Raw genomic sequence first — 144,179 nt, forward strand, 5'->3', positions numbered from 1 at the left:
GAGGTGGGGGAGGGAGCGCAGCGCAGATCACGGAGGAGACAGGTGAGCAGAGCACAGATCACGGAGGAGACAGGTGAGCAGAGCACAGATCACGGGGGTGAGAGGTGAGGGAGAGCGGACAGCAGATCACGGGGGTGACAGGGGAGGGAGCACAGATCACGGGGTGACAGGTGAGGGAGCACAGATCACGGGGTGACAGGTGAGGGAGCACAGATCACGGGGGTGAGAGGTGAGGGAGCGCAGATCACGGGGGAGACAGGTGAGCAGAGCGCAGATCACGGGGGTGAGAGGTGGAGGGAGAGTGGACAGCAGATCACGGGGGTGACAGGGGAGGGAGCACAGATCACGGGGGTGACAGGGGAGGGAGCACAGATCACGGCGGTGACAGGGGAGGGAGCGCACATCACGGCGGTGACAGGGGAGGGAGCGCACATCACGGCGGTGACAGGGGAGGGAGCGCACATCACGGCGGTGACAGGGGAGGGTGCGCACATCACGGCGGTGACAGGGGAGGGAGCGCACATCACGGCGGTGACGGGAGGGAGCGCACATCACGGCGGTGACAGGGGAGGGAGCGCACATCACGGCGGTGACAGGGGAGGGAGCGCACATCACGGCGGTGACAGGGGAGGGAGCGCACATCACGGCGGTGACAGGGGAGGGAGCGCACATCACGGCGGTGACAGGGGAGGGAGCGCACATCACGGCGGTGACAGGGGAGGGAGCGCACATCACGGCGGTGACAGGGGAGGGGGCGGGTAGCTGACCACGGGGGTGAGAGGTGGGGGGAGCGTGCAGCACATCACGTAGGGGAGGGGGCGAGCAGTACATCACGGAGGGGAGGGGGCGAGCAGCACATCACGGAGGGGAGGGGGCGAGCAGCACATCACGGAGGGGAGGGGGCGAGCAGCACATCACGGAGGGGAGGGGGCGAGCAGCACATCACGGAGGGGAGGGGGCGACCAGCACATCACGGAGGGGAGGGGGCGGGCACCGATCACGAGGGGGAGGGGCCGGGCAGCAGATCGGAGGGAGCGGTGGCACTATGACAGATGGAGGAGGACAGGGTGCACGATCCCTGTCCTCCTCCATCTGTCATAGTGCCACCGCTCCCTCCGATCTGCTGCACGGAGGTGAGGAGCCGGGCAGCAGATTGGGGGGAGCGGTGGCACTGTGGCAGATGGAGGGCGGCGGCGGCAGCGGATCGGGAGGTGTGGGGGTGAGGGTGCGGGCAGGAGATCGGGGAGACAGGTGGCAGATCGCGGAGGGCAGCGGCGGCGGATCGGGACGCTTTTCGTACAGTGCAATGGCAGCGCGGCAACTTCCGGGTCCCATGCTCCGGTCTCATAACAGCATGGGACCGGAGCTTGTCGCCCTGCCATTGCACTGTGTACACTCACTGTTCTCAGTGTGCTGGCGTGCTGCAGGGACAAGTGAAGCTGATTGGGGCGGTCACCGGCAACAGGTCCGCTGTGATTGGAGAAATCGGTCACAAGGCCGATCTCTCCAATCAGAGCATTGGAGCTGGGGGAGGGTGATCCAGTGAGGTCACCCAGCTCCAGCCAATGGCCAGTGCTACAGCTGCACTGGCCAGGGCTGGATTTCAATGTTTCAGTCATTTTAAATGGCTGGAACATTACAGTGGCTGTGATTGGTTGAGCGGCGTTCGTCAGCCAATCACAGCCTCCGTAGGTCCGGGGAGGAGGCACCACCCCTCCTAAGGTCAGGTACAGGTCCCCTCCTCCCCGAATCTGCGGTTTTTGTTAACATATTGCAGTCACCGGAGGCTCCGGTGCCGCGATTCCGCCATGACGGAAAGATCCGTCCTTGGTCGTTAAGGCCCAGGGCACAAGGACGGATCTTTCCGTCCATGGTCGTGAAGGGGTTAAAGAAACATTTTTTTTGTTAAAATACATTTTAATTTTTACGGCTCAACGTTGTATAAAATTCTCTGAAGCATCTGGGGGTTCAAGGTGCTCACCACACATCTAGATAAATTACTTTAGGGGTCTGGTTTCCAAAATGGGGTCACTTGTGGGGGAGCTCCACTGTTTAGGGACACCAGATGCTCTCCAAACACAACATGGCGTCCGCTAATGATTCCAGACACTTTTGTGTTCAGAAAGTCAAATGGCGCTCCTTCCCTTTTGGGCCCTGCTGTGCACCCGAACAGTTAATTTCCACCACATATGGGGTATCCGCGTACTCAGGAGAAATTGCACAACAAATTGTATTGTGTAGTTTCTCCTGTTATCCTTGTGAATATGAAAAATTTGGGGATAAAGTAACATTTTCATTTTTTCCTTCCACATTGCTTTAGTTCCTGTGAAGCATTATATATATATACATATATAATATATATATACAATATATATATATAATATAATATATATACCTATACGGTCCACCTACACATATATATACATATATGCATACGCGTATATATATATATATATATATATATATATATATATATACACACACACACACACACTTCACAGGAAGCATATGTGTAGCTATATATACACCTATACAGTCCACCTACACAGTCCCTATGGATGGATTATGACCCACAATGTCAGCCAGGCGGGCAACCCAGCCAGTCCCCCAGGAGGAAGCTGCTTCATGAGACCCCAGCATGTCTATCCTCCACTGTTGTGTTTTTTTTTAATAATATATGGGTTTTTTTTTATTATATATATATATATATATATATATATATATATATATATATATATATATATATATATATATATATATATAACAGTGGAGGATAGACATGCTGGGGTCTCATGAAGCAGCTTCCTCCTGGGGGACTGGCTGGGTTGCCCGCCTGGCTGACATTGTGGGTGATAATCCATCCATAGGGACTGTGTTAATCCATCCATAGGGACTGTGTAGGTGGGGAATGCCTGAAGTGAAGGACCTGTGCTATCTCCGGGTAACCCCGGGTGGGTGTAGCCACTGTGTGAGGTGAATCAGCCGCAGCCATATGGCAGCACTGACACTCTGTAGTACTTCCTGCCTGGAGTGACACATTGCACAGCCCACACCGACCAGCTCCCCGGGAACACTGCCGGTAAGCGTCCCCTCATAACAGTGTCCTCTGCAGTACACCGTGTACACACACGGTCCTGCCGGTATCCAGCGTCTGACATTGCCGTAAAGCGCAGTTTACGTCTAGCCGCAATCTCCACACATCCCATCCCCCTCCGTGCCCCCCTTCCTGGGCACAGTCACGTGTCAGCCAGGACCCTGTCGGTTGGTTAGCCCCGGCGGTGACGTGTGCCCAGCTAGTTAGTGAGGAGAGCTCGGTGGTCCCGGAGCAGCTGTGTGCAGAATTGCCGGTTTGTGAGCACGGAGGCTTTAGATAACGATCAGCACAGAGCTCAGTCATGGAGGCGCAGGACCCCGGCAGGTGAGCGCTGGCTGCTTGTGTTTAGGGCAAAAGGGTCTCCGCAGCGGCCTACTAGTTCCCCAGCGCGCATGCGCCTGTCTGTCTGCCATTGTGTAGAATGGAGGGAAGAAGCATCAGTGTCCTCCGCCTGTGGATAGGGACCGTGCATACAGCTGTTACATCATGTGTAGCTATACACTGTGTAATTATTACACCGATACTATGGGGTCAGGTGGTAAGGATGGCAGTCACCCCAGAGGAGTAGCTAGCCTTTCCCCCGCCAAACCCCATCTTTTGTCAGGAAATAACCTGCAATTTTTGCTGCTTTTTGTGAATGAAACTAACTTTATTTGAACATGTGCAGTAGACAAATGACACACCAAAGACACAGCTTTTTTACTGCAGAAAAAAATGCAGTGTGTGAACATAGCCTAAAGGCTACGCTTTCCAGAAGGAGGTATGAAGCTGTGTATTCTTTGAAAACTCAGTGTCTTACATTTCCAGCAAAGTGGATGGGATGTATAGATATCTGGCCACTGGGCTTCTATTTTACACTGCATAAACTGACCTGCATTGTGAAATCGACAACCTATTAAAGGGAACCTGTCACTAGTTTTTTGCTTTATAACCTGCGGCCACCACCACCAGTGGGCTCTTATATACAGCATTCTAACATGCTGTATATAAGAGCCCAGGCTGCTGTGTAGAATGTAAAAACACTTTATAATACTTACCGAACAGTCGCGCTGTGGAGTTGGGCCATATGGGCATCTCCTCTTTCGGCCATCTTTGTCCTCCTTCTTCTGTAGCCGCAATGCATGACGCGTCCTACGTCATACACACTCGCCGCCATTGAGGTCCTGAGCAGGGCAGATCAAAGTATTGTAGTGTGCGTGTGCAGGATTGGCGAGTGTATATGACGTAGGACGCGTCATGCACACAGACATCAGAAGGAGGATGAAGATGCCCGAAAGAGGGGGCGCCGGACAACGGAGACGCCCATATGGCCCAACTCCACCGCAGTGACCATTTAGGTGAGTATTATAAAGTGATATTTATGTTCTACACAGCGGCCTGAGCTCTTATATACAGCATGTTAGAATCCTGTATATAAGAGCCCACTGGTGGTTGCTGCAGCTTATAGGCCCCAAATCTGGTGACAGGTTCCCTTTAATTTCTCTGGCGGGTACTCTGGGATTTATGTGCAAATTTTTTTCCGATAGACTTGTGTTTATGAGAAAAATCTACAGGTAAAAAATGTCCATGTTGTTTTAGTGCATTTCTGCAGTGGAAACGTAACAAAAACACACGTAATAGTCACATGACTGACAAAACTGCATGTAAGAAAATGAAGAGGTCATCGTGGGAATGTAGTCAAAGGCTGTGTGCCCACGTTGCTTTTGCGTGCTTCCTTTCTGCATGCAAAAGACATGTTTTGGCAGGAAAAATGCAGCAGAAAAAAATGCACTTTTTTTTTATTGTGTTTGCATGTTTGTTTGTTTTTTCTTCAGCGCTCTATTGGGAGACCCAGACGATTGGGGTATAGCTACTGCCCTCTGGAGGCCACACAAAGCACTACATTAAAAGTGCAAGGCCCCTCCCCCTCTGGCTATACCCCCCCCGTGGTATCACGGGTTCTCCAGTTTTAGCTTTGTGTGCGAAGGAGGTCAGACATTCCATGCATAGCTCCACAGATTTTAGTCAGCAGTAGCTGCTGACTGTTTCGGATGGAAGAAAAGAGGACACATATAGTGTCCCCAGCATGCTCCCTTCTCACCCCTGGATGGTGTTGTAAGGTTGAGGTACCTATTGCTGGTACAGGGCTGGAGCCTGACATGCTGTTTTCCTTCCACATCCCCTTGTAGGGCTCTGTGGAAGTGGGATCCTGCCGGCCTCTCAGCTCTGATGCCGGGCTCCATCCACAGACCCATTAGAACCTGATGGAGACGGAGCAGGAGTACGATCAGGGACAGGCCCTGCATCATACAGGTACTCTGTGTCCCCGGCAGGCACAGACACACTCCGGGCTGGCTGGGTGTTGTAGTGCGCCGGGGACCGCAACGTGGAGTTGGTGTCCCTACAGATTACTGGGGGATTGTTTGTGTTTGGGAACGCAGCGCCGACCCCCTCTGGACCGGGCGGCGCTGCTGTGACTTGTGGTGCGCCGGGGATCCGCCGTCCGCGCTTTTACGGCGGCGGCGGTTATAAATTTAGTCCCCGGCTTTTTGGGCCTAGGACGCCGGCAGCTCCGTTTCGTTCCCGCCCCCACCCTGTCATTCAGGGTAGGGGAGAGACGCTGTTCGCTAGCAGCGACGAGGGCTGGAGCCTGATTTACATGCTCCAGCCCTCTCACTTGGCACAGAGGGAAGCAGGCTTCCCGCTCTTGGCCAGGAACGCCCAGGGCCCGCCCCCCTTCCTCTCTCGAGACGCCGGCAGCCATTACATGCATGCCTGGCTGGAGGAAGGACGCAAGGCTCTGGGAGACCTGGACTAGGGGCTATCTGGCGACCACACACCCGCTTTTTAAGCGGGCGGTAAGCGATTTTTCTGTGCTGGTCCCTCTAGTGCCTCACTGTGTATCAGTGTACTGGGTACAGATATATAGATATTGTATTTCTTGCACTGTGAGGTGCGCTTCTGGCTGCATATCCCAGATCGCTCTGTGGAAGCAGCAACATGTCATCCTCAAAACGCAAGGCGGCCAAGGCAAAAAGGGCTGTGTATACTGCGTGTGCTGCATGTGGGGCTAATCTACCAGCAGGCTCCGATGACCCCCATTGTGTGCAATGCTCCGACCCGGTGCTGCTTCGCCAGCCGGAGTCAGGAGAGGTAGTGACCCAGGCTGAGACGCTTGTAAGTTCTGCCCCGGTGACAGGGACGGACTTTGCAGTTTTTGCAGATAATATGTCTGTATCTATGGCAAAAATCCTTGAAACCTTGCAATCTATGCATGGGGCTCAGTCTCTGGGCACGGCGAGGCCTCTGTCCTCAGGTCCCCCTTACTTGGAATGTATCCAGCCCACAGGGGGGTCCCCGGCTTCACAGGCCGAGGATTATGACTCAGATGATGGCCCCAGCCACCCTAAGCGAGCTCGCTGGGAAAGACCCTCGACGTCTTCACACTGCTCAGGGTCTCAGCGCAATCAGTCTCCCTGTGATGTGTCTGATGAGAGTGATCAGGAATCCACTCCTGGAACCCCTCTCAACCTGGATACCCCGGATGGGGATGCCATGGTAAACGACCTTATCTCAGCCATCAATAGGCTGTTGGATATTTCTCCCCCAGCCCCTTCAGCAGAAGAGGCGGCTGCGGAGCAGGAAAAGTTTCGTTTCCTTTATCCCAAGCGTAAATTGAGTGCTTTGTTAGATCACTCTGACTTCAGAGAATCAATCCAGAAGCACGACGCTCACCCAGAAAGGCGTTTCTCTAAACGATCTAAAGATACGCGTTTCCCTTTCCCCCCTGAGGTGGTCAAGCGCTGGACACAGTGTCCAAAGGTAGACCCCCCGATTTCCAAACTTGCAGCTAGATCCATAGTTGCAGTGGAGGATGGCGCTTCACTTAAAGATGCCAATGACAGACAGATGGACCTTTGGCTAAAATCTGTCTATGAAGCTATCGGCGCGTCGTTTGCTCCGGCATTCGCAGCCGTATGGGCACTCCAGGCTATTTCAGCTGGCTTAGCAAAAGTGGATGCTATCATGCATCCAGCAGTGCCGCAAGTGGCGCACCTTACCACGCAGATGTCGGCGTTTGCGTCTTACGCTATCAATGCGGTCCTAGAATCTACCAGTCGCACCTCAATGGCGTCCGCCAATTCGGTAGTTTTGCGCAGAGCCTTGTGGTTAAAGGACTGGAAAGCAGATGCTGGTTCCAAAAAATGTTTAACCAGTTTGCCTTTGTCTAGAGATAGACTGTTTGGCGAGCCATTGGCTGACATCATTAAGCAGTCCAAGGGTAAAGACTCCTCTTTACCACAACCCAGAACATCCAAACCTCAGCAGAAAAAGTGGCAGCAGAGGTTTCAGTCCTTTCGAGGTTCGGGCAAGACACCATTTACCTCGTCCAAAGGGACTCAGAGGACGCAAAGAAACTCAGATTCGTGGCGGACTCACACACGCCCCAAGAAAGCAAATGGAGGTACCGCTTCCAAAGCGGCTACCTCATGACTTCCAGCCCCCCCCCTCCGCATCGCCGGTCGGGGGCAGGCTCTCCCGCTTTTCCGGCATTTGGATGTCACAGGTCAAAGACCGGTGGGTGACGGACATTTTGTCTCGCGGGTACAGAATCGAGTTCAATTCTCGTCCTCCAGCTCGGTTCTTCAGAACCTCCCCACGTCCAGACCGAGCAGATGCTCTGCTGCAGGCGGTGGATTCCCTAAAAGCGGAAGGAGTGGTTATCCCAGTCCCTCCTCAGGAACAAGGGCAAGGGTTTTACTCCAATCTATTTGTGGTTCCAAAAAAGGACGGCTCGTTCCGTCCTGTTCTGGACCTAAAACGGCTCAACAAACATGTGCACGCCAGGAGGTTCCGGATGGAAACCCTCCGCTCTGTCATTGCCTCAATGTCCAGAGGAGACTTCCTTGCCTCAATAGACATCAAAGATGCTTATCTCCACGTGCCAATTGCTACAGAACATCAACGTTTTCTACGTTTTGTGATAGGAGACGACCATTTTCAGTTCGTAGCTCTTCCATTTGGTCTGGCGACAGCCCCACGGGTCTTCACCAAGGTCATGGCGGCGGTGGTAGCAGTCTTGCACTCTCAGGGACACTCGGTGATCCCTTACCTAGACGACTTATTGGTCAAAGCTCCCTCTCAGGAGGCATGTCAGCACAGCCTGAATGCTACGCTGGAGACTCTACAGTCTTTCGGATGGATCATCAACTTTCCAAAGTCGATCCTATCACCGACTCAGTCACTAACGTATCTTGGCATGGAGTTTCATACTCTAGCAGCGATAGTGAAGCTTCCGCTGGACAAGCAGCGGTCACTACAGACAGGGGTGCAATCTCTTCTGCAGGGCCAGTTGCATCCCTTGCGGCGCCTCATGCATTTCCTAGGGAAGATGGTGGCAGCCATGGAAGCAGTTCCCTTTGCGCAGTTTCATCTGCGCCCACTTCAATGGGACATTCTCCGCCAATGGGACGGGAAGTCAACGTCCCTGGACAGGAAAGTCTCGCTTTCCCAGACGGCCAAAGACTCTCTACAATGGTGGCTCCTTCCCACCTCATTGTCTCAGGGAAGATCCTTCCTGCCCCCATCCTGGGCAGTAGTCACGACAGATGCGAGTCTGTCAGGGTGGGGAGCAGTATTTCTCCACCACAGGGCTCAGGGGACGTGGACTCCGCAGGAGTCCACCCTTCAGATCAATGTTCTGGAGATCAGAGCAGTGTATCTTGCTCTACTGGCCTTCCAACAGTGGCTGGAAGGAAAGCAGATCCGAATCCAATCGGACAACTCCACAGCGGTGGCATACATCAACCACCAAGGAGGGACGCGCAGTCGGCAAGCCTTCCAAGAAGTCCGGCGCATTCTAATGTGGGTGGAGGACAGAGCATCCACCATATCCGCGGTGCACATCCCAGGCGTAGAAAACTGGGAAGCAGACTTCCTCAGTCGCCAGGGCATGGACGCAGGGGAATGGTCCCTTCACCCGGACGTGTTTCAGGAGATCTGTCGCCGCTGGGGAGTGCCGGACGTCGACCTAATGGCATCCCGGCACAACAACAAGGTCCCGGCATTCAGGGCGAGGTCGCGCGATCAAAGAGCTCTGGCGGCAGACGCCTTGGTTCAAGATTGGTCGCAGTTTCAGCTCCCATACGTGTTTCCGCCTCTGGCGCTCTTGCCCAGAGTGCTACGCAAGATCAGATCCGAGTGCAGCCGCGTCATACTCGTCGCTCCAGACTGGCCGAGGAGGTCGTGGTATCCGGATCTGTGGCATCTCACGATCGGTCGACCGTGGTCACTGCCAGACCGACCAGACTTACTGTCCCAAGGGCCGTTTTTCCATCAGAATTCTGCGGCCCTGAACCTGACTGTGTGGCCATTGAGTCCTGGATCCTAGCATCTGCTGGATTATCTCAGGGAGTCGTTGCCACAATGAGACAAGCTAGAAAGTCGAATTCGGCTAAGATCTACCACAGAACGTGGAAGATTTTCTTGTCCTGGTGTTCTGCTCAGGGAGTGTCTCCCTGGCCATTTGCATTGCCCAAGTTTCTTTCCTTCCTGCAATCGGGGTTAGAAAAGGGCTTGTCGCTCAGCTCCCTTAAAGGGCAAGTTTCGGCACTATCCGTGTTTTTTCAGAAGCGTCTAGCACGTCTTCCTAAGGTGCGCACGTTCCTGCAGGGGGTCTGTCATATTGTGCCCCCGTACAAGCGACCGTTAGATCCATGGGATCTGAACAGGGTACTAGTTGCTCTCCAGAAGCCGCCCTTCGAGCCTCTGAAGGAAGTTCCCTTTTCTCGGCTGTCGCAGAAAGTGGCGTTTCTTGTTGCGATCACATCGCTTCGGCGAGTGTCTGAGCTGGCAGCTCTGTCATCTAAGGCTCCCTTCCTGGTGTTCCACCAGGACAAGGTTGTGCTGCGCCCCATTCCGGAGTTTCTTCCTAAGGTCGTATCCTCTTTTCATCTTAATCAGGATATTTCCTTGCCTTCTTTTTGCCCTCATCCGGTTCACCGGTATGAAAAGGCCTTACGTTTGCTAGATCTGGTGAGAGCACTCAGAATCTACATTTCCCGCACGGCGCCCATACGCCGTGCCGATGCACTTTTCGTCCTTGTCGCTGGTCCGCGCAAGGGGTTGCAGGCTTCTAAAGCCACCCTGGCTCGATGGATCAAAGAACCAATTCTAGAGGCCTACCGTTCTGCGGGGCTTCCGGTTCCTTCAGGGCTAAAAGCCCACTCCACCAGAGCCGTGGGTGCGTCCTGGGCATTACGTCACCAGGCTTCGGCTCAACAGGTGTGCCAGGCAGCTACCTGGTCCAGTCTGCACACTTTCACCAAGCATTATCAGGTGCATACCTATGCTTCGGCGGATGCCAGCTTAGGTAGAAGAGTCCTGCAGGCGGCAGTGACACCCCCGTAGGGGAGGGCTGTTTTGCAGCTCTAACATGAGGTATTTATTTACCCACCCAGGGACAGCTTTTGGACGTCCCAATCGTCTGGGTCTCCCAATAGAGCGCTGAAGAAGAAGGGAATTTTGTTACTTACCGTAAATTCCTTTTCTTCTAGCTCTTATTGGGAGACCCAGCACCCGCCCTGTTGTCCTTCGGGATGTTTTTTTGTTGTTTGCGGGTACACATGTTGTTCATGTTGAACGGTTTTTCAGTTCTCCGATGTTATTCGGAGTTAATTTGTTTAAACCAGTTATTGGCTTCCTCCTTCTTGCTTTGGCACTAAAACTGGAGAACCCGTGATACCACGGGGGGGGTATAGCCAGAGGGGGAGGGGCCTTGCACTTTTAATGTAGTGCTTTGTGTGGCCTCCAGAGGGCAGTAGCTATACCCCAATCGTCTGGGTCTCCCAATAAGAGCTAGAAGAAAAGGAATTTACGGTAAGTAACAAAATTCCCTTCTTTTTTAAGTTATGTTGATCGTGGAGGTTCAGGCGCTGTACCCCCGCAATCGCCTCTGGGTCTCCGGCTGATGTTACAGCTGAGACCTGGTTGTCACTGTCCGGAGCGGTGCCCGTGCCGCTCCCAGCAGTTTAAACCCCTAAATACTGCGATCAGAGCATTCAGAAGGTAGGGAGTGTAATCATCTCTCCCTGGTGATCGTGTCCCTGTAATGCGATCACAGGGACCCAATCACTGCCATGGTAACCCTGGGTCGTCACCATGGCTGTATGCGCGGCGTGGGAGGCATAGTGCTGCAATATAGTCCACTGCTGTAATAAAGTTCTACAGTGGATTATATAAACGCAGAAACAATTGACATTGCTTTTTCAGCAACAAAATGTGCAAGGAAAAAAGCAGCATGTGCACAGCAAGTCAAGATTCTCATAGACTTTGCCGGGATGCATTTTTCTTGCTTTTATTGATTTAAAGAAGCAAGGAAAAATGAATAAAAAAAAACCAAGTGGGCACATAGCCTTAACCCCTTAACGAACGCGGGCAGTAAAGTTAAGTCCTAGTGGTGATAGTGTTAATCTCCCACAGCTGCAGCCGGGGGAGATCAGCGCACATCTCAGCTGATTTGTACAGCTGACGTGTGCTTACCAGGCACAAGCGGAATCGCGTTCCGCCCGTGCCTTTTAACCCCTTAAATGGTGCTGTCAGTATGTAACAGCGCCATTATTATAGCGATCGCGCTATAACTTTACTCACAGGCCGGTTGTCATGGTAGCACACAGTAGATCATAGGTTCAGGTCTCCTATGGTGAGCAAAAGAAGATTTTAATGATCATGAAAAAGTAAAATTTGAATTACTCTTTAAAAAACAAAAGGCCAACGTTCTGTATCACCACATCCGTAAAGGTCTAATGTAAAAAGGTAAATGCCATAAATCAGAAGAAAATCAAAACGCCAACACTGCCATTTTTCAGTCACCATACATTCTACAACGTCCATCTGCGCCACCAATACAGATCTACTTAAGGTTTCCCCCAAGGCTTCTAGCCAGTACTCCTGACCACCAATTAACTATTTCTTGATCTGTATGGATTCACTTTAGTCCCCCCTCCTTTTTTTTCTTAAGTCTATAGCCGATCACCAGCAAGGGAATAACAAAGATCTTTGGAGCATGAAGTTACAACCTCTGTTTAGGAGCGATACAAATTCCTGGTATCACCCATACTTACAAGATATTGATGCCTCTGTTGGTGACAGAGCAACAACCCCTTTGGGAACTGTGACACTGGCATCCTTTGTGTGATACACCACATAGGACCAACAACACTAAAGCCTTCATAAGAATTTAGAATATTCCATTTACATTAGAGGCGATTGCAGAAATTTATGTCCCTCATGGTAATACTGTACTCTCTTTAATTTTTGATAAAGTTTATATTCAGGCCGAAACGTTGGATGGACTATGTCATGAACAGCCGGGGGAGTCACTCAGAAATCCCACCGCTGCCACCAATATGTCATGAACAGCCGGGGGGTAACAAGCGGGCGTCACACCCCTCCTTTTATACCTCCCGACCGACAGACAGAGCACGTGTCGCGCTCTCTAGCGCCCCTCTTATAGTCCGGCCAATTATGGAATTGCCCGACAATAAGCAAGGAGGCCACTATTCTACTGTCCCGATACTTGAAGGGCTCCCGGTGAGAGTAGGGTATATATTCCCCCGACCTCCGCGGACGGAATATATATAATCCTTCCCAAATCTCACCGGCTGCCCCACAATGATCCTTGGCACAAACTCGCTGCCACCAACCGATTTACGGTAACTATTAGCCGAACACACGGACGTGGGATTCAAGATCGAGATAACAGAACAGCCCAAGATTAATTATATAATTTAATCGGCCTAAGCCACACTAGAAACTACAATATATACAATAGGGGATCTACAGAATATACAGTTATGTCAGAGTACAGTTACAAGCAAGATATGGGTTACAAGCAGGCATACAATTCAAGCAGTTATCTTGTGCGTCTGGCCACAGGGGGGTGCTGTTAGCCCAGGTTTCCGGAACTCCCTCACAGGTCTTTCCCGACCAGGCCCCCGAGCAAAGAACAAGCTAAAATGTCCGAACTATGGTTATCAATCCTGGCTTAATTCCTGTCCCCTTCTACCTTAGTGACCTCAGAGGGAGCACTGGTCCACCCCTGGCTAGAATCAGGAAAATATCCAAAAAGGGGATATTGGCCATAACTTTGCCTGGGAACGTCGTAAGCGGACGCCAATGCTCTCATTGTGACAGTTATGAATTTAGCTGCAGAACGAGAGGACTCATGGCTTGTCTGCTAGTTCCCCACTGGCCAATATCACGCCTGGGGTACTTCCCAAGGTCCCCCTCCCATAAAAAAGGTGTGCCAGCATCGTCCGCATGCAGAGACACCATCTTTATGGTTGCCATATTTATCAGACGTACGGCTTGCGAGATATTAACCATATTTTACCGGAGTCTTTCTGTCTGGTGGCTTCCAAAGCCTGGTAATGAGATACAAACCCCTGTTACAGGGTGACCGCAGGGGGTCATCCTATGTCCATTGTTCACAGCTCATCTAATCTCTATATCACAGGAGATTGCCTTTGCTGTGTGACTGAGATGTGACACTTTTCTCTTGACTCTAGTCATCAAAGGATTCCGGTGATGTGTCAAAAGAAGGGAGGGGGGATGTCCTGTCAGGAGTGACTGGATCATAATTCGTCATCTCTGGATTTACCTCACAGACTATATCTATTTTTGTTGTCTTTTGAACACATTAAAGGGAACCTGTCAGGTCCAATATGCACCCAGAGCAGTAATGGGTGCAAATTGCTAATCCCTGCCTAACGTCCCTGTAGACACCTAGCTTAGATAAACGGATCTTTACAAAAAGTATTTCTAAAGATCTTTTATTGTATGCTAATGAGCAAGGGACTAGTCTGCTGGGTATTAGTTCCCCTTGCTAGTAGGCTCCATTAGCATGCTGGTACACCCCTGTGGACGTGCTAACATACTAATGAATGCGCAGCGTCGTAGGATGATCTCACTCACCTCTCTGCTGCCATTGGCGCCCGACACTGGATTTCTGCTCATTGCGCATGATCTCGCAGTTTCGGTCATGCACACTACTTCAGTTTGAAGCCAGTGTGCATACACCCGGCTTCATAGTGCGCATGACCGAACTTCCGGGGTCATGCGCACTGAGCCGAAATCCATGGTCGGGCGGCAATGGCAGCGGAGAGGTGAGTGAGATCATCGTGTGACGCTGCATATTCATTAGCATGATGGCACACCCACAGGGATGTACTAACATGCTAATGGGGCCGACTAGCCAGGGGACCTAACGCCCAGGGGACTAGTCGCTGGCCTCATTAGCATAAGATATAAGATCTTTACAAATATTTTTTGTAAAGATCTCTTTATCTATGCTAGTGTACACAGAGACAGTTAGGCAGGGATTAGCAATATGTACTGCTTGTGGTTCTGGCTGCATATTGGACCTGACAGGTTCCCTTTTAAAGCATTATAAAAGAAGCAATTTTCAAATTTTCTATTAAAAATAGCGTTTTTTTCTTCCATATCCTGAGTACCAGAGTCTCATGTTATTGCTGGACTTAGTTATTGACTTTTGAGCACCTCCTGATTGGTGGTTGAGCCAGACTTTTTTCTCTTTTTCTTAGGCTGGAATCACACTTGTGCGTGTAAAATCGGTCCGAGTCTCATGGTAGAAAGTCGGACGATTAGTTCACTTTTCATCAGTGTGCTGTCAGTGTGCAATCAGTTTTTACCCTCAGCAGCTGCTATTCATGTACTCTTATGTACAGGAGCATTTACATTGTTCTCTGCTACATGCATGAAATGTATTGAGAAAAACGCATGTTACTAGGATGGTGTATGTGCCGTCCATGTGACATCCTTTTTTTTTCACGCACCCATAGACTTGCAATGAAGAGACTCGTGCGAGAAACTCACCAAAACGCAGCATGCTGCAATTTTTTTTCTCAGTCTGATTTGGACTGAGAAAAAAAAATAGCAGATTGGAGCTGCCTCATTGATTAACATGGGTCCGAATGCAATGCAAGATTTTCTCGCATTGCACTCATGCGAGTTAATCGCAAGTGTGAATACCTTATTGGTATTTTAGGAGCACGTGCCTGCCCAGACATCCTTTCAGGCACCCATCACCCCAAATCTATTGCAATGTGATCGCTGCTTGCCAGTGGGATGTCTTGGTGGCCCGGCGCTGGGTTTCATTGGAGACTGTAATTTTCTCAATATACTGAATTACTGTAGTATCGTGGTATATTGCACAAACGATCACAGGTTCAGGTCTCCTATGGTGAGCAAAAAATTATTTTAACAATCATGAAAAATGTATATTTGAATCACTGCCCTTTAAAAAAACAAAACGCCAATGTTCTGTATCACCACATCCGTAAAAGTCTAATCTAAAAAGGTAAATGCCAAAAATCAGAAGAAAATCAAAACTCCAACACTGCCATTTTTCAGTGTTTATACTTTACTCCAAAAATGGAATAAAGAGCAATTAAACATCCCATGTTTCCCAAATGTATAGCGATGTCTACATCAGCTCAACAAACAAGCCGTCATATTCCATCTTTCCTACAAAAAAAGGTACCGTATTTTTCAGACTATAAGACGCACTTTTTTCCCCCCAAATGTTGGGGGAAAGTGGGGGGGTGCGTCTTATGGTCTCAATGTAGGGCTGCGGGTAATGAGGGTGCTGCGGTGGAGCGGGTCATCGGGGACATGAGCAGGCTGCAGCAGCGCCTGTCATGACCACGTGGGCCCTCTCATTATATATGCACGCCCATCATGACGTCATCGCCGTGCGCACGTGTCCACACAGCCGTGCCGGCACAGACAGGAGGATATCACGATGCTGCAGGGATCGTGGCCGGCTCCACACAGCACTGCCGGCACAGACGGGAGGAGGAGCGATGCTGCGTGGAGGAAGGAAAGGTGAGTATAAACGTTTATTATTTTTGTGTGCCACAGGATGCAGGACATATAGCAGGATGGGGGGCATATGAGCAGGATGATGGCATATGAGCAGGATGGGGTATGTAGCAGGATGGGAGCACATACCAGGATGGGGGTATATAGCAGGATGCGGCCATATGCCAGGATGGGGTATATAGCATGATGCGGCCATCTACCAGGATGAGGTATATAGCAGGATGGGAGCACATACCAGGATGGCAGTATATAGCAAGATGGGGCTATACCAGGATGAGGGACATAAATATATACACAAGGCAGGAGGATCATTACCAGGATGGGGTACCTTAGCAGAGAATTTGGGGACATTACCCCCATAATTGTCAGCAGGAGATCCTCGCCCCAGAACAGTGTGTCATGGACATATTTTTTGCTAAAAATTTTATTTCTTTGTCGCTCCATTGGGAGACCCAGACAATTGGGTGTATAGCTTCTGCCTCCGGAGGCCACACAAAGTATTACACTTTAAAAGTGTAACCCCTCCCCTCTGCCTATACACCCTCCCGTGCATCACGGGCTCCTCAGTTTTATGCTTTGTGTGGAAGGAGGCACACATCCACTCATGCATTCTCATATTAGTTATATCGGTTGGAAGAAAAGTGGGCCCCCACGGGGCCCCCGGCATGTTCCCTTCTCACCCCACTACGTCGGCGGTGATGTTAAGGTTGTGGTACCCATTGCGGGTACAAAGGCCGGAGCCTCATGCCGTTTTTCCTTCACCATCCCTTAGCGGCTCTGGGAGAAGTGGGATCCTGACCGGTCATCCAGTTACTTGGGACCGTGCTCCCTCCGCAGCCCCTGTGGGAATCTGCCGGACAGGAGTCTATTCATCCTCAGGGACCAGGCCCTGCATCTCTAAGGTACTCTGTGTCCCCATGGGGGCTGTGCATGGAGCGCCTTCTTCCCGGACGCTGCAGCAGCTGCTGATTTGTGAAGACCGGCGGACTTCCGCGCCGACCGCGCCTGCTTGTCGGCCGCGGTCTTAAATTTAGTCCCCGGCTTCATTGCGGCCTAGTAGCAAAACTAAAATAAAATAAAACATTTTATTTTCCTTCTCTAAAACCAGGGTCCGTGTTATGGTCCGGTGCGTCTTATTGTCCGAAAAATACGGTACATGTTTTGGAAAATAGGGACACAAACAAATTTTTTTTTTCCCCCCACTTAGAATAAAAGAAAAAAACGCTGTTGACCAGGAAAACCATGTTGGCAGGTTATTTCTACTATAAAAATGTTGTTCTCCCATTTTTCCACTACATTGCATAGTACAATGAATGTTGTCGTTCCAAGATACAACTTGTCCCACAATAAAAAAAAACACAAAAAAAACCCCTGACATGACTATGACAATGGGAAAGTAACAAAGCTATGGCTCTGAAGGTGAAGAGAGGAAAAAAATGAAATTGTAAAAAGAGTGGCTGTGGTGAGAAGGGGTTGTAATATGCATTTTAATGATTACAGAGGACAGTATATTGGCCTTTTTACTTTTTCTTTAATTGTGGTTGTATGACAATGTCAAACATAGACAGACGGATGGCACAAGACAAGTACAGAACACATATGGATGAAAATTTGGCACACTTTCATATGATTGCATGAAGTGTGCACATTTATGTTGGGGGCTTCAGGAGTATCTATCTGGCATTGCTCACTTCTGCAATAGCAGTGCCTCTGATATTGCATGCCCACACACCTGCAGGTATGACCAACACTATATTTCTTTGTCGCTCCATTGGGAGACCCAGACAATTGGGTGTATAGCTATTGCCTCTGGAGGCCACACAAAGTATTACACTTAAAAGTGTAAGGCCCCTCCCCTTCTGGCTATACACCCCCAGTGGGATCACTGGCTCACCAGTTTTGTGCTTTGTGCGAAGGAGGCAACACATCCACGCATAGCTCCACTTTTTAGTCAGCAGCAGCTGCTGACTATGTCGGATGGAAGAAAAGAGGACACATATAGTGTCCCCAGCATGCTCCCTTCTCACCCCACTGTATGTCGGAGGTGTTTGTAAGGTTGAGGTACCCATTGCGGGTACGGCGGCAGGAGCCCACATGCTGATTCCTTCCCCATCCCTTTTTACAGGGCTCTGGGTGAAGTGGGATTTACCGGTCTCCAGGCACTGAGACCGTGCTCCATCTACAGCCCCTGGAGAAGATGCTGGATGGAGCGGAGTACATCAGGGACATGGCCCTGCTTCCTCAAGGTACTCTGTGTCCCCGTGCATTTGGCGCTCACACCGCAGCATGCTGGGTGTTGTAGTGCGCCGGGGGACATCAGCGCTGCGGCGCCTGTGCCATGGCCTCATTCAGCTTCGCTGAAGCAGGCTCACTTATGGGAATTGGTCGCGCCGGCCGCTGGGACTGCGGCGCGGCTGGCACTTGTAGTGCGCCGGGGACTTCAGCGCGGCCTGCGCTTTTACGGCGGCCGCGCTGATAACTAGAGTCCCCGGCTTTTGCGGCCTGCTTCCGTTCGTTCCCGCCCCCAGACCTGCCAGTCAGGAGAGGGGCGGGACGCTGGCCACTTCCAGGAATCGGTCGCGCCGGCCGCTGGCAGCGGCGCGGCTGGCACTTGTGGTGCGCCGGGGACTTCAGCGCGGCCCGCGCTTTTACGGCGGCCGCGCTGATAACTAGAGTCCCCGGCTTTTGCGGCCTGCTTCCGTTCGTTCCCGCCCCCAGACCTGCCAGTCAGGAGAGGGGCGGGACGCTGGCCACTTCTATGAATCGGTCGCGCCGGCCGCTGGAACTGCGGCGCGGCTGGCACTTGTGGTGCGCCGGGGACTTCAGCGCGGCCCGCGCTTTTACGGCGGCCGCGCTGTTAACTCGAGTCCCCGGCTTCTGGGCCTAGTCTCCCTTCGTTACCGCCCACAGCCCTGACAGTCAGGGTAGGGGCGTGACGCTGCATAGAGCAGAGCTGAGAGCTGGAGTATGTTTTGCATACTCCACCCCTCTCACTGTGTGCACTGTGAATCCGGATTCCCGCACTTTCTCAGGCACGCCCACGGCTTCCTTCTCTACAAGGACACCGGCAGCCATTAGTGTCAGTTTCTGTACGATACAGAGACAAGTGTGGAAGACCCTGGCATTCTGATAGTCACACAATCGCTGTAACAGGCGTTAAGCAGCACCTGTGGTGCTAACCCCACTAGTGCAGAAGTGCACTTATAGATATGCTTGTACTATATACATTGCACTGTTTGGTCGCACGTTGTATATACCCTCCTGGATTATGCGGAGGAGTTATCAGCATATTCTCTGTGTAAAACAAAGGTGCAGAACCACATGTTTTTCTATACAGCTGGTACAGCATGTACGGCTATACGGCCGGCAGGTACATAGACTCCCATTGTATGCACTAATGGCCAGGGGATGAGGACGGTGTCTGCAGTATTTACTGACAGTTTTTCTGAGACTATGGCTATGATACTAGAAGCCTAGCAGTCCGGACATGTCTCTCACAATATGGGCACTGTTGAATCATTGATCCATGGCCCCCCTCAGTGTGAATAACTAACAGCTCCGGGAATGTCACACGCATCCCAGAGTCACGGCTCTGCACGGACGTCAGTCCCAGACAGCCTAAGTGGGCTCGCTATGAGCGGCCTCGGTTTCATCAGGGTCCTAACAGAAGGACTCGCTGTGTAATGAGGCGGAAGTAGCGGCTCAGGATTCTGATCCTGAGACCGCTCTCAATCTGGATACACCTGATTGTGACGCCATAGTAAATAATCTTATAGCGTCCATCTATAGAATGTGGGTTATTTCTCACAGCTCCTCCAGTGGAGGAGTCAGCTTCACGTATTTTTCTGGACCACTCTGCCTTCAGAGAGGCAGTCCAGGAACACCACGCTTATCCAGATATGCGCTTCTCCAAACGGCTTAGGATACACGTTATCCCTGTCCCCTGACTTGGTCAAGGACTGGACCCAATGTCCCGAGCGGCATCCTCCAATCTCCAGGCTTGTAGCTAGATCCATAGTTGCAGTGGGAGATGGAACTGCAAACTCAAAGATGCCACTGACAGACAGATGGATCTCTGGTCGAAAGCCATCTATGAGGCTGTCGGCGCACCGTTGGCTCCGGCATTCTCTCCCTTGGGGCACTCCAAGCTATTTCAGCTTGTCTTACACAGATTGACACGGTTACACGTACATCTGTGCCGCAGGTGGCATCCTTAACCTCTCAAATGTCTGCATTTGTTTCTTACGCGATTCAGGTTGTCCTGGACTCTGCGAACCGTGCGGCGGTAGCCTCCGCTACTCCGTGTTTTTAAGCAGAGCCTGGTCTGCTCGTTAAGTGAATGGAAGGCAGATTCTGCTTCCAAAAAAGGTTGCCTAACCAGTTGCCTTTTTCTGCTGACCGACTGTTTGGTGAGCGTTGGATGTAACCATCAAACAGTCCAGGGGTAAGGATTCATCCTTTCCTCAGCCCGGACACAACAAACCCCAACAGAGCAAGAGGCAGTCAGGGTTTTCGGCCTTTTCGAGGCTCGGGCAGGTCCCATTTTTCCTCGTCCAATGTGGACTCAAAAGGATCAGAGGAGCTAAGATTCTTAGCGGGCTCAGTCTCGCCCAAAAAAACGACAGTCTGAAAACCCGCTTCCAAGGCGGCTTCCTCATGACTTGCGGCCTCGGTCGGTAGCAGGCTCTCCCGCCTTGGCGATATTTAGCTGCCATAGGTCAATGACCATTGAGTGTGAGACATTCTGTCTCACGGGTACAGGATAGAGCTCACTTCTCGTCCTCCAACTCGATTCTTCAGAATTTCTCCACCTCCCGGCCGGGCCGCTGCTCTTCTGCAAACAGGGTGCACTCTATAGGCAGAAAGAGTGATGACCCCCGTTCCTCTTCAGGAACAAGGTCACGGTTTTTACCCCAAATTCTTTGCGGTACCTATAACAACGGGCCGTTCCGTCCCGTTCTGGATCTAAAAATGCTCAGCAAGCTCGTGGACACCAGGCGGTTCCGGATGGAATCCCTCCGCCATGTCATCGCCTCAAGGTCCCAAGGATATTTCCTAGCATCATTAGGCATCAAGGATGCTTATCCACACGTGCCGATTGATCCAGAGCACTAGCGTTTCTACGCTTCGTTATAGGAGACGAACACCCTCTGTTCGTAGCTCTACCTTCCGGCTAGCGACAGTCCAACTGGTCTTCGCCAAGGTCAGGGCAGCAGTAGTCACAGTCCTGCACTCTCAGGGTCACTCTGTGGTCCCGTATTTAGACGATCTACTTGTCAAGGCACTCTCTTAGGAAACATGCCAACTCTGCCCGAACGTTGCGCTGGAGACTCTCTAGAGTTTTGGGTGGATCATCAACTTTTTAAAGTCAGATCCGACCCCGACCCTATCGATAACATATCTAGGCATAGAGTTTCTTACTCTCTCAGCGATAGTGAAGCTGCCGCTAGACAAACAGCATTCACTACGGGCTGCAAGCTCTTCTTTAAGAACCAGTCGCACACATTGAGACGCCTCATGCACTTCCTACGTAAGATGGTAGCAATGGAGGCAGTTCCTTTCGCGCAGTTTTACTGCGTCCACTACAATGGGACATTCTCCGCCAATGGGACGAGGAGTCGACGTCCCTCAACAGAGTCGTCGTTCTTTCTCAGGCGGCCAAGGAATCTCTACGGTGGTGGCTTCTTCTCACCTCTTGGTCAAAAAGAAGGTCCTTCCTATCCCCGTCCTGGGCGATAGTTACGACAGACGCGAGTCTATCAGGGTGGGGAGCAGTTTTTCTCCACTACAGCGCTCAGGGTACGTGGACTCAGCAAGAGTCCACTCTTCAGATCAATGTTCTTGAACACAGAGCAGTGTATCTTGCCCTACAATCCTTCCAACAGCGGCTGGAAAGCAAGCATATCCGACTTCAGTCGGACAGCTCCACAGCGGTGGCATACATCAACCACCAAGGAAGAACGCGCAACCGGCAAGCCTTCCAGGAAGTCCGGCAGGTTCTGATGTGGGTGGAAGACACGGCATCCACCATATCCACAATTCACATCCCAAGTGTGGAAACTAGGAAGCTGACTTCCTAAGTCGCTGAGGTGTGGCCGAAAGAGTATGGTCTCCTCACCCGGACGGGTTTCAGGAGATCTGGCGCCGCTGACAGAGGCCGGACGTCGATCTAATGGCGTCACGGCACAACAACAATGTGCCAGCTTCATGGCACGGTTTCACAATCATCGAGCTCTGGCGGCAAACGCCTTAGTTCAGCATTGGTCGCAGTTCCAGCTACCTTAGGTTCCACCTCTGGCATTGTTGCCCAGAGTACTGCGCTAGATCAAGACCGACTGCGGCCGCGCCATCCTCGTCGCTACAAATTGGCCGAGGATGTTGTGGTACTCGGTTCTGTGGTGCCTCACGGTAGGCTAACCGGGGGCACTACCAGACCAATCAGACTGGCTGTCTCAAGGGCCATTCTTCCATTTGAATTCTACGGCCCTCAACCGGATGGTGTGGCATTGAGTCCTGGAACCTAGTGTCGTCAGGATTACCTCAGGACGTGGTTGCCACCATGAGACAGGCTAGCATACCAACGTCCGCCAAGATTGACCACAGGACGTGGAAGATGTTCTTATCTCGGTGCTCGGCGCAGGGTGTTTCTCCCTGGCCGGTTGCATCGTCTATGTTTCCTTCCTTCCTGCAATCTAGGTAGGAAAATGGGTTGTCGCTCAGTTCCCTTTAGGGACAAGTCTCAGCGCTATCTGTATTTTTTCAGAAACGACGACTTCCTCAGGTACGCACGTTCCTACGGGGAGTTTGTCTTCTCAGCACTCCGTACAAGCGGCCGTTAGAGCCCTGAGATCTGAACAAGGTTCTAATTGCTCTCCAGATGCCGCCTTTCGAGCCTTTGAAGGATGTCTCCCTTCCCGTTTTTCACGGGAAGTGGCCTTCTAGTAACGGTCTCGTCTCTTAGGAGAGTTTCCGAGCTAGCAACGCTCTCATACAAACTCCCTTCCTGGTCCTTCACCAGGACAGGGTAGTTCTGCGTCCGGTTCCGGAATTTCTCCCTAAGGTGGTATCCCATTTTCATATCAATCAGGATATCACCTCACCTTCTTTGTGTCCTCGTCCAGTCCATCAATTTCAGAAAGATTTGCATCTGTTGGTTCTGGTGAGAGCACTCAGGTTCTACTTCCCGCATGGCGCTCCTGCGCCACCCGGATGCACTCTTTGTCCTTGTCGCTGGTCGGCGTAAACAGTCGCAAGCTTCCAGATCCACCCTTGCTCGGGGGCTCGAGGAACCAATTCTTGAAACCTACAGTTCTACTGGGCTTCTGGTTCTCTCAAGGCCGAAGGCCCATTCTACCAGAGCCGTGGGTGCATCCTGGGCATTACGGCACCAGGCTACGGCTCAGCAGGTGTGTCAGGCACCCACCTGGTCGAGTCTACTTACTTTTACCAAGCATTATCAGATGCATACCTACGCTTCGGCAGACGCCAGCCTAGGTAGATAAGTCATTCAGGCGGCGGTTGGCCACCTGTAGGAGAGGGCCGTTTGACGGCCCTATCATGAGGTATTCTTTTACCCACCCAGGGATTGCTTTTGGACATCCCAATTGTCTGGGTCTCCCAATGGAGCGACAAAGAAGAAGGGAATTTTGTTTACTTACCGTAAATTCCTTTTCTTCTAGCTCCAATTGGGAGACCCAGCACCCGCCCTGTTTTCTCGGGGTTTTTCTGTTTTTTCGGGTACACATGTTGTTCATGTGGTATGGTTCAGTTCTCCGAGGTTTCCTCGGATTGAATTGGTCTTTAAACCAGTTATTGGCTTTCCTCCTTCTTGCTTTGGCACTAAAACTGGTGAGCCAGTGATCCCACTGGGGGTGTATAGCCAGAAGGGGAGGGGCCTTACACTTTTAAGTGTAATACTTTGTGTGGCCTCCAGAGGCAATAGCTATACACCCAATTGTCTGGGTCTCCCAATTGGAGCTAGAAGAAAAGGAATTTACGGTAAGTAAACAAAATTCCCTTCGTTACTCTGTCTCCTCAGTCATTCTAGACTGATGGTAGCGGATGTGAAGAGCCATTGCAATAGCATAGTATTAGTGCTGAGCGAGCACTACCATGTGTGGTACTCGTTAATAGCTGTTGATGCTCGGACAGGCTCAACTCGTGTACCGCGTATAATGGAAGTCGATGGGGACTTGAGCATTATTTCAGAAAATCTTCCAAATAAATGCTAGAGTTCTACGTTGACTTCTATTATACTCCGTACACGAGTGGCTCCCATCCGAGCATCCAAATGGTCTTAACGAGAACTGAGCACCCGTGCATGGTAGTGCTCACTAATGAATAAAGTAAAAAGTACAGCTCATCCCGGAGACCGCTCAAGTTGTCGGCGGTTGGAAGCAAGGGATCCCACTGCTGCTTCAGCGCCATGCACAGAGGAAGAAAGGAAATGATTCAGCTTCCAGGCTTTTATTTATAATAAAATCCAGCCTGTAATGGTAATGTTCATCAGTACATGAAGCATAATTCACACGTCATATAGCAGGCCCATAATGAATTGCAGGACTCACACCAGACGCGTTTCGAGCGTAACGCTCTTAGACTTGGTGAATAAGAGCATTACGCTCCAAACATGTCTGTGTGAGTCCTGCAATTCATTATGGGCCTGCTATATGACTTATGAATTATGCTTCCTATACTGATGATTTTAAAGACCATTACCATTAGGCCATGTGCCCACGGGAGATCGTACCTGCGGATTTTTCTGCAGGTATTTCCGCAGATTCACGCAGCAGCTCCCCGGAATCTGCAGCCATCCATTGCTGTGGTATTTCTGTGGAATTGTTGTGGTAAACCTGCGGAAACAGTGCGGATTTCCCACCCTCTATCTCCATAGTGGAAAGGCAGGAATTCCGCAGATCATTCCCCATGAATAATCGACATGAGGTTACGTGCGGCTGCGGGAAATCCGCAGCATATTCCACAGCCGCACATACCGCAGCATTGACACGGCACTCCCCAAATCCCATAGGATAACATGGGGAGTGTCTGTACTCTTGTAAACCCGTGGATTTATCTATAAAATCTAAAAAATCCACGGGTTTTCCACAGCAAGATTCACAGTTACTTTCTCCCGTGGACACATGGCCTAGAAGGCTGGATTTTATTATAAAGAAAAGCATGGAAGCTGGATCATTTCTTTTCTTCACCAGTGCTCACTCATCACAACATAGTATACTTTGGGAATAACCCTTTAACGTCTGACCTGACCTTGGTGTATCCACAGTACTAAGCATTTTTGTTTTTATGTTTTCCTTCTTTTTGACAATTGCTTATTTGATTTTATTCCAGTTACTACAACTTCCAGCAAGCCCAGGCTTTCTATGCCTATCCATTCCATCAAATGATGAACGGCCCATCTAGCATGGAATTAGGCAATGAACAGAGGACCCTGCACACTCTCACCGGAGTCCCCGCCCACGAGCTTCAGGCGTTTTCTGGTATGGCAGCCAACGAGCCACAAGTTCTGCACACCTTGACAGGCGTGCCAGCCAACGAGCCCATCAATATGCATGTATCAATGGGGGCTCCAGACATTGCTCAGGGAGATCTGCAAGGTGAGATACCAAAATCATCTTTTTCATGGCAATACAAATGTGAATGCTAGAAATGCGTCGTTAAAGGGACTTCACAGATTTTTGAGAAAGAAAGCTTAAGAATAGGCAGGAGTTGAAATATATAAATAAATTCCCACCATTCTGGTGGTCCCAATTCTTTGTTAGCCGACCTGCAGTGATGAGGGTCTGATCACCCTCTTGCTACAACCAATCACTGGCATTAGTGGTGAAGGTAGTATGGTGGGTATGTGCCTATTGCAGGCAGTGATTGGCTGCAGTATTCAGTAAATAATCACCAAAGTTCAGCTAATAAAGACTGGCAGTACCACTAGTAAAAGTGTGTTATTTTTATGTAATTCTAGACCATTCCTTTAAGTTTTATTGGATTTTGCTGAAAACGCCTCTAAGGGGCACTTTGCACACTACATTGCAGGTGCGATGTCGGTGGGGTCAAATCGAAAGTGATGCACATCCGGCGTCGCTGTCGATATCGTAGTGTGTAAATCCTTTTTGATACGATTAACGAGCGCAAAAGCGTCATTATCGTATCATCGGTGTAGTGTCTGACATTTTCATAATTTAGCTGCAGCGACGGTAGGATGTTGTTCCTCGTTCCCCTGCGGCAGCACACATCGCTGTGTGAGAAGCCGCAGGAGCGAGGAACATCAGCGTGCCTGCGGCTCACGCCGGCTATGCGGAAGAAAGGAGGTGGGTGGGATGTTTACGTCCCGCTCATTTTCGCCCCTCCGCTTCTATTGGCTGCCTGCCGTGTGACGCCGCACGACCCGCCCCCTTAGGAAGGAGGCGGGTCGCAGGGCAGGTAAGTCCATGTGAAGCTTCCGTAGCGAACATTAATCACAAGATATTGCTGCTGGGGCGGGGACTATCGCGCTCGACATCGCAGCTTCGGCTTACGATGTCGTAGTGTGCAAAGTGCCCCTAAAACTACAGCTAGGAAACATGGCACCTAGTCTGACAATACCACAAACAATTGGGGCAGTGTATTTGAAGAAAGCAGCCAAGTGTTTCACATGTTTTATATATTTTTTTTTTTTTTTTTTTTTTTTTTTTTTTTTTTTTAGAAGAGCCTACCAATGGAAAAAGAAAAAGAGGCAAATCTCAAGCTGAACCTAAACCAAAGAAGTCAGCTGCCCCTAAGGCTCCTAAAGCCCCTAAGCCTCCTAAAGCTCCCAAAGCCCCCAAATCAGGCAAACAAGAGAAGATCACAGACGCTTTCAAAGTGAAGAGGAAAGTGAACCGATTTAATGGAGTATCCGAAGCTGAGCTCTTAACTAAAACGTTACCAGATATCCTAACGTTTAATCTGGACATAGTAATTGTAAGTATATAGGAATAGTGTGTTTCTAATGCTTTGGTGATGATTTCGCATGGTGCCATCTAATTTTGATTTTTGTTTTCAAATTTTGCACAGATTGGAATCAACCCAGGTCTTATGGCCGCATACAAAGGCCATCACTACCCGGGCCCTGGAAACCACTTCTGTAAGTCTATAGCGATGTTATCATGGCTGGTGTGACCCATGTACCTGTTACTCCACATCCTGCTTTTACATTTAAAAAAAAAATGTAAAAACAATTTTATTTTTTTTTATTCTTTTAAATTGAAGCATATAGACCTGAACTTTTTTTCCGTTTCAGCAATAGATCACTTTAAAAAAGGATGAACAACTGAAGTACAAATTTATGACTCGTTTTTCATCCTTTAGTAACAGATCCCTTTGGACTTTAATGGTTGGGACTATTTTGCAAAATGGATAAGGATAGGAAAGGCTGCGAGTCTCATGGACTGGACACATGGATCCATTTATAGAACGGATATGTGTATATACCTTTGAATTTTAGGGATCTGGCTGCTTTATAAAAACAGCACACTGACATACAATGGATGTGTGAATGCTGCTTTAGGCTGTAATCTGTCTGCCATAGAGGGATTTCTACTGTACCTCTGTACCCCTCCAGTTATATTGGGAAACATAACATTGTTTCTATCAGATTCCATACAGATCTGAGAATGAAAATTGTGGCATGCTCCTTCTAATGCCCAGCTAGATGTACGCCTTGCGTTCATTAATACACAGAGGCAGTGCACTGATGAGCTACTGCTTCATACTTAGGCTGTGTGCCCACGGGAGCTCGCACCTGCGGATTTTGCCGCGGAAAACCTGCGGATTTATCTGGATTTTCTAGATAAATCCGCAGGTTTCAGCAAGTACAGACACTCTCCATGTTATCCTATGGGACATGGGGAGTATCTGTGTCCATGCCGCGGTATGTGCGGCTGCGGAATATGCTGTGGATGTCACGCAGCCGCACATAACTGCATGTTAATTATTCCTGCGGAAATCCCACCTCTCCACTATGGAGATAGAGGGCGGGACTTCCGCAGGTAAGCCACACGAATGTCCGCAGGTTTATTGCAGATATTTTGCTGGAAACCCGCAGCAATGGATAACTGCGGATTCCGGGGAGCTGCTGCGGAAAGCCTGCGGACGTACCTGCGGATGTACCCGCAGGGGCAATCTCCCGTGGGCACATAGCCTTAGGGCTTGTTCAGACAGCTGTGTTTGGTCCTTCTGCATGGCAGGTCACATGGACCAATTATTGTCACTGTCTTAGCACACACAGTCCATATAGAAAAACTCTCAGTATGCACAACTCTGGTCCGTTCATGGACCAAAATAGTGCATGCAGTAGAAGCGGCTCCTGCACTATTCACTGTGCAGACCAGCTGGACACGTAGGCACACACATCTGCAATTTCTGGATGTGTCTGGCCTCACGTGTCATACGGCTGCACCTCACAGCTTCCATACACTGCAACCGCAGCCTCCATGACAGCGTGCATAATTAATTACAGTGAGACTGGACCAATCCTCGGAGTTAGGGCACCTATGTGCTGCTGCCTTCTGTTTCCATTCTGTTTCATTAATGTTTATGGAAGTTTTTATTTCCTGGCTACTAAAAAATCAAACACTCCTGGAGTGGTGTAACTAGGTGCTATGGGTCTACATGAAGGATGAGAATGAAAAAAAAATATTTGAGAAAGGGAGAGCAATTTAAAAATGTCAGCGTAATATGCTTTACTGCACTTTAGACTGCTAGGATACAAATCTGTAGCTGGAATATGCTAGATTTACATAGGACACAATATTATAGTGACATCCGTTTTGATTAAAACTTTGAGAGAATAAATTTCAGATTTTGTTTGGGGTGCTTAAGGTTACTTAACCCCTTAACCCCCTAATATTACGTTCTAGCGGTCAGTGTTACTGCCCGCGTTCTGCTGCCGGCAGCTTGCCACGGTCGGCGCACATCTCAGCTGATTTTCACAGCTGAGATGTGTGCCTGCTAGGCACGAGCAGAATCATTATCTGCTCGTGCCATTTAACCCCTAAAATGGTGCTGTCAATATGTGACAGCGCCATTATAACGGCATCAGCGGTAATCATTTACTTAACGGCCGACACCAGAAGTCACGTGACGTGATCACATGGCTTCCGGTGGTTGTCATGGTAGCACAGGGTCATGTGATGACTCCTGTAGCTTACATGAATTATTTTCGGTTTCACTCGGCCCGGAGCTGAGTGAGGCAGAAAATTAGCATATCTGCCGTTTACAACTGTGCAGATATGGCAGAGTGATCGTATTGTTGATCCATATAGCCCCCTAGGGGGACTAGTAAAATAAAAAAAAAGTTTTTAAAAATTAAACAAAAAACCTAAGTTGAAATCAACCCCCTTTCACCCCATTGAAAATAAAAGGGTTAAAAAAATATACACACATTTGGTATCGCCGCGTTCAGAAACGCCCAAACTATCAAAATATAAAATTAATTATTCTGATCAGTAAACTGCGTAGCGGCAAAAAAAATTCCAAACGCCAAAATTACGTTTTTTGGTCGCCACAAATTTTGCGCACATTTCAATAACAGGCGATCAAAACGTAGCATCTGCACAAAAATGGTACCATTTAGAAACGTCAGCTCAAGACGCAAAAAATAAGCAGTCATTGAGCCATAGATCCCGAAAAATGAGAACGCTACGGGTCACGGAATATGGTGTAAAATGTGCGCCACTTTTTTTGGACAAACTTTTTGATTTCTTTTTAATCTTTTATATAAAAGTAAACCTATGCATGTTTGGTGTCTACGAACTCGCACTGACCTGAGGCATCACACCAACACATCAATTTTACCATATAGTGAACACAGTGAATAAAATAACTCAAAAACAATAGTGCTATCGCACTTTTTTTGCAATTTTTCCGCATTTGGATTTTTTTTTTACAGTTTTCCAGTACACTATATGGTAAAACTTATGGTTTCATTAAAAGTACAGCTCGTTTCGCAAAAAATGAGCCCTCACATGACCATATTGACTGACTGAAAAATAAAAAAGTTACGTCTCTCAGAAGAAGAATGGCGAAAAAAAACGGAAAGCGAAAAATCGGCCGGTCTTGAATGGGTTAAAGGGAACCTGTCAGAAGGTTTTTAGACCCCAAGTAGCACCATCACAGGAAAGACTTGTAATGATGATTACATTTATACTTTTATATTACAAATCCATGTCTCAGTGGTCTTGTAATCCATCAGGGAATTCTGCAAAAAGATTGAAAGTTTAGGGGCTTAGTCTGGACTCTTTAGATTCACCGGCCCCTTTCTTTTCCCAGAGCTGGCCTCCTGCCAGTGATTGATATGTCACTGTCCCCTGTGACCTGCTTCCCAGGCTGACATCTTGCACAGATGCCGTCATTCCCGGGAGCAGCGCATGCGCAGGAATGTCCTGATGATCTTGTGAGAGCCAGTTTATTTATATGGGAAAGGCAATACCTGTGCGAAATAAGTCTGTCTTGTTCCCCCGCCTGGGATCTCTTGCAGGTGTTGACTGTGTTTGAATGCATGTGACTACTACACTGTGTTCCAAATTATTATGCAAAAAGAGTTTAGGAGTGATAAGGTTAGAAATTTTTTGTTTGTCATTTAAACTCCTTGATGGTGATATGTGTCAGGGCTCTTTATATCTCTAAAAGCAATTGCAGATACCTGCGCAGATTAATTTGGAAGGTGTGTCCAAATAAAGGCAAGACTACTTAAGAAGGCTGTTGCACATTATTAAGCAGGCTACATTTTTTGCCAAAATGTGAAAGAAAAAGGCTGTGTCGGCTGCTGAGAAGCAACAAATTGTGGAGTATTTAGGTCAAGGCATGACTACAATCAACATTGCCAAGACACTTCATCGTGATCATCGCACAATCAAGAAGTATCTAGCTGATTCACAGCACACACGTGTGCGTGCTGATAAGGAAAAATTGAGGTCTCTTTCCAACAGGCAATTGCGTCAGGTTAAAAGAGCAACTGCTTAAATGCCTTGTCATAGCAGCAGACAAGTGTTTGAAGCTGCTGGTGCTTCCAACGTCCCCCGAACAACAAGATGCAGGGTCCTTCAGAGGTTTGCAGCTGTGCGTAAGCCATCCTGTCGACCACCTCTATCCACTGCACACAAGCAGAAACTGCTCCAGTGGGTCAAACGATACATGAAGACTGACTTCCAAACTGTTTTGTTCACCGATGAGTGCCATGCAACGCTCGATGGTCCAGATGGATGGAGTGGAGGATGGCTGGTTGATGGACACCCCGTGAAAACACGGCTAAGACACCAACAAGGAGGAGGTGGAGTAATGTTTTTGTCTGGAATCATGGGGAAAGAGATTGTTGGCCCCTTTAGGATCCCTTAAGGGGTAAAGATGAACTCCATAATCTATGTGGAGTTTCTAAAACAGCACTTCCTGCCATGGTTCAGGAGGAAGAACCGTGCATTCCGCAGCAAGATCATTTTCATGCATGATAATGCACCGTCTCATGCTGCAAATAACACATCTGCATCTCTGGCTGCTATGGGCATAAGAGGACAAACTTATGGTGTGGCCACCATCTTCCCCTGACCTCAACCCCATTGAGAACCTCTGGAGCATCATCAAAAGGAGTGTCTATGATAGCGGGAGGCAGTTCACATCTAAGCAACATCTCTGGGAGGGTATTCTGTCCACATGCAAAACAATTGAAGCACAAACCATGCAAAACTGACATTCAATGGACGAGAGAGTTCAAAAGTTTCTTTCAAACAAGGGGTCCTATGTGCAAATGTAACATCACCTAGAATTAAGTTTTGACTTGAAAAATGTTTGATTTAATTTTGTAATAAGCTGATAATGCTTATAATTTCACAATTGACCATTTTGTTTTTCAAAATAAGGTTGAAAACTCTGCTGTGCATAATAATTTGGAACATGCATTTTGAGTGTTTATTATTTTAAAAAATATACTGTTTTCATCGGCAGTTTGATCAAAAACATTTCAATTATACTCGAATAGTAGATGACTGGAAAATAACAATGACTTCAATTCATAAAGTTAATTTAGGAAAATATGAAAATATTTTTTGCATAATAATTTGGAACACAGTGTATGTCTATCCACTGGAGCAAGCTCTCATTCCTTTGTACCTTATATCTTTAACAATAGATATCTTGTAACTTTCAATCTTTTTAACCACTTAAGAATGCAGTCAATTTTCATTTTTGCATCTTCATTTATTTTCCCTCTCTTTTTCAAATAACCATAACTTTATCTTTTTTTTAATTTTTACAACAAAAGATATACAGTGGAACCTTGGTTAACGAGAACAATCCGTTCTGGGAGTGTGCTTGTTAACCAAGTTACTCGTACAGCAAAGCAAGATTTCCCATAGGAAATCATAGCAATGCAGACAATTCGTTCCACAACTTGTTAAATGTCCCATCCTGGTCCCCTATTGTGCCATTCCACACATACACAAACTCACACAAACTCACAAGCACTCACGCACATATTATGCTCACCTTACCTTCCGTTCCATCGCCGGTCTCCTGGGACTTGCTGTTCGCTAGTATGGGCTGTGTATCTGGTTACCATCACGACGAGGGAGGAGCTTCCGCTGCCAGAGTGCTGACGTCAAAGGCAGGAGCCGCTTGCCTCTGATTGGTCAGTGCGCTGCCTTTGAGTAGCGTTGACAGAGGAAGTTCCTGCTTCGTCGCTATGGTTGCCGATGCACAGCCTATACCGGCGAACTACAGGACTCAGGAGGCCGGCGATGGAACGGAAGGTACACACATTATGCTCACCTTACCTTCCGTTCCATCGCCGGCCTCCTGGATCTTGTAGTTCGCCTCGAGGATTCCTCCCTCGTCGCGATGTACCGGGGAACTACAAGAACCATGAGGCCGGCGATGGAACGGAAGGTAAGGTGAGCATAATACTGTGTGTGCGTCGTGCATGTGTGTGTGTGCGTGTTTGTGTGTTTTTGTGCGGACTGCAAGAGTGGGTTAGAGCGCGGTGGATGTACGGAACCGGAAGTGTGTGCGGTGAGGATTTTGCCCGTACAGCAAAGCTTTCTCGTAAACCGAGTTACAAATTTACAGAGAGTTTTGCTCGTTAAGCGAGGTTCCACTGTATAAGGGCTTTTTATCTGTAAGGACAAGTTGTACAGTAGGTATGGAAAATATTCAGACCCCTTTTAAATTTTTCACTCTGTTTCATTGCAGCCAGTTGGTGAATTCAAAAAAGTTCATTTTTTTTTCTCATTAATGTACACTCTGCACCCCATCTTGACTGAAAAAAACCAAAACAGAAATGTAGACATTTTTGCAAATTTATTAAACAAGAAACACTGAAATATCACATGCTCATAAGTATTCAGACCCTTTGCTCAGTATTGAGCAGAAGCACCCTTTTGAGCTAGTACAGGCATGAGTCTTCTTGGGAATGATGCAACAAGTTTTTCACACCAGGATTTGGGGATCCTCTGCCATTCTTCCTTGCAGATCTTCTCCAGTTCCGTCAGGTTGGATGGTGAACGTTGGTGGACAGCCATTTTTAGGTCTCTCCAGAGGTGCTCAATTGGGTTTAGGTTAGGGGTCTGGCTGAGCCAGTCAAGAATGGTCACAGAGTTGTCCTGAAGCCACTTCTTTGTTATTTTAGCTGTGTGCTTAAGGTCATTGTCTTGTTGAAAGGTGAACCTTCGGCCAAGTCTGAGGTCCAGAGCACTCTGGAAGATTTTTTTCTTCCAGGATATCTCTGAACTTGGCCGCATTCATCTTTCCTTCACTGGAAACCAGTCGTCCTGTCCCTGCAGCTGAAAAACACCCACATAGCATGATGCTGCCACCACCATGTTTCACTGTTGGGATTGTATTGGGCAGGTGATGAGCAGTGCCTGGTTTTCTCCACACATACCACTTAGAATTATCACCAAAAAGTTCTATCTTGATCTCAAAACTGAGGACTTCAGTTCTTTTAAACAATTTTTTTTTATCTCTACTGGCTAACACGGTACAAAGATATATTTTACTTGTATCTTGATCTCATCAGACCAGAGAATCTAATTTCTCATAGTCTGGGAGTTCTCCATGTGTTTTTTTTGCAAACTCTATGTGGGCTTTCATATGTCTTGCCCGGAGGAGAGGCTTCCGTCGAGCCACTCTGCCATAAAGGCGGAGGGCTGCAGTGATAGTTGACTTTGTGGAACTTTCTCCCATCTCCCTACTGCATCTTTGGAGCTCAGCCACAGTGATCTTGACGTTCTTCTTTCCTTCTCTCACCAAGGCTCTTCTCCCACGATTGCTCAGTTTGTCTAGACAGCAAATCTAGGAAGAGTTCTGGTGGTCCCAAACTTCTTCCTTTTAAGGATCATGGAGGCCACTGTGCTTTTAGGAACCTTGAGTACTGCAGAAATTCTTTTGGAACATTGGCCAGATCTGTGCCTTGCCACAATTCTGTCTCTGAGCTCCTTGGGCAGTTCCTTTTGACCTCATGCTTCTCATTTGGTCTGACATGCACTGTGAGGTCTTATATAGACAGGTCTGTGCCTTTCCAAATAAAGTCCTATCAGTTGAATTAAACACAGCTGGACTCCAATGAAGGAGTAGAACCATTTCAATTAGGATCACAAGGAAATGGACAGCATGGGACTTAAATATGAGTGTCTGAGCAAAGGGTCTGAATTCTTATGACCATATGATATTTCAGTTTTTTCCAGCACCCATGACAGCACCACGAGGGGAGGTCGCTGTTGCGTCACCGGTTTTGCAAAACCGGTGACGCAACAGCGACCTCCCCTCGTGGTGCTGTCATGGGTTCAGAAAAAACACATTACCGGTAAGTAATTACGTATTTCTTTGGCGCTCCATTGGGAGACCCAGACAATTGGGTGTATAGCTACTGCCTCCGGAGGCCACACAAAGCATTACACTTAAAAGTGTAAGGCCCCTCCCCTTCTGCCTATACACCCCCCGTGGGATCACGGGTTCCTCAGTTTTCAAGCTTTGTGCGAAGGAGGTCAGACATCCACGCATAGCTCCACTGTTTAGTCAGCAGCAGCTGCTGACTATGTCGGAGAAAAGAGGACCCATACTAGGGTCCCCAGCATGCTCCCTTCTCACCCCACTTTTGTCAGCGGTGTTTGTTAAGGTTGAGGTACCCATTGCGGGTACAGAGGCTGGAGCCCACATGCTGCATCCTTCCCCATCCCCCTTAGGGCTCTGGGTGAAGTGGGATTTACCGGTCTCCAGGCACAGAGACCGTGCTCCGTCCACAGCCCCTGGGGAATCTGCTGGATATGGAGCGGAGTATCGTCAGGGACAGGGCCCTGCTACGCCAAGGTACTCTGTGTCCCCGTACAGACCGCGCGCACACTGCAGCATTGCTGGGTGTGTTAGTGCGCCGGGGACAATAGCGCTGCGCGCTTGTGCCACACTTCCACAGCTTGCTGAGGGAGTTAGTGTGTTGGGAACTGCCGCGCCGGCCCCTGCTGGCAGTTTTTGCTGCGGCGCGGCTGGGACTTGTGGTGCGCCGGGGACTTCCGCGCTGGCCGTGCATATTTGTCGGCCGCGCTTATTACTAGAGTCCCCGGCTTTTGCGGCCTAGTTCCGTTTCGTTCCCGCCCCCAGGCCTGCCAGTCAGGGGAAGGGCGGGACGCTGTACAGAACGTCAGCGCCGAGGGCTGGAATCTGCTTTACATACTCCAGCCCTCACATTGAGCACAGTGGGAAGCCAGTTTCCCGCACTTTGTCTGAGGCACGCCCACGGTCCGCCCCTCTTCAAAGAACGCCGGCAGCCATTCCTGTGTGCAGGCTGAGCTGGAGAGGGGAGACAAGTTCTGGGAGACCCAGACACGGGATTCTGGCGACTACACACCCGCTTTTAGCGGGCGGTAAGCGGCACCTCTGGTGCTGACCCCACTAGTGACGAAGTGTTCAATTGTATTTTTATGCTTGCATGCTATACATTGCACTAAACGGTCGCTGGTGATTCTTGGCTATATACCCTCCTAGATTGCTCTGTGGAGAATACAGCATGTCGTCTGCAAAAAACAGGGGTGCCAAGGCACAGGCTTTCTATGCTGCTTGCACCGCTTGTGAGGCTGTTCTACCGGCAGGTTCCACTGACCCCCATTGTGTGCAGTGTTCGGCCCCTGTGCCCCCTGCTCGGCCGGGGCCTCTGCTGGAGGTGTCCCAGAGAGATCCACCTGTGAATACTGTCCAGGTGACGGGGACAGAGTTTGCAATTTTTGCGGATAGATTATCTGTGACTATGTCTCAGATTCTAGAAACTTTGCAGTCTAGACCAGTAACTCAGACCATGGGCACTGTTGATTCATTGCTCCCTGGTCCCCCTCAGTTGGAACAGCTCCGGGGGTGTCCCATGCATCCCAGGGTGATGGCTCTGACACGGACGACAGTCCCAGACAGCCTAAGCGAGCTCGCTATGAGCGGCCCTCTACATCATCTCACTGGTCAGGGTCTCAGCAGGAGGATTCTCTGTGTGATGAGCCTGAGGTAGCTGATCAGGATTCTGATCCTGAGACCGCTCTCAATCTGGATACTCCTGATGGTGACGCCATAGTGAACGATCTTATCGCGTCCATCAATAAAATGTTGGCTATTTCTCCCCCGGCTCCTCCAGTGGAGGAGTCAGCTTCACAGCAGGAGAAATTCCATTTCAGGTATCCCAAGCGTAATTCAGTACTTTTCTTTAAGTCCAGAAACGCCACGCTTATCCAGATAAGCGTTTCTCCAAACGGCTTAAGGATACACGTTATCCCTTTCCTCCTGACGTGGTCAAGAGCTGGACCCAGTGTCCCAAGAGGGGACAGTCGGGGTTTCGGTCCTTTCGAGGCTCGGGCAGGTCCCAATTCTCCTCGTCCAAAAGGACTCAAAAGGATCAGAGGAGTTCAGATTCTTGGCGGGCTCAGTCTCGCCCAAAAAAGACAGCCGGAAGACCCGCTACCAAGGCGGCTTCCTCATGACTTCCGGCCTCCTCCCTCCGCATCCTCGGTCGGTGGCAGGCTCTCCCGCTTTGGCGACATTTGGCTGCCACAGGTCCAAGACCGTTGGGTGCGAGACATTCTGTCTCACGGGTACAGGATAGAGTTCAGTTCTCGTCCTCCAACTCGATTCTTCAGAACGTCTCCGCCTCCCGACCGAGCCGATGCTCTTCTGCAGGCGGTGTACACTCTAAAGGCGGAAGGAGTGGTGATCCCTGTTCCTCTTCAAGAGCAAGGTCACGGTTTTTACTCCAATTTGTTTGTGGTACCAAAAAAGGACGGGTCTTTCCGTCCCGTTCTGGACCTAAAACTTCTCAACAACCACGTGAGAACCAGACGGTTCCGGCTGGAATCCCTCCGATCCGTCATCGCCGCAATGTCTCAAGGAGATTTCCTAGCATCAATAGACATCAAGGATGCTTATCTCCACGTACCGATTGCTCCAGAGCATCAGCGTTTTCTACGCTTCGTTATAGGAGACGAACACCTTCAGTTCGTAGCCCTGCCTTTTGGGCTGGCGACAGCCCCACGGGTCTTCACCAAAGTCATGGCAGCTGTAGTTGCAGTCCTGCACTCTCAGGGACACTCCGTGATCCCTTACTTAGACGATCTGCTGGTCAAGGCGCCTTCTCAAGAGGCATGCCAACACAGCCTGAACGTGGCGCTGGAGACCCTCCAGGGTTTCGGGTGGATCATCAACTTTTCCAAGTCAAATCTAACCCCGACCCAGTCGATAACATATCTTGGCATGGAGTTTCATACTCTCTCAGCGATAGTGAAGCTTCCGCTTGTCAAACAGCGTTCACTACAGACAGGGGTGCAATCTCTCCTTCAAGGCCAGTCACACCCCTTGAGACGCCTCATGCACTTCCTAGGGAAGATGGTGGCAGCAATAGAGGCAGTCCCTTTCGCGCAGTTTCATCTGCGTCCACTACAATGGGACATTCTCCGCCAATGGGACGGGAGGTCGAAGTCCCTCGACAGAAACGTCTCTCTCTCTCAGGCGGCCAAGGATTCTCTTCGATGGTGGCTGCTTCCCACCTCATTGTCGAAAGGGAAATCCTTCCTACCCCCATCCTGGGCGGTGGTGACGACAGATGCGAGTCTGTCAGGGTGGGGAGCAGTCTTTCTCCACCACAGGGCTCAAGGTACGTGGACTCAGCAAGAGTCCACCCTTCAGATCAACGTTCTGGAGATCAGAGCAGTGTATCTTGCCCTACAAGCCTTCCAGCAGTGGCTGGAAGGCAAGCAGATCCGTATTCAGTCGGACAACTCCACAGCGGTGGCATACATCAACCACCAAGGAGGAACTCGCAGTCGGCAAGCCTTCCAGGAAGTCCGGCGGATTCTGACGTGGGTGGAAGACACGGCTTCCACCATATCCGCAGTTCACATCCCAGGCGTGGACAACTGGGAAGCAGACTTCCTCAGTCGCCAGGGTATGGACGCAGGGGAATGGTCTCTTCACCCGGACGTGTTTCAGGAGATTTGTCGCCGCTGGGGGATGCCGGACGTCGACCTAATGGCGTCTCGGCACAACAACAAGGTCCCAGTTTTCATGGCACGGTCTCACGATCACCGAGCTCTGGCGGCAGACGCCTTAGTTCAAGATTGGTCGCAGTTCCGGCTTCCTTATGTGTTTCCACCTCTGGCTCTGTTGCCCAGAGTGCTGCGCAAGATCAGGTCCGACTGCCGCCGCGCCATCCTCGTCGCTCCAGACTGGCCAAGGAGGTCGTGGTACCCGGATCTGTGGCACCTCGCGGTAGGCCAACCGTGGGCACTACCAGACCGACCAGACTTGCTGTCTCAAGGGCCGTTTTTCCATCAGAATTCTGCGGCCCTGAGCCTGACTGTGTGGCCATTGAGTCCTGGATCCTAGCGGGTTCAGGATTGTCTCAAGAGGTCATTGCCACCATGAGACAGGCCAGAAAACCTACCTCCGCCAAGATATACCACAGGACGTGGAAAATATTCTTGTCTTGGTGCTCTGCTCAGGGAGTCTCTCCCTGGCCATTTGGATTGCCTACTTTTCTTTCCTTCCTGCAATCCGGGTTGGAAAAAGGTTTGTCGCTCAGCTCCCTCAAGGGGCAAGTCTCAGCGCTATCTGTATTTTTTCAGAAGCGCCTAGCACGACTTCCTCAGGTACGCACGTTCCTGCAAGGGGTCTGTCATATCGTCCCTCCTTACAAGCGGCCGTTAGGGCCCTGGGATCTGAACAGGGTTCTAATTGTTCTTCAGAAGCCGCCTTTCGAGCCTATGAGGGATGTTTCCCTTTCTCGCCTTTCACAGAAAGTGGCCTTTCTAGTAGCGGTCACGTCTCTCCGGAGAGTGTCCGAGCTAGCAGCGCTGTCATGCAAATCTCCCTTCCTGGTGATTCACCAGGACAAGGTGGTTCTGCGCCCGATTCCGGAGTTTCTCCCTAAGGTGGTATCCCTGTTTCATCTTAATCAGGATATCTCCTTGCCTTCCTTGTGCCCTCATCCAGTTCATCAATGTGAAAAGGATTTGCATTTGTTGGATCTCGTGAGAGCGCTCAGGATCTACATTTCCCGCACGGCGCCCCTGCGCCGCTCGGATGCACTCTTTGTCCTTGTCGCTGGTCAGCGCAAAGGGTCGCAAGCTTCCAAATCCACCCTGGCTCGGTGGATCAAGGAACCAATTCTTGAAGCCTACCGTTCTGCTGGGCTTCCGGTTCCCTCAGGGCTGAAGGCCCATTCTACCAGAGCCGTGGGTGCGTCCTGGGCATTACGGCACCAGGCTACGGCTCAGCAGGTGTGCCAGGCGGCTACCTGGTCGAGTCTGCACACTTTTACCAAACACTATCAAGTGCATACCTACGCTTCGGCAGACGCCAGCCTAGGTAGACAAGTCCTTCAGGCGGCGACTGCCCACCTGTAGGGTAGGGCTGTTTTTACGGTCCTATCACGAGGGGTTATTATACCCACCCAGGGACTGCTTTTGGACGTCCCAATTGTCTGGGTCTCCCAATGGAGCGCCAAAGAAGAAGGGAATTTTGTTTACTTACCGTAAATTCCTTTTCTTCTAGCTCCAATTGGGAGACCCAGCACCCGCCCTGTTTGCTTAGGGATTTTTGTTTTTTCGGGTACACATGTTGTTCATGTTCAATGGTTTCGGTTCTCCGATGTTCCTTCGGATTGAATTTGTTCTTAAACCAGTTATTGGCTTTCCTCCTTCTTGCTTTGGCACTAAAACTGAGGAACCCGTGATCCCACGGGGGGTGTATAGGCAGAAGGGGAGGGGCCTTACACTTTTAAGTGTAATGCTTTGTGTGGCCTCCGGAGGCAGTAGCTATACACCCAATTGTCTGGGTCTCCCAATTGGAGCTAGAAGAAAAGGAATTTACGGTAAGTAAACAAAATTCCCTTCTTTCTTGTTTTAATAAATTTGCAAACATTTCTGGGGGTTTTTTTCAGTCAAGATGGGGTGCAGAGTATACATTAATGAGAAAAAAAATGAACTTTTTTGAATTTACCCAATGGCCGCAATGAAACAATGAAAAATTTAAAGAGGTCTGAATACTTTGCGTACCCACTGTAGTATGAATGGCACCATTCATTTTACCATATAGTGTCACAAAATCCAATTGCGGTGAATTTGTGGGGGAAAATAGTAAAAAAAAACAAAAAAAAAAACAAACTGCAATTTTTCCTTTTTTTTTTTTTTTTTTTTTTTTTTTTAAATGTATTTATTTTTTTTTTTTTTTTTAGGTCTACTTTTCACCATTAAGCGTGCAGTAAAAAATATTTGGTTACATGATTCTCCAAGCTAGCACAATTACAGAGAGACCGTGTGTGTGTGTGTTTTGTGTGTGTTTGTGTGTGATAGAGAGAGATATAGATATTTTTATATATATATGTGTGTGTGTGTATGTATATACAGTCATATGAAAAAGTTTGGGCACCCCTATTAATGTTAACCTTTTTTCTTTATAACAATTTGGGTTTTTGCAACAGCTATTTCAGTTTCATATATCTAATAACTGATGGACTGAGTAATATTTCTGGATTGAAATGAGGTTTATTGTACTAGCAGAAAATATGCAATCCGCATTTAAACAAAATTTAACAGGTGCAAAAGTATGGGCACCTCAACATAAAAGTGACATTAATATTTTGTAAATCCTCCTTTTGCAAAAATCACAGCCTCTAGTCGCTTCCTGTAGCTTTTAATGAGTTCCTGGATCCTGGGTGAAGGTATATTTGACCATTCCTGTTTACTAAACAATTCCAGTTCAGTTAAGTTTGATGGTCGCCGAGCATGGACAGCACGCTTCAAATCATCCCACAGATTTTCAATGATATTCAGGTCTGGGGACTGGGATGGCCATTCCAGAACATTGTAATTGTTCCTCCGCATGAATGCCTGAGTAGATTTGGAGCGGTGTTTTGGATCATTGTCTTGCTGAAATATCCATCCCCTGCGTAACTTCAACTTCGTCACTGATTCTTGCACATTATTGTCAAGAATCTGCTGATACTGAGTTGAATCCATGCAACCCTCAACTTTAACAAGATTCCCGGTGCCGGCATTGGCCACGCGGCCCCAAAGCATGATGGAACCTCCACCAAATTTTACTGTGGGTAGCAAGTGCTTTTCTTGGAATGCCGTGTTTTTTTGCCTCCATGCATAATGCCTTTTTGTATGACCAAACAACTCAATCTTTGTTTCATCAGTCCACAGGACCTTCTTCCAAAATGTAACTGGCTTGTCTAAATGTGCTTTTGCATACCTCAGGCGACTCTGTTTGTGGCGTGCTTGCAGAAACAGCTTCTTTCGCATCACTCTCCCATACAGCTTCTCCTTGTGCAACGTGCGCTGTATTGTTGACCGATACAAATTGACACCATCTGCAGCAAGATGAAGCTGCAGGTCTTTGGAGGTGGTCTGTGGATTGTCCTTGACTGTTCTCACCATTCTTCTTCTCTGCCTTTCTGATATTTTTCTTGGCCTGCCACTTCTGGGCTTAACAAGAACTGTACCTGTGTTCTTCCATTTCCTTACTATGTTCCTCACATTGAAAACTGACAGTTTGAATCTCTGAGACAATTTTTTGTATCCTTCCCCTGAACAACTATGTTGAATAATCTTTGTTTCTTTGTCGCTCCATTGGGAGACCCAGACAATTGGGTGTATAGCTACTGCCTCCGGAGGCCACACAAAGTATTACACTCAAAAGTGTAAGGCCCCTCCCCTTCTGGCTATACACCCCCAGTGGGATCACTGGCTCACCAGTTTTGTGCTTTGTGCGAAGGAGGTCAGACATCCACGCATAGCTCCACTGTTTAGTCAGCAGTAGCTGCTGACTATATCGGATGGAAGAAAAGAGGGCCCATACTAAAGGGCCCCCAGCATGCTCCCTTCTCACCCCACTCTTGTCGGGTGTTTGTTAAGGTTGAGGTACCCATTGCGGGTACGGAGGCTGGAGCCCACATGCTGTTTTCCTTCCCCATCCCCCTGAGGGCTCTGGTGAAGTGGGATCCTATCGGTCTCCAGGCACTGAGGCCGTGCTCCATCCACAGCTCCTGGGAATCTGCTGGACATGGAGCGGAGTATCCTCAGGGACATGGCCCTGCTACGTTAAGGTACTCTGTGTCCCTGTGGGGACCGCGCACGGACACACGGCAGCATTGCTGGGTGTGTTAGTGCGCCAGGGACGGCGGCGCTGCCCGCACTAGTGCCATCGCACACTACAGCTTGCTGGGTGTGTTAGTGTATTAGGGGACTACCGCGCTAACCGCCGTTGCCATTTTTATTTCGGGCGCGGCTGGGACTTGTGGTGCGCCGGGGACTTCCGCGCCGACCAAGGCTTATATGCCGGCCGCGCTTATCACTCGAGTCCCCGGCTTGCGCGGCCTAGTCTCACTTCGTTTCCGCCCACAGACCTGCCAGTCAGGGTAGGGGCGTAACACTGCTTTGCATACTCCACCCCTCTCACTGGATGCACGGTGAATCCGGCAGCGCTGAGAGCTGGAGTATGCTTTGCATACTCCACCCCTCTCACTGTGTACACTGTGAAGCCGGATTCCCGCACTTTCTCAGGCACGCCCACGGCTTCTTCCTCTGCACAGGACGCCGACAGCCATTCTTGTCAGTGTTTTCTGTAGCGACAGAAGAGACAAGTTTAGGAATCCCTGGCAGGGATTCGGATAGTCACACAACCGCTGTGACCAGGCGTTAAGCAGCACCTGTGGGGCTGACTCCACTAGTGCCGAAGTGCACATATACATATGTTTATTCACTATGCATTGCACTGTTTAGCTGCATTTTTGTATATACCCTCCTTGATTGTGCGGAGGACATAACAGCATATTGTCTGTGTAAAACAGAGGTGCAGAAGCACATGTTTTCTATGCAGCCGGTACAGCATGTATGGCTATATGGCCGGCAGTGTACATAGACCCCCATTGTATACTACGGAGTCTCTGCTAACCGTCCAGGACATGGGGACGGTGCCTGCAGTATTTACTGACAGATTTTCTGAGACTATGGCTATGATACTAGAAGCCTTGCAGTCCAGACAAGTCTCTCAAATCCATGGCCACTGTTCACATTATCCATGGTCCCCCTCAGTGGGAACAACTTTGAGCTCCGAGGGGTCATGTGCTTCCCAGAGTGACGGCTCTGACATGGACGACAGTCCCAGATAGTCTGAGAGGCTCACTATGAGCGGCCATCGACTTCATCACACTAGTCAGGGTCCCAGCAAGCGGACTCTCTGTGTGATGTGGCGGAGATAGCTGCTCAAGATCTAATCCTGAGACCGCTCTCAATCTGGATACACCTGATGGTGACGCCATAGTCAATAATCTCATAGCGTCCATCAATAGAATGTTAGTTATTTCTCCCCCAGCTCCTCCAGTGGAAGAGTCAGCTTCATAGCAGGAGAAATTCCATTCACGTATCCCAAGCGTAAATTAAATACTTTCCTTGACCACCCTGACTTTACACAGGCAGTCCAGGAACACCACGCTTATCCAGTTAAGCGCTTCCCCAAACGGCTGAGGATACACGTTATCCCTACCCCCTGACGTGGGCAATGGCTGGACCCAGTGTCCCAAGGGGCATCCTCCAATCTCCAGCTTGCAGCTAGATCCATAGTTGCAGTGGAAGATGGGGCTGCACTTAAAGATGCCACTGACTGACAGAGGGATCTCTGGTCGAAATCCATCTATGAGGCTATCGGCGCGCTGTTAGCTCCAGCATTCGCAGCCGTAGAGGCACCCCAAGCTACTTCAGCTTGTCTTACACAGATGGACACGGTCACACGTACATCTGTTCCGCAAGTGTCATCCTTAACCGCTCAAATGTCTGCATTTGCGTCTTAGGCGATTAATGCTGTCCTGGACTCTACGACCCGTACGGCAGTGGCGTCCGCTCACTCCGTGGTTTTACGCAGGGCCTGGGTGTTAACTGAATGGAAGGCAGATTCTGCTTCCAAAAAAGGGCTTAACCAGTTTGCCTTGTTCTGCTGACCGACTGTTTAGTGTGCGTGAGATGTTTTCATTAAACAGTTCAAGAGTAAGGATTCTTCCTTACCTCAGCCCAGACAAAACAAACCCCAACATACCACAGTCGGGGTTTTCGGTTTTTTCAAGGCTCGGGCAGGTCCCATTTCTCCTCGTCCAAAGAGGACTCAAAAGGATCAGAGGAGCTCAGTTTCTTGGCGGGCTCAGTCACGCCCAAAAAAGACAGCCTGAAAACCCACTTCCAAGAGGCTTCCTCATGACTTGCGGCCTCCTCTCTCCGCATCCTCGGTCGGTAGCAGGCTCTCCCGCCTTGGCGATATTTCGCTGTCACAGGTCAAAGACCGTTGGGTGAGAGACATTCTGTCTCACGGGTACAGGATAGAGTTCAGTTCTCGTCCTCCAACTCAATTCTTCAGAACTTCTCCACCTCCCGACCGAGCCGACGCTCTTCTGCAGGCGGTGGGCACTCTAAAGGCACAACGAGTGGTGACCCCCGTTCCTCTTCAGGAACAAGGTCACGGTTTTTACTCCGAATTATTTGCGATGCCAAGAAAGGACGAGTATTTCCGTCCCGTTCTGGATCTAACACGGCTCAACCAGCTCGTGAACACCAGGCGGTTCCGGATGTAATCCCCCGCTCCGTCATCGCCTCAATGTTTCAAGGAAATTTCCTAACATCGATAGACGTCAAGGATGCTTATCCCCACGTGCCGATTGATCCAGAGCTCCAGCGTTTCTACGCTTTGTTATAAGACGCGAACACCTTCAGTTCGTAACCCTGCCTTCTGGCTGGCGATAGCCCCACGGGTCTTCGCTAAGGTCATGCCAGCAGTAGTACCAGTCCTGCAATCTCAAGGTCACTCTGTGATCCCGTGTTTGGGAGATCTACTTGTCAAGGCACCCTCTTAAGGAACATGCCAACACAGCCGAACGTTGCGCTGGAGACTCTCCAGCGTTTCGGGTGGATCATCAACTTTTCAAAGTCAGATCCGACCCCGGGCCAATCACTAACATATCTAGGCATGGAGTTTCATACTCTCTCAGCGATAGTGAAGCTTCCGCTAGACAAACAGCGTTCACTACAGACAAGGCTGCAATCTCTCCTTAGGATCAGTCGCACACATTGAGACGCCTCATGCACTTCTCACGTAAGATGGTAGCAATGGCGGCAGTCCCTTTCGCGCAGTTTCATCTGCGTCCACTACAATGGGACATTCCCCGCCAATGAGACGGGAAGTCGACGCCCATCGACAGAGACGTCTCCCCTTCTCAGGCGGCCAAAGAATCTCTACGGTGGTGGCTTCTTCCCACCTCATGGTCAGAAAAAAGGTCCTTCCTACCCCCATCCTGGGCGGTAGTTACGACAGGCACGAGTCTATCAGAGTGGGGAGCAGTTTTTTCTCCGCCACAGGGCTCAAGGTACGTGGATTCAGCAAGAGTCCACCCTTCAGCTCAATGTTCTGGAAATCAGAGCAGTGTATCTTGTCCTACAAGCCTTCCAGCAGTGGCTGAAAAGCAAGCACATCCGAATTCAGTCGGATATCTCCACAGCGGTGGCATACATCAACCACCACGGAAGAACACGCAGCCGGCAAGCCTTCCAGGAAGTCCGGCGGATTCTAACGTGGGTAGAAGACACGGCATCCACCATATTCGCAGTTCACATCCCAGGCGTGGTAAACTAGGAAGCAGACTTCCTCAGTCGCCAGGGTATGGACGCAGGGGACTGGTTTCTTCACCCGGACGGGTTTCAGGAGATCTGTCGCCGCTGCGGGATGCCGGACGTCGACATAATGGCGTCACGGCACAACAACTTTGTTCCGGCTTCATAGCACAGTCTCACGATCATCGAGCTCTGGCGGCGGACGCCTCAGTTCAACATTGGTCGCAGATTGGCCGAGGAGGTCGGGGTTCCCGGATCTGTGGTACCTCACGGTAGGCCAACCGTGGCCACTACCAGACCGACCAGACTTGCTGTTTCAAGGGCCCTTTTTTCCATCTGAACTCTGCGGCCCTGAACATGACGGTGTAGCCATTGAGTCCTGGATCCTAGCGTCTTCAGGATTATCTCAGGAGTGGTTGTCACCATGACGCAGGCCAAGAAGCCAACGTCCGCCAAGATCTACCACAGATCGTGGAAGATATTCTTATCTTGGTGCTCTGCTCAAGGAGTTTCTCCCTGGCCATTTGCATCGCCTATTTTTCCTTCCTTCCTACAATCTTGGTTGGAAAATAGTTGGTCGCTCAGCTCCCTTAAAGGACAAGTCTCAGCGCTATCTGTATTTTTTCAGAAACGCCTAGCCGACTTCCGCAGGTATGCACGTTCCTGCAGGGAGTTTGTCTTCTCATCACTCCGTACAAGCGGCCATTAGAGCTCTGGAGTCTGAACAAGGTTCTAATGACTCTCTTGAAGCCGCCTTTCGAGGTTTTGAAAGTTGTTTCCCTTTCCGTATTTCACAGAAAGTGGCCTTTCTAGTAGCGGTCACGTCTCTTCAGAGAGTGTCCGAGCTAGCAGCGCTGTCATGCAAATCTCCATTCCTGGTCTTCACCAGGACAAGGGGGTTCGGCGTCCGATTCCGGACTTTCTCCCTAAGGTGGTATCCCACTTTCATCTCAATCAAGATATCACCTTACCTTCTTTGTGTCCTCATCCAGTCCATCAATTTGAAAAGGATTTGCATCTGTTGGATCTGGTGAGAGCACTCAGGATCTACATTCCCGCACGGCGCTCCTGTGCCGCCCGGATGCACTCTTTGTCCTTGTCGCTGGTCAGCGTAAGGGGTCGCAAGCTTCCAAATCCACCCTGACTCGGTGGATCAAGGAACCAATTCTTGAAACCTACCGTTCTGCTAGGCTCCCGGTTCCCTCAGGGCTGAATGCCCATTCTACCAGAGCCGTGGGTGAGTCCTGGGCATTACGGCACCAGGCTACGGCTCAGCAGGTGTGCCAGGCACCTACCTGGTCGAGTCTGCACACTTTTACCAAGCATTATCAGGTGCATACCTACGCTTCGGCAGACGCCAGCCTAGGTAGACAAGTCCTTCAGACGGCGGTTGCCCACCTGTACGATAGGGCTGTTTGACAGCCCTACCACGAGGTATTCTTTTACCCACCCAGGGACTGCTTTTGGACATCCCAATTGTCTGGGTCTCCCAATGGAGCGACAAAGAAGAAGGGAATTTTGTATACTTACCGTAAATTCCTTTTCTTCTAGCTCCAATTGGGAGACCCAGCGCCCGCCCTGTTTTCTTAGGGTTTTTTTCGGTACAGATGTTGTTCATGTGAATGGTTGCAGTTCTCCGATGTTTCTTCGGATTGAATTGGTCTTTAAACCAGTTATTGGCTTTCCTCCTTCTTGCTTTTGCACTAAACTGGTGAGCCAGTGATCCCACTGGGGGTGTATAGCCAGAAGGGGAGGGGCCTTACACTTTTGAGTGTAATACTTTGTGTGGCCTCCGGAGGCAGTAGCTATACACCCAATTGTCTGGGTCTCCCAATTGGAGCTAGAAGAAAAGGAATTTACGGTAAGTATACAAAATTCCCTTCTTTCAGATCATTTGAGAGTTGTTTTGAGGAGCCCATGATTCCACTCTTCATAGGAGATTCAAATAGGAGAACAACTTGCAAGTGGCCACCTTAAATACCTTTTCTCATGATTGGATACACCTGCCTATGAAGTTCAAAGCTCAATGAGGTTACAAAACCAATTTAGTGCTTTAGTAAGTCAGTAAAAAGTAGTTAGGAGTGTTCAAATCAAGAAATTGATAAGGGTGCCCATACTTTTGCACCGATCAAATGTTGTTTAAATGCGGATTGCACATTTTCTGTTAGTACAATAAACCTCATTTCAATCCAGAAATATTACTCAGTCCATCAGTTATTAGATATATGAAACTGAAATAGCTGTTGCAAAAACCCAAATTGTTATAAAGAAAAAAGGTTAACATTAATAGGGGTGCCCAAACTTTTTCATATGACTGTGTATATATACAGTCAGGGCCAGAAATATTTGGACAGTGACACAAGTTTTGTTATTTTAGCTGTTTACAAAAACATGTTCAGAAATACAATTATATATATAATATGGGCTGAAAGTGCACACTCCCAGCTGCAATATGAGAGTTTTCACATCCAAATCGGAGAAAGGGTTTAGGAATCATAGCTCTGTAATGCATAGCCTCCTCTTTTTCAAGGGACCAAAAGTAATTGGACAAGGGACTCTAAGGGCTGCAATTAACTCTGAAGGCGTCTCCCTCGTTAACCTGTAATCAATGAAGTAGTTAAAAGGACTGGGGTTGATTACAGGTGTGTGGTTTTGCATTTGGAAGCTGTTGCTGTGACCAGACAACATGCGGTCTAAGGAACTCTCAATTGAGGTGAAGCAGAACATCCTGAGGCTGAAAAAAAAGAAAAATCCATCAGAGAGATAGCAGACATGCTTGAAGTAGCAAAATCAACAGTCGGGTACATTCTGAGAAAAAAGGAATTGACTGGTGAGCTTGGGAACTCAAAAAGGCCTGGGCGTCCACGGATGACAACAGTGGTGGATGATCGCCGCATACTTTCTTTGGTGAAGAAGAACCCGTTCACAACATCAACTGAAGTCCAGAACACTCTCAGTGAAGTAGGTGTATCTGTCTCTAAGTCAACAGTAAAGAGAAGACTCCATGAAAGTAAATACAAAGGGTTCACATCTAGATGCAAACCATTCATCAATTCCAAAAATAGACAGGCCAGAGTTAAATTTGCTGAAAAACACCTCCTGAAGCCAGCTCAGTTCTGGAAAAGTATTCTATGGACAGATGAGACAAAGATCAACCTGTACCAGAATGATGGGAAGAAAAAAGTTTGGAGAAGAAAGGGAACGGCACATGATCCAAGGCACACCACATCCTCTGTAAAACATGGTGGAGGCAACGTGATGGCATGGGCATGCATGGCTTTCAATGGCACTGGGTCACTTGTGTTTATTGATGACATAACAGCAGACAAGAGTAGCCGGATGAATTCTGAAGTGTACCGGGATATACTTTCAGCCCAGATTCAGCCAAATGCCGCAAAGTTGATCGGACGGCGCTTCATAGTACAGATGGACAATGACCCCAAGCATACAGCCAAAGCTACCCAGGAGTTCATGAGTGCAAAAAAGTGGAACATTCTGCAATGGCCAAGTCAATCACCAGATCTTAACCCAATTGAGCATGCATTTTACTTGCTCAAATCCAGACTTAAGACGGAAAGACCCACAAACAAGCAAGACCTGAAGGCTGCGACTGTAAAGGCCTGGCAAAGCATTAAGAAGTAGGAAACCCAGCGTTTGGTGATGTCCATGGGTTCCAGACTTAAGGCAGTGATTGCCTCCAAAGGATTCGCAACAAAATATTGAAAATAAAAATATTTTGTTTGGGTTTGGTTTATTTGTCCAATTACTTTTGACCTCCTAAAATGTGGAGTGTTTGTAAAGAAATGTGTACAATTCCTACAATTTCTATCAGATATTTTTGTTCAAACCTTCAAATTAAACGTTACAATCTGCACTTGAATTCTGTTGTAGAGGTTTCATTTCAAATCCAATGTGGTGGCATGCAGAGCCCAACTCGCGAAAATTGTGTCACTGTCCAAATATTTCTGGACCTATATATATATATGATATATATAATATAAATATTTATGATGGCAGCTAGTACCTGGGCGTTGCCAGGGATAGTAACTGTCTCTCCCAGTCTCTGTGTGTCGCTGTCTCTTTCCTTGTCTGTGTGTCTGTCTGACTGTTTCTATCTGTCTGTATTTGTATCAGTCTATCGGTCTCCATCTGTTTGTGTCTGTCTGTCTGTCTCTTTCAAGGTCTGTCTCTTTTCCGTCTGTCTTGGTCTGTCTCTTTCCCCCCGGGTGTCTTTTTCTGTGTCTCTATCCATCTCTCCACTGACATCATATAACCTCACACATAAGCTTCAACTAACAGTTTGTTTTGTTTTTATAGCAACCACTGACAGTTGCTATTAATAACCTATAGCTCCCACCTCCATTCAGTTTAATGGCGGCAGGATTTTAGAGACTAACTGTAAAGCACGGGGTTAATTTTTTTCTGTCAAAACATAGTCTACGACACTCCATGGGTCACATGAGGCGTCTGCAAAATTTCGTGATTGTAAATGCGACGGTGCGGATTCCTTCAGCGGACATACACATATACATACACACATACATACATGCATACATCCATGCATACATACATACATGCATACATACATACACTCAGCTTTATATATTAGATATCAATAGATATGTTTATACATAGAGATTATATATATCTTATATATACATATGTATATACATACACACACACACACACACACACACACACACACACAAATGTGTGTGTGTGTGTGTGTATATATATATATATATAATTATATAATATATTTATTGTGTGTGTACACATAGTTATAGGTATAGGTATACATTATAGTTATAGGTATACATAGTTGAATGTAGATATACATGGACCGTTAATTAGATGCTTTGTCACAATCCCCAAATGCATCTCTAGGAGAGCCAGAACAATGTTCTCATAGACCTTCATTGAGTTGTGGCCTTTGGTCCACTCCATGAAACACTGCAGCTGCTAGTAGGTCACAAACAGAGGGAGATTGACAGGAGCGTAGCGGTGATAGAACATGAATCTGACGAAGGGTGAGTATAAGAGCGTGGGTAGGAGACTTCGATTTTGAAGCATCACTCCAGTTCTGAAATTAAAAAAAAAAACAAAACGGGAGTGGTGCCTTAATTTTTCCATCAATGGAGCTATGTAAGGGCTTGTTTTTTGTGTGGTGATCTGAAGTTTTTATTGATAAAATTTTGCGTTATATACTATGTTTTGATCCTTTTTATTGTATTTTTGGTGGGAGATGCAGCGAGAAAAAAAAAAAACTTAAATTTTGTCGTTTTGATCCCCCCCCCCCCCACTGCAACCTTTACGGTACAAAGACTTCATTTTCAATGGAACAGACTTTTACAGACACAACAATTCTAATTATGATTATAGGGGTTTTGTTTTGTTTTTTTTTACATTTCTTTATCTTCAACTGGAAAAAAATTACCTTTCATTTTTCTAAATTAAAATAAATATAATTTAAATATTTTTTTTCTTTTTTTACGGCCCCCTTGCGCGACTTGACCCTGCAGTCGTTTGATTGCTTGTAAAAATCAGTCTCCTATAAAACTCAGCCTATGGCTGAATGTCACAGGTGAACAAACATGGCAATGACTAGGGACTTCAGTGGATCTCGTGGCTACTATGGCAATCAATCAGTACCATTTGATCACATGATAGGGGGTCTGAAGGGGTGACCAAACGTACCCTCGAAGTGGATCACAACTCTTAAATGCCAATGTCAATGATTGATTATGGCATGTTAGAGAGTAACCGCTGCTATTAGAGGCAGATGCCAGCTAAGTAACCTAGCCGGCATCTGCATTTTTGTGGAGTGGCTCAGGTCCATACACCCCAACTTGCTCTATGACATATTTATTATTCATGGGGTTAAGCTAAGCTCAAGGTTGCAGGCTGTTCAACTATTTCCTTGGCTCTTATAATTTATCTGTTTGGTACTCTAATAATTTTTTTTTCTCATGTTCAAACTCTTCTGAGTTCGTTCATCTGGAAAGTCTTGTCTAGCTATAATATATGCAGTTCCTTGTTGTCCCATGTGTGTAATAAAAGACCAGAAAATGTTTTCCTGTGCTTTGAGCTTTGCAGAATTAATTGGTACAATTCTCAAGTGGCCGATCTGCTCTGTTATATTAATGTAATATTAATGTTTTACATAGGAGGATTTCGGATTAAGTCTGCATGGAATGCATGTTTTTTTTTCTTCCAGGGAAGTGCCTTTTCCTATCTGGGCTCAGTGATCAGCAACTGAACCACATGGATGACCACGCTCTTCCTGAGAAGTATGGCATCGGCTTCACCAACATGGTGGAGAGAACGACCCCAGGAAGCAAAGACCTCTCTAGGTGAGTACAACCTGTTTGGAGGAAACGGTATATGTAATTATTGCACTGAAAATATTATCTAATTGCATGTTCTCTCCTCTTCTTCTCTTTAAGTAAGGAGTTCCGAGAGGGAGGAAGAATCCTGGTACAAAAGCTACAAAAATACAAACCTCGTATAGCCGCTTTTAATGGAAAATGTGAGCTGACCCCTCTATTTCTAATCCAAATTATTACCACATTTTTCTTGCCTACAGTTTATGATATTCATTTTATATTTTCTTCTTTTTTTTTTTTAGGTATATACGAAATATTTAGCAAAGAAATTTTTGGTGTCAAGATTAAAAAATTTGACTTTGGAATCCAACCACACCGCGTTCCAGAGACGGACACAGTCAGTTTATTGGGCTTAAATCAATGGGGGACATTTACTGTGCTAAATGCCAGAAACTGACTTACACGCCATGCATTACATTACATATGTGCTCAGCAAAGGAACATGGCTGGATAGGAAAGGGATGAGGTGTGGGTTACGATGTGACACTGTGCATCAAAATTTTTGTCATGTTCATAATCTGCTAGAAACAAGAGGTCAAGTTGGACACATAATGTAATTGGTTGTCTACCTTTTTATTGGCATTTTTTCTTGTTTTTGTCTTAAAAGCCTGTATTTGGGACTGTAAAATCAATTTCTTCATCGTTCCTATGGGAGACCCAGACCATGGGTGTATAGCTTCTGCCTCCGGAGGACACACAAAGTACTACACTAAAAAGTGTAGCTCCTCCCTCCGAGCATATACACCCCCTGGATAACCAAATATAGCCAGTTCAATGCTTTGTGTTCAGGAGGCACACATCCACACGTGCATTCTCATCTGATTTTTGATTTTAAAGAGTTTGAAGAAAAGCGGGTCCAAGCTGGACCCCCGGCATGTCCCTTCTCACCCCACTGTGTCGGCGGTGTTGTTAAGGTTGATTTCAAGGCTGGAGCCTTACATGCCGCGCTCCTTCACCATCCCTCGGGCTCTGGCTTGAAGTGGGAGTCAGCACGGTTCTCACTGCTTTGCAGGAGACCGGTCTCCATCCGCAGCCCTTTCAGGACCCTGCCGGACGGAGCACTCATCCCTCAGGGACCTGGCCCTGCGTCTCACAAGCTAAGTATTTGAGACGTTATTGTCAGGGGGTCCCTTGCATCTTTATTGTTGGGGAGAGTGTGTCAGGTTACTTTGGTGACATTTCCGGCCGGTTCTCTGGTTTTCACCTGAGAACCGCGCCGAGGGGGCCTGCGCGCCGGCCGCATTGTAAAATTTAGGCCCCGGCTTCGGCTGCGGCCTACTTTCGTTTTCACTGCCCCTGCATGTCAGTCATGCAGAGGGACAGTGCGGCGCCGCCCAACGGCCGTTCAGCACAGGGGAGGACACTCCTCTCTGAGGAGATGTTTCCCTCCCCTGTATATCTCCTTGGCCCTCCGGTTCTCGCTCTTGGACTAGGCCCCGCCCCCCTCCTCACTCCGGCGCCATTTTATCAGCGTTCTCACACTGATCGGCGCTGGCTGCTGCATCTCTGCAACCTGTCTGGGGGTCCGACCTGTGGGATCCGGAGGGCACACAAAACGGTCTGGTAAGCCACAACCTCTGGTTGTGGACCTTCTTATACACTCTCTGGGGGGTCATTCTGAAGGAGTGTGTTCTTTACTGCAGAGCCCCCACCTCAGCAGCATGTCTCACACTAGGAGCATGGCTGAAAGGCTGTACTCAATATGCATTGCATGTAAGCTCATACTGCCTGAACCGAGCACATATCCTCATTGTGATGCCTGCTCTAACATGGTGGTGCCTCAGCCTGGAGAATCCCCAGTGGTCCCTCCGGCTGCTTCGGCCCCGGTGGCTGAACCCCCGGCTTGGGTAGAATTGTTTTCTAAGTCTATCTCCCAGTCCTTTGCCGACTCCATGGGACAGCTGTCCCGGACTCTGCTGAGCATGCATCAGCCCCCTTCTCAGGGCGCCTCTGCTGCTTCGGCTCGCTCTGCAGAGCTCACAGAGGATTCTTCATCTGCTCCCAGACCCCGTCCTCCTAAAAGGAGACGCAGGGTCCCCTCTCCTTCCTCGTCCTGCGGCTCCGATTCATTAGCCGACTCGCAGGACGAGGAGGATGTCTTTACTGGGGGCTCGGACGCTACCTCCATGTGCCCCATTGATCTGACCGAGGGTGATGCAGATGTTAGTGATTTAATTGCGTCAATTAATTCTGTACTGGACCTCAATCCGCCAGTATCAGAGGAGCAACCCTCTCTGGCAGAAAAGCACCAGTTTACCTTGCCTAAGAGAACAAGGAGTATGTTCTTTAACCACTCCAGTTTTCAAGCCACTGTGTCCAAGCCCAGAGCCTGTCCTGACAAACGCTTTCCAAAGCGTGGTTCTGATGACCGTTTTCCTTTTCCACCAGAGGTGGTCAAGGAGTGGGCTCACTCACCAAAGGTAGACCCTCCGGTGTCTAGACTCTCAGCCCGGACAGTTGTATCTGTGGCTGATGGCACCTCACTTAAGGATCCCACTGACCGCCAGGTTGACCTCCTGGCCAAGTCTGTCTATGAGGCGGCAGGGGCCTCGTTCTCCCCATCCTTTGCAGCAGTGTGGGCTCTCAAAGCCATCTCTGCTTCCCTAGAGGAGATGCATTCCCTCACTAGGGACTCTATGCCTGAATTGGTTGCCTTAACTTCCCAGGTTTCAGCCTTTTCAGCCTACGCCATGTCTGCCATGCTGGAGGCCTCTCACCGCACTGCGGTGGCCTCCGCTAATTCCCTCGCTATCCGCAGGATCTTGTGGCTTCGAGAGTGGAAGGCAGATGCTTCCTCAAAGAAGTACCTTGCTGGGCTCCCATTTGCTGGGTCCAGGCTGTTCGGTGAACAACTGGATGAAATAATTAAGGAGGCTACTGGCGGGAAGAGTACTTCCTTGCCACAGACTAAAACCAGGAAACCTGTCCAGGGCAGGAACCAGTCGAGGTTTCGTTCCTTTCGTTCCTCTAACTGGTCGTCCTCTAAGCCATCGGCCTCGTCCACTAACTCAGCCAAGGACCAGAAGCCCACCTGGCGCAAGAAGCCGCGTCCACAAAAGTCCGCAGGAGCTGCTGCCACCAAGGCAGCCTCCTCTTGACTATCTGGCCGAGCCAGCAACGTCCTTGGTCGGTGGCAAGCTCTCCCACTTTGGCGACGTGTGGTTTCAACACGTCTCCGATCAGTGGGTGCGGGATATCATCTCCCACGGCTACAGGATAGAGTTCTCTTCCAGCCCGCCAAACAGATTTATTCTGTCAACTCCCCCCTGCTCCAAGGCCGCCGCCTTCTCTCAGGCCGTGGCATCCTTGCAGGCCAAAGGAGTAATTGTACCGGTTCCCGCCAGGGAATGGTTCAGAGGTCTTTACTCAAATCTCTTCCTAGTCCCCAAAAAGGACGGTTCCTTCCGGCCCATCCTGGATCTCAAGCTTCTCAACAAGCATTTTCAGGTGCGGCATTTTCGCATGGAGTCTCTGCGATCAGTCATTGCCTCAATGACCCAAGGAGATTTCCTGGCATCCATCGACATCAGAGATGCCTATCTGCATGTGCCAATTGCAGTTTCACACCAGCGTTGGCTACGTTTTGCAATCGGAGAGGAACATTTCCAATTCGTGGCTCTCCCCTTCGGGTTAGCCACGGCCCCTCGAGTATTTACCAAGGTTATGGCAGCAGTGGTTGCGGTTCTGCACCTCCAGGGGTTGGCAGTGATTCCTTACCTGGACAACCTTCTTGTCAAGGCTTCATCCAGTGCAGACTGTCAGCGGAGTGTCTCGCGCACTCTCGCCACTCTTGTTCAATTCGGGTGGCTTGTCAATCTGCCTAAGTCCACTCTGACCCCGACCCAAAAACTCACGTACCTAGGGATGCAATTCGAGACTCTGCCGGCACTTGTCAAGCTGCCCTTAGTCAAACAGCAGTCCCTCCATCTGGCGATGCGCTCTCTGTTGAGGCCCCGCCGTCATTCCATCAGGCACCTCATGCAGGTCAGATGGTGGCGTCAATGGAAGCGGTTCCCTTTGCCCAGTTCCATCTGCGTCCTCTGCAGCTGGACATTCTCCGCTGTTGGCACAAGCGGACTTCTTCCTTGCACAGGTTGGTGGCTCTGTCGCCACAGACCAGGAGCTCTCTTCAGTGGTGGCTTTGGCCCCTCTCTCTGTCTCAGGGACGCTCCTTCCTGACCCCGTCCCGGGTGATCCTCACCACGGATGCCAGTCTATCCGGCTTGGGAGCAGTATTTCTCCACCACCGAGCACAGGGCACTTGGACTCCGTCCGAATCAGCCCTCTCGATCAATGTGCTGGAAATCAGAGCTGTGCTCTTAGCTCTCGTAGCCTTTCACCACCTGTTGGCGGGCAAGCACATTCGAGTCCAGTCAGACAACGCGACAGCAGTTGCCTACATCAATCACCAGGGCGGGACTCGCAGCCGCCTGGCAATGTTGGAGGTTCAACGCATCCTTCAGTGGACGGAGGACTCAAGTCCACCATATCCGCAGTCCACATCCCAGGCGTAGAAAACTGGGAGGCCGATTATCTCAGCCGTCAAACCGTGGACAGCGGCGAGTGGGCTCTGCATCCGGCAGTGTTCCGGTCGATCTGCCGCAAGTGGGGCACTCCGGAAGTGGATCTAATGGCATCCCGGCACAACAACAAGGTCCCGGTTTACGTGGCTCGCTCCCACGATCCTCAGGCCTTTGCAGCGGACGCGCTGGTTCAGGATTGGTCCCAGTTCCGTCTGTCTTACGTGTTTCCCCCTCTAGCTCTCTTGCCCAGAGTCCTGCGCAAGATCAGAATGGAGGGCCGTCGGGTCATACTCATTGCTCCAGACTGGCCCAGGCGAGCTTGGTACCCAGACTTGCTCCGTCTGTCCGTAGAGGTGCCGTGGCATCTCCCGGACCGCCCAGACCTTCTCTCACAAGGTCCGTTTTTCCGCCAGAATTCTGCAGCTCTCAGATTGCCGGCGTGGCTCTTGAGTCCTGGATCCTGACGGCTTCCGGCATTCCTCCCGAAGTCATCTCCACTATGTCTCAGGCTTGGAAGTCTTCCTCAGCCAAAATTTACCACAGGACTTGGAGAGTTTTCCTGTCCTGGTGTCGTTCTTCCGGCCATGCCCCTTGGCCTTTTTCCTTGCCGACCATCCTGTCCTTTCTACAGTCCGGTCTGCAGCTAGGACTATCCCTCAATTCCCTTAAGGGACAGGTCTCGGCTCTGTCAGTGTTGTTCCAGCGGAATATCGCCCGACTGGCCCAGGTGCGCACCTTCATGCAGGGCGCATCTCGCATCATTCCACCTTACCGGCGGCCTTTGGATCCCTGGGACCTTAATCTGGTCCTCACGGCCTTACAGAAACCCCCCTTTGAGCCTCTTAGGGAGGTTTCTTTGTTTCGACTTTCACAGAAAGTCGTCTTTCTGGTGGCCATAACTTCTCTCAGGAGAATCTCTGATTTGGCTGCGCTCTCTTCGGAGTCACCTTTTTTGCTTTTTCATCAAGACAAGGTGGTTCTCCGTCCGACTCCGACTTTCTCCCTAAGGTGGTGTCTCCTTTCCACCTTAACCAGGACATTTCATTGCCTTCCTTTTGTCCGGCTCCTGTTCATCGCTTTGAGAAAGCGTTGCATACTTTAGATCTGGTGCGGGCGCTCCGGATCTATGTGTCACGCACCGCTGTTCTTAGGCGGTGCACCTCTCTTTTTGTGCTGACCACAGGTCTGCGCAAGGGTCTCTCTGCTTCTAAACCGACCCTAGCTCGTTGGATTAGGTCGGCCATATCAGATGCCTACCAGTGTACTCAGGTGTTTTCCCCCGCCGGGGATCAAGGCACACTCGACCAGAGCTGTCGGTGCCTCTTGGGCTTTTAGGCACCAGGCTACGGCTCAGCAGGTCTGTCAGGCTGCCACTTGGTCTAGTCTGCACACCTTTTCGAAGCACTACCAAGTGCATGCTCATGCTTCGGCAGATGCAAGCTTGGGCAGACGCATCCTTCAGGCGGCTGTCGCCCATTTGTGAAGTTAGGTTTTGCCTACTTCTCAGTTTTCTGTTTATTTCCCACCCATGGACTGCTTTGAGACGTCCCATGGTCTGGATCTCCTATAGGAACGATGAAGAAAAAGAGAATTTTGTTTACTTACCGTAAATTCTTTTTCTTATAGTTCCGTAATGGGAGACCCAGCACCCTCCCTGTTGCCTGTTGGCAGTTTCTTGTTCCGCGTGTTATCACCGGCTGTTGTTGTAGACAGAGGCTCCGGTTGTTCCGGTTTTTTGCTCTATCTCTACTTGTGGGTGGCTATTCTCCTTCAGCTTTTGCACTAAACTGGCTATATTTGGTTATCCAGGGGGTGTATATGCTCGGAGGGAGGAGCTACACTTTTTAGTGTAGTACTTTGTGTGTCCTCCGGAGGCAGAAGCTATACACCCATGGTCTGGGTCTCCCATTACGGAACTATAAGAAAATGAATTTACGGTAAGTAAACAAAATTCTCTTTTTTCCAATTTGGGTTTCATTAAAAAGTTTGCAATTTTTGGCTTTTATAGGCTCTTTGTTTTCCTGCACATTTAACTTTGATGTGGTCTGTTTTCCTAAATCATCTGAGAAGAGATTAGAAAAACACAGATTGTCATATCACCATAGTGCACTGACTGGAGATTCTGTTATCTCATTCAACAATTGACCACACATCACTGAGGCTATAGGAGGCAAATTGTGCAAAAATGTAATGAAACCCGAGTGCAAAAATAATTTTTAGCAGAAAATCTATGAATTTAACCCTTTAGTGACCCATGAAGTACTGGGTATGTCATGGATCGTGTTACTATGATCTCCGTGGGCAGGCTGCGGCGATCCGCGCACATATCAGCTGATTTCAACAGCTGATGTGTGCCTGCTAGTTGCGAGTGGAATCGCATTCCACCCGCAACTATTAACCCCTTACATCTCGCTGCCGAAATCTGGCAGCGAGATGTATATGCACGCAGCCATAACTTTGACTTACCCCGCCCCAATCATCCGGTGGTTGCCATGGTCATCTTTGTCCTCCTTCTGAAGACTGGGTGCATGACGTGTCCTACATCATCCACACTAGCCGGCATTGAGTTCCTGCACACACATTTTGATCTGCCCTGAGCATGGCAGATCAAAGTATTGTAGTGCGCCTGCACAGGACCTCAATGCCAGCTAGTGTGGATGACGTAGGACACGTCATGCGCCCAGGTTTCAAAAGAAGGAGGACAAAGGTGGCCGAAAAGAGGCGCTGCTCCCAGAGAACGGAGCCACCCATCTTACCAGTCTGCATCGCAGCGACCGTTTAGATAAGTAATATAAAGTGATTTTTTTATCTTCTACACAGCAGCCTGGGCTCTTATATACAGCATGTTAGAATGCTCTATACAAGAGCCCGGTGGTGGTGGCCGCAGGTTATAGTCACCAAAGCTGGTGAAAGGGTCCCTTTAAGGTAAGCAATAGCTTGTCATGCATTTGATGAGCTGTAGCTTCATGTCCCTGTCCTGCCCCAATTCCCCCCCCCCCCCGTATTTTGGAAAAATGTGTTGCAAAATTTTGTTGCAAAACTCATTATTAAGTTTATCCTTTCCATTGTTTAGTTGCTCTGTTGTGTTTATTTCTGTGTAATGACAGGCTGCAGGAAATATCATTAGTGTCTGTATCACTTATTGGACTAAAATATGTACTCCTCCCCCACCATGAGCGCACAAACAGGTGGTTACCTTGTAGAGTGAAACTGTCCCTCAGAGTATGCTTTTAATGTCACCTGTCCTCTCTTTGTTTACAGATTTGCTATGTCATGCCTTCATCGAGTGCTCGCTGTGCCCAGTTTCCTCGGGCTCAAGACAAGGTTCATCACTACATCAAATTAAAAGATTTGAGAGACCAAATTAAGGGCGTTGAGGGTAGCCGGGAAGTTCATGAGGTGCAGTACACATTCGACTTGCAGTTGGCACAAGGTAAGCCCGTCTTACACAAGATGGATGAAATATAAAATCCGCTACGCCACAGTATATTTTCTGAAAGTAGACACCTGACACATTGTGAAGATTCCGCAGAAATGAAAGAAAAACTGCACGATGCGATAAGTATCACAATACAATATGTTCACCGTGAAGTTCCACCGAACATCCCAAAGATCAAAGTGAAAAAAGGGTTTGTTTAATGCCTGGAAGCAATTAGTGAATATACTAACACTTTTTCCACATACAGCTGTTTTTCAATACTTTGGTACTTTGTGACAAAATCAGAGGCTTCGTTATGCAATTAAAAGACCCCTCTATATTTCCAGTTTACACCTCTGTGTATAATGCACCACTGCTTGTTCCCCCTCCTGTAATATTAATGACTATGACTTTTTTAGTAGCAAATATCGGGTCATTTCATTATTGATCTTCACCTAACATTTCCTCTAGTGTCTCTGCAATTTTGCATGGAGGTGTAACATTTCGTAAAAAAAAAAAAAAATGTATATTTCTGGTTAAGTCTCCAAGCAACACTTGAGACACAACCACCTGGTCCAAGGGGTGCACAGTTCATATATAGCACTTATGTTTGTCCATGTAACTTCACATAATTATCAGAACAAAACAGACCAAATATCTCCAGACTCAAGATGCTGTCTGAAAATGTCTTGACCCTGAGCAAAGGATGATTAGATGTGTATATGCCAATATTTCAATATTCCCATTCTATATCAGAATTAAAATAAAATTCTCAGCTACCATCCTCCAGGATATAATATGATGCCAAGATGTTAGCGCCCAACAGCTGCCTTGGGTTTACTGTGGCTAGATCAGTGCTGCGCAGGAAGCCAAGTCTACAATGGCCTGTGGCTTTCTAAGGACAACGTACAACTCCTTATATCTAGTCCCTATGTACAGAGACTGGCTAGTGTTACACAGCGGCTACTAGAACAGTTTTCCAGAGATCAGTGACTCGCAAGTAAATGAATTGTGCACTGCTATTATATGAGTTTCTTCTACACTCTTGTGCATGGCATATGTATTCAGCATTGTGTGGAGCAATGACCTAACATCTTGGTGCTCTCTTCTTCTGTTGTATAGAGGATGCCAAACGGCAGGCAGTGAAGGAGGAGAAGTATGATCCTGGGTATGATGCTGCAGCTTTTGGGAATGCCCCTGAAGAGACCCCTAATGCAGAGGGTGGAAGCAGTAACTCATCTGACCCTGCAGGTAATGTATGCAGTGAGATTGCTACTGTCATGTAGTGAGCCGGGAAAGTCCCTTCTGATTGTTGTGTTTATTAGTAAAAGTTCTGTTTAGTTAGCATATACTTACTAGACTACCCTTTCTCAGCTGATCACTGTTGATACTTTATTTTATTATAAAACTTAATTCCTTTTCCTTTGTTCAAAACAAAAATAAAGTAGAAATATCTTAATACGATAAAGAATCACTCCCAAGAAATTTTTTTATCCTCCTAATATGTTGCAATCATCATATTACATGGCACTGTGTACTTACAATTGCACCTTTTGTCCTTCTACCCAGTTAATTCTTCTGTTTTGCATTCGGTCTATGACCTCACATGATTAAAAATTGACTAGCTGAACCCTTCTAAGCTTTATGTAGAAAAAGTATTTTTCCCTGCATGAGTCATCACTGCAAAAGTCTCTGGCAGGGGGAGGAGGGAGCAGCTGGATCCAGGAGTTGAGGGGGATGACTCATGCAGGGAATAAGAAACTTCTTGTTTCTACATAGGGTAGAAAGGCAAAATGAGCAATTGTAAGTACATAGTGCCAAATAATATGACTGCAATATATTAAGTAGATAAAAACTTTGATGGAAACACTTCTTTAATAACTATCCATACATTCCAATTGGAGAAAAAATATATATATAATTATAATATAATTCCCCCCCCCCCCCTCTTTCTCTAATCTATTGTGTGTCTAATTTTATAAATCCCCTTTCATCTAGGGGAGTTGCTAATATCCATTTCTTCGGCGCTCCATTGGGAGACCCAGACGATTGGGTGTATAGCACTGCCTCCGGAGGCCACACAAAGCAATTACACTAAAAAGTGTAAGGCCCCTCCCCTTCTGGCTATACACCCCCAGTGGGATCACTGGCTCACCAGTTTTCTGCTTTGTGCGAAGGAGGTCAGACAACAAGGTCCCGACCTTCATAGCGCGGTCTCGCGATCAAAGAGCTCTGGCGGCAGACGCCTTAGTGCAAGATTGGTCGCAGTTCCGGCTCCCTTATGTGTTTCCACCTCTGGCACTCTTGCCCAGAGTGTTACGCAAGATCAGATCCGATTGCGGCCGCGTCATACTCGTCGCCCCAGACTGGCCGAGGAGGTCGTGGTACCCGGATCTGTGGCATCTCACGGTCGGCCAACCGTGGGCACTACCAGACCGTCCAGACTTACTGTCCCAAGGGCCGTTTTTCCATCGGAATTCTGCGGCCCTGAACCTGACTGTGTGGCCATTGAGTCCTGGATCCTAGCGTCTTCAGGATTATCCCAAGGGGTCGTGGCCACCATGAGACAGGCTAGGAAGTCCTCTTCTGCTAAGATCTACCACAGAACGTGGAAGATTTTCTTATCCTGGTGCTCTGCACAAGGAGTATCTCCCTGGCCATTCGCGTTACCTGTCTTTCTTTCCTTCCTGCAATCTGGGTTGGAAAAGGGCTTGTCGCTCGGCTCCCTTAAAGGGCAAGTCTCGGCACTATCCGTGTTTTTTTTTCAGAAGCGTCTAGCACGACTTTCTCAGGTGCGCACGTTCCTGCAGGGGGTTTGTCATATCGTACCTCCGTACAGGCGGCCGTTAGATCCGTGGGATCTAAACAAGGTCCTTGTTGCTCTCCAGAAGCCGCCCTTCGAGCCTCTGAGGGATGTGTCACTTTCTCGACTCTCACAGAAAGTGGCCTTTCTGGTAGCGGTCACGTCTCTTCGGAGAGTGTCCGAACTAGCAGCGCTGTCATCCAAAGCTCCTTTCCTGGTGTTCCACCAGGACAAGGTAGTGCTGCGCCCCATTCAGGAGTTTCTCCCTAAGGTGGTATCCTCTTTTCATCTTAATCAGGATATCTCCTTGCCTTCCTTTTATCCGCATGCAGTTCATCGGTATGAAAAGGATTTACATTTGTTGGATCTGGTGAGAGCACTCAGAATCTACATTTCCCGCACGGCGCCCCTGCGCCGCTCGGATGCACTCTTTGTCCTTGTCGCTGGTAAGCGCAAAGGGTCGCAGGCTTCCAAAGCCACCCTGGCTCGATGGATCAAAGAACCAATTCTTGAAGCCTACCGTTCTGCTGGGCTTCCGGTTCCATCAGGGCTGAAGGCCCATTCTACCAGAGCCGTGGGTGCGTCCTGGGCATTACGACACCAGGCTACGGCTCAACAGGTGTGCCAGGCAGCTACCTGGTCGAGTCTGCACACTTTCACCAAACATTATCAGGTGCATACCTATGCTTCGGCGGACGCCAGCCTAGGTAGAAGAGTCCTGCAGGCGGCAGTTGCCTCCCCGTAGGGGAGGGCTGTCTTTGCAGCTCTAACATGAGGTATTTCTTTACCCACCCAGGGACAGCTTTTGGACGTCCCAATCGTCTGGGTCTCCCAATGGAGCGCCGAAGAAGAAGGGAATTTTGTTACTTACCGTAAATTCCTTTTCTTCTAGCTCCTATTGGGAGACCCAGCACCCGCCCTGTTGTCCTTCGGGATTTTTGGTTGTTTTTCGGGTACACATGTTGTTCATGTTGAATGGTTTTCAGTTCTCCGACGTTACTTCGGAGTGAATTTGTTTAAACCAGTTATTGGCTTTCCTCCTTCTTGCTTTTGCACTAAAACTGGTGAGCCAGTGATCCCACTGGGGGTGTATAGCCAGAAGGGGAGGGGCCTTACACTTTTTAGTGTAATTGCTTTGTGTGGCCTCCGGAGGCAGTGCTATACACCCAATCGTCTGGGTCTCCCAATAGGAGCTAGAAGAAAAGGAATTTACGGTAAGTAACAAAATTCCCTTCTTTCTCCGCACATCCCAAACCACTTTCTTTTTGGTTCCTAATTGAGTATTTTTTTTTATTTTTTTTTTTTACAGCATTCATAATTGATCAACATATTAGTCCCTTTTTTTTCTCCATTTCCCACCATTCAGTGCTGTCCAGAACAACAAGCTAATCAAGGCTTGTTAGTAAGGTCTTAGTGCCCTTATCACCTTTTTATGGTTTCGGAGTGTCGCCACAAACCTATGTCTGGTTTATACAAATTCGAAATGTTGTTATATATTTTATTTATCCACATTTATTATTTTTAGACAATAATTAATATTTTACAAAGCAATCTCATTATAAAAAAATCTGCTTTTATTAACCCACATCTCAGGTATTGGATCTTACCCCCACTACTAAATTTCCCCATTATATTTGTCATGTAGTATAAAATTGTGAATATTACCAGGGCTGTGTAGTTGGTAAGCCTAACCTCCGACTCCTTAATTTCCCTGAGGCTATGGTCACAGTGCATCTTTTGTAGCTACAAAGATGCGTTTCTTTATCGTTCCTTATGGGAGACCCAAACCATGGGTGTATAGCTTCTGCCTCCGGAGGACACACAAAGTACTACACTAAAAGTGTAGCTCCTCCCTCCGAGCATATACACTCCCCGGATGACATATCCAACCAGTTCAATGCTTTGTGTTCAGGAGGTCACACACACACATGCATCCTCTGATTTTTGATTTTTGATTTCAAAGATTTGGAAGAAAAGCGGGTCCAATCTGGACTCCCGGCATGTCCCTTCTCACCCCACTGTGTCGGCGGTGCTGTTAAGGTTGATTTCAGGGCTGGAGCCTTCACATGCCGCGCTCCTTCGCCATCCCTTGGGGCTCTGGTTTGAAGTGGGAGCCATCACGGTTCTCACTGCTTTGCAGGAGACCGGTCTCCATCCGCAGCCCTGTTCAGGATCCTGCCGGACGGAGCGATGACCCCCCAGGGACCTGGCACCTGCGTCTCAAGCTAAGTACTGAGACGTTATTACCAAAGAAAGTGGTCTTTCTAGGGGTCCCTTGTACTTTATTTGTGGGGGAGAATGTGTTATATGTATGTTTTAACATTTCCGGCCGGTTCTCCAGTTTTCACTGGAGAACCGCGCCGATGGTGCCTGCACGCTGGCCGCATGTTTAAATCTAGGCCCCGGCTTCGCCTGAGGCCTAGTTTCGATTCTATGTCAGTCAGTGCAGTGAGACAGGGTGGCTCCGCCCAGCGGCTGCTCAGCACAGGGAAGGGACACCCTCACTGAGGAAAGATTCCCTCCCCTGTATGCCTCATTTGCCCTCCGTCCTGCTCTCAGAGTAGGCCCCGCCCCCTCTCCTCGCTGTGGACGCCATTTTCTCAGCGTTCTAGGGCACAGAGATCAATGTCTGCAAACACATTGTGACAAATGGGGGCCTGGGACAGAGCCCCCAGTTCTGGGGGATCTGGAGGGCACAGAGATGCCCCTATGTTAAACAGTCTGGCAAGCCACAACCTCCGGTTGTGCAGCTGCTTATACACTCTGTTTATATACTCTGCTGGGGTTTTTTTTTTTTTCCGAAAAGCCCCCACTTCTGGGGAATCTGGAGCAGAGATGTTATGTTAAACGGTCTGGCAAGCCACAACCTCTGGTTGTGCTACTGCTTATATACTCTGTTTATATACTCTGCTGGGGGTCTTTCTGGACAGAGCCCCCACTTCTGCAGCATGTCTCATATCAGTGCAGGGCTGCAAGGCTGTTTTTTATTATGCACCTCATGTAGACTCGTACTGCCTGTACCGAGCACATAACCACATTGTGATGCCTGCTCTGACATAGTGGTGCCTCAGCCTGGAGGCTTATCCCCAGTGGTCCCTCCGGCTGCTCCGGCTCCGGGGTAGAATCCCTCTCTCCAGGGGACAGCTGTCCCGGACACTGCTGAGCATGCATCAGCCCCCTTCTCAGGGCGCTTCTGCTGCTACGGCTCGCTCAGCAAAGCTCACAGAGGATTCTTCATCTGGGAGCCCGTCCTCCTAAAATGGAGACGCAGGGTCCCCTTTCCCTCCTCGCCCCGCGGCTCTGGTTCACGAGCTGACTCGCAGGACAAGGAGGATGCCTTACTGGGGGCTCGGACGCTCTCCATGTACCCCATTGATCTGTCCGAAAGTGACGCAGATGCTAATGATTTGATTGCGTCCATTATATTTGTACTGGACCTCAATCCGCCTGTATCAGGGGAGCACCCCTCTTTGGCAGAAAAGCATCAGTATACCTTGCCTAAGAGAACAAGGAGTGTGTTCCTTATCCACTCCAGCATTCAGGTCACTGTGACCAAGCCCAGAGCCTGTCCTAACAGACGCTTCCCAGAGCGTGGTTCTGATGACTGTTTCCCCCTTCCACCAGTGGTGGTCAAGGAGTGGGCTCATTCACCAAGTGTCCGGTGTCTAGACTTTCAGCCCGGACAGTTGTATCAGTGGCTGATGGCACCTCTCTGAGGATCCCACTGTCCGCCAGGTTGTCCTTCTGGCCAAATCTATATATGAGGCGGCAGGGGCCTCGTTCTCCCCATCTTTTGCAGCAGTGCGGGCTCTCAAAGCCATCTCTGCTTCTCGGGAGGAGATGCATTCCCTCACCAGGGCCTTTATGCCCGAATTGGTTGCCTTAACTTCCAGGCTTCAGTCTTTTCATCCTATAGCTGGAGACTGTCACCGCACTGCGGTGGCCTCGGCTACTTCCCTCGCTATCCGCAGGTTCCTGTGGCTTCGAGAGTGGAAGGCAGATGCTTCTTAAGAAGTTCCTTGCTGGACTCCCTTTTGCTGGGACCAGTCTATTCGGTGAACAACTGGATGAAATTATTAAGGAAGCTTTTGGCAGGAAGAGTACTTCCATGCCACAACCCAGGAAACCTTCCAGGTCAGGAACCAGTCGAGGTTTCGTTCCTTTCGTTTCCTCTAACTGGTCGTCCTCTAAGCCCTCGGCCTCGTCCACTAACTCAGCCAAGGTCCGTAAACCAACTGGTGCATGAAGCCGCGTCCTAAGTCGGCAGGAGCTGCTGCCACCAAGGCAGCCTCCTCTTGATTATCTGGCCGCGCCAGTAACGTCCTTGGTCGGTGGCAGGCTCTCCCTCTGGGGCGACGTGTGGTTTCAACACGTCTTCGATCAGTGGGTGTGGGTTACCATCTCCCACGGCTACAGAATAGAATTCTATTCAGCCGCCAAACAGATTTTTTTCTGACAACTCCCCCCTGCTCCAAGGCCGCCGCCTTCTTGACGGCGTGGCACAGGCCGTGGCATTCTTGCAGGCCAATGGAGTAATTGTACCAGTTCCCGACTGGGAACGGTTCTGAGATTTCTACTCCAATCTCTTCCTAGTCCCCGAAAAGGACGGTGCTTTCCGACCTGGATCTCAAGCTTCTCAACAAGCATGTTCAGGTGCGGCAATTTTGCATGGAATCTCTGCGATCAGTCAATGACCCAATGAGATTTCTTAGCATCCATCGACATCAGAGATGTCTCTCTGCATGTGCCATTCGCAGTTTCACACCAGCGTTGGCTACGTTTTGTAATCAGAGAGGAACATTTCCAATTCGTGGCTCTCCCCTTTGGGTTAGCCACGGCCCCTCGTGTATTCACCAGTTGCGGTTCTGCTCCTCCAGGGGTTGGTAGTGATTCCTTACCTGGACGCCCTTCTAGTCAGGGCTTCATCCAGTGCAGACTGTCAGCGGAGTGTCTCGCTCACTCTCGCCACGCTTGCAAGTCCACTCTGACCCCGACCCAGGAACTTACGTACCTAGGGATGCAATTCGAGACTCTGCTGGCACTTGTGAAGCTGCCCTTAGTCAAACAGCAGTCTCTTCATCTGGCGGTTCGCTCTCTGCTGAGGCTCCGCCGTCATTCCATCAGGCACCTCATGCAGGTGCTGGGTCAGATGGTGGCGTCAATAGAAGCGGTTCCCCTTGCCAGTTCCATCTGCGTCCCCTGCAGCTGGACATTGTCCGCTGTTGGGACAAGGGACTTCTTCCTTGCACAGGCTGGTGGCTCTGTCGCCACAGACCAGGAGCTCTCTTTAAGTGGTGGCTTCGGCCCCTCTCTCTGTACCAGGGACGCTCCTTTCTGGCCCCGTCATGGGTGATTCTCACCACGGATGCCAGTCTATCCGGCTGGGGAGCAGTGTTTCTCCACCACCGAGCACAGGGCACTTGGACTCCGTCCGAATCAGCCCTCTCGATCAATGTGCTGGAAATCAGGGCTGTAGTCCTAGGACTCGCAGCCGCCTAGCAATGTTGGAAGTTCAACATATCCTTCAGTGGACGGAGGACTCCAAGTCCACCATATCCGCAGTCCACATCCCAGGCGCAGAGAACTGGGAGGCAGATTATCTCAGCCGTCAAACCGTGGACAGCGGCGAGTGAACCCTGCATCCGGCAGTGTTCCGGTCAATTTAGCAGGCAGGGCACTCCGGGAGTGGATCTAATGGCATCCCGGCACAACAACAAGGTCCCGGTTTACGTGGCTCGCTCCCACGATCCTCAGGCCTTGGCAGCGGACGCGCTGGTTCCAGATTGGTCCCAGTTCCGTCTGGCCTACGTGTTTCCCCCTCTAGCTCTCTTGCCCAGAGTCCTGCGCAAGATTAAAATGGAGGGCCGTCAGGTCGTACTCATCGCCCCAGGCCCAGGCGAGCTTGGTTCCCAGACCTGCTCCGTCTGTTCGTAGAGGTGCTGTGGCATCTCCCGGACCGGCCAGACGTTCTCTCAGAGGGTCCGTTTTCCACAACAATTCTGCGGCTCTCAGATTGACGGCGTGGCTCTTGAGCCCTGAATCCTTACGGCTTCAGGCATTCCTTCCGAGGTCATCTTCACTATGACTCAGGCTCGGAAGTCTTCCTCGGCCAGGTTTTACCTCAGGACTTGGAGAATTTTCCTGTCCTGGTGTCGTTCTTCCGGCCATGCTCCTTGGCCGTTTTTTCCTTGCCGACCATCCTGTCCTTTCTACAGTCCGGCCTGCAGCTAGGTCTGTCCCTCATTCCCTCAAGGGACAGGTCTCGGCTCTGTCAGCGGCGTATCGCCCGACTGGCCCAGGTGCGCACCTTCATGCAGGGCGCATCTCACATCATTCCGCCTTACCGGCGGTCTCTGGATCCCTGAGACCTTTCTTTGGTCCTCATGGCCTTACAGAAACCCCCCTTTGAGCCTCTTAGGGAGGTTTCGTTGTTTAGTCTTTCACAGAAAGTGTTTTTTCTGGTGGCCATAATTTCTCTCAGGAGAGTCTCTTATTTGACTGTGCTCTCTTCGGAGTCACCCTTTTTGGTTTTTTTCACCAAGACAAGGTGGTTCTCCATCCAACTCCGGGCCTTCTCCCTAAGGTGGTGTCTCCGTTCCACCTTAACCAGGACATTTCATTGTCTTCCCTTTGTTCGGCCCCTGTGCATCGCTTTGAGAAAGCGTTGCATGCTTTAGATTTGGTGCGGACGCTCCGGATCTATGTGTCACGCACCGCTGTTTTTTTAGGCGGTGCACCTCTCTTTTTGTGCTGACCACAGGTCAGCGCAAGGGTCTCTCGGCTTCTAAACCGACCCTAGCTCATTGGATTAGGTCGGCCATATCCGATGCCTACCTATGTTCTCAGATGCCTCCCCCGCCAGGGATTAAGGCGCACTCGACCAGAGCTGTCGGTGCCTCTTGGGCTACGGCTCAGCAGGTCTGTCAGGCTGCCACTTGGTCTAGTCTGCACACCCTTTCAAAGCACTACCAAGTGCATGCTCATGCTTCGGCAGATGCGAGCTTGGGCAGACGCATCCTTCGGACGGCTGTCGCCCATTTGTGAAGTTAGGTTTCGCCTACTTCTCAGTTTCTGTTTATTTCCCACCCATGGACTGCTTTGAGACGTCCCATGGTTTGGGTCTCCCATAAGGAACGATAAAGAAAAAGAAAATTTTGTTTACTTACCGTAAATTCTTTTTCTTATAGTTCCGACATGGGAGACCCAGCACCCTCCCTGTTGCCTGTTGGCAGCTTTCTTGTTCCGTGTGTTTTCACCGGCTGTTGTTGTAGACAGAAGTTCCGGTTATTCCGGCTTTTACTCTATCTCTACTTATGGGTGGATGTCCTCCTTCAGCTTTGGCACTAAACTGGTTGGATATGTCATCCGGGGAGTGTATATGCTCAGAGGGAGGAGCTACACTTTTAGTGTAGTACTTTGTGTGTCCTCCGGAGGCAGAAGCTATACACCCATGGTTTGGGTCTCCCATGTCGGAACTATAAGAAAAAGAATTTACGGTAAGTAAACAAAATTCTCTTTTTTTGCCGCGTTTTTACTGCATTTTTCCCAATGCATTTTTAAAGTCAAATCTATTGGCTGGAAAAACGCAAAAATAATTAACATGCTGCATCTTGGGTGCATCTTCAAAAACGCAGCAAAGATGCAGCCAACAAAAGATGCCCAGTGTGGACAGCAAAATATAAATCTCATAAGTGTGCTTTACACACTGCGACATCGCTACCGATATATCGTCGGGGTCACGTCGTTAGTGACGCACATCCGGTAGCGACATTGCAGCGTGTGACAGCAAGGAGCGACTATCAACGATCGAAAAATTGTTCAAAATTGGTGATCGTTGACCTGTCGCTCCTTTCCTTAACCCCTTCACGACCGGCCGATTTTTCGCTTTCCGTTTTTTTTTTCCGCCATTCTTTTTTTGAGAGACGTAACTTTTTTATTTTTCAGTCAATATGGTCATGTGAGGGCTCATTTTTTGCGGAACGAGCTGTACTTTTAAATGAAACCATCAGTTTTACCATATTGTGTACTAGAAAATGGCAAAAAAATTCCAAATGCTGAAAAATTGCAAAAAAAGTGCGATAGCACTATGGTTTTTGAGATATTTTATTCACTGTGTTCACTATATGGTAAAACTGATGTGTGGGTGTGATGCCTCAGGTCAGTGCGAGTTCGTAGACACCAAACATGTATAGGTTTACTTTTATATAAGGGGTTAAAAAAAAATCGGAAGTTTGTCCGAAAAAAGTGGCGCACGTTTTACGCCATATTCCGTGACCCGTAGCGTTCTCATTTTTCGGGATCTTAGGCTCAATGACAGCTTATTTTTTGCGTCTCGAGCTGACGTTTTTAACGGTACCATTTTTGCGCAGATGCTACGTTTTGATCGCCTCTTATTGCATTTTGCGCAAAAGTTGTGGCGACAAAAAAACGTCGTTTTGGCGTTTGGAATTTTTTTGCCGCTACGCCGTTTACTGATCAGATTAATTGATTTTATATTTTGATAGATCGGGCGTTTCTGAACGCGGCGATACCAAATGTGTGTATATTTTTTATTTTTTTAACCCTTTAATTTTCAATGGGGCGAATGGGGGGTGATTTGAACTTTTAGGTTTTTTTGTTTTTTTTTAATTTTTTAAAACTTATTTTTTAACTTTTTTTTTTATTTTACTAGTCCCCCTAGGGGGCTATTGCGATCAGCATTCCGATCGCTCTGCAGTATCTGCTGATCACAGCTGGAAGGCTGTAAACAGCAGATACGCTGTCTTTCTCTTTTGCTGTGCCCCGGGCACAGCGAAAGTGAAACCAAGTCATGTGTAGTACAGGAGTCATCACATGACCCTGTGCTACCATGACAACTATCGGGAGTCACGTGATCGCGTCACGTGACTTCCGGTTTCGGGCGGTAAGTAAATGCTTACCGCAATCGCGCTTATAATGGCGCTGTCATGTATTGACAGCGCCATATAAGGGGTTAATCGGCACGAGCAGATAACGATTCTGCTCGTGCCTAGCAGGCACACATCTCAGCTGTGAAAATCAGCTGAGATGTGTGCCGATCGCGGCATGCTGCCGCCGGAGGACCGCGGGCAGTAAGATTGTCATTTAGGACGTAATGTTACGGCCCGCGGTCGTTAAGGGGTTAATATTCTTGCTGCCACAGGTACGATGATGTTCGTCATTCCTGCGGCAACACACATCGCTATGTGTGACACCACAGGAACAACGAACATCTCTTTACCTGCGTCCACCGGCAATGCGGAAGGAAGGAGGTGGGCGGGATGTTACATTCCGCTCATCTCCGCCCCTCCGCTTCTATTGGACGCCTGCCGTGTGACGTCGCTGTGACGCACACGAACCGCTCCCTTAGAAAGGAGGCGGTTCGCCGGCCAGAGCGACGTCGCAGGGCAGGTAAATCCGTGTGACGGGTATAAGCGAGGTTGTGCGCCACGGGCAGCGATTTGCCCGTGTCGCACAACCGACGAGGGCGGGTTCGCTCGCTAGCGATCTCGCTAGCGAGATCGCAGCGTGTAAAGTACCCTATAGACTTTGCTGGGAGAAGGAAATGCATGCATTTAGGTGCAGCTCTGTGACATCAAAAATACACCAAAAGATGCACTGTGTGAACCTAGTCTTACTCTGACCCCGGACTCAGATCTGTAGAGGAGGAGCTTCACTATTGGGCATGTACATAAAGTGCAGCACATATTCAGCTCCACTAAAAGGCTACCTTGATTAGGAATAAAACAGACATTTCTAGGACATTTCTTAACTTTCTCAAATTGTTTTGCAAAAATATTCAGCACATTCTGCATTAAACTACTGTTCCCACTTTATTATATACTAGCTGTTGTACCCAGAGTTGCCTAGGATACGAAGTCCCTCTCTGTCTGTCTCCCTCGCGCTTTCTGTCTTGTCTGTCTCTGTTTCTGGCTTTCTACCGATATCATATTACCTCACACATAAGATTCTTATACTAACAATGTCCTTTGGTTGCTATAGGACATTACAATCACAGCTCCTATGAATGTCCTGTAGCTCCCAGCTCCATTGACTTTAATGTATGCAGGTTTTTTGGCAAATAATTGTAAAGTGCAAGGTTAAATTTCCCCTCAGAACATAGTCTATGACGTTCCCTGAGTCACATGAGGTGTCTGTGCAAAATTTTGTGATTGTAAATGCGATGGTGCAGATTCCTTTAGCTGACATACACACATACTCAGCTCTCTATATTAGATTTTAGGAGTCTGAGTCAGTCCATTCTGTACCGACTCAACAGAACTAAAAGCTGGAAGCTGTGGGACTTACATATTTTCTCTGCAGTAGCCAATGCAGGGGAGGTTGTGTTGTTACGCGGAGTCCATTCATATGTAGGGGGTTTTTTTAGTTTTTCTCTGCCCATTTGATGTCCGTAAGCAATAATAAGGCAGATGAAATGAGTTATTTCTCAAATTGAAGTACAATTTAAAGGCCTGATTTACTTGAGTACTTTTATTACTGGGATAGCGATACAACAGATTGAGAATCAGTAGCCACATTTTCACTTATTGATATGAATATTTATGTTGTAAGGCTCTATGCAGACTACTTTACAGCCGTTGGTCAGAGGACTACCTAAGGGTCCATTTATACCAGTGGTTCCCAAACTCCAGTCCTCTCGGCCCACAAGTCATGTTTTCAAGATTTCCTTAGCATTTAACAGGTGATGGAATCCATATCAAGACATCTCCAGTGCAATACTAAGGAAATCCTGAAAAGTAGGATTTTTGTGTACTCACCGTAAAATCTCTTTCTCTGAGTCTTCATTGGGGGACACAGGACCATGGGTTATGCTGCTGTCACTAGGAGGCTGACACTAAGTAAACATAAAAAAAGTTAGCTCCTCCCTAGCAGTATACACCCCGAGCCGGAGGCGGGCTCAGATCAGTTGGTGCACAAACAGTAGGAGGAGTACCAGAATCACCATACATAAAAACAAGTTGTAACAAACAATGCAGCCGTGCAAACAAGAGGTCTATGAACATAAGACCGATGAAAAATAGCAGGCAAATGCAATTGAACAACCAAAAAACCAAGCAGGGTGGGTGCTGTGTCCCCCAATGAAGACTCGGAGAAAGAGATTTTACGGTGAGTACACAAAAATCCTACTTTCTCTATCGTTTTATTGGGGGACACAGGACCATGGGACGTCCAAAAGCAGTCCCTGGGTGGGAATACCGAAAACCCGCAGATAGGAAGAAAACAACAACCTCCCTCGGCGGGCTTGCACTATAATTGAATGCTGCCACCCTATTACAGGTGTGCAACTGCTGCCTGCAAGACCTTTCTCCCAAAACTAGCATCTGCCGATGCTTGGGTGTGAACCTGGTAGAACCTAGTAAAGGTGTGCAGGCTAGACCAGGTGGCGGCCTTGCAGACCTGGTCGGCCGACGCCTGATGCCTAATCGCCCAAGAGGCTCCCACTGCACGGGTAGAGTGCGCCCTTACCCCCCACGGCGGAGACTTGTCCCGAATCCGATAGGCCTCTGATATGGCGGAACGGATCCATCTGGCAATTGTGGCCTTGGATGCCGATTCACCCCTCTTGGGACCAGAAGGAAGGACAAACGGACCATCTGACTTACGGAACGGCGCGGTTCTGGAGACATAAATTCTAAGTGCACGCACTAGGTCCAGGGTGTGCAAGTACCTCTCCAAGCTGTGAGAGGGGCCAGGACAGAAGGACGGAAGAACGATTTCTTCGTTAAGATGGAACGGGGAGACCACATTTGGAAGAAAAGCGGGATCTGGCCGGAGAACCGCTTTGTCCTGGTGAAAAATCAAAAAGGGGGAACGACAAGAGAGAGCTGCCAGCTCTGACGTCCTGCGAATAGAAGTGATGGCAACGAGAAACACCACCTTCCAAGACAGGTGAGAAAGGGAAGATTCTCGCAAGGGCTCGAATGGGGGGCCCTGAAGTGACCCTAGGACTAGATTAAGGTCCCACGGCTCTAGAGGCCGACGGTACGGCGGTGCCAGGTGGGCCACTCCCTGGATGAAGGTCTTAACCTGTGAACGAGCGGCCAGTGGCCTCTGAAACAGGATTGATAACGCCGATATCTGGCCCTTTAGTGTTGCGAGCGAGAGACCCGCATCTAGGCCTGACTGCAAGAATGCCAATAGGGAAGGAAGGGAGAAGGCGAGAGGAGAAGAAATATTATGCTCTTCACACCACCTGAAGAAAACCTTCCACGTGCGGTAGTAAATTTTTGATGAAGATGGCTTCCTGGCCCTAATCATTGTCTGAATCACTCTTGAGGAAAAACCAGCCTTAGCTAGAACCCAGGATTCAATGGCCAGGCCGTCAAATTTAGGACCTGTGAGTTCTGATGGAAAAGAGGTCCCTGCTGCAGGAGATCTGGACGGTCTGGAAGGCGCCACGGAACGTCTGCGAGGAGCTGAGTTAGTTCCGCGAACCATGCTCGCCTGGGCCAGTCCGGAGCCACTAGGATGACCGGTATTCCTTCCGCCTTGATCTTCTTGAGGACCCTCGGAATTAGAGGGAGCGGAGGGAAGATGTACGGGAGACTGAACTGGCTCCATGACAGGGTGAGGGCGTCGACTCCTAAAGCCAAGCGGTCGCGGCACCGCGCTACAAATTGCGGAACCTGACGGTTGAACCGGGAGGCCATTAGGTCCACGTCCGGAACTCCCCATCTGTCGCAGATCTGGTTGAAGACTTCCCGGTTGAGGGACCATTCTCCGGAGGCGAGACCTTCCCTGCTGAGGAAGTCCGCCGCCCAATTGTCCACGCCTGGGATGTGTACCGCTGAGATCAGGGAGTGATGACACTCGGCCCAGTGCAAAATCTTCTTGACTTCTCGCATCGCCCCGACACTTCTTGTGCCGCCTTGGTGGTTGATGTACGCCACCGCCGTCGCATTGTCCGACTGGATCCTGACCGGGCAACCCTGTACTAGGTGCCGAAACTGCTGCAAGGCTAGCCGGATGGCTCTTATCTCCAAAATGTTGATCTGGAGACAACTCTCCCTCGGTGACCATCGGCCCTGCGCTGTGTGATGCCGAAACACTGCTCCCCAGCCCTGGAGACTGGCGTCGGTGGTCACTATCTTCCAGTGGAGCGGGAGGAAAGACCTTCCTGATGCGAGGTTGCGTTGATTGAGCCACCAACGGAGGGAGTGGCGGGTCTCCGGCGAAAGATGAAACCTGCGGTCCAGAGAAAAGGGAGATCTGTCCCACTTCTTCAGCAAGGCCAGCTGGAGGGGCCGGAGATGGAACTGTGCAAAGGGTACCGCTTCCATCGCCGCCACCATACGACCGAGGACTCGCATGCCGAACCTGATGGAAACTTGGCGCTGACGCCGGAGAGCGCGGAGGCCTCGTTGAAGGGAGGACATCTTCTCCTGTGTGAGGAAAACTCCCCCTTGGATGGTATCGAATACCATGCCTAAAAAGGTGATCCGACGGGCCGGGGTCAGAGAGGACTTCTTCCGATTTATCAGCCACCCTAACCGTGAAAGGGTGTCGATCGTGACCTGAACCCCAAGACGACAGTCCTCGAAGGAAGAGCCCTTTATCAACATATCGTCCAAGTACGGGATGACCATGACACCCCTGGAATGCAGAACGGACATGGCAGCAGCCATGATCTTCGTAAAGACCCTGGGTGCGGATGCGAGGCCGAAGGGAAGAGCCGTGAACTGGAAGTGATCTTCCGCTATCGCAAAGCGGAGGAACTGTTGGTGAGAGGTGGCTATCGGGACGTGAAGATAGGCGTCTTGAATATCCAGCGATGCCAGGAATTCGCCTACCTCCATGGACGCGATGACGGACCGGAGTGACTCCATGCGAAACGGCCGAGGCCTCACCGACCTGTTTAGAAGCTTTAGGTCGAGGACGGGACGGACAGAGCTGTCCTTTTTGGGGACCACGAAAAGGTTGGAATAGAACCCCTTGAAACGCTCTGCGGGAGGGACTGGTACCACGACTCCGGCTCGGAGGAGGGAGTCTATGGAGTGAAAGAACGCGCGAGCCCGCGCGGGAGACTCGGGAGGGCGAGATAGGAAAAAACGTCTCGGTGGCTTTGCTTCGAATTCTATTTTGTAGCCTGATGTGATGATCTCTCTGACCCAGGCATCGGCGGTCAGGGGGATCCACACATGCTGAAAACGAGGCAGACGCCCTCCCACAAGTCTGGCGCTGTTGCGCGCCGACCGCGAGTCACTTGGAGGAACGTCGGCGGTAACCAGAAGAGGATCTCGTGGACTGGCGGGGGCGTGAACGCCAGGCGGGATTGGTCTTGAATGACGGGGTCTTCCTGTCTCTCGGAGGAGAGCGGCTTTTCCGCGGCTGGGGATTGGAGTTGAAGCTGCGAAAGGGCCGGAAACGAGCGGTGGGGCGCCGATTCTGGAAGCGCTTGGGGCGCAATTGGGGGAAGAGATGTACTCTTTCCTCCCGTAGCATCGGAGATCAACTGGTCCAGCCTATCTCCGAAGAGACTCTCCCCTAGGAAGGGCAGGGAAGTTAGTGACTTCTTAGAGGCCGCATCCGCGTTCCAGGACCGGAGCCAAAGGGCTCGACGGATGGCCACATTGTTGCTGGCGGCCTGGGTCGCGCAACTTGCAGACGCCAGGGCTGCATTGAGCAAGTACTCACCCGCGAGAGAAATCTGCGAGGCAATGGGAACCAGGTCCGGATTGGCAGGAATGGCGCGGAGACCGCAGCGTAGCGTGTCCGCCCAGGACATCAGGGCCTTCGCAACCCAAACCGAGGCAAAGGCCGGAGAGAGGGATGTGCCCGCTGCCTCGAAGGCGGAACGGGCTAACCTGTCAATAGTACGGTCCGTAGGGTCCTTGAGAGACGTACCGTTAGTGAGTGGAAGGACTGTGTGAGAAGACAGGCGGGAGATTGGGGGGTCAACCACAGGGGAGCCTGCCCAATCCTTTCGAAGACCCTCAGGAAAAGGATAATGCAAATCGATGGACTTACCGCTGGTAAATACCCTGTCCGGCTGTTGCCTGTGGCTGCGCAGTAACTCAGCGAATTCTGGATGTCCGCTGAATGTGTTCTGGGCCCGCTTCACCCGCTTAAACGAGACCTGGGTGCTCTGGGAGGAGACGGGGTCCACCTGTACCTTCAAGGTCTGGTTCACTGCTTCTATCAGGCTATTCACCATGCGCCGAATATCAGCCGCCTGCTCTGAGTCCTGCAGGGGTGCCGCATCGGAATCATCATCGGAGCAGTCAGAAACCTCCCTGGAGGACTGACGGTCTGGACCGGGGGATGAAGGTGAAACCTGGGAAGAGTCTGAGGACGAGACCTGGCGGGTCCGTTTTTGAGCAGCAGAGGAGGACCCTGCAACGGGGCTCACCTGCTCCGGAGGCGATTGCGCCGGGTCTGCGGGAATCTGGGCGAGCGACGGCAGCAGGCGCAGAGCTTGCGCGATGGTCCGAGAAGCCTCAGAGAGGGAATCTACGGACTGGGACAGGGACGCTAGCCAGTCGGGGGGGGGCGGGACGCAGGGCCCTGCAGCATATGGCGCTGTGGCGTCTGCGATATCAGAAGCGTCGGCCGCGGAGTCCTGCGGAGGCTGCGCGTCTGTAGAACAGACGGAGCAATGTGGGGCGTCCTGAGCCTGGGAAAACTTGGACTTGCAGGAGGAGCATGCAAAAAATAGTGCAAAGGGGGCCTGCTTGGATTGGGTGGGCTTAGCCTTAGGCATGGTGAAAACAGGTACTCTCCCTGGTGGCTGCTAGGAAGGAGACAGGAGAGGGTTAACTCGTCCCTAAACTCAGAGAATGCTGCCTAGTGAGGGCTACTCCTTAGGAGCAGAGCTTACCCAGGTCCTGCGTGCTGCCCACCAGTCCAGAAGGGGAAGTCCAGGAGAGCTGGCCAGAAGAGTCAGAACGCCGGCGCGCTGCAGCCTCAGGGGACCAGAGGCAGGCTAAAATGGCGAGGGGACGCTGGAGGAGGCTGGGGGGAGGAGCAGGATTCCGGCGCGAAAAACCGGAGGATTCACAGCCCCCACCATCAGCCAGGAGGCAGAGCAGTGGGAGGATACAGAGGGAGACGACCGGCGGCCAATAGCGCTGCAGCGGGGGCGTGGCTAGGACGCAGGAGCGACTAGGCCGAGACCGGGGACTACATTTATGGAGAGGGCCGGGGGAAAGTGCAGGAAAGGTCGGTCCTACCTGCAATCGGCGGCGCCGGCCCAGCGATGGATGCGGTGCAGGCAGGGCTCCCTGGCCCTGCCTGTGTACAGCGCTGCTCGTCCAGGAAGGCTCCGGGGGAGAGCGTGCTGAGGCAGGGTAGTGGACATCATGATGGGGGTAGCAGCCCCCTTTCAGGAGAAGGCAGCGTGACAGGGCCCCAGCTATTACACACGCTGCGGAGGTTCCATCCCTGCTGTACTCCCCTGTACGCCCTTTGGGGTGATACCGCAGGGCGAATCAGGGGTGCCCACAAAACAACCTGCCCACACGCGCACCCCCGGGAGTGGTACCACGGGGACGGACGGGGGAGAGGGCCCGAAGTCTCAAGCCCCTGCGACCCTGGGGAGTGGTACCCACAGGGCTGCGGAGGATGAGTGAAGCGAATACCTGCAGAGACAAAGACGACAGGTATGAGAGTGATGAGCGGCGCCGAAATAAAAGAAAAAAGCGCAAAAACATACATGGCTGAGGGGGGCCGAGACGGCCCACATCAGCCTCCTACGACACTAAGCTAAAAACTGATCTGAGCCCGCCTCCGGCTCGGGGTGTATACTGCTAGGGAGGAGCTAACTTTTTTTATGTTTACTTAGTGTCAGCCTCCTAATGACAGCAGCATAACCCATGGTCCTGTGTCCGCCAATGAAACGATAGAGAAACATGACCTGTTAGCAGCCAAGAGGACTGGACTTTGGGAACCACTAGTTTACAGAAATGAACCGGCGGCATGATACAACCACAGATCGGTGAACTTTTACCGATCGATGGTCATTAGAATGGCTATATTAGATCGCTCATCGCTCATAGGCTGCCATTGTTCTCTGCAGTGCGAGTCCTGCTTACACAGGACAGTGCACCACAATGACCAATTATCTTTTATGCTGCACTAAAGATCATTTCACCCAGTGAATGAGTATTTTGCTTGATCATTGGGTGATCATGAGCCGGTCTACACGGCAAGATAATCGTAAACCCAAATGATGTGATTTATATAATGTTGTTTTTTGTTCTATATTTTCGGTTCATATATATAGCACCCTGTAATTCGGAGTCAGCTGAACCTTCTCAGAATGGACAGTGGACGCCTCAGCCCTTCGTTGAGCAGATGTCTACATATAATCATAGTGAAGACCAGCAGGAAGAAAGCGGCAGCGTTTGAGGACCCCCGGCATTCCAAGCTATGCAAGCATACTGCAGTTTTATTGCAGGACAAGGACCTGAACCTCAGTTGAAGAACTGATGCCTTTTTGTTCTCATTTTACCTCTGATCTTATCCTAGTGTAAGCATTAATAGTAGCTATGACCTTTTTAAAGTAGGTAGTCCTATTGAAAAATTTGACCTTTTTCTAAACCACTTAGTGTGTAGACGTTTTCATTTTGGCCATTTTCTTTTCTTTTTTTATGTCATGTTTGATGTTTATTGCAGTTAGTCACAAACTGCAGCGCGTTGTTTTATTCTGGGGGGGGAAGTGTTATCTGTTCTGCCTTTTTATATCAATTTGTGTTGAAAGGCAGTTCTGTAAATGTTAGACATACTTTATTTTTTAAAAATGATGAAGATGATTGCTTTCTGCTTGGCCCACTGGTAATGAGGTGTGCCCAGCGAGGCATGTGCCAGGTATGTGTTGTTTTTTTTGTATGATATTTTATCAGAGGTATGTGTACTGTATAGTAACCGGACATCAGTTCGGCTACATTTTTAACTCATACTTTGATATAAAATAACCGAAATTGCTCCATGGCTAAAATCGCACGATCACGACAACGTTTTATTTATTATCTTACAATGTTTCTATACTTGAAGAATGGACATAATGAAATCCAGTGGCAAGGATTGAATTATTTATTGTGGCTGTATGCGACTGCAGTGTGAATGATTCGCCAATCTTTAGATCTGTTTCGAATGATGTCACAAATTCCAGTTTTTGTAACCATTTCGTTCTTCTGTAAATGTGAGGTCACAACTTTTTTAGATACATATTCTCTTACGTGGTTGCAGCACACGGCAGGAAAATACAGCTGAAAGGAATTACGGTAATTCATATAGCTGCTTCGTCACTACAGGGTGGTAGCCTGCAGTGTGGAGTCTAGCTATAGTATGGCATACGTACTGAATGTTAGAAAGAAAAAATGTTCACGTGATACAAAAGTGCTAACCCTGGCATTTAGGTTAACATTTTTAGGAATAATTGATTAGCAGGATTTCCATACCACGATTGAGCTATAGGAATGTTTCTATATTCCTATTTATTACATTTCATGATTACAAAACAACATTGTAACTGTAAGGGTATGTTTACACATGGCATTTTTGCTGTTTTTTCTGCAGCCAAAACCTTCAGGCTATGTGCGCACGTTGCGTACTGTCCCTGCAGAATTTTCTGCAGCGATTTGAACAGCACACGTGCACTTCAAATCGCTGCAGAAAGAGTCCGTAATGGGAAAAAAAAAAAAGCCAATTTCATACGCTCTGAGTGCAGCCCCTCCCATAGACAGAGCGGGACCTGCAGGCAGAGCACACGAAAGAGGTGACATGTCACTTCTTAGAACGCGCGTGTCGGGCAGCAGCCGAAGCGCTGCGCTCTAATACGCCACGTGCGCACGGCTCGTGCACAATCTCCAAAGATTGTGCAGGGGATGCAGGACGCATGCAGTTACGCTGCGGTGCAGATCACAGCGTAACTGCATGCAATTACACAACCTGTGCACATGGCCTCACTCTTGGCAGTTAAAACGCTGCATATAAAAAGTAACAAATAGCTGTGCTTTGCTCCTTTTTTATTTTAAATAAACTACATTAGTGATGTGAGCACAGTATGTTCGTTTTAATCACCAAAAACACTGCATACACGCAGCACAAATGTACATTTATTGCAGGGTTCTTGCAATTTGTCATTGCTTTCTATGGGTGAAAGAATTGACATATTGCAGATTATCTCATAATGATACCGTGCTCCTGAAAAAAAAAAAGCTGCGTGTGCATGAGATTTCTGAAATCTCATAGCTTTTATTGGTACTGTAAAGCACAAGTTTTTTTTGTTTGTTTTTTTTTGCAGAAAAACACAAACACTACATGTGAACATAGCGTAGTAGTTTTAAGAAGTTATCAGCTATCCATTGGATAGCTGATAACTTATTGATTGCTGGGACCCCAAACAATCGGCAGAACAGTGCGCTTATACCCTATTGGAAGTAGTGTACATACTTGACCGCTGCTACGTTCACTCCGCATGGCACTGCGCTCATCTTTTTTTTGGCAGCCCGATAAGCGTGAATGTAGCAACACTTCAGGCATGGTTTACTGTTGATCCATTCTAATAGGAATAAAAGGTCCCTGTTCTGCCGATCAGACACTAACTGGTCAATAAGTTATAACCGATCCTGTGAATACGTGATAACTTGTTTTCACCAGAGAATCCCTTTTAGTGCTGATGTCTATGGATTTAAGAGTATTTTTAATCTAAAATTCTAATATACGTTCTGTATTAGTTTCTTATTATTTTGAAGATCTGGACATGTAATCATTAAAAAGGAATTTTCATTGATTATCTCCAATGAATATGAAATCTGTCCAGACCATGAGATCGATTTTATTGGTTTCTTAAAGAGGTGGTTCACTAATCCGCAATAGTGGCCACATTTCTTTAAAACTGATAGGGAAGGCTTTTTCTAAATACCTTGTTTAGCCAATTCTGCCTCTGAGCAATTCTATTGCAGTCCGATCATCCCCATCACGTGACCTCTGAGATCTGGTGATGTCACATCAACTTCCAGTTGACCTGATATCACCGCGGCCAGCCCCAGTCTCCCTGACTGACTGGGCTGTGGGCAGAGTTTCACCTCTCATCACAGCCCAGCATCGCTCCTGCTTGCATCGCTCTGCAGTGAAGGAGCGTGCGCGACATGCTGTGCTGTGAAGCTGGGCTGTGATGAGCAGTGAATGATGAGCGGTGAAGACTGGGGCCGGCCTCGGTGGTGGCTGGTCAACTGGAAGTTGACGTGACATCACTGGACCTTAGAGCCTGTGAGGTCACTTCATGGGGATGATCGGACCACAATAGGCACTGCTCAGAGGCAGAATTGACTGAACAAGGTATTTAGAAAAAGCCTTCCGTATCGGTTTTACAGGGACGTTGCCAGTATTGCAGAGTAGTGAACCACCTCTTTAAGTATGGTCTTAAAACAAAGTATACCGCTGTGTGATCATCATGTGATCGAGACAGATTTCTATCTGCGGAAAGTAATTGGTGAAGCTTCCTAATCAGCGACGGCCATCAGACAGTTTGAAATCAATGAGAAATTGATACAGAATATACATTAGAATTATTTTTAAAATATTTAATTTTCTACAAATGCAATATCCCTTTCAACTCTGTGAACATGTCTAACATGGGTCATTCCATTGTAAGTAATCTTGGTGCTATGTTTGAGCTCTTGTTGCACAAGTGTGTAACAGCAGTACGATATCAGTATGTCAGATTGTGTTTTTTCCTTGTAACTGGCAGTTTTCTTGTTACAACGCTATATAATATGATGTAGACAGATTATTACTATCCGGGTCATTTTTTTTTATATATCTATATATATTTGTGATGTGTATTCAAGAAAAGAATTGAGCATAAACTAGCAGACTGAAGATGAAAGGCCTCAGCCTACATGCTACATGCTTTTATTTACTTGAATTAAATAGAAAAATTGGAAAACCTAAGTTGTGTGGTCATTGTCTTTTAATCTAGTTGAATACATTTACTTCTTCATTTCTTTTTACATATGCTACAACTAAGAATGTGTATTGAGTGTTGCTTCTTTTTAGCCTATCACACTATTCACAAAAGCCAGTACCGGTCTGAGACAAGCACAGCGACTATGAAACCAACAGTTCATCATTTTAACATTAGTCAGTAGTGAGGGGGAAAAAAAATCTGTAGCCCAATGTTATGTATTTTTTTTTCTGTAAAGCCTGTAAAAAGGGAAAAAAAAAGGTAGGGTATGAACAGAGCCTAATACCATAAACCATTCATTCACCATCCTTTTATAACTGAAAAACACTGGTTTAAAATTCAGTTACTTTTAGCAGAAATCTGTCAGTAAGATCATCCTCCCTCACACACCCAAAACCACATACAGGTTCTTCTCATAAAATTAGAATATCATCAAAAAGTTAATTTATTTCAGTAATTCAATACAAAAAGGGAAATGCATATATTATATAGTCATTACACACAGAGTGATCTATTTCAAGTGTCTATTTCTTCAAAGCTGGAAAGGAGAAGGGGTTAATGCTGCTCTGTCGCCAAAAAGGATGAAAAATTGTTGATTATTTTATTCCAGAAATCTACGCGTTTCAAGGTACAAGACCTTCAGGACCCCAAAAAAAAAATCAACAATACAACTGTTAAATTATTGATTTTTTTTTTTTTTGGTCCTGAAGTGGTCTTGTACCTTGAAACACGTAGACCTATGGAATAAAATAATTTAGTCAACAATTTTTCATCCTTTTTGGAGAAAGCGCGGCATTAACCCCTTCTCCTCTCCAGCTTAGAAGACTCATCTATGTGGGGCTGCAGCAGCCGCCATTATTTGTATGCTATCTCTGGTGGTTGTGACCCTCGCAACCACATAAGGTGAATGTATACTATTACACACTGCCCTTTCATGTATCTGGAGCTCTATTTGCCTGTCAGTGGCATCCTTGAGCGATGAACCATCTGCCACTGATACTACGGATCTAGCCGCCAGTCTAGAGACTGGAGGATCCACCTTGGGACACTGAGCCCAACCCTTAACTACGTCAGGGGGGAAGGGGTAACGTGTGTCATTAAGGCGCTTAGTAAAGCGCTTGTCCGGAAATGCTCTGTGCTTCTGGACAGCATCTCTGAAGTTAGAGTGATCGAAAAACGCACTCCGTGTACGTTTGGGAAACCTAAACTGGTGTTTCTCCTGCTGTGAAGCCGACTCCTCTATAGGTGGAGTTGGGGGAGAAAGATCTAGCACCTGGTTGATGGACGCTATAAGGTCATTTACTATGGCGTCCCCTTCAGGTGTATCAAGATTGAGAGCAACGTCAGGATCAGAGCCCTGAGCTGCGACCTCCGCCTCATCCTCCAGAGAGTCCTCATGCTGCGACCCCGAACAGCGTGATGAAGCCGGGGAAGGTTCCCAGCGAGCCCGCTTAGCCGGTCTGGGACTGCGGTCCGTGTCGGAGTCCTCCCCGTGCGACCTAGGTGTCACCCCAGGAGCACTCTGCTGCACCGACCGAGAGGGGCCTGGGGGCGATGAACTCACAGTGCCCGGGGCCTGTGTGACCGATCTGGACTGCAAGGCTTCTAGTATCTTAGCAGACCATCTGTCCATAGACTGAGCCATGGATTGTGAAAGCGACTCAGAGAGTTTCTCAGCCAAAACTGCAAACTCTGTCCCTGCCACCTGGACAGTGGAAGCCGGCGGTTCTACCTGAGCCGAGGGTCCCACCAGTGCCCGAGGCTCCGGCTGAGTGAGTGCCACAGGGGCCGAGCATTGCACACAGTGAGGGTAGGTGGAACCTGCAGGTAACATAGCCGCACAAGAGGTACAGGTTGCAAAGTAAGCCTGTGCCTTGGCACCCTTGCTCTTTGCGGACGACATGCTGTAGTCTCCTCTGAGAGTGATCACTGAGGGTATATAGCCAAAAGCAAAACAATGCGGCCGAACAGAGAAAATGTATACAAATATATATATATATATATATATATATATATATATATATATACACACACACACACACACTTCGGCACCCAAGTGGGGCCAGCACCGGGTAACCGGTGTGGCTTACCGACCGCCCAAAGCGGTTGTGTGTCCACCAGATTCCCTGCCTGGGCCTCCCAGAGCTGTAGAGCTCGTTCTGAAATCCTCCACCGGCAGAAGTGATTGTAAATATGGCTGCCAGAGTTCTCAGGGGAGGAGGGAGCCGTGGGAGTGACTAATAAAGTGCGGGAATCTGGTGCCCCACAGTGCTCAGTGAGGGGGGAGGAGAACACCTAAGTATGCTCCAGCCCTCACTGCCGACGTCCAGTCGACCGTCCCGCCCTTACCCCTGACTGGCAGGCCCGGGGGCGGGAGTTATGGTACTAGGCCGCAGAAGCCGGGGACTAAATTTAATAACGCGGCCGGCAAACAGGCGCGGTAGTCCCGGTCGTCACAAAAAAAACAGCAGCCACTGCAGCGTCTGTAACACAGGCGCTCCATGCACCGTCCCCAAGGGGACACAGAGTACCTTATAGATGCAGGGCCTGTCCCTGATGATACTCAGTCTCCTGTCCGTCAGATTCCCCCAGGAGCTGCGGAGGGAGCCCGGTCCCAGTGAATGGTGACCGGTTAGGATCCCACTTCTCCCAGAGCCTCTAAGGGATGGGGAAGGAAAAACGGCATGTGGCTCCAGCCTTTGTACCCGCAATGGGTACCTCAACCTTAACAGCACCGCCGACTTAGTGGGGTGAGAAGGGAGCATGCCGGGGGCCCTGTTAGGGCCCTCTTTTCTTCCATCCGATACAATCAGCAGCTGCTGCTGACTAAAATGGGAGCTTGAGTGAATGTGTGCCTCCTTCAACACAAAGCATAAAACTGAGGAGCCCGTGATGCACGGGAGGGTGTATAGGCAGAGGGGAGGGGTTACACTTTTTAAAGTGTAATACTTTGTGTGGCCTCCGGAGGCAGAAGCTATACACCCAATTGTCTGGGTCTCCCAATAGGAGCTAGAAGAAAAGGAATTTACGGTAAGTAAACAAAATTCCCTTCTTGCGCTCTCTTTTCACTAGTCTGTATAAAGTGTTTATTTTTGTTAATGTTGATGATTATGGCTTACAACCAATGAAATCCCAAAAGTCATTATCTCAGAAAATTAGAATATTATATAAGACCAACTGAAAAAATGATTTTAAACTCAGAAATGTTGGCACCTACTGAAAAGTCTGTACAGTAAGGCTATGTTCCCACGCTGCGGAAAGTGCGTGGATTTTGCCGCGGATTTCTCGCGGAAAAGCTGCGGATTTTCCAGAAATCTGCAGCACAGCTACTCCCCAGCCATTTCTATGGCATTTGGGAAATTCTGTGCCCACGCTGCGGATTTTTCCGCAGCGGAAATCGTGCGGAAAAATCTGCAGCATGTCAATGATTGTTGCGGATTTCTCCGCAGGGTCCCATATACTTACCTGCCTCACCAGAGTCACTGTCTCCGTCCGGTGTACAGGAGCGCGGTGAATCCAGGTACAGGAAGGAAGCGGTGGGTGGAGCCTGCACGAGCTCCGTTCATGTGACAGCCGGAGCTAGTTCAGGCCCGCCCACCTTCTGCAGACGCTGAGAGAGTGACCCGGCTGCCGGAAAGCGAGGTGCTGCATGATGGAGGTAAGTATGAACTCCCCCGATCACTGCAGCACTTGTTCTGCATTGAGGATGTAGTGCCGAAGCCATGGTACTGTATCCTCAATGCAGAATGCCCGCACCATATCCGCAGGACATTCCGCAACATGGAAACAGACAAAAGTTGTGGTGCTGTTTCCTGGGAGCACCTGCGGAATGTCCTGCGGCTATATCTGCAGGACACTGTCCCTGTGGGCACATAGCCTAAATACACTCAATACTTGGTCAGGGCTCCTTTTGCATGATTTACTGCATCAATGCGGCGTGGCATGGAGGCAATCAGCCTGTGGCACTGCTGAGGTGTTATGCAAGCTCAGGTTGCTTTGATAGCAGCCTTCAGCTCATCTGCACTGTTGGGTCTGGTGTCTCTGATCTTCCTCTTGGTAATACTCCACAGATTCTCTATGGGGTTTAGGTTAGGTGAGTTTGCTGGCCAATCATGCACAGTGACACTGTGGTTAGTAACCAGGTATTGGTACTTTTGGCAGTGTGGACAGGTGGCAAGTTCTGCTGGAAAATTAAATTTCCATCTCCAAAAAGCTTGTTGGCAGAGGGAAGCATGAAGTGCTGTAAAATTTCCTGGTAGATGGCTGCGCTGACTTTGGTCTTTATAAAATACAGTGGACTTACACCAGCAGATGACATGGCTCCCCAAACTATCACTGATTGTGGACACTTCACACTAGACCTCAAGCAGCTTGAATTGTGGCCTCTCCACTCTTCCTCCAGACTCTGGGACCTTGATTTCAAAATGAAATGCAAAATTTACTTTCATTATGCCCTTGGTGTGGGATGAAAACTGTAGAAAACACACACACAAACACAGGGAGAATATACAAATCTGTTGCAGATGTTCACCATGTTGGGATTTGAAACCAGGAACCCAGTGCTGCAAATCAACAGTAACAACTGAAGAAGGGCATGGGGGAATCTTGCTGACTGATTCCCTTTAACAAATGTGCCAGGTTATTAAATGTTGTTTCGTAAAGTGTTTGTCAACCCCTAGGGAGTTGTTTGTTTTTTTTTAGCAAGCACGGCAGCTTGCTAAATCCCAACAGTGTGTAATATGCACACTGTTAGGATTTGGTTCTGCTTGCCATGTTGAGCAGTTGTCACCTGTCCCAAAGTATGCAAAACAAATATTTGCGGTCATGTGCCAAGTAGCTTCTCATCTTCTCATATCACTCTAATTAGGGAAGCAAATAAGAAGCTAGTTGGTAGATGACTAAAATTATGTATGCTTATAGTCATGTGGGGACTGCTCGAATCTGACAGCATATCCTAACTATATGTTTTAAATACTGTTAGGATTTGAAAGGCACTGCAATTGGAAGGCTGCACAACCCCTTTAGTCTCTCTTCTTTCAAGTCTTAAGGTAGCTCTTGAGAAATCTCTTAGACATGATCTTTGATTGATCTCTTTAGGTTAGGTGTGTGGTGACAGTATAAAGCAAGGGTGGGGAACCTCCGGCCCACGGGCCATATGCGGCCCACGATGACATTTTCTGCGGCCCCCGGGCACATTCCAGGCAACCCCAGTGCTCGAGCGGCACTCGCGCTTTTGCCGGCCACCGGCCCTTTAAAATCAGTGTGTTCTGGGTAGATGCTAGAATGTACGGGCTTTTTCCAGATTCTGATTGCAGCCCGTACTAGAATGTACGGGCTCTTTTCGGGACCTGACTACAGCCCGTATATTCTAGACTGAACCCGGGACTGTGCTCACGTGCTCAGGGTTCACCTTGTAGGCGGGGTAAACAGCGCGCTGTGCTCCAGTCACAGAAGAAGAGGTGCAGCTGATGCCTCCCTGCTGTACATGCCTCCCGGACCTGCGCTGTGTGACTCCTCCTCCCCTAGTACTGTGAGTATTCAACCCATCGCTGCCCCCCCATCCAGTGTTGTGTACCCCCTAGTATTGTGTGTAGCCGCAAGTGCTGTGTACCCCCTAGTACTGTGTGTTAACCCCTCAGTGCTGTGTAATCCGTGCAGCCTCCTAGTGCTGTCAGTGCTGCCACATAGTGCTCCCCCTGCTGCCTCCTAGTGCTGTCACCTAATGCTCTTCGTGCTGCCTCCTAGTGCTATCAGTGCTGTTAGTACTGCTACCTAGTGCTCTTTGTGTTACCACCTAGTGCTCTTTGTGCTGCCACCTAGAGCTCTCTGTGCTGCCACCTAGAGCTCTCTGTGCTGCCACCTAGTGCGCTCTGTGCTGCCACCTAGTGCGCTCTGTGCTGCCACCTAGTGCTCTCTGTGCTGCCACCTAGTGCTCTCTGTGCTGCCACCTAGTGCTCTCTGTGCTGCCACCTAGAGCTCTCTGTGCTGCCACCCAGAGATCTCTGTGCTTCCACCCAGAGATCTCTGTGCTGCCACATAGTGCTCTCCGAGCTGCCACCTAGCGCTATGCGCTGCCAACTAGCACTCTCTGTGCTGCCACCTACTTCTCTGTGCTGCCAACTAGCGCTCTGTGCTGCCTCTTGGTGATTTCTGTGCTGCCACCTAGTGATCTCTGCTGCCGCCTAGTGCTGTCCGTTGTGCCGCCTAGTGCTGTCCGTTGTGCCGCCTAGTGCTGTCCGTTGTGCCCGCCACCAGTGCTGTCCGTTGTGCCCGCCACCAGTGCTGTCCGTTGTGCCCGCCACCAGTGCTGTCTGTGCCCGCCACCAGTGCTGTCTGTGCCCGCCACCAGTGCTGTCTGTGCCCGCCACCAGTGCTGTCTGTGCTCAGCATCTCCTGTGATGTATACACCCCTTCTGTGATATATTCTCCCCAGTCCCTCCTGTGATATATATGCACCAGCCTCTCCTGGGATGTATATGCCTCAGTGTCTCTTGTGATGTGTATGCCCCCAGCCTCTCCAGACCAAGACAAACCTGGAAAAGCAGTTGTGAGAAACAAAATGATCAATATCACCGAACATCACAGCCGCTCCAGCCATCACATTAGGGGTGAGTTAATTAATTGTTTGACCAAAGCCTGGTCGTTTTCAAGCTGATAATTTGGTGCGGCCCCCGAAGCTTGGTAGAAAATTCCAAATGGCCCCCGGCAGTAAAAAGGTTCCCCACCCCTGGTATAAAGAAATGCATTAAATCTTTAATATTTGGTTCTAATAGGGATGGAGTGTTTGGAGTGGAATAATTAGGCTAGCCTGCATGGCAACTGTCAGGTAGCGTGGTCGGCTGCGCGGCAGAAGACACGGGATCCAGGCACCAATGGTCACAGCACGCGGTTTATTGTTCAAACAAAAATCCAAAACAGCACACAACACGTGTTCCGGAATATCCTCCTCCAGAACCAACAAGACAGATTCCAGAAATGGCTCACATGTGCTTCTTCGGCAGAAGCTTAGGGAGTTGTATTCACTCACACTCTGGGCCCACACCCAGGTTCCTGTTTCCTATTAACCCTCCTTTCAGCCTGCAGGGAAACAGCAATAAACCCTGGAGTGGAGTTGCTTTCTATACATGGAGGGAGCACAACCGAGGCGAGACGTACCGGCCGTCATAGACAACCCCAGTCACAGTCTCACATACCCCCCCTCAGTTCAAGCGTGCGGGGTTGAACTACCGCCATCAAACACGGGCCGCGGGACAAGGCATCGGCGTTGCCCTGCAACCTTCCGGCCCGGTGTTCAACCGTAAACCAGAAGTTCTGTAGAGAAAGGAACCACCGGGTAACCCGGGCATTCCGTTCCTTGGCGGACCTCATCCAGACCAGCGGAGAGTGATCAGTCACCAAGCGAAACCGCCGTCCCAGCAGGTAATAGCGTAGGGACTCCAAGGCCCACTTGATCGCCAGGCACTTCTTCTCCACTACGCTATAATTCCGCTCGGGAGGGGTGAGCTTTCTACTTAAGAAGGTGACGGGGTGTTCCGCCCCCTGAACCACCTGAGACAGCACTGCCCTCAGGCCGACTTCAGAGGCGTCAGTCTGTACTATGAACTCCCTCCGGAAATCCGGGTTGACAAGAACGGGCTGTCCGCACAGGACCCCCTTCAGGGCCCGGAAGGAGTCCTCGGCCTGCGGAGTCCATCGCACCATGACGGACTTCTTGCCTTTGACACGGTCCGTCAAGGGGGCTGATAGTCCCGCAAAATTTTGAACAAACCTCCTGTAGTACCCCACGATACCCAGGAAGGCCCTAACCTGCTTCGTGGTCAGGGGTCTAGGCCACTTCTGGATCGCCTCAACTTTGTTAATTTGGGGCTTAATCACTCCTTGGCCTATTACGTAGCCCAAGTAGCGGGCTTCCGTGAGCCCCAACGCACATTTCTTGGGATTGGCTGTCAATCCGGCTGCGTTCACCACCGCTTGTACCTGTTCCAAGTGGGTCTGCCACTCGGAGCTGTAAATAATGATGTCATCAAGGTACGCTGATGCATACGCCTGGTGGGGTTCCAGCACTAGGTCCATCAACCTCTGGAACGTGGCCGGAGCGCCATGTAACCCAAAAGGCAAGACAACATAGTGGAAGAGACCCTCCGGCGTAACAAAAGCGGTTTTCTCCTTGGCGGACCCCGTCAGTGGCACCTGCCAGTACCCCTTGGTCAGGTCGAGCGTGGTGAAATATCGCACTTGTCCCAGCCTATCAATCAGCTCATCCACCCGGGGCATGGGGTAGAGATCGAACTTGGATATTTCGTTCAATCTCCTAAAGTCGTTGCAGAACCTTAAGGAGCCATCGGGTTTTGGTATTAGGACAATGGGACTAGCCCATTCACTCCGGGATTTTTCGATGACCCCCAGGTGTAGCATTGTCTTCACTTCCTCTGATATGGCTTGTCTTCGAGCCTCCGGCACCCGGTATGGCTTCAGGCGTACCTTCAGGTGAGGCTCGGTGACAATGTCATGTCGTATCAGACTGGTCCTACCAGGCAGTTCGGAAAAGACATCGGGGTTCTGCTGAACCAGCCTTCTGGCCTCTCGCCTCTGTTGCTTGGTGAGGGCTTCTCCAAACCTTACTTCCGGTTCGTCCTCTCCGGAGGTCGCCGGAGCCGGGTTTGAACGACCCGAAGAGGAGAGAGATGGGGGAAAATCAACCATCAGGCTTTCCCGTGCCTGCCAAGGTTTTAACAGGTTGACATGGTATATTTGTTCAGGTTTCCGCCTACCGGGCTCCAATACCTTATAGTTGACTGCCCCGATTCTTTCCTTTATCTCGTAGGGGCCTTGCCACTGAGCCAGGAATTTACTCTCTGCCGTGGGGACCAACACCAATACCCGATCCCCGGGGGTAAAGGTCCGCATGGTGGCTTGTCTATTGTACCGGCCTCTCTGCGCGGCCTGAGCCTCCTGTAAATGCTCCTTCACAATTTGCATGACCGCGCTTATGCGGTTCTGCATTCCCAAAATGTGTTCAATCACACTTTTATGGGGGGTGGACTCCTGCTCCCATGTTTCCTTTGCCAGGTCCAACAATCCCCGGGGATGTCGCCCGTATAACAACTCAAAAGGCGAAAACGCCGTGGATGCCTGTGGCACCTCTCGGATGGCAAACATCAAATAGGGAAGCATCATATCCCAGTCTTTCCCGTTTTTTGAAATCACCCTTTTGAGCATGGTTTTCAGGGTTTTATTGAACCGCTCCACTAAACCGTCCGTTTGAGGATGATACACAGACGTACGCAACTGCTTGATCTGGAGTAGCCGGCATAGCTCTTTGGTCACTTTAGACATGAATGGGGTCCCCTGATCCGTAAGGATCTCCTTGGGCAACCCCACCCGGCAGAACACAGCAAACAACTCCCGAGCTATAAGCTTTGCTGCAGTATGTCTGAGAGGTATCGCCTCTGGATACCGGGTGGCATAATCAACGATCACTAGGATGTGTTGGTACTCTCGAGCGGACTTTATGAGGGGCCCCACCAGATCCATCCCTATCCGTTCAAAAGGGACTTCTATAATGGGTAACGGTACCAACAGACTGCGGAAGTGGGCCAGGGGTGCGGTAAGCTGACACTCCGGGCAGGTTTCGCAGAACCGTTTTACCTCCCCAAAGACCCCGGGCCAATAGAACCTTTGCAATATTCGCTCCTGCGTTTTCTTGGGCCCTAGGTGGCCACTCATCAGGTGTTTATGAGCCAAGTCGAGGACCCGCCGGCGATACGGCTGGGGCACCACCAACTGCTCTACCACCCCGCCCCGTATTTCATCTACCCGGTAGAGCAAGTCCTGCTTAAGAGCGAAATGGGGGTACCTTACCTGGGCATCGGGCACCTGTGCCACCCCGTCAACCACTGTCACCCGACTCCGGGCATGTATTAATGTAGGGTCCTGGAGTTGGGCTGTCCCAAACGTATCCGGGGACGCCCCCAACTCCGGGATTGGCTCGACCATCTCAGCCTCTCCTGCCAATATCTCTAGGGGTGACCTATCGGGTTCACATTCTGTCCCTATCATGGGGACCCCTACGGCAGGCGTCCCGGAGTCGGGATTGTCGGGCTCAGGCCCCGGACTGTCCATTACCTGAGGGGACTTAGAAGGCCCCTTCCATAGAGTCCAGAAATTTGGCAGATCCCTTCCTAGGATCATGTCATAGGGAAGAGTGTTCATAAGTCCCACCTCATGTTGCACCTGACCGCAGGGTGCTGTGATGGTGACAACCCCCGTGGGATAATCTCGGCGGTCCCCATGTATGCAAACCACCCCCACTGTACGTCCTGTGGCCTTTACTTCAGCCATTAGGGTTGATCGCACAAGGGTCACTAAGCTTCCGGAATCCAACAAGCCTGTAACCGGACGTCCATTCACCTGTATTTGGCACAAGTGGGGCTCAGTCTCCGGGGAGACAAGGTCCGCGGTACACACCGCCTGAGCATACATTGAACCCCGCTGGGTAACCACACAATCCATGGGCTCCGTGGTGAGTGGACACTGGGCTTCCATATGTCCCACCCGCTGGCACCGCCAACATCTAATAGGGAAGGAAACCCCTTTGACGATTTGTCGTTTAGGGTACATAGTCTTCCGGACCTCAAGGACGGTGGGCGCGGCCTCAGGCGGGACGGTAGCGGACTCCCGCACCGGTGTCAGCGGTGGGTCCTTGGCCCGAGGCTTGGAGGGGCCGGACCGACGGGCGGCACGCAAAGTCTAAGTGTCCCATATCAAGTCCTGCGTAGCCACATGCCGCTCCACCAGGCACACTAATTGGTCCAGGGTACTTGGGTCGCCCTGTCCTACCCACCGTTGAATGGTGACGGGTAAAGTGCGCACAAAGCGATCAACCACTACCCTCTCCACCATTTGCGCAGGGCTCAGAGTGTCAGGCTGCAACCACTTCTTTACCAGATGCAACAAGTCATAGGCCTGGGAGTGTACGGGTTTGACTTCCTCATAGAACCACTGATTTACCCGCTGAGCGCGTACATAAGTATTCACCCCCAACCGAGCAACGATTTCGGCTTTCAGGGTCTCATATTCTATGGCGTCCTCGGTACAGAGGTCCAGGTACGCTTTTTGGGGCTCCCCCGTCAGATAGGGCGACAATACCTCAGCCCACTGGGGAGTCGGCAGCTTCTTCCGCTCGGCCACCCGCTCAAACACAGCCAGGAACGCTTCCACATCATCCCCCGGGGTCATCTTTTGCAACGCCTATCTTACCGCCTTCCGGACGCTGCTGTCGTCACCCGGTCCCGGGGTTGTGGCTGCCGGTCCGGCACGGATCGACTTGGTCAGGAGGACCATCTGTTCTTGGTGCCTTTGTTCCTGCAATTGCAAGGAGTGCTGGTGCTGTTGTTGCTGACAATCCAACGACCGGAGCAGGTGTGCATTGGTCTGTTCTTGCTGTGCATTAGCCTGAGCCAGCTGCTTTAGTATGTCCTCCATGGTGCCGCCGGGTTTGGACTGTAGTGTAGCCGCTCGAATCCAGGACATGCGCTACCGGGTCACCAGGGATGGATGCTACACCTCACCGGGCAGGACTGCCCACATTCTCCACCATATGTGAGGTAGCGTGGTCGGCTGCGCGGCAGAAGACACGGGATCCAGGCACCAATGGTCACAGCACGCGGTTTATTGTCCAAACAAAAATCCAAAACAGCACACAACACGTGTTCCGAAATATCCTCCTCCAGAACCAACAAGCCAGATTCCAGAAATGGCTCACATGTGCTTCTTCGGCAGAAGCTTAGGGAGTTGTATTCACTCCCTCACACTCGGGGCCCACACCCAGGTTCCTGTTTCCTTTTAACCCTCCTTTCAGCCTGCAGGAAAACAGCAATAAACCCTGGAGTGGAGTTGCTTTCTATACATGGAGGGAGCACAACCGGGGCGAGACGTACCGGCCGTCATAGACAACCCCAGTCACAGTCTCACACAACTTTGACCACAACATAGGTCGCAATGCCAAATATCATTATGCCGTTGCTGCACGCAGCATGGTAAAGGTGAATATGGGCGCAAAATTGCCTGATCTGTTGGTGTCCCAGCTAAAGTCACAATGTAATCCCAACATTAAAGTGAAACTATTGTCTGAAATGGTATTCAATATTTTATCTGGTAATTTCTTGTCTGAAATGGTATTAGATATTTTATCAGGTAATTTCAAACACTTTATTTTACTTTTATGCTGCTTTGGCATACAAAAGAGTAATGAACCAGACCAATCTCACCCGGATCTGGTGTCTCCTCTTTTGATTGCCTTTTTATGCTTTGGTTCTTTTACTTTCCTTGTCTCCTTTAGTGCTGACTTTTAGGCTGTATGCACACAGTGTGTTTTTCCATGCCATTTTTCTTACAGATTTTAATCAATACTGTAAGGAAAAATGCATCCCAGGAAAGTCTATGAGAATCCTGAATTGCTGTGCACATGTTGCTGTTTTTTTCCTTGCAGATTTTGGTGGGTGCAGAAAAAAATCTGCAGCATGTCAATTGTCTGCGTTTTTCCTGCATCTGATATAATCCAATGCAGAGCTTGATCAGTGCAATGGATTATATCGGTCAGTGCTGCACTCGCAGCACTGACATTTGCCTCACACACCATGCGTCCGGCATGGTCTGTGAGGCGAGCCGTAGCTCAGTAACCCGGGGTTGTAATGGCAGCGAACGAGTCCCTGTGATCTCATTACAGGCACCCAATCGCCAGGGAGAGGTAAGAGATTCCTCTCTCTGCCTCCTGAATGCTGGGATCACGATTGCCTAAGCGCAAAAACATGAACATAAAAGCATTTTTTTTTGCTGTTTTTTTCTTTCTTTCAAAATATTCAGTTGTATGTGCAGAAAATATGCACACAAAACTGCTACGTGGGAATACACACTTATGGAGTGTTCTAGATTTATCTTGTGTTCTTTTTCTCATTTGAAATTGCAATTACAAAATAGACATTATAATGGAAAAAATGATGAGTTCTAAAATTGTGACTCTTCTGCACTTTTTAAAGGGAATCGGTCAGTGCCTTTTTGCTATGTAATCTGAGAACAGGATGAGGTAGGGGCTGAGAAATAGATTTCAAAGATCTGTCACTCTGTGTGCTGTTTCAATATGAGTGTTTTATTAGCAGGAGACCCCGGGGAAGACTATTCTCCTTATGGAGACCTGACAAACCAGTCTGGCTGCCAGTGAGAGGACTTATAGCTGCAATGCCCCTCTGGGAATTATTAAAATTGTCTCTTCAGGGAGGAAGGAGACAAACTCTAGCGCCACCTATTGGAAGTAGCAATCCTAAAAGTCAAAATTGGCTTTTTAAACAAGCCTTTTTATAAGACTTAGGATTTATACCAGATCAGAATCCCAATTTGCAGACACGGTGTTTCAGGGTGATTGCCCCTTGTCAGTGCAAAGTGTGGGTATCTGATCTGGTTTAGGAGAATCTATGTGAGGACCACGGAGAAGACTATTCTCCTTATGGAGACCTGACAAACCAGTCTGGATGCTAGTGAGGGGACTTAGAGCTGCAATGCCCATCTGGGAATTATTCAAATTGTCCCTCCAGTGAGGAAGGAGACAAACTCTAGCACCACCTATTGGAAGTAGCAATCCTAAAAGTCAAAATTGTCTCCTTCCTCACTGGAGGGACAATTTGAATTTGCAGGAGATTAACACTGCTTGACTAGCTGCCCGTGTGCCTCTAAGAGTGACCAGAATGGTGACTGGTCTGCGAACCATGTCCTATGAGGAACGGTTACAGGATTCAGGCTTGTTTAGCTTGCAAAAGAGAAGACTGAGAGGAGACCTAATAGCTGTCTACAAATATCTTAAAGGCTGTCACACTGTAGAGGGATCAGTTTTATTCTCATTTTCACAAGGAAAGACTAGAAGAAGCAATGGGATGAAACTGATGGGGAGGAGACACAGATTAGATATTAGAAAAAACTTTGACAGTGAGGGTGATCAATGAGTGGAACAGGCTGCCACGAGAGGTTGTGAGTTCTCTTTCAATGGAAGTCTATAAAAAGAGGTTGGATGGACATCTGTCTGGGATGATTTAGTGAATCCTGCTTTGAGTAGGGGGTTGGACTATGTGACCCAGGAGGTCCATTCCAACTCTAATATTCTATGATTCTAAATTCAACGATATACTCAGCACTGATTAGCAGCGAACTGTCAATATACTATGTACATAGAAAGCTGCTAATCAGCAGTGTGGACGTGGTTAGCTTTCTGAGCTCTGCTACATCTAAAACCTTTTGACACACCGAATCAGAGGCCAGAACGAGTCACCAGCTGCGACACGCAGTAAATTAGGTGATACATTGTCGGAATCCAGGTCTCCTTTCCTACATTATGCTGCTCTCAGATGAGGTAACAAAAACCTTGTGACAGATTCCCTTTAGGGTTGTTTATGCTCATGTGGCTTTTTATTGATCCAAAAAATGTTATGTTTTGTTATTAAAATTACTCTTGTTGCATTGTTTTTTTGCAGACATGGTCTGTGTGCCGATAGTAGCAGAATGTGGAAACGTGGCGCCAACCTACTGTGGTGGAGCCTTACCAAATAGTTCACAAATAGTACAGTATTTACAAAGAATTTATTTCAGAGAACATTCTAAGGTAATTCAAACAATCTAAAACATATCTACTTAGACGCGGCGGATCTTAAATTTTCCAGTGGGGTCAGAAATGAACCATTTCTCCCAAAGCTTGTAGTGTGAGCACGGGAACTTCCATGGTTTAAATCGTCCATTCCAGTGAAGCAGCTTGGCATCCTGAACCACATTCTTAGAAAGCTGGGTTTCTGGACTCAACCCTGCGGTAATAGAAATGATGCAAGATAAAGATGAATGCCAACATTTTTTTTTATATATATACTTTATACAACCTATCCAATGGTGACAAAAAATAAAACTCAGATTGCCTTATTGTTCAAGGCAAAATGTTTGTAGGTGTTTTTACTTTTTTTTTTTTTTTTTTGTCTGGTTTCAAAGGATGTTAGCAGCACTGGCCCATGGTATGTTCAGACTTAGTTTTGTGATATTTGGGATGATTTTTTTTTTAATAATACAGAATATCTATGAATTACTACTTATATTCTGCTAAGATTCCACATTATTTTAGCAGAAGTCTTGGGGGCTTGACTTTGTGGCACTTACAAATGTCTAAGCACACATTGCCTTTTCTTAAATTAGACGTTGACCTTACTTTTGCCATCATCCTCCTCCAAAGCTATTATATTGGAGGAGGTTGATGTAAACATCAATATAAATATAATGGTTAGAGAAGAGCGAACCCGGTGTTCGATGTTTGTACCAAACTCAGACTGTACACAAAAAACAGAGATCGGTGCTTTACATATGAACACCCCTGATGTGAGCATCACTGTGCTCGGGGCTCAGCCCAGTGCAAGCCACTTGCAGTGTTTGATCGGCTCGCACTGGGGTAACAACAGCGTGATGACGTAGTGTGCACCAAACAAAAAAATGGAAAAAACCCTCCCACCTTTCTCCGGAAGTGTTCTGTTTATGGGGGGCAGCATGTGGACGGAGACCCGAACTGCCCAATTAGTGACTTCCATTGGGGTTCAGGTCAAGTTCGTTTCCCAAATCGATCTTAATTTTAAAGTTCAGCTGACCCCGCCAAACTGAATTTCCATGTGTCCGCTCATCTCTAACAATGGTCTATTTTACAAATCTCTTTATAGAGCTCTATCTCCATCCTTATGTTTGCCTATGACCCTGCCATGCTTTACTTTCTGTCAATTATTTCAGACTCCTCGAATAATCCTAAAACTGCTGTCCTGTCTGGAAGACTTCACTTGAACAGCACCAGTATTTAGGAATGCGCAACTCCATAGTTAATTTGGAATAATCACAGTTTTAAATGTGTCCTTTATCCAATTGCCAACATAATACAAGTGTATCTCAATAAATTAGAATATCATCAAAAAGTTAATTTCAGTAATTCAATACAAAAAGGGAAACACAAATATTATATAGAGTCATTACACACAGAGGGATCTATTTCAAGTGTTTATTTCTGGTAATGTTGATGATTATGGCTTACAGCCAATGAAAACCCAAAAGTCATTATCTCAGAAAATAAGAAAATTATATAAAACAGACTGAAAAAATTATTTTATACTCAGAAATGTTGGCCTACTGAAAAGTCTGTACAGTAAATGCACTCAATACTTGGTCGGGGCTCCTTTTGCACGAATTACTGCATCAATGCGGCGTGGCATGGAGACGATCAGCCTGTGGCACTGCTGAGGTGTTATGGAAGCCTAGGTTGCTTTGATAGCAGCCTTCAGCTCATCTGCATTGTTGGATCTGGTGTCTCTCATCTTCCTCTTGACAATATTACATAGATTCTCTATGGGGTTTAGATTAGACGAGTTTGCTGGCCAATCAAGCATAGTGCTACCGTGGTTATTAAACTAGGTATTGGTACTTTTGGCATAGTGGACAGGGGCTAAGTCCTGCTGGAAAATTAAATTTCCATCTCTAAAAACCTTGTCGGTAGAGGGAAGTATGAAGTCCTCTAAAATTTCCTGGTAGATGGCTGTGCTGACTTTGGCCTTGATAAAACACAGTGGATCTACACCAGCAGATGTCGTGGCTCCCCAAATCATCACTGATTGTGGAATTCTTCACATTAGACCTCAAGCAGCTTGGATTGTGGCCTCTCCACTCTTCCTCCAGACTCTGGGACCTTGATTTCCAAATGAAATGCAAAATTTACTTTCATCTGAAAACAACACCTTGGACCACTGAGCAACAGTCCAGTTCTTTTTCTCCTTGGCCAGGTAAGATGCTTCTGGCGTTGTCTATTGGTCATGAGTGGCTTTACACAAGGAATGCGACACTTGTAGCTTATGTCCTGGATATGTCTGTGTGTGGTGGCTCTTGAAGCACTGACTCCAACAGCAATCCACTCATTGTGAATCTCCCCCAAATTTTTCTAAACAATCCTCTCATTACTGAAGTTATCCCGTTTGCTTGTGCACTTTTTTTTTCTACCACACTTTGTCCTTCCACTCAACTTGCCATTAATATGCTTGCATACAACACTCTGAACAGCCAGCTTCTTTAGCAATGACCTTTGGCTTACCCTCCTGTGGAGTGTGTCAATGACTGCCTTCTGGACATCTGTTAAGTCAGCAGTCTTCACCATGATTGTGCAGCCTACTGAACCAGACTAAAGGACCATTTTAAACGCTTAGGAAGCCTTTGCATGTGTTTTGTGGTAATTATTCCAATTTTCTGAGATAATGACTTTTGGGATCTCATTGGCTGTAAGCCATAATCATGAACATTAACAGAAATATACACTTGAAATAGATCACTGTGTTTGTAATGACTCTATACAGTCATATGAAAAAGTTTGGGCACCCCTATTAATGTTAACCTTTTTTTCTTTATAACAATTTGGGTTTTTGCAACAGCTATTTCAGTTTCATATATCTAATAACTGATGGACTGGGTAATATTTCTGTATTGAAATGAGGTTTATTGTACTAACAGAAAATGTGCAATCTGCATTTAAACAACATTTGACTGGTGCAAAAGTATGGGCACCCTTATCAATTTCTTGATTTGAACACTCCTAACTACTTTTTACTGACTTACTAAAGCACTAAATTGGTTTTGTAACCTCATTGAGCTTTGAACTTCATAGGCAGGTGTATCCAATCATGAGAAAAGATATTTAAGGTGGCCACTTGCAAATTGTTCCCCTATTTGAATCTCCTATGAAGAGTGCCATCATGGGCTCCTCAAAACAACTCTCAAATGATCTGAAAACAAAGATTATTCAACATAATTGTTCAGGGGAAGGATACAAAAAGTTGTCTCAGAGATTTAAACTGTCAGTTTCCACTGTGAGGAACATAGTAAGGAAATGGAAGAACACAGGTACAGTTCTTGTTAAGCCCAGAAGTGGCAGGCCAAGAAAAATACCAGAAAGGCAGAGAAGAAGAATGGTGAGAACAGTCAAGGACAATCCACAGACCACCTCCAAAGACCTGCAGCATCATCTTGCTGCACATGGTGTCAATGTGCATCGGTCAACAATACAGCGCATGTTGCACAAGGAGAAGCTGTATGGGAGAGTGATGCGAAAGAAGCCATTTATGCAAGCACGCCACAAACAGAGTCGCCTGAGGTATGCAAAAGCACATTTGGACAAGCCAGTTACATTTTGGAAGAAGGTCCTGTGGTCTGATGAAACAAAGATTGAGTTGTTTGGTCATACAAAAAGGCGTTATGCATGGAGGCAAAAAAACACGGCATTCCAAGAAAAGCACTTGCTACCCACAGTAAAATTTGGTGGAGGTTCCATCATGCTTTGGGGCTGTGTGGCCAATGCCAGCACCGGCGGGAATCTTGTTAAAGTTGAGGGTCGCATGGATTCAACTCAGTTTCAGCAGATTCTTGACAATAATGTGCAAGAATCAGTGAAGAAGTTGAAGTTACGCAGGGGATGGATATTTCAGCAAGACAATGATCCAAAACACAGCTCCAAATCTACTCAGGCGTTCATGCAGAGGAACAATTACAATGTTCTGGAATGGCCATCCCCGTCCCCAGAACTGAATATCATTGAACATCTGTGGGATGATTTGAAGTGTGCTGTCCATGCTCGGCGACCATCAAACTTAACTGAACTGGAATTGTTTTGTAAACAGGAATGGTCAAATATACCTTCATCCAGGATCCAGGAACTCATTAAAAGCTACAGGAAGTGACTAGAGGCTGTTATTTTTGCAAAAGGAGGATCTACAAAATATTAATATCACTTTTATGTTGAGGTGCCCATACTTTTGCACCGGTCAAATTTTGTTGAAATGCGGATTGCACATTTTCTGTTAGTACAATAAACCTCATTTCAATCCAGAAATATTACTCAGTCCATCAGTTATTAGATATATGAAACTGAAATAGCTGTTGCAAAAACCCAAATTGTTATAAAGAAAAAAAGGTTAACATTAATAGGGGTGCCCAAACTTTTTCATATGACTGTATAATATATGTTTCCTTTTTGTATTGAATTACTGAATGAAATTACCTTTTTTTTTATATTCCAATTTATTGAGATGCACTTGTACCAATACGTCCAATTCTCCTAGATGTTCCTGCAGGAACAGTTAGGACCATCATCGTCCCAGCTGTGATCAATAGAAATTGTGACATTTAGAAGATTGTGAGAGAGAGTTCACACTCTCTTACCCATATAGGCCCCCTTGAGACTCAATGGAGAGGTGCTGATGGTAGTCTTAGCCACCAGAGGTCATACAATGACCTCCAGGTCTTCCTCAGAAAATGCCCCTATGTATATCCCTCCCACACACACTGCCTCTCTGTATATTATGCTCCCACACACTACTCCTCTGTATAATATTCCCCACACACACTGCCCCTCTGTATAATATTTGTCCCTTAGGCTAGTTTCACACTTGCGTTCAGCGGAGTCCGTCACTATGGAGAATAGCGCAGTCCGTTAACGCACTGCGCTATTCTCCATAGACTTGTATGGGTGACGCACTGTAACGCAAGTGTCAGCGTTGCATCCACCGGATGACGCAGCGTCGTTATTTTGACGCTGCGTCGGGCGGAAGGAACGCAGCATGTAACGTTTTTTTGAGCAGCGGAATCCTTTGGATTTCACTGTGCATGCTCTCCCTGGCTCCCTCCACCCGTAACCAGGGTACACATCGGGTAACCAAGGAACCCTGGTTACGTGTGCCGGGAGCCCGACACTTCCCCGCTCGCCTCCGCCCCCTCCCGCACTCCATATGTATACACACACACACACACACGCACACACACTTTCACACACACTCACCTGTCCCCCAGCGATGCAGTCCCCGCGGCACTGACGTCCTCAGCCATGGCCCCGCTCGGCTCCACCCACTTCGCACTCCGCCCCCCGCTCCCGCCCCCCACACACATTGTCGGCGACCGAACGATCAGCTGATCACCCGGCGGCCGGCTACTGTGAGTGATCGGCTGACCACCCGGCGGCCAGCTACTGGGAGTGATCGGCTGATCACCCGGCGGCCGGCTACTGCGTGTGACACCTATGAGCGATTTTGCATCATCGCAAAAACGTGCAAAATCGCTCATCGGTGACATGGGGGTCCATTCTCAAATATCGTTACTGCTGCAGTAACGATGTAGTTCGTCGCTCCTGCAGCAGCACACATCGCTCCGTGTGACGCCGCAGGAACGAGGAAGCTCTCCTTACCTGCCTCCCGGCCGCTATGCAGAAGGAAGGAAGTGGGCGGGATGTTACGTCCCGCTCATCTCCGCCCCTCCCCTGCTATTGGGCGGCGGTTCAGTGACGCTGCTGTGACATCGCTGTGACGCTAAATGAACCGCCCCCTTAGAAAGGAGGCGGTTCGCCGGTCACAGCGACGTCGCAGGCAGGTAAGTATGTGTGATGGCTCTGGGCGATGTTGTGCGCCACGGGCAGCGATTTGCCCGTGTCGCACAACAGATGGGGGAGGGTACCCACACTAGCGATATCGGTACCGATATCGCATTGTGTAAAGCGGCCTTTAGGCTATGTGCGCACGTTTGCGTATTTGCATGCGTCCTGCGTCCCTAGCACAATCCCTCTCTCTTTCCTACTCACTGATCAGCTGCACGGCTGTCACAAAGCACCAGCGGATTTTCCTCTTTTGAAAATGGCTGCTGCTCATTATTCAATCTCGTATTCCCTGCTTTCCCCGCCCACCGGCGCCTATGATTGGTTGCAGTCAGACATGCCCCCACGCTGAGTGACAGCTGCCTCACTGCAACCAATCACAGCCGCTGGTGGGCGGGTCTATATCGTGAACTAAAATAAATAATTAACCCCATTACGACAGCCTTACGGAGATAAACAGCAGCAGAATAAGGTACTTATTCTGATATGCCATTTATAAACAGCAGGCAGAAATAAGTGAATAGCGCCCCCCAGCGTCAGAAAATCTCCAGGGTTTCAACTACCGGGGGTAGCTGAGACCCTGGAGATCATGATTCAGGCCGGTTTTTCCGGTCCCCGCTCACGTGATCACGGTATACACCGTATACCGATGATCACATTACAGTAAATGACAGCGCCGGTAAAAAATTCTTTATCTCCCATCTGGCATGAAGGAACATGTCAGATGGGAGATAAATCTCCTCCCCGGTCCCCTCCGGTTCACCGGTGTCGCCAAAGTGCCTCCCCCGACCCCCAACCCCCTCCCGGAAAACTCCTCCCCAGGCCCTGCCAGGTCATCCCCTATAACCCCCCCGGTGTTCCCCGGTGTCCCACGGTACCTGTGCAGGGTTGATCTCCCGTGGCCCCCTCCTTCACAATAGACGCTGCCACATGCACAGAGCAGCTGTCAGCTCAGCTTCCTGTGTTCAATCACAGTGAGACGCTGAGATCACAGCACGGACTCTGTTGCTGTGGACCCGGGGAGAGTGGGTGCAGATTCATTGCACCCACACTCCTCACATGGAGGGTCTGCACTCCTAGAAAATGGGGGATACGTTCCCTGAGCGTGTCCCCCATATTCTAGAAGGTCCAGAGTCGTCGTGGGATTACTGCGGACCAGATTTTTTTTTTCCCCTTACAATAAATTGGTGAAAGAGGGAATATTTTGCGGAGTGTTTTTTCAAATATTTTTTTTTTTTGTCTATTTTTTTTTGTTAGTACTGACAGTTTGTGATGTCGGGTATCTGATAGACACCATGACATCACAAACTGCTGGTCTTGATGTCAAGTGACATTACAGCTGGTATCAACCCCATTTATTACCCCATTTGCCACCGCACCAGGGCACGGGATGAGCTGGGGCAAAGCGCCAGGATTGGCGCATCTAATGGATGCGCCACTTCTGGGGCGGCTGCGGCCTGCTATTTTTAGGCTGGAATGGGCCAATAAACTATGGACCTTCCCACCCTGAGAATACCAGACCACAGCTGTCCGCTTTACCTTGGCTGGTGATCTAATTTGGGGGGACCCTACTTTTTTTTTTTGTAATTATTATTATTTATAAAATAATTATAAAAAAGAGCTTGAGGTGACCTCCAAATTGGATCACCAACCAAGGTAAAGCTGCCATCTGTGGTTTGCAGGCTACAGCCGTCTGCTTTACCCTAGCTGGCTATCAAAAATGGGGGGACCCCACGTCATTTTTTTTTTTAAATTATTTATTTTTTGGCTAAATACAAGGCTAAGCACCCTTTAGTGCCACATGAAAGTCATATGTAGGGGGGTGGGACACTATATATGTGTTTGACATCTGTCTATCTATGTATCCATCCTTCCTAGCTTTTTTGGCTGCGTGCCCGCGATTAGGGTTTCAAGCGTTTTGGATGCTGTGTTTTCGCTGCTTTGTACAGTACAATCGCAGTGGAAGGATTTTTAGAAATCTCCTGCCACTGTGCTTATTTTCTCCACAGCATAAACTGACATCTGGCGCTGCAGAATGTCAATTTATGCTGCGGAGAGGAGAGTTCTCCATGGAGAGAATAGAGCTAAAGTCAGCAGCAGCCCACACCTGGATCGAGGTCATGGCCAGCTGCGTTCTTCCGTGGACAACAATCACATCTCCGCAGACTCAGTGCCGCTGGATCATTGGCACATATCCTAAAAGTTAGACATTTGCTGCTAGAGCAACATTTTTGTGATGCCCCTGGGGGTTCAAAATGCTCACTATACCCTGAATAAAATCCTTGAGGGGTCTACTTTCCAAATTGAGGTCACTTGTGGGGGATTTCTGCTGTATAGGTACCTTTACGGGCCCTGCAAATATGACATGGTGTCCGCAATCTATTTTAGCTTTTCTAAAATGCAAATATTGCTCTTTCAATTCCAAGCCCTCCCATTTGTCCAAACAGAGGTTTCTGACTACATGTGCAGTATCACAGCGATCATAAGAATGTGGGTAACAAACTGTAAGATCCACATTTTGGTGTTACCTCTTGAAAAGTGAGAAATTGGGTGCTAAAGCAATATTTTTGTGAGAAAAAAAATGAAAATTTTCAATATGACGGCCTAATGTTATTAAATTATGTAAAGTATCTGTGGGTTCAAAATGCTCACTATATCTCTAGATAAAATCCTTAAGGGGTCTAATTTCCAAAATGGGGTCACTTGTGGGGATTTCTGCTGTTTAGGTACCTTAGGGGCCATACTAATGGAACATGGTACCCGTAATCTATTTCAGCCGAATTTGCTTTCCAAAATTCAAATATTGCTCCTTCTGTTACGGGCCCTCCCATTTGTCCAACAGAGATTTCTGACCACATGTGGGGTATCCGCACACTCAGGAGAAACTAGGGAACACATTTTGGGTTCCATTTTGTTGTGTTACTTTTTCTAAAATAAATAAATTGGTGCTAAAGCAACATTTTTTAGGTAAAAAAAATGTTTTTTCATTCCACATTGCTTTATTCCTGTGAAGGACCTGAAGGGTTAATAAACTTCTTGGATGTGGTTTTCAGTACTTTGAGGGGTGCAGTTTTTAGAATAGTGTCACTTTGGGGTATTTTCTGTCACCTAGGCCTCTCAAAGTCACTTCAAATGTGATGCGGTCCCTAAAAAATGGTTTTGTAAACTTTGGTGAAAAAATGGGAAATTGCTGATGAACTTTGACCCCATCTAACTTCCAAACCCCCAAAAAATTTGTTTCAAAAATTATGCTGATGTAAAGTAGACATATGGGAAATGTAATTTATTAACTATTTTGTGTGACATAACTCTCTGGTTTAAGGGCATAAAAATTAAAAGTTTGAAAATTGCAAAATGTTCGTCAGATTTCCGATTTTTTTCACGAATAAATGCAAAATATATCGTCCTAAACTTATAACTATCCTGAGCTACAATATGTCACAAAAAAACGATCTCCGAATCACCGGGATCCACTGAAGCGTTCCAGAGTTATAACCTGTGACAGTGGTCAGAATTGCAAAAAATGGCCTGGGCATTAGGGACAAAACTGGCTTCGTCCTTAAGGGGTTAAAAAAAACAACCTGCGGTCCCTCCCAATTTTGATACCAGCCAAGATAAAGCCACACGGCTGGAGACTGGTATTGTCAGGATGAGGTGCGCCACGTTATGGGAAGCCCCCCCACCCTAACAATATCAGCCAGCAGCCGCCCGGAATTGCCGCATCCATTAGATGCAACACTCCCGGGACTCTACCCGGCTCATCCCGAATTTCCCTGGTGCGGTGGCAATCGGGGTAATAAGGAGTTAAATGGCAGCTTATAGCTGCCACTAAGTCCTAGGTTAATCATGGCAGGCGTCTCCCTCAGATACCTTGCATGATTAATCTGTAGTGAAAGTAAATAACACACACACAACGAAAAATCCTTTATTTGGAATAAAAGACAAAAATAAACCCTCATTTACCACTTTATTAATCCCCAAACACCCATCCAGGTCCGAAGTAATCCACACGACGCTTTCAGCTATGCTACATGAAGCTGACGGGGAGCGCCGTAGAACACGACCGCTCTGTGTCAGCTCCAGGCAGCAACTGAAGTGAGCCGCGCTGTCACCAGAGACTTCACTCAGGTAGTGCCGGTGTGTGCGGGGATGATGGGGGCAGTAGTGCCTGCGTGTGTGCAGTGATGATGGGTGAGGTAGTGCCTGCGTGTCAGCGATGATGATGGGGGTGGTAGTGCCGGTGTATGCAGGATGATGGGGCCGGTGTGTGTGGGGATGATAGAGGCCAGTAACTGCAGTGACGGCAGCGCTGATCGCGGCTCACTGCAGTCACTCAGGGGATTTGCGGTCACCGGTGAAGTCGGGTGAAGTTCATCTGAGATCATTCTCATCGCGCAACTGTCTGTATCTGCTGTCAGCGGGCATGGAGCCGATCTGAATGGCAGAGCAAGCATCCAGCGCGCATAAATTCTGCATCAATTCTGCAGTTACAATACATTCACATGTGCTGCCAAATCGCTGCAGAATTATTCGCATGGACATTACGCAATGTGCGCAATGTTAATAATAATATCCAAATTCAGTGTATACTGTGCAGGGGGGGGTGGCCTGAAATAATGGCGATCTCCATTTTTTTTTTCTGACAGCGCTTACAGTGGGGTGGTGCAGGCTGTCAGCCAATCACACACAAACACAGCAAAGTGCATTTTTAGAACAAAAGCAAGGGCATGTGTCATTGGCTGTGTATGTCACATGTCCTTTCCCTATAAGGACTTCTGAGTAGTTTTACTTTTGGACACCGTAGAAGGAGTTTACTCTGTGTATGCATACTTCATACCAGAACTGGCTCATCTGGATCGATCTGTGCACCTCCTGATTTGTCCTATGGCTTCTACGCTGGTAAGCTGAACCTTTTTTGTGTGTTTTCTATTTGTTTGTATGTGTTTGTGTTTGCCTGCCATTGTTTTCAATGGGGTTCGAAGGTCTTCGTCGAACGTTCGTTAAAAACACCCCCCGCCGTTGGACAAACTGAACCGAACTCGAACACTAGGGGGGGTGGCTAATCTCTACTCTTAATATACTGTATAAACATGGCTTTTTTTGATACAAAATATATAAGGTTGACAAAAACAAAGGTTAAAAACATGATTCAGAAGAGAAAAAGAATGGATGAAATACATTTTTCTTTGGACAGATCAAAGTATTGTAGTGCGCAAATGAGGGTGATCTTTAACCTTTCCTCACGCCTACACATTACAGTACTTTGATCTGCTCCCAGCAGGGCAGATGAAAGTGCGCCAGCACAGGAGCACAATGTCGGCCTGTGTGGATGACGTAGGACACGTTATCCACACTGGACTCGGTAGAAAGAGGACGGTGATCGCTGCAGAGAGGAGGCGCCAAACCGGAGAGCAGTGACACCCCTCGGACCCGACCGCCCAACAGGTGAGTATAATAAAGCTGTTTTTTATATTACACAGATCGGCTTGGGTTCTTATATACAGTATTCTAGAATGCTATATATAAGAGCCTACTAGTGGTGACCTCACCTTATAGGGGCCAAATCTGGTGACAAGCTCCCTTTAAACTGCTGTTGAGTTATTCATTTTGCCTCTCAAATATCTCAAGAAGACTTGATTCACATTTATTTTGTACTCTATGCTGAGCACTTACATTGAAGTTCCTGTCTAAATCTCAGGAAAAAAAAAGATCAGACAAAACACCCCACAGAACCATTCACTATAATGAGGGAGCTGGTGACTCCATCTGGCCTCTGATCCAGTGATGTATCATATTTTTAGGCATTAGTGAAAGCTCAGTTGACTACTTTTTTGTACACCTCCAAAAAAACAGGCACCACATGAATCAAGGCCCAACATAGTCCAAAATAATCTGTCTGCCTCATTATAGTGAATGGATCCATTGGGGGGTCTGTCTGAATCATGTAATTTGGAGATTTTGACATAAACCCGAATGTAAGTGCTCTGAGTAGAGCACAGGATAAATATGAAGCTAGTCTTAACAGTGATACAAAATGTTATGTACCTCAAAATGTTACCAATAAAAACCACCTCCAACCACCAAAACAACTTCCACTCATTGTCCATCATCTGTTGATGGAAATATTGGGGGTTCCCACATTACTGGTAGCAAAAATGTCTTAGAAAAGTAACATGACTCTATCCTCAAAAGTAATCAAGCAAAATCTGAACATTCAAATGCCCCCTCCCTTCTGACTCCTACAGTGTGCTTAAACTGCTGATAAACCAACATGTGTAGCATTACTGTGCTAGAGGAGCCCACTTAATGACAGGAATTGATATAAGTAATTACAATGTTAAAATAATATACAGGAACGATAAAGATATACTCACCTAGATGCCGAATATGCCAGGCTGGAGGGATGATGGAATATTTTTTATGGAACACAATAAGCATGGGAGGAGTACTTACTCCTCCTCCAATAGTGCTGCTGTACAGATTCTCTCTGAAAATAATCCAAAGTATCTTCAATCAGTATTCTAGAACATGGTGTAAAATGGATAAATCTTCTTCAGGTAGAATTCCATACATTTTTTAGCAAGTACAGGTAGACATTTCCTATATTGATTCTTGGGTCTTTCATAACTACTGTGTAAGAACTTAACAAGCAGTCATGGTGGAACCTTGTGTGTTCTACAAAATAGTTCTGTAGAACATCGGGAATTAGGCAGTTATAATTTAGTGGGATGAGACTTTCGGCAATAGCAGCGTTTTGACATTTAAAAGCTGCCCAAGTATTCACCAGTCACTGGCGTACTATACTGAACTATTGGTATATGTGATATAACTTACTCCACATTTTTCTTCATCCATTTCTCCAGTTTTTTAGTAATGTGCTGTTGTCTCCACTCAGTCATGTTTGCTACAAATACACCCGGGTTGAAGGAACAGGTACTTGGGCTGATTCCAAGTTTCTGAATTGCCTTCTGTCTGTAGTCGAGGAACCCCATGTAGGTGTTCTACAAGCAAAGTATATTTTTTTATTATATAGAGCATAACTAATTAAAAGCATGTTCATATCTCAAGAAAGTTTGGTATCTCATTCTAGCAAGTTATACAGTAAGGGCATAAAGGGGAATTTATAGGGCCCTATAGCAAAATGATATGGCCTCATGTAACGCTCACAGCTGGTGTAGAAGCAGTGAGTGGGAGTAGTGGACACAATGGAGCACAGGGGGGACCCAGGCTTACCCTTTAGTGGGAGGGGCTAAGTGCCTCTTGTGAGGCAGGCACCAGATACCCCTCCCAGGGCAGCGACTGGGACTATGGCAGCTGACCCCCAGGACAGGAGATGGCCTCAGGAATAGGCACAGGTGCAGGCAAGTACAGGCAGGTTGGCTGAGGCAGACAATGAGGCATGCATGGACAGGTATGGTGGGCACGGCAGGGACAGCAAGGTAAGGGAAGGCAGGTACACGTGATGGACAGAGGGATAACGGGACAGGAGATCGTGACCTGACAACTAGCTAGAAGCCAAACTAACTAAGGACATTGCGCAGGCACCTCCCCTAATGGAACGGTGCCTTGAAATACATAGTGCCTCTCAGTCATAAGCTGAGAGGCATTTCCTGCAAATAGCATGCTGGCCCTCTAAAAGGAGAGTCGGTGCGCTCGCACATGCCCTAAGAACACTCCCGGGAGACCTGAGCTGTGTGCACAGGCTCCGGCAAGAAGAGGAAGCAGGAGCACATGTGGATGGCCGCAGGGCAGCTAGGGAAGAAGCAACGCAGCAGGGACGCCGGCACTACACCTCAGAATATGATGATAGAAAATTGAAAGCAAAGTAGAAATAAAGATATGGGGACTAGGACAATATATCAGAAAACCCATATAGTAGTGCTATATAGGAGAAAGCCTCCACTTTGTTATTCCCTACAAAAAGGTACAATGTACTTGAGTCTGTTTCTTTAACCTTTAGTCGTGCGGCATCCATTGGACCCCAAGCAAGTTTGTTTCATATTTCCGAAAGTAGGTAACCATCCATTTGGGTAGTTTCAGAGCTTGAATGACCCTCCCTGCTCAGTGCATCGCAAGATGTGGCGTTGACTACACACTCCCCAGTGTAGTGCAACGACTAATAGTGTAAGTGTGACGCCCTGGCCGGGCCAGGTAGTCACAGATAGGGCCCCACATTACACTAGTCCCCTAACGAAGGTGACGCCGAAACATGCGTGTCGGGGCTGGCATCACATGTGAGCATTGGTATCCCCGTGTCCAGGTAAAAAACCTTTCTTTATGTATTCTTTACATCCATATCTCGGCTGATTTTCTGCCACAGTTACTCCTTGCACAATAGATCTCTAACTATTATGTATGCTCTATCAAACTCTTATCTATACATGCCTCGCATGTACACCCTTTCAACCTCCACTTACACATGTGTATATACACCTTGATTAACCCCTTTTTACACATATTCCTTCTGGTATTGACTTTTAGATACTTTTACATGTAAACTTTTATTACTTTACATACCATTGTTACTATCACTGTACACGTGCAGGTTGATAATTGTGTATTTGGCTTTTTTCTTTATGGCTAGTGTTATATATGTTTATCTTTTATTAAAAGAGCTATCTTTTGGTCAACCACCATATACATATTATTGATGTCAATTTGATATGATATTTCAATCTTTTTGAATTTTTCTAGCAACCATCAGCTTTAGTATTGTGAATTGATTTTACATTTTTGTATATCATTCATCAGCCTCAATATTAACGTTGTAATACCTGTACATTGATACCTGCCCTTACTGCACACAATATTTATACATGTGATGCCCGTTTCTAGGTTTTCTGCCAGTTGGCAATCATTTTTAATAATAAAATTGTTATACTTTTTGACCTAACCGGTTTCCTTTAGAATTTTTTGTTCTATTTTTCGGTGCCTTGTTTATGTTACCGTAGGTCAATTACATCCATCTGACCCACACACTATTATTTTGAATATGTACTAATTTCTTTACACCTTATACTCTTTAGTGTGGTGCACGGTCATTTTCATTGATCAAATTTCTGTGTTTAAGGTGACAGCAGCCAAACATGTAAACTCTAGTCACCTCCCTCAGAGCTTGATGGACACACCAGGGGCCGGAGCCAGGTGGTTGGCCACACCCACTGAAGAGTTCAGAGAGCCTGAGGCAGGAAAGTGTAAACAGTCTGTTAGTGGAGGTGAAGTGAAGTGGAGGCAGGCCTGTGTGTCAGGTCTGCAACTAACTGAGAGGTGCCAGGATAGGATCCCGGGCACCTCTGGCTAGGAGGCAGGCGGAGGCCTCTGCCTGCAGGAGCCGGGAAGACGGCTCGGTGGAACCGTGGTGGACCGGGACAGGGTAGTGGCCCGCCGGTACCGACACGGGGAACCGACTCGGAAACCGGAACACAAAGGGGGGTACTCAGACCCTGAAGCTAGGTCCAGAAGCTACTGGGGGCTAGCTAATTAACTGATTGCGGCCAGGACTATAGGTCCTGTCCCACCCAAAGTCCCGACTGAAGACAACAGCCCAACGAGCGGGATAGAAAGCCACCACCACGGCAGAGAGATCCCACGGGCCAGCGTCTGCGGCCAAAGGGATCCTTCGACAATCACAAGCCGGGGAGCGGACTCCTGTAGTTTCAGGCGTAGGTAGTCCATCATCACAAAATAGGTGCAGGAGAAAGGCAGAGACCACCAACCGGGTGGGGGACCAGACTGCTGCCGGCTGGGGGCTCCAACCACCATCACCTTGGTTTACCAGAGACTCGTGTGTGTTTACTAATAGTGAGTACATCAGTGCCCTCCGGCCGCCCATCTCCCTGCACCGCCCAACTACTCCCACAACGGGTCCCGGGGCCACCATCCCTACCCACGGAGGGGTTAACAACTTGCTGCGCAACATCTCCCCCGGGTGCCCCATAACTGCAGCGGTGGTGTCCACCTTCACCACAACCCGTGGGTGGCGTCACGAACTTAAACACTGCTCCGGCCGTACACCTACGTCCCCCTAAACCGCCAACCCCTTTTAGATCGGAGTGACCGTGGACCCCCGGGTCCGAAGACCCTCGAGCCACCCACTGAAGGTCCGGACCCGATCGGCTCGACTGCCGCCGAGCACGGGGCGGCACATAAGTATTTTAAGTGCGCAACTAACTGAAAGATTAACGGACCTCTGTCAGCACAGAATGACTGTTCAAATAAAGTACAGGCGCTTGGTGTATCATGGTGTAGACAAACATTTAAATCCACCTTCCCATCTGCTTGTTTTCCATCTATCTCCACACACCCTCCCCTCTTCTTTGATAGTCAGCTTTAACTTCATAGAGCCAGAGAGGGGCAGAGATAGAGGGAAAACAAGCAGGTGGGAAGATGCAGTTAAATGATTGGCCCCACCATGATGCACAAGCGCCTGTACTTGGTTTGACCAATCATTCTGTGCTTACAGTCCCTTTAAAGGGAATCTGTCAGCAGGTTTTTCCTATATAATCTGAGGTCAGCATGAGGTAGGGGTTAAACACAGAATTCAATAATGTGTAACATGTCAAGCTGTGTGCTGTTGTTTACTTAAACTGAAGGCTTTATCCCCTGGTGATTATCATTGCTATGACTAGCTGCCTTGTGCCAAGTTGTCCAACTCTGCACACTCCTTTTAATAAACAGATCACTGTCTATAGACTGGTGTGGGCAGGGACAGCTTTCTCAGCTCTGCTACATTGCTAAATCTAAAAATTCTGATTATGTCAGAACTGCTTTACCTAAGTGATATATGGATGCATTCAGGATGTCTTTGCCTACATCATACTGCTATCAGATGAGGTAGCACACACCTTCTGACAGATTCCCTTTAAGGTCTCTGCGCCACAGAATCATGTAACGTGATCACATTGGTGGGGGTCAGGTATTGGGGATCTCCAGCAGAGTCTTGAGTTTTTTTCAGTTGAGATTTGGTCATTAAAATAAATATTAATTATAAAAAAGTTTAATCTCTGTTGATGTGACATATTTTTACATATTTATATCTTATCAATTAAAAAATAGAAATAAAATAACTATTGTAGTATCACATTTGTGCATAAAAAAAAGAAATGACACTTGCCATAAATATATAATTATTTTAAGTAATGTAAATGCCACTCTTCTTAGATGTTTGATGTTTTTTATATTTGTAATATCAGTCCCATTGTCATGGAGAAAAGTGGGGCAATTTTTTTTTTTCGGCACTTTTCATTTGTGTGCCGTCCCTGTGCTGTCCGTATGTGATTGTTTTGGTTTTTTTTTTACTCGGCAGCTATTAATATTTTACCGGACCATTTACAAGTTTCCCATCTTACATAATTATATAGTATCCTTAAAAAGCAAATGTTATACTGATGGTCCGTATTATGGCATCTGATTTTTTTCTCGTAGTGTACAAAATTTGGAGTCAAATCGCAGAACGCTACGATTGTTTTCAAATGCCGAATACTATCAAGAACAAATACGAAGATTTGTACTGCCTCATTGAGTAACATTGTTCTGAGTACAATCCCTTTTTTTATCGGATTGCACGCCTCTGATTTATACGCTCATGTGAACAAACCCCTACATAGACAATAGTTGAGGACTATGCCCACGTGGCAAAAAACCCCATTAGATTTACATAGAGGGAAGAAAGGGCCAAATCTTAGGAACATAGAGGCACGGGAACAAGGCAAAAAGGACACCGAATTCAGGAGAACCACTGCATTTACAGCAGGTCAAAAATGACCTACTTATGGCAAGTGACAGGTCCTCTTTAAGACGCACCTGTATCCCTACACTTGCGATAACTTCTTGAAGTGACGGCAAATCACAGTCATCAGAAAATGCGGCAATGTGTCCTCTTGATATTTTAGTGTTGTAAAGTTCCTGAATATCACCTGTAAACAAAGAAAAAACAAACACTTTAATGGAGCGGACAGTTTAACACTGTTTTATAGGAATGTGAGTACATGGTGTAAACTTTTAAGGATATAACATTTGTAAACTTCAAGTTTAAAGAGAATAAAAAGTAAAACCCACATTGAAGAAAATAAGTTAATATAAAATGTATTCACTTATATTGGGCCATTAATTCCACAGCGCTTTACATACATCAGCAACACTGTCCCCATTGGGGCTCACAATCTAAGGTCTTTGGGGTGTGGGAGGAAACCGGAGTACCAGGAGGAAACCCACACATACACGGGGAGAACATACAAACTCCTTGCAGATGTTGTCCTTGGTGGGATTTTAACCCAAGACTCCAACGCTGCAAGACTGCAGTGCTAACCACTGAGCCACCATGCTGCCCAAGTTATGACTTAGGGGTACTTTGCACATTGTGACATCGCTACTGCGATATCGTCGGGGTGAAATCGAAAGTGACGCACATCCGGCGCCAATTACCGACATCGCAATGTGTAAAGCCTAGATGCACCGATAAACGATCGCAAAAGAGTCGAAAATTGGTGATCTGTGCGGTGTCGGACATTTCCATAATGTCGCACCAATAGGAGATACGATGTTGTTCCTCGTTCCTGCGGCAGCACACATCGCTGTGTGTGAAGCCGCAGGAGCGAGGAACATCTACCTGCGTCCACCGGCTATGCGGAAGGAAGAAGGTGGGCGGGATGTTTACATCCCGCTCATCTCCGCCCCTCCGCTTCTATTGGCCGCCTGCCGTGTGACGTCGCTGTGATGCCGCACGACCCGCCCCCTTAGGAAGGAGGCGGGTCGCCAGCCAGAGCAACGTCGCAGGGCAGGTAAGTGCGTGTGACGCTGCCGTAGCGATAATGTTCGCTACGGCAGCTATCACAAGAGATCGCATGTGCGACGGGGGCAAGGACTATCGCGTTCAACATCACTATCATTGGCTAGCGATGTCGCAGCGTGCAAAGTACCCCTTACTGTCAGGGTATTGCAGCATGAAACTTTATTAACCCATGCCATGAAAGAGGGCAATGGATTACATGAGAGTACATGTCTATACAGTCTCTAGATATATCCATGCAGATAGGTAAGGGACCCCCTCTTATTCCAAGACTGGTGCTTTGAAATGCCCCACCACAGAGGAGTGTGACCATGCATGTGTAACACCACTTCATTCTTTCTCCACCTTGATGCTACAGATAGTCGAATACAGTTTTCAGATTTTATTTTAGACAATGCCATAGAGAATGAATGTGCTATGGGCAGTGATAGGGGTTGCAAAACACAAACAAATGGTTGAAAATATATAGCATAAGCATATTACACACTCACTTTTTAGCCAAAAATATATGCATTTCACAAAAAAAATTGGGGAACTGGATCAGAATGCTTTTGGAACATGGTCATACATGTTTCACAGCAAATAATTCAGCAAAATGCAAATAAATGTGTTAGATTATATTCAAGATTATTGTTACTATACAGTGTTACATGATAAGAAAGTCAAAACGCTTGATATAAAGCTTCATCTTAATTATTTATAGCATTTTTTTTATTAATTATGAATTGAAATTCTAAATTCCAGATTATGCTTAAAGGGAAGCTGTCACCAGGTTTTTGTTATGTAATGTAAGAGAAGCATAATTTAGGGCTGACATCTTGATGCCAGCAATGTGCCAATTGCTGAGTTACTTGCTGTCATTTTGATACAATCAAAGTTTTCTCAGCTGCAGATCTAGCAGTGCTCAAAATGCTGAGTCCTGTGTAACTTCACCCACACACCTGATTGGCAGCTTGATTGTTCACTGTACGTTGGCAGAAAGCTGTTAATCAGTGGTGTATACAAATCAGAGTGTTGATGCACTGGTCCTAAAGAAGAGGTATATCCTCGAAACGCGTAGACCGATGGAATAAAAGAATACGTTTATAACATCAACGTGCTACATCTTCATTTTGGCTGATGCGCGGCATTAACCCCCTCTTCACTCTGATTTGTATGCACATCCACGTGGGGCTGCAGCAGACGCCATCATCCTATGCTCTATCAGTGGTTGTGACTATCACAACCTTTTCAGGTGAGTGTATTTTTCCTGATCTACCTCACTGATCTGTTGGTATTACACTATCAGCGCTCCTTATTTTTCAGTTAATCAGTGGTGTAAGCAGGGTTTCATAAAACAGAAAAACTACCGTATTTTCGGATTATAAGAAGAACTTTTCCTCCCAAAAAATTGGGAGGAAAATGAGGTGTGCGTATTATAATTTGAATGTGTAGCTTATCGCGGGAGGTGGAGGAGAGGGGTAGCAGGAGGCTGGGGCTGCAGGCACTATGCTGGGTGTGCGGGCACTGTGCTGGGGCTGCGGGCACTGTGCTACAGCTGCTGTACTGGGGCTGCAGGCACTATGCTGGGTGTGCGGGCACTGTGCTGGGGCTGCGGGCACTATGCTGGGTGTGCGGGCACTATGCTGGGGCTGCGGGCACTGTGCTGGGGCTGCAGGCACTGTGCTGGGGTTGCAGGCACTGTGCTACAGCTGCAGGTGCTGTACTGGGGCTGCAGGCACTATGCTGGGTGTGTGGGCACTGTGCTGGGGCTGCGGGCACTGTGCTGGGGCTGCGGGCACTATGCTGGGTGTGCGGGCACTGTGCTGGGGCTGCCGGCACTGTGCTGGGGCTGTGGGCACTGTGCTGGGTGTGCGGGCACTGTGCTGGAGCTGCAGGCACTGTGCTGGGGTTGCAGGCACTGTGCTACAGCTGCAGGTGCTGTACTGGGGCTGCAGGCACTATGCTGGGTGTGTGGGCACTGTGCTGGGGCTGCGGGCACTGTGCTGGGGCTGCGGGCACTATGCTGGGTGTGCGGGCACTGTGCTGGGGCTGCCGGCACTGTGCTGGGTGTGCGGGCACTGTGCTGGAGCTGCAGGCACTGTGCTGGGGTTGCAGGCACTGTGCTACAGCTGCAGGTGCTGTACTGGGGCTGCAGGCACTATGCTGGGTGTGTGGGCACTGTGCTGGGGCTGCGGGCACTGTGCTGGGGCTGCGGGCACTATGCTGGGTGTGCGGGCACTGTGCTGGGGCTGCCGGCACTGTGCTGGGGCTGCCGGCACTGTGCTGGGGCTGCCGGCACTGTGCTGGGGTTGCAGGCACTGTGCTACAGCTGCAGGTGCTGTACTGGGGCTGCAGGCACTATGCTGGGGCTGCGGGCACTGTGCTGGGGCTGCGGGCACTGTGCTGGGGCTGCGGGCACTATGCTGGGTGTGCGGGCACTGTGCTGGGGCTGCCGGCACTGTGCTGGGGCTGCCGGCACTGTGCTGGGGCTGCCGGCACTGTGCTGGGGTTGCAGGCACTGTGCTACAGCTGCAGGTGCTGTACTGGGGCTGCAGGCACTATGCTGTGTGTGCGGGCACTGTGCTGGGGCTGCGGGCACTGTGCTGGGGCTGCCGGCACTGTGCTGGGGTTGCAGGCACTGTGCTACAGCTGCAGGTGCTGTACTGGGGCTGCAGGCACTATGCTGTGTGTGCGGGCACTGTGCTGGGGCTGCGGGCACTGTGCTGGGGCTGTGGGCACTGTGCTGGGTGTGCGGGCACTGTGCTGGGGCTGCGGGCACTGTGCTGGGGCTGCAGGTGCTGTACTGGGGCTGCGGGCGCTATGCTGCAGGCGCTTTGCTGCAGGTGGTGAGATGGGTCATCCTGAAAATGGCGGTGTGGGCTTCAAATAATGGAGCCCGGAATCGGCACGTGTACAGATGGAGCTCTCGGCTCAAGATCTAATCTGCACATGCAACACCTCCGGCCCACTGATCTTCTAGCAGCGGACTTAAGGAAAATGGCGCACGGAGGTGGCGCTTGCACAGATGAGATCTCGGCTTGTCATTGAGCCGATAGCTCAATCTGCACACGCGCCGACTCCGGGCACCATTTCTTTGAAGCCCGCACTGCCGACCATTCTGGATGTTGCCTACCTCACAGCACCCGCAGCGAGCATCTGGTACGCCCCACAGCATTGACCTGTCCCACCACTGCCCCTGCCTCCTGGTACTCTGCTCCACCATCACTGCCGACCTCCCGGGTAAGACATCACCGAATTGTAAAACGTACCCCCTTTTTTTTTTTACCCCCTTTTTTACCTTTTTTTTCTTCTAAATTTGTGGTGCGTCTTGTAAACCAAAAAAATACGGTATATGGCATAAGAGATGTAGTCTTGTAATTATAATTTCCTGCTGATAAAACACTGATTTTATTGAAACAGCAAAACAGCCTGATAAGTGACAAATTACTGGAATCAGGATCTCAGCCTCTACTCTCAGATTACATAGTGTAACTAAAATGTGTTGACAGATTCCAACATCTAATATTAGTGTCTTTCATTCAAAGCTGAGCATATTTTAGGGCATTTTCACACCTAGCTTTCTTGATATTTTTATTTCTGCATGTAAAATGCAGACTATGGCAAGAAAACCACAGCAGCAATTGCAAGTGAAAAATACAATGAAAAAAGTGCACCCATGAAATGTCTTTTATTTTGCTGTTACAGTATAACAGCGTGAAAAACGCATGAGGAAAAATACCCCAGACATAACCTAACATGTGAATAATCCCTTACACAGTAAATCCATAGGAGTACTTATAGATGTGGAGGAATCAGTCGCTCTCTGGTCCTGGACCCATGTGCCACATATGAAGACACCAGTATTATAAATGTCACATGGTAGGTGGGATCCCTGTTACAGCTTATACACTGGAGTCCAAAAACTTCAACTTAGTTCTTGAATGTTACATCTTAAAGGGAACCTGTCAGCAGAAATTTTGCACTAAACCTAAAAGATTCCCCTTCTGAAGCTCCTGGGCTGCATTCTAGCAAGGTTCCGATTTCTATTGTGCCCCCTTTTAGACCAAAAGAAATACTTTATAAAGTGGTACCTTTTCCTATGCAAATCTTGATAATGGTACATGGGGGCGGGCTGTCTGGTGTCCGTTATCCTGCCTCCTGCTGCTTTACGCCGTCCCCCATCGCTCAATTTCATACTTTAGGACGCCGCCCAGTGTGCCCCAGGTCTTGCGCATGCGCCGTGCCACTCTAGCGGGACTGTGCACTGTGCACAGTGGGACCGCTGTGACGTTGCGCAGGTGTGAGATTATGGGCGGCGCTGTGATTTTCATCAGCAAGTACCCGCCCATAATCTCGTGCCCGCGCTTTCCCCTCTGCCTCCACCGTTCTGCGCAAGCACTGGCCAGATGACCCCACGTCACCTCTTTCCCATCGTGGTAAGAGGTGACGTGTGTTCATAGGAAAAGGTACCACTTCATAAAGTATTTATTTTGGTCAGAAATTGGGCACAATAACAATAGGACCCTTGCTAGAATGCAGCCCTGGAGCTGCAGAAGGGGAATCTTTTAGGTTTAGTGCAAAATGTCTGCTGACAGGTTCCCTTTAAATTGAAATAAATTGTCTGATAATTAAGTAAATTAAATCCTACCTAAAACAATGATGTCATCATCCAAATAAATGACTTTCTCGTGTTCCGAGGTAAGCAAAGGCAGATAAAAACGGACAAAATTCAGCTGTTTTGTTAAACAGAGAGAAAGAGACATGTACACATAAGTGATAAGGAAAAAAGAACATAATATAAAACAAGTCTAAAAGTCTACTACGGCTAGAGATGCAACATGTAAAGGAGAAAGCTGAGGTATAAAGGTTTTGACTTTTCAGGCCCAAAGTCCGAAGCTGCACTATTGAATGATTAGTGGTGTTTTCTAGGATAAGGGGAATTCAATGAGTTGTAACAGAACAACGTACATTGTATCAACAGATCTGGGAACAATAATAAGACTCACAATTCAAAGTACTAAAAAAAATGTTGCTGTGCTGAGATAATCTTATATATGTGTCCCTGCTATGTACTGTGTAATGGCCGTGTCTGACCGTACAGGGACATGGTCTGAAGAAGCAAGAGAGTATACAATAAAGGACAGCATGGGATTGCAGCTGCTGCATTATGTGAGGTAAAATATATTTAAAAACAGGGAAATATGTTACCTCACAGAAAGGATGTCATGAGTATATCTCGCTCGGGGGAGGCCCCAGGTGAATATAGTGTCAGAAGGTCACAGCGTCTTGCCGTTGGTAGGTACACTACTGTTATTTGATAACATATCCTTGCTTGTGGTGTTGTAAAGGATAAACACACTTTCCTGCCTGGTTGCTGGCTGTAGCTTTCATTCTCAGGGGTGGCTCTTTGGGATCACTCCCCTTCCCTATTTAAATCATGTAATCTGATCACATGATGCCTGTGATAGAAACTGAATCCTTCATTTCTATGTGGTCCACTTTGGAAAGAGCCTGCTCTGGAAGACATTTTGTCGTGTTGTGTGCAGCTGGACTGAAGCCTTCTGGAGTGTTTTTCCTTTTCATGTCTATATCCCCTGGTTTTATTCCTTCCCTTGTGTTTTTGTATTGTAGTGGCGAGTCTAGTGATCTTGTCGGCCTGCTCACTAGACAGGGTGAGTGAAGGTCTAGCTGAGGGCCTAAGGTATTCAGCTCAGCGACAGGTTGTAAAAACCTATATAGGGATGCTAGGGAGCTCAGGAATCAGCTTGAGGTGAGTTCACGAGGTGTCCCCTCACCCTTCTCCCCAGCGGCAAGGACCTCCATTGTATTGTGACTCTTGTGTTCCCTGTGTGTGTTGTTACATCTTTGGGGGTTTACCATGTACTAGGTAAACCCTGCTAGTCACATGTGTGACAAAGAATCAGTTATTATCCCATGCTGTAATGTCTTTATACTCTCTTGTTTCCTCACCTGCCTAGGAGCTGTGGTATGATCAGACCAGGGGCACATTTACATTATCCCAGCACAGGAATATTTTCTTTAACACATCCAAAAGGTGGAACTTACTGTATTTATATTGAAAAAAATCAATTGATTACAATGCACTCTCCTTATGGGACAAACCCTTTAAAGGCATAAAATACAAAAGACAACCGTTAATCATAAAGCCACTGCTCCTACCGTGCTCCCTGCCAGTCTTTGTTATTAGCCTCAGCAGTGAGGCTGGCATCTTTGGCACCAGATCAAAGACAATAAAGGCCCCCATACACATTAGACTAATCTCTATGGGGGTCCCCGACTCTTTCCCCAACATTATGTCAATAGGATCAGTTGTGAAAATGAAAGGGTTAACACTACGCTGCCGTGCAGGAATAAAGACTTCAAAGGTTCATTGACAATCAAAAGTGATTTTTTACTCTACGTGTTTCAAAGCAGGAAATCTTATTCTTCAGGAGTAAATCACAGCTATAGATTTTGCTTTCCTGCTTCGAAACGCGCAGAATAAAAAAATCACCTTTGATCTTCAATGAACCTTTGAAGTTTTTGTTCCTAGAGGGCAGTATGGTATTAACCCTTTCATTTCCACAACTGATCTAATTATCTTCTATAGGGACTGCTGCAGCCGGGTACTCTATATTCATGCGTCTGTACTCGTAGTAGTTGTGATTTTCACAACTACCTCAGGGCGAGTACCGTTCACCTAACTGCACATTACTCCCACCCAGGTAAGACCCTATCTGCGGCTTTTGTCTTTTCAGCTCCTACAACATTATGTCAAAGGAGATAAGGATCTGGCATGTCCGATTCCGGACTGCCAATCCTTTTGTTCTCTAAGGCTACTTTCACACATCCGGTTGTAGCAGTGCGGCACAATCCGGCGCTCTGCTGAAAAAACGAAACCGTTTTTTTTTGCCGCCGGTTTAGTTTTTCCAGCATTGACTTGCATTGGCGCCGCATGGGCTTGCGTTCCATCCGGTTTTAGTCGCATGCGGCAGATTTAGCCGATGCGGCGGCCGTATGGAACGTTCCCTGGTACGTTTTTTTGCTCCGGCAAAAAAACCGCATCCGGCCGCTGCAGCGCATTTTTCAATGCATGCCTATGGACACCAAATGCGGCGCGATGCGGCAAAAACCGCATCCGGCCGCCGCATGCGGTTTCTTCCACTGCGCATGCTCAGTAGCGCGCCGCAACCGGAAAAAAATGGACGGGCCGCATGTAAAAACTTATGCAAAGGATGCGGTGTTTTCACCGCATCCGTTGCATAGGTTTCACAGCCGGATTGAGCCGCAGTGCTCAAACCGGATGTGTGAAAGTAGCCTAACAGATAAGCTGCCACCAGAGATTTTTGGCAACGGGTCTCTCATACAGGACACAGGAGCGCTTGGCAGAGCGAACACTCCTATAATTTACTTACAGGTTGAAGAAGCTCAGGGAAGGCTGCATCAGGGCGAATTTTTCCTTTAAGAACCATGGGGTTAAACTCCACAATTTTGTATTGTATTTCTGACAGCTGTGTTCCTTCAATCCATTTTCTGAAATACAGCATTAACCAACTAAATATTCCTTTACAAGGGAAAGCACGAAATGTGGGATGTATTAATTCAATATGATGTCCCATTACCTGATATGAACCAAGGAGTTTTTCAGACCAATGATATAAAATAGCACATTGGCATTAGTGTTGCTGTAAATGCTGTTGATCGCGGCTATGGTGGCGCCCATGCGACCAGAAGCAGCGCAGATCACAACAGGAATCACGTCCTCATCCTCTTCTTCTTCCACTTCCAGTGCCGCCTCTACAATACACATTATGTGACACGACTCTTGTAGGATTTGCGTATTTTGGGTATTAATGTACGGTAGATCTCATCCTGCACTTACCTTCTTGTTCCTTTAGGCTCGGTGTCTTATAGGTTGCGCTATACCATATTGCACAAAATGTCAGCACAAGCAGAAATAGCAATATGTGATTAACTGAAACCAAAAAATAGGGAAATAACTGCATTATAAAAAAACATAAAGCATAATCTCATAATATCCTATTGTAGAGATCTGTGATATCGTAGGACTGATGCTGCCTAGCCCACTGGTGTGTATTCAGCTTTACGTAAGTAAAATACATATTGTGTAGAAAAGAAAATTGGTATTTTTGTTTAAAGTACCACTCTAACGGGTTTTTTTCAGCGCTGGAGTTGTGCTTTACATCTAAGCCCCCTGCCCTGTCATATACTTTCCTCATTGTTTTTCAGAGCCGCTCTGGACCCACAGCGCCAGAAGTTGCAAGTCACAAAGTCAGAAGTTACATCACAAGCTCTCATTGTAACTCTATGAGAGCCAGAACGAGGCTCTCATAGAGTTACATTAATTTGTGACCTCTGGCGCGATCCATTATACACTAAAGCTTCCAACAGCTCACAAATCACAGGAGATCGACTGGAGTGACACTGTAGAAATGTTAAGAAGGTGGCAGGTGAGTATCAGACAGGGGGCAGATGACTTACAGTTAAAACAGCACTCAAGCGGAGAAATAAAAAAAAATGCTGGAGTGGTGCTTTAGAGTGTTAGCTACATTTTATTTTTGATAAACATCCCTTTTTTTCCCTGCTTTGTCTGTATAGACATTGCAGTGTGGTGTATACATTATGGCAGATGAAATGATTAGTAATTGACAGAGAATTGTTATATATTGTTACAGCGCCCAAAGAGTAAAGGTCCCATTTCCACATTGCTAACATAATAGTGCAGCGTAAACAGGCTGCCGATCACCCAACAAGTGGGAAAAACGCTCGTTCAACCGGTGAAATTATCTTTTGTCTTCAATAAACCATTGTTTCAGCGGCACATCCTCCTGTGTAAACAGTTGTAATGCAAATGTCTCTCACGCACTACTCTAACCGTACGTACACCTTTTTATGGCTTGATAAAGGCCCTGTGCTGGCCAAAACGTTGCTGTTTTTATCCCCTCATGTGTATTGGGACAAATAAAAAAATTTCTATTTGATGAAGACATTTTCGATGCCTTAGATGCTATAATATTGGACCTGTGTAAACAGGTCTTGTGCTGCCAAGAACAATGGCAGACTATGCGCACTGAATAATCTATTCCTGCTTGTTTTGTGTGCATCTAAAGCCAGGTAGGCTTGTTTAAACAGGCTAACAACCAACTACCGATGGCAACCATGTTATAGGTCTGTGATTGTTTAAAGGGAATTTGTCACCAGGTTTTTGTCTCATTCTGAGAGTAGCATAACATAGCAGCAGAGATACTGATGCCAGCAATGTGTCACTTGGCTGCTCACAAGATCGGATCACAGTCGCATGACCCTCGTCTGACGCTGTGGGTGCGTGTGAAACATCACACTGCACTTGCATGTAATCTGCATGCAGTGCGATGTACACAGAGACAGGCCAAAGAGGAGATGGGTAGAAAGTGCTCCGTCTCTTTTCTCTGCAGCTGTGATCCGATCACAAGATCGGATCTCAGTCTCATGACCCTCGTCTGATGCTGTGGGTGCGTGTGAAACATCACGCTGCACTCATATGTAATCTGCATGCAGTGCGATGTACACAGAGACAGGCCAGGGAGGAGATGGGTAAAAAGTGCTCCGTCTCTCTTCTCTGCAGCTGTGATCCGATCACAAGATCGGATTGTGTAGCCCCACAAGTGTTGTGTCGGTGCATTACCTTCAGGGACTCCACGTGGATGGAACAGTCTGGTCACAGGTAGGAAACCTTCTTTTAGGATTGTCGTGACGCCACTCTCAGAATTGCGGTCAGTGGGGACCGCCACTGCAGATTAAGGGAGGCCTGGGGCTGATGGTGGGTGCAGTCAGTTGTAATAGCCTCCTGAGAGTGAGGCAAGCCCCAGGGCCCTGTGTAGGTGTGTGGAACCACAAGGCGCAGAATAACTCAACACAAGCAGAATGTCTTTCAGGGGTTTTACTCACTGTTGATGGCAGGGTGAGTAACCCGGGCGTAGCTGGGATGAACCAGGCTGGAACCAGGCGTCCTTCAGGCTGACTTATGAGGGTGGCTACTGACTCGCCTTCCTTAGCCCTTCTGTTGTTTGTGGTAACCCCGACTTGCAGTCCCTATGGGGGTCACCCAGGGAAGTTGCTGCTCCCCTCGTTTCGGCCCGTTTGCTTGTAGCCTGGACCAGGTCACTCCGGCTGCTTGCCTCCTGTGAACTATGGGCCCTCACTTTGCTACGTGGCTGCGGACTCTGTGGTGTTGTCTTGGGGGTTTGAAGTGCCCCCTCAAGCAGGTTTGGCAGAAGAAAGCTGGATCTATCTCTGCACTGGGACCTGTTACCCCTTCGGGCCTGGTACCTCCCTGGCAGTCCTCTTACTCTCCACTCCGTTGCTCTCTCTTTAGCCTTGTGTGGATTTCAGACGGCACCACTAGGTGACCGTTCTCCCCCGTCAGTAGTCACTGCGCGTACGTTGTCAGAATTGTGTAGAGCTGCAGGGTCTGCTTCTGCCCTCCCCGCACTCCACCACTCAACTGCCTCGGCTCACTGTTCCCTCCTCTCCTGTTCTTGCCTACGTCACCTAGCAACCAGGCTCTCTACCACACCCCTTGAGTGGAGATGGAGGCTTCGCCCCCTCCTGGGATCCCCAGGGGTCCTCCCCAAAGGTACATGTGTGAGACCTGATCACTATGCGCCTGTGTAGTCACACCTCGGTCAGCCTTCTGGATTACCTGTTTTGTACTGTCCCCAGCATGGGTGCAGTACTCAGTGGTGCCTGACCAGGTCAGGGGCGCCACATTCCCCCTTAGTTATCACCAGCACGTCCTCGGGCTGCAAGACAACATTTTAAAATGCATAAAACAGTAAAACATGGTAAAACATTTTAAAACCACCAGGTACCATACATCACCACCCTCCACCCACAAGTCCGTTAACCCACCCTAAACCCTCTCAGGAGGCAGGTCACCGGTTTCTTTTGGTAACCAGGTCTGGGCCATCCGTTTCCCCAGACCTTTCCTCCAATCTGCCTCTCCCGTTGGCCGCGCCTTCAGCCACTTCTGGCAGGATGTAGAGGCGGCTTTCATGGTCTGGTGGTTTCAGGGTATACCTGGCCTGGTGGAGCCGCGCCTTCAGCCTCTTCTGGCAGGATGTAGAGGCGGCCTCCACAGTTGGTGCTGACCAGGTACCCTCTTTGTGGTGGAGAGCCAGGCCCCATAAACAGGCGTGCTCCCTGGTTGCAGGCGAGCCAGGCCCCATAAACAGGCGTGCTCCCTGGTTGCAGGCGAGCCAGACCCCTAAACAGGCTGGCTCTGGTGGTGGTACCTCTGGGGTAACTATTTACACTGCGAGAGTTTGTGGCTATAGCCAGTTCATAGCCTTAAGGTTCAATTTTCAAAGTGCAAAAAGAGGTTTCTCACATTAGTTCATGTGGGCGCATTTCTTGAACAGGTAAACGTTGCAAAACTTGTCAAAACTTGTAACTTCTGTACTTTACTTTACTTTACATGAACTTTGCTCCTTTTTCCTTCTCACCAGGGCTTGGGCCTGTAGGGCTGCGGCACCTGTTGCTTTCTCCATCTCTGTCATCATCTGTAGTGGTCTCATCAATGGGTTCTTTGTCTTTTCTTTCCTCTTCTTCTTTGTCTGTTTCTTTTTCTTGTAGTATTGAGATAGCAGGTTTACTGTAGGGACTTCTGGGACATGGTGTAACATCTAGTGCGTACCATCCGCGTTCTCCTTGGTGCTTTGTAAATTCTACTGAGTCTCCTATCTGTAGGTTTCTTCCTGGGTGTCCTCTAGGCAAATGGGCTCTAACATCCCTTCTGTTCACAAAGATGCCCTCCTTTACACCAGGTGCTACTATGAAGCCATACCCTGATTTCAAACTGAAGTCTTCTACTACTCCTCGACAAAGTGGGCCTCTGACCTGGGATTTGGCCCTTCTCAAGAACTGCTTTTCCTCTAAGTCTCTGGCCGTGACCTCATCCTTCTTCTCGGGAGACTGCTGTGCAGGTGGATCCCTTGTCCTGCTGCGGCGCCGTGTCCTGCGGGCTGGGTCCTGCTTGGCTGCTATCTCACCGCTTGCAGGCTCCCAGGTGATGTATCTGGACAGATCTTCCTCAGCGGAGGATGTCGGGCCCTCTTCATCCCAGCGGGAGTACGGCAGCATCTCTGGCTCTTGGACGGGTGCTGCATCCACTGCTGATGGCTCTGGGGTCAGCTTCTCAGCTTCCTGGCCTCCCCTCCCCCTTAGTTCTTCTGAGCACTCCTCTTGTGGCAGCGCTAGGGATGGATGTTCATCAGCAGGCCAGGGCGGTGGACTCTTTGGCGTGGATGTTGCAGGAGTCTTCCTGTGGGTATGCGGGGGGAGCAGATACCGGTCCACCATCTCCTTTGGGAAGTGGGCCTCTAGATCAGCCTTCAGCTTCCAGTATTCGGGGTCCTCCCCCAGCAGGGACTTCCCAGCAGGGACTTCCTTGGACTGGGGAGCGGTGTCTGCTCTGGCCTTGCAGGCCGGGGTAAATAGCTGTATAGTCTTGTCTTGGCGGGCCGGGCCTAGCATGGCGGCGGCCTGGGCTTGGCGAGCCGAGCCTGGCATGGCGGCGGCCTGGATCAGCGTCGCAGTTGCAGCCGGTTCTTGGCGGGCTGAGCTGGGCGTCGCCGCAGCGACCTGAGTCAGCGTCGCTGTTGCGGCCGGTTCTTGGCGGGCCGGGCTGGGCGTCGCTGCAGCGATCTGGGCTTGGCGGGCCGCACCTGGCGTGGCTGCGGCCTGGTTCAGCACCTCACTTGCGGCGCGGACGAGCGTCGCTGCTGCGGTGGGGTCTTGGCGGGCCGGGCCTAGCATGGCGGCGGCCTGGGTCAGCGTCACACCTGCGGCGTGGAGGAGGGTCGCGGTGGCAGCCGGATCTTTGCGGGCCGGGCAGGGCATCGCTGCGGCGGCCTGGGCTTGGCGGGCCGCACCTGGCGTGGCTGCGGCCTGGTTCAGCGTCGCCGCGCCGGGCATCTCTCCAGGGGCCGCGGGCGTGGAAGCAGGGGTCGGGGCACTCGCGCTGGCAGTGGCAACACAGGACTCACCCATCGGTAACATCATCGGGGTCTGAGTCGTCGCCGCTCGGTCTGGCACTCGTCGTGCGGTTCCCCTCTCATAGGCCTGAACCGCTGCAGCCATCTCCAGAAGCTCCGTGCGTCCCTCGCTGATCTGCCATACGACCCTGGCCTCCAGTCGGTCGCAAAACTGGGCAAGTTCCCGATACCACCAGGCAGCGGAGCCTGGCTCTGGGTCTCTGCGTTCAGACGCCATCTCCTCTGCGTCTCCTTCCCCTAGTAGCAGGCTTCTGGCTCTCTTTCTTTCCCGACGTCTCTGAACGCCTCCGCTCTCATCACTTGCGAGACCAGGACTCTGAAGGGGATCTCTGGGTAGCCACACCTCTTCGTGGGCGGTAACTTCTCCCAGCGCGGGCTGTTGTTGTTTTTCAGCGCGCTTTTCATGGTGGCAATATGGCGGCGCTTCCAATTTTTCAAGCGGACCGCCCAGGCACATGGTCACCTGTCTGAACAGGTCTAGTCCTTATCCTGTTCGTGACGCCAGATGTGAAGCCCCACAAGTGTTGTGTCGGTGCATTACCTTCAGGGACTCCACGTGGATGGAACAGTCTGGTCACAGGTAGGAAACCTTCTTTTAGGATTGTCGTGACGCCACTCTCAGAATTGCGGTCAGTGGGGACCGCCACTGCAGATTAAGGGAGGCCTGGGGCTGATGGTGGGTGCAGTCAGTTGTAATAGCCTCCTGAGAGTGAGGCAAGCCCCAGGGCCCTGTGTAGGTGTGTGGAACCACAAGGCGCAGAATAACTCAACACAAGCAGAATGTCTTTCAGGGGTTTTACTCACTGTTGATGGCAGGGTGAGTAACCCGGGCGTAGCTGGGATGAACCAGGCTGGAACCAGGCGTCCTTCAGGCTGACTTATGAGGGTGGCTACTGACTCGCCTTCCTTAGCCCTTCTGTTGTTTGTGGTAACCCCGACTTGCAGTCCCTATGGGGGTCACCCAGGGAAGTTGCTGCTCCCCTCGTTTCGGCCCGTTTGCTTGTAGCCTGGACCAGGTCACTCCGGCTGCTTGCCTCCTGTGAACTATGGGCCCTCACTTTGCTACGTGGCTGCGGACTCTGTGGTGTTGTCTTGGGGGTTTGAAGTGCCCCCTCAAGCAGGTTTGGCAGAAGAAAGCTGGATCTATCTCTGCACTGGGACCTGTTACCCCTTCGGGCCTGGTACCTCCCTGGCAGTCCTCTTACTCTCCACTCCGTTGCTCTCTCTTTAGCCTTGTGTGGATTTCAGACGGCACCACTAGGTGACCGTTCTCCCCCGTCAGTAGTCACTGCGCGTACGTTGTCAGAATTGTGTAGAGCTGCAGGGTCTGCTTCTGCCCTCCCCGCACTCCACCACTCAACTGCCTCGGCTCACTGTTCCCTCCTCTCCTGTTCTTGCCTACGTCACCTAGCAACCAGGCTCTCTACCACACCCCTTGAGTGGAGATGGAGGCTTCGCCCCCTCCTGGGATCCCCAGGGGTCCTCCCCAAAGGTACATGTGTGAGACCTGATCACTATGCGCCTGTGTAGTCACACCTCGTCAGCCTTCTGGATTACCTGTTTTGAACTGTCCCCAGCATGGGTGCAGTACTCAGTGGTGCCTGACCAGGTCAGGGGCGCCACAGGATCTCAGTCTCATGACCCTCGTCTGACGATGTGGGTGCGTGTGAAACATCACACTGCACTCGCATGTAATCTGCATGCAGTGTGATGTACACAGAGACAGGCCAGGGAGGAGATGGGTAGGAAGTACTCCGTCTCTCTTCTCTGCAGCTGTGATCCGATCACAAGATCGGATCACAGTCGCATGACCCTCGGCTGGCGCTAGCAGCAGAGGGTCATTAGCATATCGCTTCCGATGCTCTCGCATCACAAGCTATGCGCAAGTGGATCCGAGACCTAAGTGCTAGATCTGCAGCAGAGAAAATACTGATTTATCATAATGACAGCAAACATCTCAGTAAGTGACACATCGCTGGAATCAGATTCTCTGTGTCTACAATATGCAGCTCTCAGATGGAATAGCAAAAACCTGGTGACAGATTCCCTTTAACACTGTGTATCACATTGCAGTTTTTGATCAGATTTGCAGTGCAGGTCAGACTCACTCATTCTTGTGTATGGGTATTCATTGGTATTCATGGACTTTCATGGATATCCATAGATTGTTTTCATTGACCCCCAATGACTTGCATTTTTAATTTTGATTCGACAATTGGACAAAGATCAGACATGTTCCACGAAAAGCCACAGATGTGAATGGTCCCACTCACTATTATAGGCAAAAGTCCTATTCGTGAAAACCAGATAGCACTTGTACTGGAAAAACTGATGTGTGAATTAGCAGTTACCTACTAGAATGTGACAATGTAAGTGACCCTTCAGAGACTGCATACCCTCCTCCCTGATTTCTTTTTACTGTATGGGTATGTGCACGAGTAAACTATTTGCTGCAGAAATGAAGTATTCATAGGAAAACCGCTGCATAAAATGAGTTTTTGGAATATATTTGATGACGTTTTGACGCGTTTTCTCATTTCTTAGAATAGGTAAAAAAATCACAAAAACACTTAAAGAATTGATATTCCGCAGATTTGAAATTGCAGGAATGCACAACTAGAGAAATAACACAGGTCTGAGAGGGTTAAATTGTTTGAAAAGTAAGAGGTGATGTTTATATACTTTATATACTTTATTTACTTTCGATCGCTAAAGTCAGTAAAAATTCCATCACATTCAGTTTTTCATGAACACTGACTCCACAGGCTTTTTCTTTCACCATACGTTGACCCCATTGCGTGACCTTTGGTGGATGATTTTGGTGTCATTAAATTGGTTAGAAATTAATGGACGCTGTGCTGTGATTGGCTGCTGTGGGCAGAGAACATTTTCTTAACTCAGCTTCCAAAGAGTGTGGTGCTGTCCATCGCATCCAATCATAGCATATCTTTCATTTTACCTCAGCAGTATAAGAAGTGAAAGCTGCACTGTGATTGGTTGTTATGGGCAGTAAAGACAAGTCTCCCCTAGCTAACATTGTTGTCATTGTTAAGTTTTTCCATCAGCTGAGGAACATAATCACCATCTTGAGAAAAGTATGCAAATAAATGCCTTTTCTCTGCTTCTGTACCATGAAAAACAGGTACCAGGAGTTAGCAGAGCGTGCACTGTCATTCTGCACAGCACACAAGAATAGCCCAGCCCCTGAAACAATCATCACTGATGACGCTTCATTTCAAGGATGGGGCACAGGCTGCAGCAGTGACTGCAGCCTCTATCCCCTGATGACGCTTTGTTTGAGTATCCCAGCATGCACTGGGATGCTCAAACATAGCGTCATCAGAGTGGTAGCAGAGAGTAAAATAGAAAAGCAAATATAGTGGAACCTCGGTTAACAAGTAACCCAGTGAACGAGTATTCCGCTTAATGAGCAAAGCTTGCTGTAAATTTGTAACTCACTTTCCGAGCAAGCTTTGCCTTATGAGCAAAATACTCACTGCACACACTTCCGGTTCCGTACATCCACCGCGCTCTGACCCGCTCTAACAGTCCACACAAACACACACAAACACGCACACACACATATTATGCTCACCTTACCTTCCGTTCCATCGCCGGCCTCACGGTTCTTGAAGTTCACCGCTACAGGATGTTCATCGGTAACCATTGCAACGAGGGAGGAACTTTCGCTGTCAGCCGCTACTCAAAGGCAGTACGCTGACCAATCAGAGGCAAGCGGCTCATGCCTTTAACATCAGCACTCTGGCAGCGGAAGCTCCGGCATCGGTCGCGATGGTTACTCGATATACATCCTGTACCGGCGAATTGCAAGATTCAGGAGGCCGGCGATGGAACGGAAGGTAAGGTGAGCATAATATGTGTGTGTGCGTGCGTGTTTGTGCGTGTTTGTATGTGTTTGTACGTGTTTGTGCGTGTGTGGAAAGGCACAATAGGGGACCAGGATGGCACATTTAACAAGTTGTGGAACAAATTGTCTGCATTGCAATGATTTCCTATGGGAAATTTTGCTGTGCTAGACGAGTAACTTGGTTAACAAGCACACTCCCAGAACGGATTGTTCTCGTTAACCAAGGTTCCACTGTAGTGTAATTAGGGAAAGTGAGGACATTTTTAATGCAAGTATATTAAAAATAGTTTAATTTATGGCACTAAATAAAAAGAGAGTTAGAATGAATATTACTTTGTCTTCAGATCACCCCTTTAACGTATGCACATACTTTTAGTCCAGATGGATGTTATTGATGTGTTCACATATTGCACGTCATACATCATGTTTAACACTAATATGTGCAAGTATAAATAGTTTTAGTAGATTTATTTAGGATTAGATTTATCATAGTTAAATAACTACTTACGTTTTCGTAAAATAGCCATATGGATAATCTATACTGCGCTATCTGGAAAGAAGACAAATTGATGATGATGCATATGTAGTAGATGCCAATGTGAAAATATACATGCATGCAGTAAAAGCAGCAGCAGGGGATGATCTCACAGTAGGTAAGGTAAGCATATTGGATTACTGTACACTTTAAGCTAAACTATTTAAAGATGCTTTCCTACATAAAAACATATTACCCTTAATCTCTTCTAAATATGCTTATAATGTAGTGCAGGTAGAAGCGAGTCTAGGTTTTTCTGCATCCAAGGCAAAAATTCAGTTTGGTGCTCCTATACATAGCTTAAAGGGTTATTTCCATCTCCAAGATCCTATCCCAATATGTAGTAGGCGTTATAATAATAATATTAGCAAATACCTCCAATTAGAAATGTAGTATAGTTCTCCTGATATAGCCATATCTCTTAACTTCATGTGCAGGGCATTGCAGCTTAGGTATCCATGGTTACAACCACTCATATAGTGACAGTTAGTTGTTTGCGGTCGTAACCATGGATACCTAAGCTGCAATGCCCTGCATATAAGGAAACAGACATGGCTAATCAGAAGAACTATACTACATTTCTAACTGGAGGTATTTGCTAATAACATCATCATTACGCCTACTACATGTTGGGATAGAATCTTAGAGATGGGAATACTCCTTTAATAAGTTTGAGTACTATGCGATTTGAACACTTTATGGTCATATGCTGACGAGTTGCTGTTCCTAATTCTCTCAATTTTCAATGAAACTATACAACACATGCTTCACTGAGCGAAACAGTAAGAGAAGCTAGTCAGTACGTGACCCTATGTATGAAAATCGCACACAAGTGGTCATGTGATGACTGCTGGAACCGGAAAGCAGTGCCACTTCAAGACAGAGGGTATATTACGTAATATTAGGATTTGGCATGTTACGGTGCTTAATGTTATAATAATTAATGCTTATAACATAAATACAGATGTAGTAACTTGTCAGATGGCACAATACTTGATTAGCAGAATCATGTATCACACTAGCTGACAAGTTATGGATTGTTACAGGCGTAGAGGATCAGAACCCATAACGGTACATGCATACATCACAAAAAACACCAACAGTACATGCAGTGGTGTAACTAGAGTTTGATGGGCCCCAGTGCAAAGTTTGGACCTGGGCCCATACCTCCAAGTACACCGACGCTTAGGGTATGGGATAATGACACTGACACTCGGGGTACAGGATAATGATGCTGACACTTGGCTCTTACCCTCAGCACCCAGGTTTCCCATGCTCTGAAATCCCTCTATCAGCATCCAGCTTTTCTATGTTCTGATATCCATCTTGTCCTCGGCACCCAGCTTTCCCTTAACAGAGCTTGGGAAAGCTGGGTGCTAAGAGGAGATGTATAGCAGAGCATGGGAAAGCTGGGTGTTGAGGGAAAAATCCTTTTTCCCTCAGCACAAAACATTCCCATGCCATGCTTGTATTTTGTCCCCCCTCATATATAGTTCTCCAAATACTATAATGGCCCACACATAGCCTTTCATATAGTATAGCGGGTCCCACATAACCCTTCATATATTAGAATGCTCCTTCATAGTCCTCCATATATTATAATGTATTTCCCATAGCTTTCCATGTATTATAATTCACACCATAGTACTCCATATATTATACTGCACCACATAGTCCTCCATGTTTTATAATGCACCCCCGTAGTCCATGTAAAAGGTAGCCTCCATAGTCCTCCATATAATATAATGTAGCCCCCATTGTCCTATATGTATTATAATGCAGCCCCATAAACCTTCATAATGTATTATGCAGCCCCATACTCTTCCATTTATAATGCACCCCTATATTCCATGTATAAGGTGTCCTTCATATTGTATTATGCAGCCTCATACTCCTCCATGTATAATGCACCCCTATAGTCCTTGTATAAGGTGTCCTTCATGTTGTATAATGCATCCCCATAGACCTCCATGTATAACGCAGCACCATAGACCTCCATCTATAATGCAGCCCCCTAGACCTCCATGTAAAAAGGAACCCCTATAGTCCATGTATGAGGTGTCCTCCATGTTTATTATGCAGCCCCCTAGACCTTCATGTGTAATGCAGCCCCCTAGGCCTCCATATATGATGCAGTACTCCCAGGCCTCCATATATGATGCCGCACCCCCAGGCTTCCATGTATAATGCAGCTTCCCCAGGCCTCAATGTATAATGCAGCCCCCAGGCCTCCATTATAATGCAGCCAGACCCCCAGGACTCAATGTATAATGAAGCCAGCCCCCTAGGCCTCTATGTATACTGCAGCCCCCCCCAGGTCTCCATATATAATGCAGAACCCCCAGGCCTCCATGTATAATGCAGCCAGCTCACCAGGCCTACATGTATAATGCAGTACCCCAGGCCACCATGTATAATGCAGCCCTCCCAGGTCTCTGGCCATCGTGTACTCACTGATTTATATGAAAAAATAAAACAAAAACAAAAAAACAACAAGTACTCACCTCTCTCCTCATTCCCCTGCTGCTCCGGTCAGCATCCTCCCGTCCTGCACTCTGCATGCCTCAGCACAATAGTCGCACAGGAGTGACGTCCCCGCCTAGGCACATGGGGAGAATGATGGTGCGGCGTGGACCGCTCGATGCTTTATCATTGCTGTGTGTGATGACAGGGCAGCGGAGCCTGGTGCCGGTGTCAGCGGCGGTGGCACCGGGTCATATAGCAGCCGCGTGGTATGTGACAAAACAATGCAGCTCCTCTTTCACAGGAAGGAGCTGGCTGCTGATCTGCAGGGTGACCGTGGGCCCCTAACCTGCTGGGCCCGGTCGCAATGGTGACCTCTGCTGTAATTATGCCCCTGGATATACTATATTTCCTATTAGCGCTCTTTTGTCTGTAGGGTCCACACCTCCTAACTCAGGTGGTTTGGACTCCAGCTTTTAGTAGCACGGTAGTACTTATTTGGTTGTCTTTTTTTCCATTATCTGACAGATCTGGACACGGAATCTGTCCTCTACCAGCGGCTACTTCCATTTACTTTTTTGCAATATAAAAAAAGTATAATTACTTTTCATAGGGCTTGTGGCATTTATTTATTTATTTAGTGCTTGAAAATAACTACTAGCCACACAAAATATTGACACTTTAGGCACAATTTGGTCATTTTCACATAGGGATGTACTCACTTTTGTTGCCAGTGGTTTAGACGTTTTTGGCTGTGTGTTTACTTATTTAGAGTGCACATTAAATTTACACTGTTATACAAGCTGTTTCCCCTACTACTTTACATTATATCAAAGTGTCCTATCTTCAGTGTTATCCCACGAAAAGATATAACACAATATTTTCAAAAATGTGAGGGGCGTACTCACTTTTGTCACAAAGTATTATAGCCAGGGGGAAGGACTGCAGGAGAAAAGCCACTACCGGGCCTTCTTTATACACGTACAATTGACAATTGGGGAGACGGCAGCGGGTCCTGTTCAGTAACAATCCATGGCTGTAAGCTGACCTCCATTGTTAGGTAGGGATACACTACCCTTATAGGGCTATATTAGTTTCCCTTCCCTTTCCTAAAGTGAGTGTATATAAAACTCCTTGGTTATTTACAAGGATAACGTGATCCATTCTCATTTATATGTTTGTGTGTCTGTTTGTGGGTACATTTTAATGAATATTAATAAAAATTGCACATTTTAAAATAGGGTTGAGATTACATGTTAGTCCCAGTGTTGGACAAGGTAGTATCATCGGTCTGTGAGGGCCGACTGTTTCCTAGATTCAGGATTTCCACTTTAAAGGGGTTATCCAGGAATATTTCATTGTTAGACTTTGGGCCTTTGACTTTGTCATCAGAAATCACCTATTATTTAAATCAGGTTTTTGTGCTCAATCTAGTTTTTAATATTATTTGTCATTGTTTTTTTATCCATTTCACAATCTTTAATGGAAACAGCACTTAAAAATCTTGCAGTTCTCACTGTGGCCACTGTGACTTTTTTTTTAGGGGGGGCTTTAGTCTCCAATCTGATCCTAATATCTGGTTGTTTCCTTTAGTTTACGTTACACCTGGGGAATAACTAAGAAGACTGGCCTATTGTATGAAGCTGCTACCTTCACCACTCTTCAAGAAGGAGGTCATTGAGAAGACTAAGGGCAACATTGTTATTTCTTTTATTATAAGATGGTTGTGTTCGGATGTTCCTATTAATCCTTGTAACTAAGGCTGCTTTCACACATCCGTTTTTTGCTGAGCGGCACAATACGGCGCTTTGCAGAAAAAACGCAACCGTTTTTTTTGCCGCCGGTTGCTTTTTTTCTACATAGACTTGCATTAGCGCCGTATTGTGCCGCATGGCCTTGCGTTGCGTCCGTTTTTTGCCGGATGCGGCATATTTAGCCCATGTGGCGGCCGGATGGAACGTTGCCTGGCACTTTTTTTTGAGAAAAAAAGCATCGCGCCAGATCCGGCGCGATGTGGCACGACTTACAATGCAAGCCTGTGGACGCCGGATGCGGCATCCTGCGGCAAAAACCACATCTTTTGCACTGCGCATGCTCGGTATCAAGCCGCATCCATCAAAAAACGGAAGGGCCGCATGGAAAAACGTATGCAACTGATCAGTTTTTTTTCGCCGCATCCGTTGCATAGGTTTTTGAGCCGGATTGAGCCGCCCTGCAAAAAACGGATGTGTGAAAGCAGCCTTAATCTCTTGTTTTCCCAGCGCCTGATGCCGACCAGCCCCGAGGACCAGAAAATATATGCAGTATGGCGAGAAGAACAGCCTGAGCCATCCAGGACAGTCAATGCCAGACAAAAAAGGAAGTGGGAAGATGAAGAAAAAAAATTTTGGAGAGAATTATGCGACTACCTGGATGAAGAAGAAGAAGAATTCATGCCAAAAAAGTTGGTTAAGAAGCCAAAACTGGACATCCACATCCCTGCAAGGAGAAGACAACAAATAAAGATCCAGCAGGACAACCACCAATACATCAATTGGTTCCTGAGAGGAAGGAGAAACAGCATATGGACCATCCTGCTAGGGCCACTAAACGGAAACATCAAAGATGGCGGTGGTAAGTATAATAATAAGAACAATAAGAGTGATAATAAGAAAGTAGTAAAAATATGAAGAAAATAACAGTAGTAATAGGTAGAACAGCAGTTTGATCCAGGGTTCTCGGACTGATCACCTTTTCTCGGGGTCGAGAAGGAATTTTTCCCCTGTGACACAAATTGCCTGAATGTGTCCTGGGGTTTTTGCCTTCTTTTGGATCAACATTGTAAGGATAGTGTAGTACTAATAGTTATAGAAAAGTTAGAATTATACTGTAATAAGATAGGATATTAATAGTAATAAAATAGTTATAGCTATAAAAATAAAACACTAACTTAAAAAAAATATAAAAGTTAAAATAATACTGTAATGAGAGAGCAGGATAAGAATAGTATAACACATAAAATCTATAAACACTATGATAGTAGTTTAATTAGCACTGCAATATTAATTACTTTGCTAGAAATAACATCATTAGCTTTGATCCAGGACTGATCGCTTTTTCTCGGGGTCAGGAAGGAATTTTCACCTGTGACACAAATTGGCTGAACATGTCCTGGAGTTTTTGCCTTCTTCTGGATCAACATTGTAGGGATAGAGTAGTATTAATAGTTATAGAAAAGTTAGAATTATACGTGATTGGGTCTGTAAAGAAAAGGGGGCAGTCTGTGCCGTGGGATCTGTATGAATAAGGGAGCAGCCTTTGAGGGTGGGATCTGTATGACTAAGGGGGCAGCATGCAAGGTGGGATCTGTATGGAAAAATGGGCAACCTTGGGGGAAATCTGTATGGAAAAAGGGTCTGCATGTGGTGGGATCTACATGAAAAAAAAGCAGCCTATGGGGTGGGATGAGTATGGAAAAAGGCGCAGCCTACGATGAGAGATCTGTATGACAAAGGGGGCAACCTGCGGGATGGGTTCTGTATGGCAAAGGTCGCAGCCTGTGGAATGATATCTGTATGGCAAAGGGGACAGCCTGCGGGATGGAATCTGTATAGGAAAGAAGTCAGCCCACGGTGTGGAATTTGTATGGCAAAGGGGGCAGCCTGTGGGATGGGATCTGTATTGCAAAGGTGGCAGCCTGGAAGGTGAGATCTGTATTGCAAAGGGGGCCGCCTGGGGGTGGGATCTGTACTGGAAAGGGAGCCACCTGGGGGTGGGATCTGTATGGCCAAGGGGGCATACCTATGCTGCAATGCCCTGCACATAAGGTAAAAGACATAGCTAATCAGGAGAACTATACTACATTTCCATTTGGAGGTATTTGATAATATTTAAAATACATCTACTATATAGTGGGATGGGATCTTGGAGATTGGAATAGCTTTAATGATAAGTTGAAAAGATGAATTAGGGCCGGGACAAGTATAGTGGTGAGGTTGAGGAGGAGATGGGATGGAGTTAAGTGCAGAAGTGGTTAGGTGCGATTTGGAGAGAAGATGAGTAAGTATTCTTCTTTGATGGTGGGGAGGAAGGTTATAGGGTAGAGAAAATAATCTGCTATACATAGGGGTTGTAGTTGAGTAGTAAAGACTTGCCCAATTTGGTGGATCTTTGTTTTGAAATGTGCGGCAGTCTTTTACAGAGATGAAAGAGGTCGGAGGGAGCAGTGATGGTTGGAGGGTGGTGATAAAAATGTTACATAACTTGGTTTGTAGGATAAAGATGATTTGAGGGTTGAGGAGTAGTCCTCAAATCAGAGAAAACAAGTGGGAGAGTGTGTGACTGGTTTTGTTTTTTAGTAGGAGGGATGTGAGTTTGAGAAGCAACGCAGCAAATGAGGTTAGGTGGAGAGAGGTAAGAGGGAAGCTGAGATAATTATTTAATTGGAGAATGATGGGGGAAGGAGACAGCAAAGGAAAGTGGAGCAATAACTCTAAGAGCTGCAGAGAATCAGCACTTTGGCAATTGGTAGTGTTCACACAGGCACTCTGTTTCTTGTGCAAACAAGAAGGTTTATTCAGTCCATAAACTTCCAACAGAGAGTAAAACAATCTTTTCTCCAGCAAAAAAGTTATGACATAAATGGTTTCATAGACAGGGCCGCCATCAGGAATTTCAGGGCCCCATACTGTCAAAATTTTCAGGGCCCCTTGAGACTCCACCCAGGCTCCACTCCAGCCCCGCCTCTACACAGCTCCACCTCCAGTCCTCAAACCATCCACAATCCCACTGTTCACTGAAAAACTCCACATATGCACTCCACTCCCTCCCCCCACCCGCGGTTTGAGTAGTCATCATGTGCCCAATCATTCATATACGATTTTCATACTTAGTGTCATGTGATGACGAGCTGCTCTGTATAATTCTTTCAATGTTCAGGAAAAAAGAGAACAGTAAGAAGAAAAGCTAATTGCTAGATGACCGGAAGTATGAAAATCACATATGAGTTGAGTGGCCATGTGATGACTACTGGAACCAGCAAGCAGAGCCGAATCCTGACAGTGAGTACATTACACGCTGTTAGGATTGGGCATGCTAGAGGACTTAATTTTATAATTAAAGGGCTTGTCCAGGTTTGAGATAAATGTCTGCAGTCACTTTAGGTGACTACAGGCTTCTGAATTCTCACAGCACTTGCATCGCACACTTTTAGGATTCTCTAGTGCCAATGGTGTGAATGTACGGTCATATGAGCAGAAATATGTGAGTTGTATACTTCTGGCCACATTCTGATTAGACGTGTCTGGCCTCATGCAATTCATTTTCATTGATCAAGGCCACGTATGTCTAGTTGGCACATGACCACATGTATGTAAATAGCATACTTGTGGTTTTGTGACCTCCCACTCTCACCGCCGATACCAGAGAATACTAACAGCATGCAGTGTGCGCTGTGAAAACTCAGAAGTGTGCAGTCACATAGAATGACACATAGAGTGAGTGCAGACTTATCACAAACGTGGGACAAACCCTTTAATGCTCCTAACATTAAAAAAAAATATATTAATCTTTAACATAGCCCTGTATAATGTAATCTTACAAGTTCTGAACTGTTACATTTGTACAGGATCAGGACCTATAACAGCACAGGAATACATCAACCAAAATCCACCAGAGGTGCAGAAATACATCACAAGAACCACCATAGGTACAGAAACATAGCATCAAAAGCCTCATCAGTACAGAAATACATCACAAGAACCACCATAACTACAGAAACAAAGCATCAAAATGCCCATCAGTACAGAAATACATCATTAGAACCACCATAGGCACAGAAATAAAGCATCAAAATGCTCATCAGTAGAGAAATTCATCATCAGAACCACCAGCAGTACAGAAATACATCCATATAACCCCTATCAATACAGAAACAGCATCAAATCCCTCATAAGTACAGGAATACATCACAAGAATCGGTACACGGTTCATCAATTGTAATATCAGGTCAGCCCTGCCCTGTATATATATATATTTATCGCATGAACCTAGAACTTCCAGTATGTCCTTAACTATGGTAAGAAGATAGTGGGAGCTGTAGTTATCAGTCCTTATCAGACCATACAGGAACCACAGAACTGACTTCTCAATTTCCCTGATTGTGACTCTACGACTCCGACTCCCTCGTACAGCTGAAACCATACGTTTCCATCCACTCCCAATAAAGACATATATGCATGTTTTTCTTACTATCTGACATAAATCTTTCCCGTTTTAGGTCAATTAGGAACCAAAATTATTTATATTTGCCAAATGCCAGAATAATAAGAGAGAATGCTTTAAGACATTTTTATTACTTTCTGCAAACTCAAAAGTTTCCATCTATTTCATTAGTATTTGGTACCATTGCCGTTACACTGTATGACTTGGGGGAAACGTCTGGGATCTCCATCCACAAGCTTTTCACAATAGTTGGTAGGTATTTGGGCCCATTCCTCCTGACAGAATTGGTGTAACTGAGCCATGTTTGTTGGTCGCCTTGCTCCCACTGGCCTTTTCAGCTTTGCCCATACATTTTCAATAGGATTGAGATCAGGGTTTTGTGATGGCCACTGCAAAACATTGATTTCATTATCCTTAAGCCACTCTGTAACCAGTTTAGCAGTATGCTTTGGGTCATTGTTCATTTGGCAGAACCATTTCCGACCAAGCTTTAAGTTCATGGCTGATGTCTTGAGATGTTGCTTCAGTATTGCCACATAATCTTCTTTCCTTATGATGCCATCTATTTTCTAAAGTTAACCAGTCCCTCCTGCAGCAAAACAACCCCATCACATGATGCTGTCACCCCATGTTTCACAGTTGGGATGATGTTCTT

At 48.2% G+C, this 144,179-nt stretch overlaps 2 protein-coding genes across 5 annotated transcripts in view; one reads left to right on the forward strand and one right to left on the reverse strand.

Moving 5' to 3' along the window:
• The first annotated feature begins 2,982 nt into the window (after positions 1-2,982).
• Positions 2,983-84,159, forward strand: TDG (thymine DNA glycosylase). 2 transcript variants are annotated; one of them, XM_075344726.1, is made up of 10 exons: positions 2,983-3,079; positions 25,325-25,590; positions 26,673-26,929; positions 27,023-27,092; positions 52,334-52,469; positions 52,563-52,645; positions 52,745-52,839; positions 60,287-60,458; positions 61,566-61,694; positions 80,486-84,159. In XM_075344726.1, exons 2-10 carry the CDS (start codon positions 25,377-25,379, stop codon positions 80,608-80,610), a joined length of 1,281 nt encoding a protein of 426 aa, XP_075200841.1. In that variant the 5' UTR covers positions 2,983-3,079; positions 25,325-25,376; the 3' UTR covers positions 80,611-84,159. The 2 variants fall into 2 exon arrangements, with proteins under 2 accessions (XP_075200841.1, XP_075200840.1); XM_075344725.1 differs by lacking the exon at positions 2,983-3,079 and adding an exon at positions 3,280-3,418.
• Positions 84,160-88,064: 3,905 nt separating this feature from the next.
• Positions 88,065-144,179, reverse strand: part of GLT8D2 (glycosyltransferase 8 domain containing 2) — an 86,391-nt gene continuing 30,276 nt past the window's right edge. The window contains exons 3-12 of one of the 3 annotated variants that reach the window (XM_075344729.1): positions 134,834-134,875; positions 125,285-125,377; positions 125,025-125,199; positions 124,818-124,935; positions 122,051-122,135; positions 116,436-116,548; positions 111,468-111,634; positions 111,008-111,120; positions 98,849-99,015; positions 88,065-88,584 (exon numbers count right to left, since the gene is read on the reverse strand). In XM_075344729.1, coding sequence (XP_075200844.1) covers positions 98,849-99,015; positions 111,008-111,120; positions 111,468-111,634; positions 116,436-116,548; positions 122,051-122,135; positions 124,818-124,935; positions 125,025-125,199; positions 125,285-125,377; positions 134,834-134,852 — 1,050 coding nt within the window. In that variant the 5' untranslated portion in view covers positions 134,853-134,875 and the 3' untranslated portion in view covers positions 88,065-88,584. Of the gene's footprint in view, positions 88,585-98,753; positions 99,016-111,007; positions 111,121-111,467; positions 111,635-116,435; positions 116,549-122,050; positions 122,136-124,817; positions 124,936-125,024; positions 125,200-125,284; positions 125,378-134,833; positions 134,876-139,731; positions 139,802-144,179 lie in introns of those variants that run through there. The other 2 variants (XM_075344730.1, XM_075344731.1) reach the window with 2 other exon arrangements.

Source organism: Anomaloglossus baeobatrachus, chromosome 4 (genome assembly GCF_048569485.1).
Source record: "Anomaloglossus baeobatrachus isolate aAnoBae1 chromosome 4, aAnoBae1.hap1, whole genome shotgun sequence".
Classification (NCBI taxonomy): domain Eukaryota; kingdom Metazoa; phylum Chordata; class Amphibia; order Anura; family Aromobatidae; genus Anomaloglossus; species Anomaloglossus baeobatrachus.

What these genes read in the sequence shown, in the direction of transcription:
- TDG (XM_075344725.1), top strand. Translation starts at nt 3,396, where the DNA reads ATGGAGGCGCAGGACCCCGGCAG. An exon ending in GAGGCGCAGGACCCCGGCAG is followed by an intron (nt 3,419 to 25,324) that starts GTGAGCGCTGGC and finishes ATTTTATTCCAG; the next exon opens with TTACTACAACTTCCAGCAAG. An exon ending in TGCTCAGGGAGATCTGCAAG is followed by an intron (nt 25,591 to 26,672) that starts GTGAGATACCAA and finishes TTTTTTTTTTAG; the next exon opens with AAGAGCCTACCAATGGAAAA.